The following is a 102,484-nucleotide window of genomic DNA, read 5'->3' as shown; positions in this document are numbered from 1 at the left end:
TAATACAAGGGTTAATCCACATCCCAAAGGTAGGAAGGCCACTGAAGAACACTGAACTCATTGTCATGTTCGTGAAACCAATTTTAGATGATCTGAGATGGTTAAGGATTTATTATCATGCTGAAAGTAACTATTAGAGGATGGGCAAACTGTGGTCATGAAGGGATGCACATTGACAGCAACAGTGCTCAAACAGGCTTCAGCACTCAAATGATTCGTATTACTGAGCTGTTGATGCCAAATTCTGACAGACGTTACTATCTGTGTGCCTCTGAGGTACTGTAGCCTTTCTTTCAGCTCAAACCAGTCTGGCCATTCTCTGTTGATCGATCTCCTCAACCAGGTGTTTCGTTCTGCAGAACAGCCACTAAGTGGATTTTCTTTCAATATTGGACCGTGTAAAATAAACTCTAGAGTCCTTTGTGCTGAAAATCCCAGGAGATCAGCATTTCATTCTTCTTTTAACTCTGTCATACACTAACATGAGCAAGAGCTTTCTCCAAATTCAACATTGTCAAGACGTCACTTTTAATGGCCGCTGAAGTTTCAGAACTATTCAGCCCCTAGAACTAGCATCTTTAGTACTTAGTAGAGCACCCTTTTGCTATGCTGACCTGTTGCAGACATGATGCATAGCCAGACACCAGCTTCTGGTAGCATTTCTAAGGAATCTTAGCCCATTCCTCATAGGCAATGGCTTGTAGTTGAATAATATGCTGGGATTCGAGTAAGGCAAATGTGACGACCACTCATGAATCTTCCAGGACATCTTCTCAAATCAAGCCTTGGTGGACCTTGAGGTATGTTTGAAGAGGTCCAATGATGTCCAAGCTTCAGCTTCCTCACAGCAATAAGTAGAATAAGCAGAATAAGTCCTGGAAGATTCTGGAGTGGCCGTCAGATTCCTGACTTGAACCCCATCGAAAATCTTTGGTAGGATTTGAAGAAAACCCATAAAGATTGGTGAACTGGAGGTCACTGGGTCAAGATTCTTTAAAAATGCTGCCAGAAGCTGGTGTCTGACTATGCATCACATTTGGAGTGGGTCATAGCAGCTAAAAGGTTCTCTACTAAATACTAGAGATGCTTGTCATGAAGGGGTTGAATAATTCTGAGAATGCACTTGTCATATTAGTTGGGTTGACCTATTTCAATAATGTTTGATTGGTCCATTGCAAACAGCTAAAAGTTTGAATGATTTTTCTAGCCTATTTTGCTATGGGGTTTCAATAATGTAGACTGCAACTGTATATATGTTTTTCATATATCATAAAATACTCAATATTGTATTCTGTATTACTGCACACTCCAACCAGGGTCAAGCAAGTCACCTTCCTCCTCATTTACTCAACTACAACGGTAGGTATAAGGTTCACATGTAATACTCAGTCCAAATTAGGTAAACATATTGGTTAATCCATGAGTGGGTTTTTCGTGCAGAATTTGTTGCCGGGTGACCAAATGTTTGAAAACATCCTAAAAAAGATCATTTCAACCATATCAGCTCCTTACCAGAAACATTACTGTCACACTAATTCACGTGATATTCTTCACGAGACAGTGTTGTGTTATGAATTGTGCAGTAGTGCCACATACTGCATTGTGTAAGTGCTAAAACGAGATGGTAATCCTGTGAGTTTCTGATGAGTGTTTTCTTATAAATAACAAGGCTAAATCTGGTGATGTGCTTTAAGAATCCGGTCCATGCTATTTCTTCAGCATGGACGTCAAAATTGGGGGTTTAACACTGGCCTAATGCATCTGCATTAGTTATATCTGTATATCTGTATAATACAATAGTGAAATTCACATAAATCCAGTTAAAGGTGAGTTATTTTGTGTGTGACATACGGTCTGAAGATAAGGTCTGAAGGTCAGGCCCAATGAAAACATCTCCCATGTCAACATCTTCAAGATTCCAGTGTGTGTGTGTGCAAAGTAGAGTCCATATGGAGGCTAAACACAGCAGGACTGAGGCAGTATTGGGGTGGGTTGTGTTTGGACTCCATCACACGTTATCTATGAGTGTAAGACGCACTGATAGTACACGTTGGACGAAAAAAAACAGGAGTGCTGTCCTCTGATAACAAGACCGGTTAGCGCAGCTCCACATGAGTAAAACACCTCCTCTTTTACCTCCAACACATCTAACTGTATTTCTTCATGTCTTTTGTCATCACTCTGTTAAACAGAATTCTGTATTTTGCTAAAATGATTATCTATAGCTCATATATCCCATCACTTAACATATTGCTATTATTATTGTTCTCATATTCCATGTGATTTTCCATGTAAAATCTTCTCAGTGTGAAGATGTTAGCTTTCAGTATATTAATTCCACACATCAGTGAGCTTGTACGCTTGTGACCTGTCCCTCCCAGAGGTTGGTGGAGCAGCTAAACCACATGTAAACATGTTGCTTTAGTGAAATAATGACTCAAATAAAGATTAAAAATAGCTACAAAAAAGAAAAAACAAAAAAGGAAATATGTGTCCTCTCTAGTGCTGCTTTTATAGAAAAATCCAACAACACAGAAACATTATTAAAAATATATTATAAAAATATTCTTTAAAAATTATTTTAAAATAATCCAAAGTGAGAGGTGTAAGAGCAAGTGTGCTCTCACCATCACAATAAACTTTATTTTATTTTTTTATTTTTTTTTTTGGGGGGGGGGGGCGTAGTCTACACGAAAAGTATAAATATAGGCTACATTAATATGGGTAAAACGGTGGCCATCAAAAACGGTAGTGAAAAGGGTCCTGTAATTTTTTAAAAGAACCATAAGCCAAATGACCATTTAAGTATTAAATTGGGCATTTTGGTTAATTATCATGGCTGCACCTTACTTATGCAACCCGAGTTCAGGCTACTCAAAACTAAAGTACGTGAAACTGAATTAACGCAGATATAGTTACTACACGCCTGTGGCCACGCCCACAAAACCGGACAGGCCCCTCCCCCTTATTAAAAACACAGAAGTAAACAATTCAGAACGCTCGCGACCTGCTTATCTCCCGCGCTGCACGCTGTGTGAGAGGCGCGAGACTCCCCGTATCTGCAGAACAAGCTGTGCTAACGCAGGCGCGAGAGAGAGGAAGAGAGAGAGAGCGAGAGAGAGAGAGACACACACACACACACACAGAGAAAGAGCGAGGCGGAGAGTAAGAGAGAGAGAGAGCGTACGACCGTCGTTATGCGGAGTAACAAAAAGAAACGTTGCTTTTGTTTTTCGTTGAGACCAAAAAAATGACCAATGACAGAAGAAGCGTTTGGATGATTTATGTACTTTTCTTGGCTTTTGCTACGAACGCAGCACAAACCTTTGACAAAAAAGGTAAGAAGACGTCTTCTTCTCAGCACACACTTCACACTCTGCGTCCTCACCTCCATCAACGCAAATATACAGTTAATTAACTCAAATATACAGTTAATTAACGCAAATATACAGTGAATTAACTCAAATATACAGTGAATTAACACAAATATAGTGAATTAACTCAAATATACAGTGAATTAACGCAAATATACAGTGAATTAACGCAAATATAGTGAATTAACTCAAATATACAGTGAATTAACTCAAATATACAGTTGTATTTTCGACTTGTAGCCCATGCTAATCGAAATGAGCTATAGCACATGTAGCTATGCATGCTTAATACCTGAGGTAATTATGCTGAGCCCTTTCTAAACAGAGCAAAATGTGTGTTTAATGATCTGTGGTGATTATCAAGGTGATTGCAGCACAACTGACTGTAAATGAAAATATTAATATATATATATATATATATATATATTTATTTTTTTGAATAGTTGTTCAGTTGCTTCGTGAGGAGCCGGAGGACATTAAATGTTTTGCTGAGAGGATGAGGGACTTGACCTGCTTCTGGGAGGAAGGGGAAAGCAGGAACAGTTCCCTCGGTCCATACACCTTCACCTACACCTACCAGTACCGGTGAGTAACTGTGTGAAGATGCTGGGTTTTTAGAGATGTATAACTTTTTTTAATGTATAACTTATAAGCAAGTGTTAATCTGGAAGTACAGATAGATCTAATATGTCTATAAGGCTTGTTCTCGATCAGGCGGTAGAACTAAAAGCTATGGCAGCTGTGGGAATGTGGTCCATACTGATCTGTGTTTCTCTGTGTTCAGGAAGGAAAACAACAGTGTGTGTGCTGTGTCTGAGCTGCCTGTGCTGGTGGCGAGTGGTAGGAGGCTGTTCTTCTGCAGGCTGCCTCAAATTGAGTTCTTCGCAAAGCTCCACCTGTGTGTGTACCAGGGCGGAAGGGAACTCTATAACCGCAGCCTCTTCATCAACGAAGTCTGTGAGTCCACTGAGCTTTAGGAGATACTTTCTGTTCGCCAAGAAGTAATCACGACAATGCCACTGACTAATCCTCAACAATTGTTCTTTTGTGTCTAGAAGTAGAAATGGCACAGGGGTATCAATCACTATAAAAGGGGATCTAGAAAAAGGTTTACAGAACCACAACAACTCGATTAACAGTATGAATCTCATTAGAATGTGGTTCTATATAGCAGCACAAAAAGGTTCCACTGTTGTTACGGGTCAAACTTTATGTGTAGAGTGATGGGTACACCTGTAAAAGGGTTTTTTCAAGTAAAGGGTTCTTTAGAAAAGACAGTGGTCCTATATGAAACCATGACACCTCAAATCAGCATTAGGATTCTTAGTTCTGTATAGCACCAAAAGGGTTTCACTACTGTCACAAGAACCTTTGGGGTGTATCTATATATGGGGCGACGTCAGCAGAAAATACTGTATTAAATTAGGAAACAAATGAAGTGGTATCACATCATGTCTATATACAGCCAATGATAAAAACAGGGTTCTTCAAGGGTTCTCAAGTAAAGGCAGTGGTTATATATAGAACCATGACAACTCAAAGAACCACTGAAGGCTTTAACAGTTCTTTTCTATGATTGAGACCCACTTAAGAATGGTTATTTTAAAAGAACATTTATAACATGGTTCTATATAGCACCAAAAAGGGTTCCACTATTGTATAGTCAAGGATACAGAGATTCAAGCTCCAAGCACACCTGAATCAGGGATTGAATATCTAGTACAGCTTGAGAGTTTCCAAGAACTGTACTTAAAACCATGGTCTTACAGAAATGCATGTTGTGACAAAGAGTAAGTTGTGGTGTGTTGTGGTAATGTTGACAATCCACACTAATGTGCATGCTTGCTCTCTCTCTTGCTCATTTTAGTCCTTTTAGACCCTCCTGCAAATGTTACTGTGATGAGGACTGGCCAGTGGGGGCAGCTGAATATCACCTGGCTACCACCTGCACTGAAGTATATGGACGACAGTATGATGTACGAGGTCAGATATGTCACGGAGGGGAGCCCAATGAGGAAGGTACGTACAAAGTAGTCCCTTTTTGAATGTTTCATGTTAAAGATCCATTTCTAAAGCACAGTGGACACCAAAATAGTTGCCAGTTTGGGGCGGCAGTTACTGATCTAATGAAGAGATTTTATGCTTAACCATCCTTCCTTACTATTGCCATATATCCTCTAACAGCCACAGTTTAAATCCAGTTGTTGTGATGACTATGAGTTCAGATATTTAGGAGTTGTGAATGTTGCCTTTTACATTTCAGGAAATGGTAAAGGCCAGCACAAAGCTCACCTTGCGTGGCCTTCAACCAAGCAGCAAATACAAAGTGCTGGTCCGTGTCAAACCTGACGGAATCACCTATAATGGTTACTGGAGCGCCTGGTCAGATCCTGTGTTCGGGACTACACCCCCAAGTGGTAAAAATATTTTTGAGATTAATGTCATATACATCAAACATGTGGATATAACACTTCATACAAAGTGCACTACCTTGGCTGTTCACTAGACAGGAATTGAATGAATCGTGGGCAGTGCTGATCTGATAAAATGTTGCGTAACTCATTGATGAATTCAATGTAGCTGCTTTGTTCAACGCCAACTATGGTCTTCTTTTCGTCTAACAGACGTGGACCCCTTGATTGTGGTACTGGTTCTCATCATCTCTTTGATCTTTATCCTCCTGACTCTCACTGTGCTTCTGTCCCATCACAAGTCAGTAAAGTTCTATAATACACCAAATATTACATCACATGATTCATATTCTATATAATAAATATGATCATTCTTACATCTGACTGTATGATGATGTGTTTGTGAACCATTACAGATTCCTGTTGAAGAAGCTGTGGCCTGATATCCCTTCACCTGAGCACAAGTTCCCAGGTCTCTTCACTGTCTACAAGGGAGACTTCCAGGTACAGCCAATTAGCAAGTTAAACAAATGGAGGGCACTTCCACTTACAAAAACTGCATTTCATTTGAACAAAAAGAAAATCGACTGAATGAGCACAGGGTAAATAAATAAACTATGGAAAATGTCTGGACCTGATTCACCTAACCCTCTCCAGAGTTTGTTTTTTGTGCTATTTTGTATATATATATATATATATATATATATATATATATATATATTTGGATGATTAAGTCAGTCATTAAGACAGCTTAGTATCTCAGAATAATTTAATTTACTGGACAATGTTGTTATTCATCACACTGCATTGCCAACCAGTTTCTTGTGACTTTGGCTAAATAATGTATTGTTTTCTCCTATTGGCTTTCAACATGAAGCACTCATGCAATACACTGGCAGTTAAAAATATAAAAAATATAATTTTAGACAACAGTGCATCTACTACTGTTATTGTAGGTCCTCCTCTGGCATCATCACACCACTGTGTCACAGTTTTACTCCACTTTCTAATGAAGTCTCAATACCATTTAAATCTGTTTTTGAAAATTAACCCACTTCAACACCTGATGTACATGTGCCATATTATGCTATCTTGAAGAAACAAATCCCTCCAAACACCCAAATTAGCTCAGATATACAGTCATACACTATTGTTTAACTGCCAGTATATTGCTGCTAGGTGTTGATCCACTTAACATTTAACACTATGACCAGCAAAACAAGTAATGTCTTATTTGTCTACTAATTTCCAAAAGAAAACAGTGGAATAACCATTTTGATTTTCCTTTTCCTATCCCAGGAGTGGTTGGGTCAGAGTAATGGCAACACACGGCCGATCCATGCATACAATGAGGAGCTTCCTTCCCCCCTGGAGGTGCTGTCTGAGACAAGTCTGGCACCACCATTGCCTAGTCACTTATCTCCCCCAAGGCCAGTAGCCACGCCTAGAGCAGCTGCCTTACTCAGAGAGGAGCCAGAGGCCATGGAAGAAGGGGAAGAGCAGTTACATACCAGAGGTATGGATGCAGGTTTACTTGACAGATGGAAAGAACCTCCCCACACTCACTGGTTGATGGAGCAGCTGAGGGCCCTTCAGAAACATCCGGAAGCCCTGTCTCAATCATCACTCCTTGAATCGCAAGACACATACGTTACCCTCAATCAGAACTCTCAACATGCTAAAGAAGAAGGAGGGCAAGGAGAAGACATCTTGGAGGAGTCACTGCCTCTACAGGCCCTTTTTGCCAGCAGAGAGACCTCTTTGTCTGCTGCCTCACATTCCGATCTCGGCTCTCTCCAGCAAAGCTCTGGGTCAGGAAGACTCTCCTCGCAGTCGAGCTTCGAGTATCCCAACAACATGTGGTCGCCAAAGGGGCCTGGATATACTTACATGGCTGTGGCAGACTCTGGTGTCTCCATGGACTATAGTCCGATGAGCTCCAGCATGGGTAAAGGTGTCGTTTATGCCAACGACTACAAGAATGACATTCTAGGGCACAGACGTCTGCTCACTGGCCAACCAGTTCGCTCTTAGTACTGATCGGTAACAGATTGTGTGGCACATCAAAACAAGACAATATAGTGCTGAAAGGCAATCTCCAACAAAGCCCTGAGCAGAATCTTCCAAAAGAATGGAATTTCATGTCTGAGAAGATAAGGGCTAATGGAGATGTTACATGGACATGGAGGTCCAAAGGCATACCTTTCTTTAAAGGACAGTGTAACAGCTGAGGAATGTAAGAATCTTGCAGATGCAGATAATTATGCCTGGATCAAATAAGTTAATTTCCTTCATCACTCATTCATTTTCACTGTTGCAACTGTGGATGTTAAACAATGATAAGATTGACATATTTCTGTACCAGGTCAATGGCCTTTAAAAAAGGTTTTTTTTTTTTTATACTTGTACTGAATTGATGTTGTTGTTGGAGGTTGATTAAGCTTGATCCTCCATTATCACTTTTCAGCCATCTACATTTTTTTTTTCTGAGTGGGGAGTGGGGGGGGGGGGCACCTGAATGTCACCTGAATGTCACCTGTTTTAAAAAACTGTAGGCAACCGTTTCATACAGTGAGCATCACATATGGCACCAAACATGTCAGTTCTGTTTGCAGACACCAAGAGTATTCCATAATTATCATTATTGTCATTGTCTTTGACTCTTAGACAAACTTCACACAGTGGGTAAAGTGGCCCAAAACAGACCAGAATTTTAGGCTGTTCACACTATCTAAATTGTAACCTCTATCTGACATTTGTTGGAACAGTTCATGCTCCTAAACTGACGTGCATGCCCAAAAGAGCACTGATTCACGTGACCCACTCATCGAGAAATTAACAATGGAGTCAACAATAACAGCCACTGCCTTAATGATCATGTTAATGTGCAGTGCAGGTCAGCTGCAAATACAGAAGCAAACTGTCAGCATAACAACAATAATAACAATAATTATAATGCAATCATCCATTTTCTGCTCTCCCCATCACTCATTTATGATTGATGTCAAGTTGTCCTGATGTAAAAGTTGCATGAATTTCGATCTAGCTGTTCAGACTCAGTCGCATTGCTAAGTATTGGATATGTATCAGATTTCAGTACTACAATATTGTAAAAGTGGCCCAAATTGCAATGAAAATGTCAGATTTAATTACATTTTTGCTGTTCACACTGCCACACAGAAAACGCATCTGTGTCACATAGGATTTGGGCCAATTTTACCTGCTGTGTGAATGTAGCCTTAGATCAGTTTGTTTTGTGTTTTAGGGTCTTTGTGTTCAGTGGGTTTTCAGCAAGCATGGTTTAGTCAACCAATTCCCTAACTGTTGACTAGAGCAGCCAAACTGTGTTAATGTCTACCAAGCACTGTTTTTAAGGCCTGTAACATCAAACTTTTATTCTTAAAATCGCAAAAAAATATTTTACAGAATAAGTAGAACCTACTCAGTACTCAAGAGCTTAATTCTCTTTTTATATAGCTTGTAAATAAAAAAAAAATTTCTAAGATGTCAATGTTTCTTTTTTTTTTTTTTAAACAAAGGTATAAATATTTTTCTTTATGTGAGGGGTCTTTCTATTTGGAAAACAACCTCACCACTATCTAAACAACCTCACCTCTTCATGTATTTTTTTTTTTTTGTTTGCTTTTTTGCTTTAAATCTTCCAGTGATTACCTGGTTAAAGATTCTATGTCCAGGCCAGAACACTCTCTACACATTAAACAGTCTTAGCAATAATAATTATGTGAAATGTATGTCCCAAGATTCACAATCTAGTCATTAAGCCCAGAGTTTGGTTGAATTACATTTGCATAAACATTAAAATCAATATGTGATGTACATGTACAGCTGATTATTGGAAGGAATTCTATGTGTGATGTTTTTGACATTGACAGGTAGAAGTTTAGTCAAATGTGACTTCTGTTATTTAAACCTTTCATGAACAGTTTGCATGTTAATGCCATATACAAAAGAACACTAGGATACCAACACTAATTCATTACATAAGCATCTGTTTAAATACCAAAAAAAGAGGTATAAAAGCAAGTGCCTGGGATAAACTATAATGTGTGTGTGTTTAATGCCAAATTTGACCATATTTACAAAAACATAAACATATATTTTCTGTGGAATTTATTTACTTTTTATACTTTGTACATTTGTAACCCATACTGCAATTTAAAAAAGAAATATCTGCATTTTAAAATGTATTTGGCAAGAAGTTGGTTTTTAACAGACTGTATTTATTGGACTGTAATGCAAACAAGCAGAAATACAAAGAGCAAATAGGTAATGTTAGTTAAAGAACTGAGTATTTTGTTTATCTTTCAAATGCATTTTTCTGATCCTGGATCTGGTCATGCACACAGCAGATGCAAATATGTCATAAAGCAATATTCCATAAACTCTCAGTGTCTACTCATCTTTTACTTCCACAAGGTTTTGCCCCTGTGGTGTGTCCTCTTTTTCTGGACTAACTGGACAGAACTCCAGCGCACCGTTAGGTTGCACCACTACGTGCCACTGCGCCCGTTTCTCTATGTTACCATCACCATTAACTTGCAGTCCCGGCCCTGAAAGATCCAACAGCCACTCATCTTGTCCCTCAACCCTCCTCACCTTTTCTGAAGTGCACCTCATCGGCAGGTAGCGCTCCAAGACAGAAAGAAGGGGGTCCAGAGCAAACATGTCGCATCCATCCTGGCCTATCCTTTCAGGCTGAAAGGAGACGATGACCCTGGACTGGCCCTGGTTCTCATCCCTGTCCCCCAGCTTCTGCGTGAGGAAAGCCGCTGTATCATGCAGGAGGGCTACCAAATGAGCCGCTGCGCTTTGAGCCTCCTGTGGGATCTTGTCCTGCGCTGCTGGGCCACACACATACCGCTCCAAACCATCTACGATGAGCAAAGAAGGGAGTGCTCCAGGCTCCGAGACCAGCTCATGAAGGGAGGCCACATCCTCCAGGAGCTCCTCCAACGTCTTGGGGTACACAAACCTGATCTTCTACATAAAGAGAACATGAAGAAGAGGAGAACAACCTATGTTTAAAGCCTTTGGAAACACATTCTGATATACTGATTTTTTAATAATACTGAACTTGGGTGTTTAGCAGAAATATGATAAACTCCTGAAAAAACACCAAAATGCACTCATCAGACCTCTCTGAGAACAGTCTGGTCGTGGTCTTAATATTCTACTAAACATGTTGTGGTTTCATAGATCTTTAGAGTTTACTGACATTTTGATATTTGCAACCCAGTACATAGCCCATATATACATATAAGCGATAGCTGTGACTGGAGTTACTCAGATTCCAGTAGAAGTCAGAGCCACGTGAGCCTTGTGATCTCAGATGTATGCCGACAGGGATCTGAGGAGAGCAGTACTTGTGAAATACAGCAGACATTTATTAGACTTTGGGAACATACTCCTAAAACGTAATTTGTACATTTACACTGGGGGGCCCTGTGGGGCCATATTAACTGGATGAGAAAGAAAGCTCTCTAATATACAGACTACACAAAGAGCCTTACATCTACAGCTAGGCAATCTGGTAGAATTTATTGTCATAAATATTGTCATCGTGACACATTACATACCAGTATCATTTTACAAGTATATTGTGGATTTCGGTAATGAAATACCACTGAAAAAATGACAATCTGTGAAATGTCAACTTCCATGTTTTGATAGTAGTTTTTAAACTGGCCAACTGTGGATCTTTTTTAGTCCATTCACACTTACCCTAAAACACACACACACACACACACACACACACACACACATTGTGTGTGTGTATATATATATATATATATATATATATATATATATATATATATATATATATATGGGTATATGCTGTATCGTAAACATTTCCTAATGACATTATTTTCATATTACTGACACAAGCCTGAGTTTCTGTTTAACTCCAGCTCTATTAACCTAGACTAGCACTAGGTTACCTTGAGACAGTCGGCCCTCCGACCACCCTGAAACGTTACAGGAAGACTCTGAATCTGACTTTGTGTGAAAAACAGCACTTTGACTGCTAGCTCTGAAGCTGCTGTCACAGCTGAGAGCAACAACAGGGATCTGTTGATGTTTTCGTCTCCAACCACCAAAGCGCCGCTCTCCGGAGAGGACACCTCGGTGTACTTCGACGCGCAGAGATGTGAACTAAACTGTTTGAACACGATACCCAGAATATCGGCCATATTTGTTCGACTGACAAGTCATAGACAGGCCGTTTTTAGAGGGGTTATTTTCACAAAACATGAAGCTAACTATGTCTTTTGACTTGTTTTTGTTGCCAGCCGTTGGAGTCTGAGGTAAAGAAAACTAAGCTAGCTAGCTAACTTTTAGCATCCAGACACCATCACTTGCTTCTCCCGCGAACGTCAGTCTCAACGCCCACAGTCACTCTGATTGGATGCTTAAAAACAGTCCTTCCTTGCAATTGGCCAGTTGTTGGCCGTGTGAAAGCATTTCTCCGCTGTGATTGGATAACCCACGTGTCCTTCAAATACACGCAAATCACGCTCGATTATCTGTCCGCCTGCCTTAACGAACACCTAGCTACGTTTCTACGCGCCACACCTTTTTCAAATAAAATAAAAACAACTAATAAAATATGAACAATAAATATATATGCATGCGTATAATTTAATATGTGACATTTTGTGGGCGAAAAAAGACGACGCGCACGTTGTTTTAAAGGCGCATCCACTACTTCCGTTTAAACCAAAAATCCCTTTAAGGAGAACCACAACAACTCACAGCTGATGGCAAGATGGCGACTCTGTGCTCGGACAAGACGGAGAGCCTGGACACGAACGGCACCGGGGACCAAATTAAAGCTATTTTGCGGCGCTGCAGGGGTCGACCCAGGCTGTCGGACTCGGACCGAGCTCAGAGAAGACTCGAGTCGCGGAAAAAGTACGACGTTCGGCGGGTTTACCTCGGAGAGTCGCACAAGATTTGGAGTGACCTGCGCCGGAGGACCAGCCTGAGCGACGCCGGACTGGCCGAGTATTTAATCCTGTTGAACTCCACCTACGGAGAGAGATATCAGCAGAAATATGGCGCGTACGTGCACCTTGACCTGTTTAGCCAGTCGCAAACATAAATGCGGTGTAGGAGTTTGTAAACTGCAGACCTCGACTGGGTTTAGGGGTTTGCCAGAAGTTTAGAGAGCACAGGTGGCTCACTTACACCCCACCCCCAACACCCCACCCCACCCCAACCAAATGAATTATTAACGGTTTTGATTACTCACGCAAATGTCCGATATACAGCCACGACGTCCAGTAGTGTTGCCTAGATAAGTTTGTCTCCTGGTCATACTGTGGCTTGTCTATGGTTATATACAGCCTGTTTCAGTGCATACGACTCTCATGATCTAGCCTACATACCAGTCGTAGATTTGAAGTGGAGAGGCCCACTTTTTGTTCTGGTCCTGTAAATCATTAGCAGGCTACAGATCTGCTGGTCTGAGGTGTGTTCAGATAAATGTTCTAGGCTCTAGATTCACATAGCAGATTTTTTAAGTATGTATTCAGCACTTCAGACTCAACCAATAAATTCTAGTTATTAGAATCAAATCCGCCTCAGTCCCCATTGCAGAGCAGCGCAACATGTGTAGAGGCCTGTGAATAAAATCAGATATCACTGTAGACCAGTGTCGTCTAAACTTTTAGGATCCGACATAGCCGGCGTTAACCATTCTAGCAGTTTGTGTTTCTCTAAAATCAGACCTCATGCGATCACCTTCATTCCCCAGGTTCATCTGTTGGCCTTGGTCACACATGTGCCTGTCACTGGGTCTTTTGAGATCCTGTCCCTTTGAACCCACTCGATTGACCAAGATAACTTTGTGCCACATGTCCAAGGAGAACAACGCAGACTTTCCACCACACATTCAAGGATAACTGTAGTGTGTGTGTGTGTGTGTGTGTGTGTGTGTGTGTGTGTGTGTGTGTGTGTGTGAGTGTGTCTGAGAGAGAGAGAGTGAGAAAGTGAGATAGAGAGACTGGTTAAACAGACAACAGCAAAATCACCTAACCTAATCCCAGCTCTTAGTTTGGAGCAGCAGGTGAAATGCAGAAATAGTCTTACGTTACGGCTAAGTAATATGACAAAAACAAATCATATCTAGATATGCATAAGAGAAATTGTGCTGTGCAATATGATTGAATATTAAACCTTAACAAAGTATAATGTTAAAGTATCAGCCTTTGAAACACAAAGACAGCATGTTGTATACTAAAATACTAAATATCTGTGTATCTTTGTAATGTATTTATTTTTTCATAGTAAGCATAAGACCATTGCACCTTTGAAGGTGAAATAATTCCATCATAAGCTCCTTTAATTGTGATTTTCTTATGGCATCTTTTGCTCAGTTTCATCTCTCCAAATCATTTCCACACAAATGACCCAGACACAATCTTTTTTGGGTATTAAATCGCAGGTGGTGGAAGCAGATGTAAATACAAATTAAAACCTTTTTGTTGTCCAAATATTTAATGATTATTAGATCCTTTGAATTTGGTATTGGCAGTTCCCGATATTGAGTAAATCATTATACTTACAGCTAAATAGATGTTGATCAGTGAAGAGGTTATTTTTAGTGCTTGCTATAATTTTAGAGAGGTTAAAGTTTTATAACACCTCTTCCTCTGCTGTAATTGGCAGGAAGAAGAACATGCCAGAGCTGTGCAGAAATCAGAAAAAAGGTGAGTAGCCTCAAATGAGTGGGACTTGTGTGTTTCATGCATGTTGGTGGTCACCAGTTGATTCCTCTTAGCCCCTTACAGACTTGCCATGTTTGTAGATACACATAACGTTTTCATTTTCATACCAAGACCTGCCATAAGGCTTTTATTGATTGTTGAACTTCTCTGTGATTGGTTCAGTTGGAGACCTTTTTTAATCTTGACTATATTCTCTTACTGTTCAGAAGTTCAGAACCTTGTCGATTCGACCTAAATGTGTGTGTTTTTTTCTAGTTGGGTTTATATTGCTTTTGTGAACATGCAATATATGAATACAAAGTATGCCCCATCAATAATGTTCCAATTTACAAAGTCTGGGATTAACTACACTAGATAAACAGTGAAATGCTGAAAATGTGGTGAACTATCCCTTTCGTTTGTTTGTGTAGGGAAGAGGGTGGCTGTCACAAGCTTGCATGATTTAGTGAGCTGGTACCAGGAGCACTGCCAGACCTGTCCTCATGAGCCTGAACTTCAAGCGGTGGAGCCAACACTGGGTCTGTGCACCTCTGTTCTCTGGCAGTGTGATGCAGAGCATTCCTTTGTACAGCACCTATCATGGCCTGCAGGAGGTGCTAGTGAATCAGAGATGGAGGATGAAGCTAGAGAGGAGCCAGAGAAAAACCCAGCTGCCGAGGCTGCCACTACAGTTGTGGGAATCAACACTAGGGCTAGCCGAAGAGCGGTGAACCAAAGCCAACTGACAGGTGTGGTTAAGGCGTATGTCATAAATATATAAGATTTTCCTAAAAACATGTCAGAAATTATTAATATGCTACTCCTTGCTATTCTAATAGTAACCCCTTAAACTGCAGCCTTATTGTTCTGTAACTACCAAGTGTCTTTCTGTTACTGCTAATGTGTCAGTTATAAGTGAGAAAAATTGGAATGCAAAATCAGACTAAAAAGGATTATTAATTACAGCTTCTCTTTAGCATCAGAACAATACAGCCTGGTTTGTCACTGTACTCTAAAGACTGTACACCTCTTTGAATTATGGTTTCACGTATCAGGACATTTAATTAAAAAAAAAACTCCTTAGATGAGAAATACAACCTCAGATGAGCAACACACAACAGCCTCTGTGTCAGTATTAATTGAACAAAAATGACGGAAAAGCCATGTATGAAAGACATCCACACTATGAATCAATAGCTTGTAGAACCACCTTAAGCAGGAATAACTTGGCTGCAATCAGGCCCAACTTACCACTCCACCACCCTGCTTGACAGTTGATTTAATGTGTCTGCTGATATGCTGTGTGTGATTTTTCACTGAACATGACACTGCACAGTGTGGCCAAACATCTCCACCTTGGTCTTGTTTGTCTAAAGGGCAGGGTTTCAGAAATCTTGAGGTTGGTTTAGATGCAACTTGGTGAACTCAAGCTGTGCTGCAGTGGTGTTGTTGGTGGTGGGTTTTTTCTCCTAGCAACCCTTTCAAACAAGCCATAATTGTTCAGTCTTTTTCTAATTGGACTGTCATGAACTTGGACATTTAACTGAGAGATCCTGTACATGTCTGAGATGTAGCTTATGGATGTTTTTGCACTTTCTCCAAGCATTGCAAAGTCTGATCTTGGGGTGGATTTGCTGGGACGTCTACTCCCGGGAGGATTGGCAGCTGTGTTAAATATTTCCCACTTGTGAATTATATTTTTACTGTAAAATTATGTACCCAGATTGATGGGCAGCAACAATTGCTTTTCTAAAATCATCGCTGCACACCTGAATGCTCCAGACCAGCAAACTGCCAAAACGGCTGCTTTTATGGAGGTGTCCACTGATGATGGTGGTGTTCATCTGAGGTTGTATGTGCCCAATTTTAAGGCCTGCTTTTTATGTAAAACCTATGTCCTGATATGTTAAACCATGGAATTCAGTAGAGTGAAAGTGAAAAAAGTAGTTATTGCTGGGCCTCTTGTTTGTCCAGATGCAGCAGACGAGTTGGAGAGTGCCACAGCGCAAGTGTCTGAAGTGTCCCATCAGATGTCCTCCACAGCCCTCGCTCAGCTCCCAGGAGCTCCAGCTGCTGATCGTCTCCCCATCACATCTTCATGCTCACTAGGGAACCAGGCCTCATGGGAGGTAGGGGTAGGACCAGAGGGGGAACCGACCATGTCGGAGTCGGAAAATGAAGCTTCAAGTCAGGACTTGGCAAGAGAAAGCTTTCCTACAGAAGAGGCAACTGACTTGAAGGCTGAAAGTGGAGAAGGGGAAGCAGGGACTGAGAATTATGAGTGTGTGGTGGTCACGGCTGCTTTGATGGACAATCTAGAGGAGGAGTCAGATGCAGTCGATCATGCAAGAAGGTGTGTGGAGGAGGGTGGGCCACATGCACTCTCAGAAGGTGTGGCTCATGCACCAATGGCAGTGGCCCCGGTTCAAGGAGAGCTGTACGAGACCCAGGCACTACAGAACGTGGTGGGCAGCTGTGAGCTGCCTGGCCAGCGGGCCACACTGGAAGGATCTCAAGTAGGTGACTGAAATGTTTCAAGAATATGATGTAGAATTTGATTGCGTTCACAAGCCACACCTGCTGTTCATATCCTATATCCAACCTTGACATATGTCATTAGGTGGGATGGGCAACCTTTATCATACCTACTAAGCAATTAACAGGTGAGCTGAATCCGGTCAACTGTGCCTCCACAGTGTGTTACAGTTAAACCCACCAATGGGTTACGTTGTTAAGTTTGAACTCACTCATGGTTCAGCTGAATTGTTTGTGGTTGGTAAGTGCTGGAATTACTGGTTTTGCAATCGAGGACCACATGACAACGGTGGTTGTCAGCTCTGGTCCTAGAGGACCCGCTGATCTTCCTATTATAGTGCTTCCAACACACCTGATCGAGTTACTCATCTAATTAGCGTAATGAGTCCTTCCTGATTTGAAGACTGCAACCCAAATGCATACACACTAATACTATAATGTATTTATGAATGTATTAAATAATGTATTTATAAAGTTAGTACACCCAATATTACTCGTCCCTTTGGTACTAACAAGAAGCAATAACTAAGCTTGGCCTCCTGCTATTGTTGCCTCTGCGCTTGTGGTGTTGTCTGTTATGTCCTGAATAGCTCAGGATACAATATGCATGGGTGCTTTGTGGTTAGAATGTTTCCATGGTTTCCTACAGGGACTCCGGTTTCCTCCCACAGTCCTCCCACAGATTAGGTGAATTGGTTACACTTAAAATTACTTAAAAATGTGTGTATGTATATGCATTTTCATATTGTCCATTGAAATCACACCTAATATATATAATATATATTTATTTATTTAAAAAACCTTGTCCCAATATTTGTAATGTATACAGTACAACATACTAGTTAGTATGAATGATTTCCTGCAGGGTGTTGCAGTTGCGTACCCATTATTAAGACAAGTAGGCAGAGTTTCTTGAAACTTCAAATCAAAAAGTTATTACATGGTACAGCCTATGTGGCTTGAGTCACCACCACCATGCATCTGTCACATTGTTGAATTGTGTTTTTATTTTTATTTTTATATAAACGCTCTTTTTGTCTCTTTTGCCCTCTGCTTCTGCTCTTTTCAGTTGATCATAATCACTGGTCCCAGTTATGAAGCTCTGACTTCTGAAGGCATCCAGCTCAACATGGGGGGTGGAGGCGTGGAGGAGGTCACCTGCACTGTTATTGATGGTGTGGCTTACAACCAGATGTGCCAGTCAGGAGCCGTTCTTCAGAGCAGTATTCCAGAGACAGATAACATTACAGGTGTTTGAGATTCATACAGATACATATGAGATACATGTATCATAGACATATAAGATACAGATTCTTTTAATCTGTAAAGTGGGCCTCTGTGAAGTCCATGTACAGCATCTACCATCAGAAAGAGACCACAAAAAGACCCTTGCTGTCAAAAAAAACAAAAACAGAGCAAGGCTAAAGTTTTTCAGAGACAACTGGAACACTGTACTTTGGACAAATGGATTAAAAGTTAATTTATTTGGACACAGTAACAGAAGACACAATTTGTGTAAACCACACATAGCCTTCGAGCACAAGAACCCATATCAACTGTGAAGCATGAAAGTGGAAACGGGATAGTTTTTGGGCTGCTTATTCTGCAGTAGGGCCTGGAGAGCCCTCCAACATAGAATCCACTATTAATACTTCATTGTATCAGAGGGAGCTTGAGGGAAATTAAACATCTTTTAAAAAACTTAAGCTGAAATGTTAGACAGCTGAAAGAATTCTGTATGGAGGAGTGGGAAAACCTTTTATAGTTGATGTCTGATCCTGATGGATTTATATAAACGTCTAACTGAAGCGTCAGACAAGGAGGAAAATACCAGCTAAAAGAGCATAGGGTGTCCTAACTGTGCATTTCTATTATTTACATTTTACAAATGATTAAGACATTTTTGTTTTGTGTGTTTAGTTATAATATGTCCATCTCTTAATATTGTTCAAGTCAAATGTCCATATGTTTAAATACATTAAAAAGGTTTCCATTACTTTACATTATGTGTTCATCTCCTATGCAGACATAAGCAGCATATTTTGATTGTCACTCACGGAACAGTTTGATCTTATGTTTTTCAGACCTGACTGAAAAGCAGCTGTTAGAGCCCAGTGAGGAATCACACAGTCAGAAAGATCTGCAGCGCTCTCCAAACAGGTGTGTATGAAGCACTGGCTGGAGTTAAGGGGTGTTGTAGTGTTGGGAAGGGCGATGTGATGGATGTTATTGTGATGCTGAAGCATTATACAAGAATCTGTATTTCAAGAATTGGCTCCTGGGCTCCCCTGTAGTCTGGAAGGGAAATCCCTCAAGAAAGACATGCTTTATACATGCATTTCTGCACTTCTGGCTGGTTATTGACAATAGATTTTGAAACTACCAAATTCACTCGCAGTGCAGTACAGCTGGATCCATAAGTATTTGAACATTGACACAGTACAAAGACAAAAAATGACAAATTATCACATTCAAAATATTGTGATGCATATCATTACAATCTGAGTAATAAGATTATATTTTCCTTGGTATTCTGTTCTTCACCATGAAGGTGATGCAGTCTTTGAATTTCTTTAAAAGCAAACTATACATGAAAATCATATTTTAAAAGCTGAATAAACCTCCTCCAAAGATTGAGTGCGTTGCTGGATATTTCAGGTCGTCTAAGAGAAGTCGACGTGGCCCAGTCATCGAGGCTGACGGCATGCTGAAGATGTTTCACTGTCCGTATGAAGGCTGCAGTCAGGTGTACGTGGCAATCAGTAGCTTCCAGGTGAGGACAGTTGACCTGCATGAACAGAGAGCCTAAAATTTAAATGAAGCAATGAAGTAATCAACGCTCCACAAATCTGGGCTTTATGGCAGAGTGGCCAGACAGAAGCCTCTACTCGGTGAAAGACACATGAAAGTGCCTAAAGTGTTCTCAGACTAAACTGTCTCAGACAGTTTGATAACCAAGATAAAACATTTTGGCCACAGTAAGCGTCATGTCTGGAGGAAACCAGGTACTGCTAATTACCTGCCCAATGCCATCCCTACAGTGAAGCATGGTGGTGGCAGCATCATGCAGTAAGAGTGTTGCTCAGCAGCTGGGATTGCTTGGGGTTGAGGGGAAACTGAATAAAGCAAAGTACAGTAACATCTTAATGAAAATCTCATTCTGAGTGATCGGGACCTCAGACTTGGCTGAAGGCTCACTTTCCATCAAGACGGTGACCTTAAGCACATATCCAAGGCAATCTAGCAGTGGCTTGGGGACAACTCGGTGAATGTCCTTGAGTAGCCCAGCCAGAGCCCTGAATTCGAACGTCTCTGGAAACACCAGCGGCCCCCATCCAACCTGACTGAGCTTGAGAGGCTCTGCAGAGAAGAATGGCAGAAAATTAGCAAATCCCAGTTTGCAAACTTTGTGGCATTATGCTGAAGAAGACTGGCAGCTGTAATCGCTGACAGTGGTGCTTCAACAAAGTACTGAGTAAAGGGTCAGTCAATCAAGTAAAGCAATTAAGTTTTTCCATTTTAATAAACTTGCAAAACATTCTAAAAATCTGTTTTTATATATATTTGTGGACTTTTATACTATAGACTGTTGGAAATGGTTACAGACCATTGATCACAAGAATTATTTGGGTGAATGGAGTTGCTTTGTTGTCTTTCTTCTGCAGAACCATGTAAACCTTGTGCACAGGAAAGGCAGGACAAAGGTGTGTCCTCATCCAGGCTGCGGGAAGAAGTTCTACCTTTCCAATCATCTACATCGCCATATGATCATCCACTCAGGTACACACATGGGTGCACACGCAGTCTGCTTGTGTGTGTACTTTTCACACGAAAATATGTATCCCATGTAAATATGAGACTCTTAATGAATTCTATAACCTGTGACTAAGGACTCTAAGCCTTTTGGAAGTTGACAGCACTTAACAATTTGTTTGTCCTTTCAGGAGTGCGAGACTTCATATGTGAGACATGTGGCAAGTCCTTCAAACGCAAGAACCATTTAGAGGTGCATAGACGCACTCATACAGGAGAGACACCATTACAGTGAGTCTGATTTGATTATGTCTTAAATGTCTCAAATTAACATCAAGAACATCACTAACAGTTGGTGAAAATAAATTAATACAGGTGAAGGGCCTTGTTTAAGGGCCCGACAAAGGCAGCTTGTTGAGCCCTGGCATCGAACCCACAACCCCGTCGTCAATAGCCCAAAGCTCTAACCGCTGAGCCGCCACTGCCCATCAGCCACTAAACTTGGGCCCCGGTTTGTTGTATACAGTGGTAACGCAAATGTTTAAGCGCTTATGATAAATGTTTTTGTCACCGTGAACAGGTAGGTAAGGTTAAGGATTAACTGATCTCCAGAAGGCTCAAGTTAAATATAAAATTGGATATGTTAAAGGATTTGTAAGGACGATTAGTGTATTTTTGTTTTGCACAATTTTAGACTGAAAAAAGGAAGCCGGAGCGCCATGCAGCACTTTGGGCCGCATGGAAAATGTAAGCCGTCATAACTTTTTACCAAGGTCTTAGATGTTAATTAGGTTGTTAGGGCTATGGTTTGTTCAGTCATCGTTAGGACAACCCAGGTGATCCAAATTTCGGCATTATAAATACTCTTTACTCCTCACACTTTATCTCAACAAGCAGCAGGCATGGGCTCCATTAACTAGCAGCCTAGCACCCTAAAAATGAAAGTTTTTTTTTTTTTCCCCAAAGCAGGAAAAGACTAGTTCGTTATATAAATGAGAAATGGCAGTTAACGGGAACAGTGGAGATCAAGTTGAAAGAACCGCTCATAGGATTGCTAGAAAGTCAGATCCGTTTTAGAAAACTCTTGAGTGGTGGTGTGCTGTTCTACTGTGCAGTGATGCCTGCACAAAAATGATCTTACTTAGAAATAAACTTTCCCAGCATCCTGCTGTGAGATACGATATTCTCTAATTGTTAAGCATGGGGGGTGGAACGTTTGTAGATCATGGATGGTGGTTTTGCCATGGCCCGCATGCCCCCCCCCCATATCGTTGAAATGTTTGAGTAGACCTCAAAAGAGCGGGTACATGCAAGAACGCCCTAAAATCTCACAGAACTAGAAGTCTTTTCAAGGAAGAATGAATAACAATCCCCCGAAACCCCGACGCTGGATACCGAAAGCTTTTACAAGCTATGATACTTGCCCAAGAGGGTGTTTCTAAGTACTGACCATGTCAGTTTTTTTATTTTTTTAAAACTGTAAATTATGGAAATAAAAAAAAAAATGTGCAGATGTTGGGTCATCTTTCACTTGCTTAGCTATACACAGTAAGAGAGATTTTGATCAGAGATGCCCAGACTTTTGTCTCTGTATATTCCTTTATCATATTTTATATTCTGTCCATTACTCGAATGGGTTTTAATTCCAGGAGCTCTTAGCATTTGGCTGATTTGCATCATTGTTTTCAAGTATGTTGTCATAATCACTGCAGTGTATAAAACATGCTGGATTTATCCCTGCAGGTGTGAAATCTGTGGCTACCAGTGTCGACAGCGGGCCTCCCTCAACTGGCACATGAAGAAGCACACCCCTGAGGCTCACTACAACTACACCTGCGAACATTGTGGCAAGCGATTTGAGAAGCTCGACAGCGTGAAATTCCACAAACTCAAAAGCCACCCAGACAAACAGACTACTTGAGAGGGACGGCAAAACGGAAGACGGAAATGGAAAAAGGGCTTCTGCCAAACACTGGTTTTTACCCAGGCTTGTGATGTGGTGGTCAAAGTCTCCTGTTTGTGCACTTAGTTTTTTGTGTGTGGTAAAAGTTTAATTATGCTAATGGCCATTTATCAAGCCTGAATGTTGGCTTGAAAAGGAACTGGTGACAGAAGGGCTGTGCAAGGGGAAAATAAACAGAACAGGAACAAGGAAGACAAGAAAGACCTTAGAACCAGCAAATATCGGTCAGAAGAGGTTACTCAAACCAGATTAGTGTTCCAGACATGTTTGTCTTCTTGCTGTGCTGGACACAGCATCAACCGTTAAAACATGATCCCATTCACAACTTATTGTGTCTGGTGGTCTCTTTGAATGATTGTTTACAGTGTTCTGTATGTCCCACTCTGTAGCTCACTATATCATTGAAAGGACGATGGTGAACAGAGACCGTAGAGAAGCTGACTCTAAGCTGCTTATCCCAGAACCATCATAGCATAGCATTCACTGATATGGAGCTGTCTGGGAGTAATTTGGTGCATAATATCTGTGTTGATTCATCTTTTTAATACTGTACTATTCTAAAAACTATTTTACACGTTTTACACACTTTCAGAAGCTCGTCAGTAACTATCTGCTCATTAGTTTCTTGGCAAGCTATATCCTCATATCATTACACTGCAAGAGTAACAGACTCTAGAATTTGTTTATATCTGGGATCTGCTGGTGTGGTCTCAAACCTGACTGACTAAAGAAGTGTGACTGCAAGTAAAGCAAACGGCTTAGCCTAATCATTAGACACTTGTTTCACAGACCCAGATGAAGTTTAAGCCTGGAATGATACAGTTGTCCTGTATCGGAATGCCACTGATCCTCACATTGATCACCTTTTTGAGATTAAATGTCCCTAAATACTGACATTCAGTACTTATTTGAGTTAGTTCTGGGCATATCTTTTCAAAGATCCACAGCTAATTTGATCACCTTCAGGTTTTTCCCCCTCATTGCTCAATGGTATTACAAGACACAGCAGCAATGTTGAGTGATAATGTTCTCTTAATCTCTTGGGTTTTGTTTTGTTGTTTGTTTCTGGTAGTTTGAGCTTCAGTGAGGGGATATGAACTGAAAATTCACAGCCTGGCTAAGCTGAACCTGCCTAGTTCAGTGGGCGGCACTGTCTGACCACGGTCTGACCTTTTTAATATACTCAATAAACCTAATATATTCCCACAGGATATCTGCTCTTATGTTAACATCACTTACCGAAATCAGTCATCTGTCATTTGATTTAGGATCTAAGTAAGAAAAGCTTTGTCGCCGTCTCGCAAAAACCTTGTATCTCTCTTTTTCCACCGTTTTTCTGAATTCTCCTGTGTCCTAATTTCATAATGTATGGACCAATAGAAATGCTGCTCCCAAATGACGTGGAATAAATCTTTTTACACTGACTTGAAAGTTAAAAATTTGTAAAAGTTAGTTTTTAAGTAGTTTTTTTCCCTTCTTCTGTAAAGTTGCCATTTTGAAGATACAAGATGTTTGTGCTACGGCGATTATTTATAACTTATGTTCAACCCAAATTGGCGCCTGTGAAAATCACATGCAACTACATGCACGCATTGGGAAAGTATTAGGACACCCACACACTACATCTACAGGAGCTTTTATATACAGTATTGATATTAACTTGGTCCCCCTTTTGCAGCTCTAACAGCAGGTTTGGAACTCTACGTTTATGCACAGCGTGCCTCATTACTTGGCGACCCCGCTCTGTAAATTTACGTGGTCTACCACTTCATGGCTGCATTGCTGTCAATCACTGAAAATCTTGGAGGGAAGACATTTCACAAATGGACTTGTTGCAATGGTGGTATCCTGTTACAAGTACCACGCTGAAATTCAGTGAGCTCTTTAGAACCTGAATTCAATGATTAAGAGGTGTGTCTTTCTCTTCGCACCTCACCAGTTTAGTCTAATTCTGCTTCAATAAAGCTTCATTAACCTCCTCTTCGCTGAACCTAAGGAGCTTTCGTTCATTGTCAACAGTGTTCATATATTTTGGGTTGATGCTGTTGTAAAGAACAGTTATTTATAGGACTGTTATCCAGTGTGCTTTATAAGTGAATACATTAAGTTTTTATTTTTTAAACCATTAGTTTCCTGTTCTGGAGAGCGCTCTACCTTAATCGTGACTTAATATACAGTTTAAACCCTAGAGAGACTCAAAACATGGAGTTTTTCATTTGTTTGGTTTTTCTTCCCTTAGTGGTGTGAACGGTCTTTGCTGTCGTTTTCTTGGTGTAACACTGTGATCCTGTGGCTCTTTCGCTGCATTTGCCTACAATGGTTACGACACACACTTCTCACTTCAGCTCCCACACAAGGAGTTTTCCATTATGTTCTCAAGAAAACCCACCTTGACGTCTACCTGATTTTTACCTCCCACCAGTTCCTAGAAAAGCAGCTGCATTGTCAGCCTCACAAGGAAGTGACCGTATTAAAGTACAATGCTCAGGGAAACTGATCTCCCACTCATATGTTTACAGCGCAGTTTCTCTTTCTTTGTCTTTTCCTTTAGTTTAGATCATGCAGTGAATGGTTTTGTGGCTTGTCTTTTTTTATTTTCTCCCCCTCAGAGCCCATTTTGTAATACATATCATTGTAATGCATATCAGTTCAACTCGTCAGAAGGGCAGAGTTGGTGGTTTGGAGTCCGTTTTATTTACCGTTGAATTGCTGTTAAATTGATTTAGAATGGAGGCTGTAAAATATGCTATTAAGAGGAAAATGACTGTTTATGCAATGTTTAAAAGGCACAGATTTGTTCGTGGCAACAGAAATAATAAAAAGGAATTGCTGGTTGAATGATGTTGATCATGGGCTGACGTCAATGTGTTTTAATGTGTTTAATAAATATGGGACTTCATGGGGGTATTTCTGTGCAGCAAAGTTCATTCGAAAACCAGTTTTACTGTGCCTTGCTGGTGTGGTTTAGAAAAAGCCTCTATTTTAGGGGGGGGGGGGTGCAGGAACTGCACTGTAATAGTTGGTCTGATTCCATGGTGCATTTGTTTCTGACCTTCATCTGCCCTTCAACTCATGACTCATTTGCTTTAGTGCTGTATGCAGCACTGCTCATTGGCCTTCAGGTGTCACGGCAGATCAGAATGCTTTGTTGTAATGTGTAATGTGGAGTCTCTCTTGTTCCTGGACGACTTGTACTTTGGATATCAAAAACTGGGTTCTTGTTTATTCCTCAGTTATAACCTAAAAGTAAAAGAGGCAGGAACTCGATAGCAAGGATGTTTTATTTACATTTACATTTACGGCATTTAGCTGACGCTCTTATTCAGAGCGACTTACAAGGTGACTTGTATTACACAGGTGGGCCAATGTAGTGTTATGAGTCTTGCCCAGGGACTCTTATTGGTGTAGCACAGCATACTGTCACCCAGACTGGGAATCGAACCCCAGTCTCCCACATGGTGTGGTAGCTCACTGGCAGCTAGTGGTTTTATCTCTTGCGCCACACCAACCACTGTTTTATTCTTCATCTATCTGTATAATAAATAATGAAGCTTGATGGCAAACTCATTTACATAATTTACAGTTACGAAAACATATACAGCGACAGTGAGATAAGCATGTGACTGACAGGGACCCTGAAAATGATTAATTTGGCAAAAAATAAGCATCCAAGTAGAGCTGGGCAATGTGAATATATTTTCGTGTATCAAAAAAAAAAATGTAAGCATATCTAGGATATTGTTAGTGCGTAATAAACACTGACCAACTGCACTTTTCATTACAAACAGTGTAAATAGACTTATTTAGACTAGGATTAATTAGATGATGAACAGCACGTTCTGAATAAAATCATTGTACTCAGTACGGGAGAGTATCTGAAATGTATCTGTAGTTTTTAAGAATCTGTGGCTACTGATGTATTTTGTCTGTGATTACATGTATCATGAAAAATAGCTTTAGATATTGTGATATAGTAGTTTAATCATATCGCCCACCCCTTCATCCAATAGCTTCTGAATTTGCCCAAAATCTGAGTGGTTCCATTTATCTCTTTTTTTGGATCAATGCAGGCAAGCTTTTAACAAGCCAATTATGCTAAGTCAGTTGTCCGTCATCTCAACCTACTAATGAACCAGCCCTCTCTCTCAACTGAAGAACAGGGCTAAGCCTTTTTGCTTTATTGAGTGTCCATTTTATAGCTTTCAATACATTGAGGGATTTTCATGCCTCAGATTATTTGTTAAAATAGCCAGTTATCTGAATATTTCAGTGGAGTTATGAGAGTTATAAGGTGCTTTATGTTGCTAGCGTGAAGTTGATGTTCATTGGAGTTATGTTTGAGTCCTTCATTAATGGTTTTCCATTCCATTACCAGCAATGGCACCCAATTTAAAATCTTTTTATGGAGCCCATCTCTAAAAAACGCTCTGTAAAGAGTTTCTCAGCCATGTCCGAATTCTCCACGTTAGCCGTTTTATGGACTGCACGCACCCGTGCCAGTAAAGATTCCACTGTCTTTTACTATCCATTTGGAGAATAGAGTCACTCGAGGAGGCATTAAGTTTTGCCATGCCTGGCACAGATACCTCAAGTTGCTCAAGTCTGTGGCAAACCTACAACGTACAACACTCAAATTCATATGATGAGCCAAAGGACTTCTCAAAGTTGACCCTTCTGGCAACTTTAAGCAAGTCATTGTGTAGTGTAGCCCAGCTTACATGCATGTACATGCAACTTCAGCCTGCTTATTTTCAAACTTGAATTTCATTATTGGTATTAATATAAGTGGGTATAACCAGAAAATGAGGAAAAAGATTACCATTAAAATACTGTGGTGGTGTCATACGGTGGCAGCAGATTCAGTCCTATATAAAATACTGAATACTGTAAACAAATCTATATATACTTTTTAAAATTCAATAATACTTTAAAAAGTCAAAAACCCTGCTTCTGAAAACCTTTTATTTATTTAAACATATCAATATTTTATTTAAGATTTTAAGTGGTTAAAAAATAAAAGAATATAATTTTACACAAAATGTGCATTTAGGTTAAATATGCTAAAATAAATTAATAAACAAAAGTAATACAACATAAAAAAGATTAGTCTGTCTGTCAAAGAAACCAGTGTTCCAGGAGCATAAAATCCAGCCTGACTAGTTGGATCAGGTGCGTTGGGTTTGTACTAGAGCAAGGCCGATCTCCAGGAGCCAACAAGTGACCACTGCTTTACTACTTCTAAACAGAGCAATATATTATATTTTAACACATAAGTCAGCATTTCAGGGGGCACTTTTAGAGCTTCTTCAGTAATTTCAACTTGCTTTTACCTTAAGGCCTTCTGTGTTTTACAGCCTCTAATGTGTTGATTGGGTGAATCTCTCTAATAAGAAAAGTGGCTTTCCTGGCTGGTTCATTTGGAGAGAGCTCTGGAAAGGAAAAACTCCTTCACTTTTATGGGCTGTAGAATTTAATTTGTACAGTAAATCTAATGGTTCTTCCGGTATGCTTTTCCCCACTTATATAACCTACCTGTGCTTGTTTGGTTATCAGCCTAATCATCTGTATTGGCCCTATGCTGTTCTGCCCTGCTCTATGCTTCTAAATGCGTAGCCATTACCAGGAAGTCCTGTTTGTGTGCCTATGTGCATGACTTTCACATTGCTGTGGCAACCAGACGCCACACGCCCCCTCCCTCTCAGGTGGGACTTTCTCCACAGAGGATAGAGATCCGTCACTCCCACCTGCTGCTTCCTTCATCCCTCCTCTCCTCTCCTCCCTTCAGCAAGCGGTAACCTGCTCCAGCTGAGGCAGAGGGAAAGAGCCCGAAAGGAAGAAAGACCAGCATTTGTCGACCTACCACTTACGATCCACAAACGCTCAGGGATCTTCAGTTAAGGTAAGAACTGTTCCAGCTGTGTATTATACAGGAAATCCCCTTAGACAAAATCTCTCAGGCAAATTTTTTAAGCCTTCTTTTCTGGGCGTCTACTTCAGTCGGACGCAGTACCGGTCATTAGGTAGCAAGTAAGGTAGCTTACCTCAGTTCTACCTATTTGCTCAGGTGCAATAAAGATGGGAATTAGTGTTTATTGTCCTCGATTACTAAACAAATAAAAATGAAGTTTCCATTTCGAGGGTTTCTCACGGGTTCTCCACAGGTTCCTCCAGCTCTAGCTCTCCAGGAAGCCTTTTTCTGTCACCAGGTGTGTCCCCAGCTTCAGTTCACTTCTCCTCAGAGAGAGAGAGAGACAGAGAGACAGAGAAAGACAGACACACACTGCTAAATAGAAACTCAGGGACAGAGAGAGGGACGACAGCTTTTTTATGCTAGAGCTTCATTCTTCAGTGGAAGTGGAGAGCATGGAAGCATTTAGAAGGATTTAGAAATGTGTGCTAGCTGAGTATCGTGTTTTGGAGTCACACATCCAGCTTCAGGTTAGGTTGAATGGGGTGAATATAAATAGCCAATGTTTGCTTATACAAAGCACTTTTGTTGTCAGCTTGGGTCTATTGGCTTTCGGGCCTAGTGTTAAACCCCATATGCAAAGCACTTGGCCATGGAAGATGGGAATTCTATACAATTTTCTGTAAATGACTACTAATCACTACTAATCACTACTAATGTTAGTAGTTCATTGTTTCCTGATGCTATTTGACTGTTGACTAGGTTACCAAAAGGCGTTTGCATGAAGCCTGGACTGTTAATAGATCACTAAGCTAGCTCACCAGTTGGTCAAGTGTGATGCACTTGAGGGACTGTTGACGTTATGGTCTTGCTGCTTGCTGTTCTGCACATGCGTACATGAAAGCATAAGGCATTGCTAGAGGAGGGGGGGGGTGTCATCAAAAGCCTTCTGAGATTCCAATGTTCTGCGAGTGGCTTATTGTATCACTATAATTAGAAATGAGAGGGGTTGTAGATGCCATCTAAGCAATGATCTTGTTGGTTTCTAGAATGTGCTGGAACCTGGAAAACATGAACCTGGCCACATATGGATAATGCCTAGTGTTAAGTGCTTATCTATTCATGAAATCCCCTTTTGTTCTGGGGCTGGTCTGTACACTTCTGCTCATACCCTTATAGCAAGCATGGGGAACTGAGTGCAGCATAGTCTGCTGATTTACCTGAATGAACATACCTGCCAAACCTGGCAATTAACAGCATTGAATCAGGCATGTTTGAAAATGGAAAAAGCACAAAACTGTGCAGGAATCGGGCCTTCCAGGACTGGCGTTTTCCACCATTGCTTTATAAGATGCTGAGGAATCCCACAATCTGACCTACACTGTTAATAGTATAGAGGGACCTTCAAAAGAACTTCCAAAGGTTCCTCAAGGATCTCATACTTTGAACCATGTACAGGCTGTACTACAACAATGTCTGAAGGAACTATACAAGACTATGTGGAACAAACATGCATGACTGTCTGTTCCAAATCAGAGAAAGGAATCCTGGGTTAGCCCAACATTGTGTTGTGTGGTCAGAATCACAGGCGTGCTGAAGACGTTCCCCTCACCATGAGTAGATGAGCACAACAGAAAGTAGCGTGCCATTCTGTATCCGTGTGGGAGGCAGCTTTTAGTAAAATGGTCACTTCAACGGCATCAAGATCAAGTCATGATCAAGTCTGAGACCTTGCCAAAAACAGTCGAAGCCTTTGCCCGGCTTAGGCTTTAGGCCTACTGGGCATTAGGGTTTAAGGACAGAATAACTGTGCATTAGGATCTGCTGAAAGCCTGAACAGAATGAAAGGACCAACGCATTCAGGCCTGTGTGTGTGTGTGTGTGTGTAGTCACAATCACCACCATGCAGACACTGATCCTCCACACTAAGTCGATGCAAAACAGAAAAGTAGTGTGCCATTTCTTATATGTGTGGGAGGCAGCTTTTAGTAACAACACCCCCGATATTTAAATTCTCTTCTAGAAAAACAACACAGTCCCTGTTAGTTTACTCTGCAGCGTTAAGATCAAAATGATTTTTCCCTGGTTAATCAGCAAACCCGTATCTACTTAAAGAAACTCCGCTGTGCGGTGATCCTGACACTTGCAAGAGCCAGGAGGTCAGAGACTTCCTGTACTTGCTTCAAAGATGACTCTAGATCCAAGAAGCATCAGTGCTATGAGCTAAAACTCATACAGACCTGCTGCCCTTTACACCATGTCAGCATTTTATGATGGACAGACCAATAGAAATGGTCCAAAGTAAGATCTAGAGGCACCAAAGAGGTCTTTACAAGTCAGTCTAATTGCATTATGTAGGGCCAAACTAGCTTCAGCTCTTCATCACATAGTAGCCAGCAGTCATTCCTTTTTCCGGCTCAAAGTTGTTATGCTAGGCTGGGCTAATATTAGGAATTCAAACTCATGACTTCTGCATGATTGAATGATTGGTGAATGCAATGGAGCCACTGTAATTATGTAAATGTCTGTCCAAAAGGAAGGGCGGGAGGGAGTGAAAATGAAGTATCGGGAGAATTTAACTTGAAATTGGTTGAGCACCATAATTTTTGATCAGGTGTCAATCAAAACCAGAATGGCAGCGTAGTTCTGCAGCATAGAGGTGGTCCAGGCTGAATGCAGTTGCATTTGGCATATCTGTATATGTTGCAACACCACTCAGGTCGCTATTTAAATGTAGCTCCTTGTCACAGGACGGTTTAGACTGCTTTGCATGATGGATGCAGATACATGGGCAAACTGAAAGTCAGGGTTACTACTTTGATCTCCAGTTTAGCATAGTCTATAAAACAGTGGTCTATAAATCTGTTTGTGTGACCTGCATGTAACCATTAGGGTATCCCTACATACATATTTATTGTTATTTAAAATACATTTACATTTACATTTACATTTGGTTTGCTCTTGATTGGTAAAGTGAGTGTTGTTACCATGGTGAGATCCAAAGAGCTCTCTGAGGCCTCCAGAAAGAAGTTTGTACAGGCATTTGAGTCTGGGAAGGGATCCAGGGTCCTTCCTAGCAGGTTCGGCTCAAGAGCTGTAACAAAGTCTCTAACGATCCTAAGATGTCATCATGAGATCCTACAGGTAGCTCTTGCCATAGGTGATTTCAAGGCAAGGCAAGATGCATCAGTCCATAGCCCACTGTTCCAGAAGTTCTGGTTATTTTCTAGCAGTCCTTTGGGAAACTAAATATATATAATATATATATTGTATATGAGATATTTATATGGGTAGACATTTTTTGTGACTTTGCTGGTGATCTCTGTCAGACCTTGTTTTAGGACTCTGCCTCCACTTTTATTAGATGTTGAACAGGAAAATCATGACTTCGTGGGATGGGAGAAAACCTGTGGACCATGAAACCAGTATTTTGGGTTAATCACACTTTCAGTTAAATGAGTTACTACAGTGATTGTAACTTCAGCACATGTTTCCTGCTTCAAAGTCCTTTGAATCCCCCAAACAAAGTACTTGGCACAGTCTAACACGGACTGAACCGAGCTGTGCTTTTTCACTAGACAGATTTAATTTTGAATTGGACAGGTGAGCCGATGCACAAAAGGTTGTAAGTTTGAATCCCACAACTTGTGTCTGCCTTTCTTGTTTGTGTCTCATTTGGATATATATATATATATATATATATATATATATATATATATATTATATATACAAACAGTGCCCAAAGGTCTCTCTACCCCAGATTCACCACTATTTTACTATTGTCAAAACATCTGGTTATACAGTTTGTTTTTAATACCAGCAAATTAGTATGTTTCCTAATCAGTCTACATGACTTATGAGATTTGGGGGTTGTAATTAATTAATTTATTCTATGTTTGTTTCAGGTAGAGCAGAGATTCTGAAGATGGGTTGCTTTGGATTTTTAAAAACTGTGATGTTCATTTTCAATGGTATCATCTTTGTAAGTATGGTTTAATCCTTTTTTATAAGTAATGGGTATATAACACAGCAGTGGGCATACCATGTGAAGTTAGATTAATGCTAAGATATGTCCAAGTCAGTGTCATGCTTCATTGAACATTTTGCCTCAAATATGATTACTAAATGATTTTATAAATCACTTGAGTTGCTCGATGGGCACGACGATTTATCTCCCCATGTTATTGATGGGACGGGATGGAGTCATGTTTCTACAAACGTGTTAGTGAGGTGACCCGAGGTGGTTTGAAGGGGACAGTACATGAACACACAACGGGAAAAAGTTGTGAAAGTACAAACAGAACAAAATATGCTAATAGGATAAAAAAAATATCAAAATGGGCAAGATTATGTCGATTAGAGGCATTAGAGAGCACTGATTACTAATAAAATGTGCTCTGATCATTTTTCAAGTCACAATTATAGACAAACACAATCTTAACTAAACCAACAAAACAAAAGTTACACTTTACACGTTACACGTCCATATCCTTTATTTAGCACACTGAGTAAACATCCACAGTGCAGGCTAGAAAAAGTACCCTTAATTTAAATAACTTGTATGTCCTTCCTTAGCAGCAATCGCCCTCACAAAACTTGTTGGTTCAAATAAATGGTAAGGAGAAATCCTGAAATAACTTTGGAGGAAATATAGGAAATTACCATTCCTCCCAGAAGTGATTAAGTTTCAGTTCATTAAAATTTCTGGGATACTTGGTGGGCATCTTTTTCATCCAATCGTTGATTTACTTGTCTGCTTTGGGTCATTGTCCTGTTGCATTACCCAATGTCTATTGAGCTTGAGGTGCCCACGCCACACATTTGTGAACCCAGTAACATAGCCTGTGTTTTTGGAGAACTTGGTTTCCTGCTTTAGCATGCAAATGTCTTGTGCTCAAAACATCTGATATATCCACAGTTCCAATGTTTCTTCAGTTTGAGGTCATGGACTGCTGCTCTTACGCTCTCTACATTTTGCTACACTTCTGAATCATTTCCCTGTTCCCTCTATAAAGGTTTACAGACCTTAAGGCAGCCCCAAACCGCAATGCCAGACCAACTGCACACCGTCTTGCCACTGCTACCTGCCCAATGACCATGTTAAAATCTAGATGGACTCCTAACTACCTGCCGCTACTAATATTACAACCATTAACCATCATTACTGTCATTACTATTACCATCACTACTGTAATTATATTAAGTTCCACTACACCATGATTGTTGTGATTATTGTATTGTGATATTAAGATTATTTTGCACACCTGAGCAGTAGAACAGTCTTGGTGGTTTGGTGATGGTTTATCAATAATTTATAAATAGTTCAGACCAGAGGAGGACGGGTCTCCCTTGTCTTGGTTCCTCCCATGGTTTCTTCCTCTAGCTCTGATGGAGTTTTTCCTTGCCACTGTCGTCTTTGGTTACTCACTGGGGGTCTTTAGTTTTCATGTTTTCTTATGTTGTTTCTTGTCTTTTTACTGATTCTGTAAAGCTGCTTTGTAACAACACCAGTTGTAAAAAGCACTATACATATAAATTTGATTTGATTTGATTCCCTCCCCAGTGCTTTACAGCTAGGATGAGGTTTTAGTGTGCAGTGTTCTTTTTCTTCAAACCATAGTGTTATGCATCTGTGTCCACTAGAACATCCATAGAACTATTTTTCCCAGAAACATTATGGAACATCCAGGTGATTTTGTGGAAACTTAAGATGGGTTGCACTGTGTTTTTCCTCTTTCCCAAGCTTCCTTTGTGGTGTCCTTCCAGCACCATTCGTGTTTACTGGTTTTCTATTAGTGGACCCACGAAGATTTGTTCAGTTTGTAGAGTCTTCTGAACTTCTCTTGGGTTTCTTTACTTAGGGTTGTGCTCTTGGACTGATCTGAAGGGCAGAAAGGGTCCAGAATTTTCTCAATTTGTAGAAAATTTGTCTAACCATGGATTGATGTTCTTTATGTCTTCAGCCATGCTTTTGTAGTCTTCTGTAGTTGTTTGCATAGATGCTTGGTCCCCCCTAACCAGTCATTTCTGAGATAAGCAGATTTTGTTGGCAAACAGGCTTTGTGTAACTTTATTCAATTGGCATTGCAGCTGTGAAACCCACACTCCCATTCTTATCTCCTTTTTAAAAAAAAACTTAGCTCTTGGAAAATGCACTAAGAGCAGATTCTGTGAGCAACCTTGTGGTGGTGGATAACAAACATGCAAACATGTAATAAAGCACAGCATGTTTCAGTCATTTCATTAACTTTATTCATCCAGTTATGTCTTATGCTACTATATTGGCATTACAGCGCTTGCTTAATACAGATGTTTTAAGCTTTTAACATTAACATAACCTCTTAATAGCAACTTTCATCCATTCCTGAATATAACTTACGTGGGTTTTAAATTAAGCATTGAAATAAATTTGGATCAGACACTTGTTTATTGAAACTATTTGTTCAAAAGAACAAACTGTACTTTTCCATCTCTACCACCTAATGATAAGCAGGTCTGTAGAACTTAAGCTGTTTACTATAGCACTGTTCAAAGTGAGGAAGGGTTCATTCGGGGCATTTGTAATTGTAAGATCTGGCTGATTGATTTGTGTGCAATGATGTATATGTCTTTAGCCTGAAAATGCATACTAGCATTAGGCAATAGATACTACACACACTTATTCGTTGGTGTGACAGCTAATTTGTAGTATTGTCTCAATTCTTAATGCTAAATCTTTGGGTCATTGCTGGATCATACCTCTGTCAGTTTTCTATATAAGACATGCTATGTCGTGTATACAATTCAGTTGAACTACTGTTGCTATTACAAGGAAGCTCTGTTGCTCTCCTCTTTATAATAATAATGATAATTATGATGATAATAATAATGTATTTGTACAGTTATACAGTGTCTCTCTCTATCTCTCTCTCTCTCTCTCTGCCCTGTGTAGTTGGCAGGAGCTGGTATACTAGCAGTGGGAATCTGGGTGAAGGTAGACAACGGCTCCATCCTAAACTTTCTGCAGAATCTGGACGGTGCGCCAAGTGAGCTGAAGCAGGTACTGAATGTGGGCTACCTGCTGATCGCTCTGGGCTCTGTGCTGATGCTGCTTGGCTTCCTGGGCTGCTGCGGTGCCGTGCGAGAGAACAGGTGCATGCTGCTGCTGGTAAGTCTGCTGCCAACTCGAGAGCCACAGAGGTGCCTTGTAGTGCCTAGAGACTTTTAATGCTAACCTCACTGTGTGTCTGTAATTAAACATCAACCTTATTGTCATACAGTCCCCTGGTTCCTATGTTCACTCATTAAAATTTTCTAGAAAACTACAGCATCAGCATGACCTCAACTCCAGGGTTTATCATTAAATCAACAGAAATGTAGATTTTAGGAGCATACCTCAGTAATCATGGCTAACTAATGCAAACCATTTTGTTCAGACAGGGCTTGATGTAGTAAATGATGTATATTGGTATGTATATCAGTTCACACACACACAGCTTTTAGTCCAGTCTAGTCCACGTACAAAATTATTGCCAATAGAATAGGACTCTCCCTGGAGCAGATAAACATGAACCTATTGGCACCATGTCTAATGCCAGGTGTCGGCTAGAGGGGTGTAAAGCCCATTCAGGAAAGTTAATGGTTAATTTCTGAAGACTTACAGGAGATAAGATGGAATCTTGCAATATAAACAGTTCTCATTTTGCTGCTTGCTGTCTCTCTCTCCCCAGTTCTTTGTCATCATTCTGATCGTCTTTATTGCCGAGGTGGCTGGAGCGATTGTGCTCCTGGTTTTTAAGGGATTGGTAAGTCAACAAAACTTTCACAAGTCTTTGTAAAAGTAGAAGTCTGCTTTAAACTTTGAGGTTTGAGGAACATCTGCTGTACTTTCTGTCTCTAAGGTACAAAAGGTGATCACTGAAGTCGGGGTCAAAGTAGTGGAAGGCATCAGAAAAGACTATGGAAGTAATAAAGATATCACTGGCCTGTGGAACACTACCATGGAGACGGTCTGTAATTTCTTTTTTTTTAATGGGCATTTTGTTCAAATTGTGGCAAATATGGCTGCTTCTGTAGTGCACTCGGTACTGTAGTGAGAGTACACAAAAGGATGCAACATTGAGGACTCTATCAAAACCTAAAATGGCCCTGTACCATGACAGTGAATCAAAATCCATTAAGATGATCATCACAAACAAAGCTTAATTAAAGTAGATCTGCTTAAATTCTAGCAGTATATGTGTTTCGAGACTTATCTTCTGTTGTTTTGACTTTTCGGAATATTTTCTCTCTGTAGCTGAAGTGCTGTGGATTCAACAACTATACGGATTTCCGAAATTCTTCTTTCAGTAAAAACGGCACCTATCCATCCCAGTGCTGTAAGATGTCAGCCTGCAACGAAGGCAGTGCCACAGCTGCGGTAAAGCTTGATGATTTTAAGTCTGGCTTTGTAGGACAGCTATCAAAAATGACCCCTACTGGTTAAATTATCTTTTTATATCAAATGGCACTAGTCAGTTTCCTTCTTTTCCTGCATTACCATGTAATAGTTAGTTCCTAAATGTAAATATGCCTCACCTTATCTTCTAACATGGGGGTTATATATATTATATATGATATATATTATTTTCTTAGAATATTCCTGGATGTTTCCCAGCACTGATAGCATTGGTTGAAGCAAATTCGGTTGTTCTCATAGCCGTGGCACTGGGAATCGCAGCTCTTGAGGTAACTTTGAACCTAATATCTATTTTTTTATATCCTTTTTAGCCTTGCCTCTTCCCAGTAAAGCTATATTGAGTGTTTTAGCCTGATCTGGTATTTAAACAAAACACAATACAGGACTTTCACTATTTACCTATATGACTCTTTAATGTTTAATTGAGGGATGATCAGAGGTTGGGAAATGTCATGCAAAATGAATTACAGCTTAAAAATGAATCAGTATTTAGTCTTTTTCTACCTATCCTCAGAGAGTCACACCTTAATGTGGCCAAGATCCACCCATCTTGACAGGAAGACGCTATTTGATGGCCGTTGTTCTAGCTTGGCATGTAGATGGGGGAATCCCAATCGTTTATGGCTAATAGAGGTCTGCATAAGGAGGGTTTGCCTGCAAGATCTGTGCATTAATTGGCCTATAGTGTCTCATACAGGCTGATAGGAGATCAGGGTCAACATAGACGGCATCCAAGCCGGGGTGCTGTTTTTCAAACAACTTTCCTCCAGCATTTAACTAACCTCCTTTCTCTTTTCTACATCTTAACCCTTAGCTTACTGCCATGGCTGTCTCCATGACCCTGTATTGCCAGATAAAGGCAAAAAGTACCTGAAGCCTGAGAAAAGATGCCTCCAGACATTGGAGATTCACATGTGCAAATTCAACGCAATCCAAATATTTTATTGATTTTTTAGATTATCCTTTTTTTCAAATATAACCTTTTTGTGTACAATATTTGCATTCTGTAAAGGATTTGAAGGAGTTTTATGTTGATGTAAAAATGCCATAAAATGGAGTACTTTGGTTTAATCAATGCATTAGTTGTGGATTATCAATATTCTCTTGGCTTTCTTGTTTACTTGTTTTGTAAAAGCACCCAGAGGATTCATCTGAAACTGTTTAGTACCTTTTTTGTGAATTATTCTAATAATAATAAACGTATATACTCCAATTCAAGAGTAACTAATACATTAGTCTGTTTTAATACACATATAATAAAATGATATTTATTAGCAAATTTACAACAAAATACCAAAGATTTTATCAATACAAAGTGACCATGCTTTATATTTCTATTAAAAAGCTTCATGCAGTACTAGGCCATTGCTCAGTATAGACTGTTCTTGAAATTCCTTAAAAGATAAGTGTATGTTTTAATATTTAATAATAAAATGTAGATAAATAATTCAGTCTTTTGCTCATTTGTGTGATGTTTTCACTTCTGCATTACATGTTTTTTCCCCAATAAGTCCCAAGATTTAATTTCTTTTTATTATATTTTGATTGTGATTTTATTTTATGTACGTGCACTGTGTTCAGATTTATTCATCATCATCCAGTACCTGCTAACACCAGAGGATGTTGTGGTTAAATGTAATCAAATCCTCACAGCAATGATCCATCTGTAAAGCCTACCCTAAAGAGTGAGAGGCTTTTATAGCAGCAATTAGGGACAACCTTTCTGATAATCCCATTTGTTGGAAGAACTGTTGAATTAGCAATTGTCTGCACACTTTTGTACATTTCAGGTTTGTTTCTAGGACTGGCTTGAGTCAGATCCTTGACTACATTTTCCTTTTAAAGACTTCTTCCAGCACTGGAGGAACCAGAATCTTTTGTTGAGATTTTCCATTCAGAATGGTGTGTAGTCCTGGACCAGGCTTAATTCCTATCTGGAAAACCAACCCATACTGTAAGACCTATGATCAATAATACGAGAACACTCAAACACATTAATGATCAATAATATGTTGGTCACTCCATTCCTAAAATCAAATGTACAGATGGAGAATCCTTAAGATAGGGTGCCAAACATCAACATAAGATTGTTACAAAACTACTATTTGTAGTAGGTCGCGTGTGTGCCGTGGCACAGCATTGGGAAATCGGATAATATATCAAGTTCCTAAAATTTGTGTTCTGGACTATAGAAAATGGCTGGGATATATGAGACTGACTGATTGTCGGATTACCGGTTATTGCCATTTACCCAGGCTTTTGAAGGCAGTTTAGGTTTAGTGGATGCGGACAGCAGCCACTAAAGCAGGCAAAAATCCCAATGCTGATCCCTAGTTATACAAATTTTGTGCTTAGCTCAGCATCTGATGCTGGGACTACTGTTATAAGTGGACCTAAAATACCAGAAAAATGTAGATATGGCTCTTTAAAACTCTAGCTCAGCTAGAAGGAAAGAAGCAGACCGCATCTACTTCCACATATGGTCTCCATAAACCTGTACTGTGAGATAAGGGAGAACAGTTCCTGAAGCCTGAGAGAGAAAAAAACATGCCTCCCGCTCGCATATTCAAATTTGTTAAAATAATAAGTTACATTCTAAATATATGAACTGATTTGAGTACAATATTTGCATTCAAAGATTTAATTGATCATTTATGTTGTTTAATCCATCACATGAACATGTTACATATTTTCATCCGATTATACAGTTGCATGTTTTAATAATATGAATAACACAATTCAGATTTTTTGTGTTCATTATTTGTGTAATGATTTTTTTTTTTTCACTGTTCTGCGTAATTTGGCTTTTTCCTTGCCAGATTTACTGTATACCAACAGGGTGTCAAAAGTACAGCAAAGCTGTAGGGCAGAGGTGGGGAACACCTGATTCAAACTTGCGTCTGTTAATATGCAGGTTAGTCTGGTGTGTTAGAGCAGGAAGATCACAACTATGACCAAACTGTGCTGGACTCCAGCTCTTAGTTCCCCACCCCTGCTGTAGGGCAACTCTGGGGAAGAAGCTCCACAGGCCAAGACGCCCCCAACCCCCCCTTATTTTCCTTCTGGCGCTTCTCAAATGATGTTGTCAGTTCCAGTCTCAGAGTCTGTTTAATGGTGGGACTTTGTACAAGACATGCATTATTGGGGCGGGTGGACGGGGTGGAAAGTTTGGTTTGAGGAAGCTTTTACTTTAGAAATGTAAAGTTGGAGCTTTTGGGGGTAAGAAGCTGAAAAATCTCATTGACTGATGGACAAAACTGTCAAATGAAATCTGTAAGCTATGAAATTGTAGATGGCTCAATTTAAATTATTTTTGTTGTTGTTGTTCTATGTTGGTCAATAATCTTATGTATGAAAACTGACTCAGAGTCAGTGTGGCCGGCAGTGTGGTGAACTCTGCTGCTGCCGCAGGGAACGAGCGGCCGTTGCTGTGGAAACCAATCAGAGCCGTTATTGGCGTTAAAGCGACACCTACCGTCAGCTCACTGAGCACACAGTCAAATATCAGGTAAGCATATTTATCATTAATCATAAAAAAGTTTTTACTTCTTGAGGAGAATATGTTCCGAATATGCTCCAATAATCAGACACTTAACGTTAGCTCCTTGCTATGGCCTATTTGCTAGCTAGCTAGCACTAGCATATGGCACTTTCCTCCCGTCCTCCCTCAACAATACAAGCTAGCTAGCTAACTATGTTCAGTTTTTGTTCTGCATATAAATTAGCCCATATATTACAAACTCACAAACATAGTTTAATCGGCAGTCGTGTGTAAAGTATTAACAAAAACGTACTAGCTTTTATTAAAGATTATTATTGCGCGTATTTGTCACTGTACTGTGTACAGCGAAATATGTTCCTCCGCATTTTACCCATCTGTGGTAGTGAACACACACACACACACATACACACACACACACACACACAAGTGAAGGGGCAGTGAGGGTGCGCGTGCACATACGCGCCCAGAGTGGTGGGCAGCCAACTCCAGCGCCCAGGAAACAGAGAGAGAGGGTGAAGGGCCTTGCTCAAGGGCCCAACAGTGGCAGCTTGCCAAGCTCGGGTATCGAACCCACAACCCTGTCATCAGTAACCCAGAGCTCTAACCGCTAGCACTAGTAAAGTTATAAATTTTTATCAGTAAGCATTCTCCATTTTACTGGATATGCCCCTAAACACAAAAATGTGCATAATCTAATGCAAAATCTATTTTCTCATTTTGTTCTGCTTGGTTTTCACTAGATTCATAATACTGAACATCTGCTGGCTAAAATGGACAGTCTTTACCACAGGGATCATATGCGGATGAAATACCTTCTGATAGGCTTCTGTACATTGATGTTTGTAAGTACCTCACTTTCATCAGTGTCTTACATTGCAAGAAAGTGTATACACGATAGAGTGGTTCTTTAACCTCCTGAGACCCCTATTTGGGATTAGTAGGACCTAACAAGTATAAAAACTAAACCTAGTCTTTGTACAGGAAGTCGTCCCAATATGAGGACGCGGGGTCTCGAGGTTAAATGGCATCTTTTTTTTTAGGCTATGTGTCAAGAAGTATCCAGACACCTCTTCTAATAGGGAAATTGATCCCTGGCCCTGGCCTTTAACTGGACACACAGTTTGGAGGGCCCAGACTAAATAATTTGCGTTTTTAATTAATCATTTAATTAATAATATGAAAACTTTGTAGGCTTACATTCCTGAAACATTGGTCACCCCTTTCCTAAAATCAAATGTCCACAGTGGTAATAGCTGTCATGTGTATTTTTTACTTTCTTGCTCTTCAAAATAGATAGATGGTGAATCCTTAAGCTCTTCTGTCTTTCTGTGTCAGATTTGTGGCTGCCTGCTGCTGAGTGTGGGTTCATGGATCATTTATGGGGCAAAAACCTTGGTGTACGCCCTGGGCTCCTACTCAATGCAGATCAAAATCAGCTATGCCTTCATCGGTATGGGAGATGTGCTCATTCTCATCAGCATCATCGGATGTTATGGGGCCTGGAAAGAGAACCGCCACTGCCTTCTGCTGGTGCAAGATTATTTAAATTCATACTGATATTATTTAGAACCGTCTATTTCACTTCCTGTATCAGCAGCCTTACCTTGATTTACAGTGCCTTTTATTAAGTATTAACCCAGTATTAAGTATTAAATCAGTATTCCTGGTTACAAATACACCAGGTAGACCAAAGAACACTCCACACTACCCTGAGAAAAGGCATTTGAAGAGTATTTGAAGAGTTCTCACAATCTAAGTGACAGTGCAGGAAGGAGACTAGTGAGGAAGGCCACTAAGACACTCATGAATACTCATGAATTAAATTGCTACTGCCACCACCATGATTTACTGTAGGGATGGTTTGTTCACCAATCATAGTGTCTAGTCTGGTGGCCAGAAAGCTCCATTTTGGTCTCATCAGACTAAAAAATGCCTTTGTGCGAACCATTATCAAGATTTAATTTCCTTTGCCGTTCTCCCTTAAAGCAGTTGTATGTTGTATGAGTCTCTCCCATCTCTCCCATCATCTGGTGGCCTCAGTCACTAGTCTCCTTCTTGCACTCAGTCGCTCAGTTTGTGAGGACGGCCTGCTCTAGGCAGATTTACACATGTGCCATATATCCTTCCATTTCTTAATGATGGACTTGACTGAACCCCATTCAGTGATATTGATTAATTGATTAACCAGTGACTGGACCTTTTAGACAGGTGTCTTTGTACTGAAATCACTTGAGACACATTCTCTCAGGTGATCTGTTCACTAACTGTGAGACTTCTAGCATCAATTGCCTGGACCTCTGTTCAATTAGGTCAGTCATTTTAAATTTGGTGAATATTCATCACTTACAGTATATATTTTGATTTAATGACATTACTTTATAGATACTTTATATATTTTTGTTAATCCTAAAAAAAATCCAAATGATATTGACCATGATTCCATTAATAAAAGGGGTAAAGATTTAAGGGGGTGAATACTTTCACTGGAAGTGGGGTGAAACACAGATAAAAAGATGACATGCACAGTCGGATGATTTTGTGCCAGTCTCTTTGCAGCTCTCCTATGACTGTTTTCTAATTCGCTGTCATTTTCCCAACAGTTTTTCTTCATACTGACAGTGGTGTTTGTTGCTGAAGTCATGGGAACCATTTTTGTCTTGATTTACAAAGAGCTGGTAAAACCCTGTTACTATCAAATCTTTTTCTGATGTCTCATGTGTTTCGTTAGCTTGCCAGTTCAGTTACGTCTCCAGAGAAATTTACTTTAACATTATTGAACTCATAGTGGGTGCGTGCCACTCAGCCAGTGGATCCAGTGGAGGTCCAGAATTAATCATCCAACATCAGAACTTGACCTCACTAATGCTCTTGTGGCTGGATGCAGTCAGTTTCCCACTGCAGTATTCCAACATCTGGTGTAAAGAGTAGAGGATTTAATTTGCAGCAGATGGGAGAACAAACTTCCTAATTATACCCTTGATTTTAGAAAAATTGTTTATAATTGTCTATTTAGTTTCATTGACATGGATTAGGCCTAGTCTTGGTCTAAATTACAGTGCAAAGGGTAAATCACAATTAAAAGCCTGGGTATGGGATCCTTAGCATTGTGTAAATAAAATTTCACGACGGTTCAAATGTTTTTCTCCGTGGTGATTATGACTCAACTACATGACCTTTCGTAAACTGCTCTTTTTAGGTCTGTCTATACCATTTCTATTGGGGTTCAGGTCAGATGGACGATGAATTGGCCATTCCAAATTTTTCATGCTTTAATAATTTCTTTGTAGAATTGCTTGTGTGAGTCGTTGCCATGCTGCATGACCTACTTATTGTTAAGCTTTAGTTCTTGGACATATACCCTAACATGCTACTGTGGAATTTGCTAGAACAAAATTTTGATACCCAGGCCCATGGTTATGTTATGATTTGTACTCAAAGGTGGGTATGGTGTTGCGCCAAGCCAGTAAGCAGACCCTGCAGAAGCTGTACATGGGCCCAGCTGCAGCAGACCCCATCTCTACTGCATGGAACACAGTCATGATAACTGTGAGAATGAAACTCTGCTATCTGCCTATCTGCTATCTGCTATCTGCTAATCTGCTTGTATAACAGCAGACTGTTTGTGTGAACTCCACCTTTTGTCGTCTCAGTTCAAATGTTGTGGTTTTGAGAACTCCACCCTGGATTTCAAGGACTCTGCATTCAGCAAGACCACGGGACTGAACTATCCCAAAACATGCTGTGTTAACAAGACATCACCGGCCTGTGACGGGATAAACATAGTCCCTAATCTCATTTATCCAGAGGTAAATCTCAGCATTTCAGCTTCTGGTTCCACAGAATAACAGCCAACAAGGTTCATACGGGTCCTGGAAAACAGGCTAAAATCCAGTATGGAATAGTCCTTGAAAAATAACAAAATTGAAAAAGTACTTAAAAGTCATGGGAAATATTGGAATGAACTCCTGTTGTCATTTTATGTAATAATATATAACACAAACGTACAGTAGCAAATACCCGGCAAGACTTTGCGCACAGGCTTCAGCATGATACAAACTACAGTTTCTCTACTATGTTGGAGTAACAGATGTGCTGAGAATTTTCCACCATGCATAAGTACAGTCAGTCATTTTATGCGAATCTGTATTGTAGTTTATGATGGTTAAAACAGCTTTCTGACAAATATACAGAAGATATAGCAGCAAAGGCCTGAAAAGCAACTTACTGTTCCCCAATGGCCATTTAGACAAATTTTTATGTAAAGTACATAAAAAGATTATTTTTTAATAGAAGAAAAAAACTAAACAAAACAGGAGACATGTCCTTAAAGTTTTACATTAAATGCTGTTTAAAGAGATTCTGATGTAAACTGTAACTGTACGTGTGGTGTGTGCTTGCAGAGCTGCTATGAGAAGATGATAGCTGTCATCAAAGAGAAGAGTGCGGTTCTGGGAGCCACGGCCGGCAGCATATGTATAATAGAGGTGCTGATTTACCTTGATATGCTGTCAGTAATGCTACAGAGGAATCAATTTTGGTTCCATAAAGAACCGTGTTTATAAAAGAGATGTGTTAGAAGTGAAACATCTTTACATCAACTGAATGTTCCTTATATTTTTAAAAGGTTACAGACATTCATTATATGGACAAAAGTATTGTGACACCTGCACATTATACATACAGGAGCTTTTATTATCCCATTCTAACCCCATTGGCATTAATATGAAGTGGGCCCCCTTTGTAGCACTAACAGGTCTTGCTGATTTGGAACTGCAGTTATTGAGTCGGGAGAGTGTTGGGGACTTTTATGCACTAAGCGCCTCAGTACTCGGTGACCCCACTGTGTAAATCTATGAGGTCTGCCACTTCATGGCTGTGTTACTGTGGGTCCTAAGGCTTCCACCTTTCAATAGTACTACTCACAGTTGATGGTAGAGTATCTAGGACGGAAGAAGTTTCACCAAGTGACTTGTTGTGATGGTGGCATCCTACTACAGCACCACGCTGGAATTCACTGAGCTCTTTGGAAAGCCCCATTCTGTCATTAATGTGTGTAAAAGCAGACTGCATGGCTAGGTGCTTTATTTTATACACCTTTGGCAACAGGACTGATTGAAATACCTTAATTTGTCCATTTATAGTAGTTCTTTATGGAACCAAAACTGGTTCTACTGTGGCATTACTCAAAAAAACATTTGAAGCAGCTTTATTATTAAGGGTGTATTATATAATAAATGTAATACAACACACTGTACTGTACACAATAGTGCCCAGTCCTAGTCCTGGAGATCTCTCATGTTAGTGACTTCAGGTCCAGCACCAATTGTTTTAATATCCAGACATTACTAAACGCCTTTATTACCTGGATCAGGGGGTTAGGGAATGGAGCTAAAAATACAGGGTGGGAATCCACCAGGACTAGGATTGGGCACCCCTGCTGTACAGTAAAATCACTTTTATACAACAGACCTGCAATGTACTTCTCTATCTGTCGATATACAGCATGTTTTTTGTCTGTTCGTTTCTTTGTTCCAGTTATCCACGATGATCCTCACCATAATTTTCTTAACAAGGATGATGCAGTGAAAGTTGTGGAGTTGGAGAGTTCCTATTCAGTTCTGTTTCAAGGGTAGCTCAGTTTTGTTCTATTTTTTTTTGTAATTTGCTTGTTGTGATGAATGCAATTCTGAAATGAGTGACTGATCAACATTAGTTTAGTTGATCAGTCCATGAAACATCAATGTGATTTATATAACGTGTTATATAGCAAATACAACATACTGTACTGTACACTATAGTGCCCAGTCCTTGTCCTGGAGATCTTCCACACTGTGAACTTCAGATCCAGCACCTTTGCCCCTATTGCTCTAATATCCAGAAGTTCCTGAATGCCTTCATTTCTGGGATCAGGGGTCTGGGGAATGGAGCTAAAAAATGCAGGATGGGAGACCACCAGGACTAGGATTGGGCACTCCTGCTGTACAGTAAAAACACAAAAAAAATGTTTGTTTTCATATCAACTAAATTCATATTCAATGAAAAATTTATTTAAAAAATCTATTAAATTCATCAATACATTAGTTTGATTTCATTAAATTAATTCATTTGATCCAATTAAACACTAATTTGATTGCATTAAATTTATTATTGTAATCCAATGAAACCTTTGCACCTCAGCTTGTAAAGCACTCCACTAAATAAACATCAGTTAACTGTATAATAAATTACTTGTTTTTATGTGAAATGGGTCTTCAGTGGATAATTATACAAATATATTTTCTGACTCATTGAGTGAGTCTGAAGCTGAGTGAGCAGTTGGTGCTGCCATCTCCTGGCAAAACCATATAGGCAGAACCTTCCTCTTTAAATACTTTTATAAAAGGAATCATGATCAATATCATTAGCCTTTTTTGTTTTTACAGGAATTTACAAAAAAAAACCTCTTTCATGTGAAAACAGAATTTTGTGTAAATTAAAGCAAAATATTAAATGCTAAATAAGTGATTTCATAAATATTCACCCCCTTTAAAGTGACTGGCCTAATCAACAGAGGTCGAGGCAGTTGGTGCTAGTAGTCTCACAGTTAGTGAACTAGTGATCACCTGAGTGCAGTAAATGTGTCTCAAGTGATTCCAATATAGAGAAACCTGTCTGGAAGGTCCAGTTACTGGTTAATCAGTACTCCTGGCTTCAAATACACCATTAAGACCAAAAACACTCCACATAACTCGGAAAATCAGTCACTGGATGGAATTCAGTTAAATCCATCATTAGGAAAAGGAAGGAATATGGCAAGTGTAAATCTGCAGGCCATCCTCACAATGTCCTTTTAGCACCAACTGCCTGGACTTCTGTTGGACTAGGTCAGTCACGAGGGGGTGAACATTTATGCAGTCTCTTATTTTACACTATACCATTTTTCTTACTTTAATTTTTTATAGAAATCTGTTTTCACTTTGACATTAAAGAGTTTTTATTTTGCAAACTCTAGTTTGCAAACTAGTCAAACTAGTTAAAAAAAGCCAAATTATGTTAACCATGATTCCATTTATAAAAGCAATGTCTGGTCCTCATGTTGGGAAACTGCACATTTTTAGAAGTTGTTTGGGTCATAAGCTGAATAACAGTACAGTATAAAGCACCCAGTTTATGCAGCACTGGTGTGTTTTTAATAGTGTACAGGAAACTGTAACTAACTGAACACAATCAGAGGAAACACTACAATTAAATATTTCAGTTGAAAGTAAAAAAAAAAAAAAAAAACATAAAAAAAAACATAAGTGCTGACAAAAGCCCTAGTCTAGTGTCTGGACCCGAAGTCTATATCTTGTATCTGTTCGTTGTCAAGCAGGTTTCTTTAATACATAGCTTTGGTCTTAATGTTACTCAGACATTTACCATGGGAAATAAGGTCAGAATTAGTGCCATCAACATTAGCGCACACAATTAATTTGCCAACTTTCATGTTAACTTTTTTTTAACGCAAAGTAATCATCTTACCCAACTTCCTCCTGTAAGTCTCTCTTTTTACAGAGCTTAGTGTTGTATTAATGGATTTATTGAGTGATGTAAACACTTCTGTTGAGCTCAGAGGGTGGAATACACTTTATGCTAAAACATGGATTAAATCTCAGAACTAACTCTCATTCTCTTACCCCTCCTTCATCTCTCTCTCACACACACACACACACACACACACACACACACACACACACACACACAGACAGCTCCTCATCTTTTAGCTCACAAAGACTGATCATCCATTTCCTTCTATAAAGTTGTTGAAGCATTTTCTCTATTAAAGCTTCTGTGTCTGAGCTTTATCATGGTTGAGGCTGAAAAGTTCTCAAAACTACACCATTTCTATGGTTAATTGTATTTTTATAAATAACATTGCGTTAAATTCTAAATTCGTGAAATCAGCACACCCTAAAAGAAGATTAATGGTGAAGGAAACAGTGAAAATGTAAAATTTGTCATGGTCAGTTACAATTACAGCGACACACTTCACACAGGACAATGAGACAGTTCTTGAAGTCTAAGGCTTTCTGACACTGAAGGCCTAAAATCCAGGGATGCACAGATATTCATGTACACATCTGCTGATTCCAATGCAGATACATAAAAATTCATCAAATTGGTTTAGTTTAGCTTTTATTGTCTATAGATTATAGACTCATTAAACACCTATGGAATTAACCCTTAATCACCTATTGTTAACATTTTAAAACCTATAGTTAATTCTATAACACCTACAGACTCAACCCCTTAACACCTATACATAACCCCTTCCCCACAGACTCAATTCTTTAACACCTATACATAACCCCTTCCCCACAGACTCAATTCTTTAACACCTATACATAACCCTTTCCCCATAGACTCAGTTCTTTAACACCTAGGCATAACCCTTTCCCCATAGACTCAATTCTTTAACACCTAGGCATAACCCTTTCCCCATAGACTCAATTCTTTAACACCTATACATAACCCCAGTCCAGAATCACCTTTCTCACAGCAAAAAAAAAATCTAAATCTAATACTGATACCATTCTGATATGATTGTGCATCCCTACTGAAATTAACATTCACTTAAAGCCAAAGCCAAATAAAGCTGTAGTTTCCAGCAGATGGAGTTTCTTTTGGGGAAGCTAAAGGAAGCCTTTAATTTAGCATCTCCTGGTCTTCATAATGCTAAAGAATGAAAGTAGCCTATCCCACTAGAAATGTTTTCAAAAGAGCAGCAGAGCATGCCAAGACTTTACAGTCATTAAATTCATTAAACACAAGCTGAGCAGTGATGAATGACACAAGCAAGGATGTCGAAAGAGGTGATAAAGAAGTGGGAGAAACGTAACTTCTGTTTACTTTTGGGGATGTAGCTACATTCTGTCAGTCGTTTATAACACACAACCTGACTAACGAAACCCGTCTCTGAGGTAAACGTAAGTGTCTAATACACATATATATATAGACTTAACCCTTTAACATCTATAGACTTTATTGTTTAACTTTTATAGATATTACCCTTTAACACCTAGATACTCAATGCTTTAACACCTTTAAAATCGAGTTTACCAGCTAATACATAAAGAGTTAACCCTTTAACACCTGTATAATAAACCAATCATTTAACACCTATAGAGTTAACCCTTTAACAACTATAGGATCAATACTTTAACACCTAGAGACATAACACTAACAGCTATAGAATTAATCCTTTAACACCTATAGACTTAACCCCTTAACACCTAGAATTAACAATTTAACCCCCATAGAATCAACCCTTTAACACCCATAGTCTTAAACCTAACACCCATAGAATCAACCCCCCACCTATAGACTCAATTATTTAACACATAGAGATTCAATGCTTTAACACCTATACATAACCCTTTCCCCTATAGAATCAATTCTTTAACACCTATAGAGTTTAACATTTTTAAACAAATATTGTTTATCTTTTATCACCTATATACCTAATCCTTGAACACCTATACAATTAACCTTTTTTCACCTATAGGCTTAATCCTTTAACATGTTTGGAGTTAACCCTTAATAATCTGTAGGCTTAGCCACTTAACACCTATGGAGTTAACTCTTAATCACCTATAGTTAACATTTTAAAACCTATATATAACTTTCAAACAACTATAGACTCAAGCCTTTCACACTTATACACAACCCTTTCCCTTATAGACTCAGTCTTTTTTACATCTGTAGAATAAAATCTTAAAACTTAGAGTTAATCCTTTAACCTTTTATCGTCTATAGGCTTAATCCTTTAACATCTAGGAGTTAACCCGTAATCACCTATAGTTAACTCTATCACGCCTATAGACTAAACCCTTTAACAGCTGTAGAATGAACTATTAGAACACCCATCCAGTGAACCCTTCATTATCCCCATAGACCCACTGTAGCCCTCTAGAGGCGCTTTCCCCTCAGCTAAGCCATAACGCCGCTGCTAACCCGAGAGCACGGCGGCTCGCTCGCTCGCTCGCTAGGTGGTGGTGGTGATGTGTGAAGTCCGGATCCTGTCCACATCCTCGCAAGTTCGCGGTGGGGGAAAACCAAACGCCGGCGTCGCCGAGGAGGAGCCTTTTCTTTCCTTTTCTTTTTTTTCTGTTCCCAGAGAGACGACAACGACGACGACGACAGCAGTCCTGCTGGTCACTCACACACACACACACACACACACACACACACCAGTCCACACCTTCCTCCACCTCCTTCTTCTCCACCTCTTCCTCCAAGTTCTGTAGTCGTCCAGGAAAAAAACCACAGCGAGCTCAATGCTCCTGGTCTGTTTGAACACGGGAATCAACACCAGCCCCGTCCTCTGAAGGCATCCGAGGCTCGGGGAGTGCCACTTTCTGACAGGTGTTCGGCTGGACAGACAGACAGACAGGCACGCGCTCAGAGAGAGGGAGAATCATGTCCAACGGGAAAAGCACACCTGGGACCTCAAAGTAAGTGGCCTCGAGCAGCAGCAGCAGCAGCTGTTTCACCCAGCCGTTCAGAGGCGCTGCTCTGACGAAGCGTTAGCCTTAACTGTGTGGATTAGCAAACACTCTCTCTCTCTCTGTCCCTCTCTCTCTCTCTCTCTCTCTCTCTCTCTCTGTCCCTCTCTCTCTCTCTCTCTCTCTCTGTCCCTCTCTCTCTCTCTCTCTCTCTCTCTCTCTCTCTCTCTCTCTCTCTCTGTCCCTCTCTCTCTCTCTGTCCCTCTCTCTCTCTCTCTCTCTCTCTGTCCCTCTCTCTCTCTCTCTCTCTCTCTCTCTCTCTCTCTCTCTCTGTCCCTCTCTCTCTCTCTCTCTCGCTCTCTCTCTCTGTCCCTGTCTCTCTCTGTCCCTGTCTCTCTCTCTCTCTCTCTCTGTCCCTGTCTCTCTCTCTCTCTCTCTCTCTCTGTCCCTCTCTCTCTCTCTCTGTCCCTCTCTCTCTCTCTGTCTCTCTCTCTCTCTGTCTCTCTCTCTCTCTGTCTCTCTCTCTCTCTCTGTCTCTCTCTCTCCCTCTCTCTCTCTCTCTGTCCCTCTCTCTCTCTCTGTCTCTCTCTCTCTCTCTGTCTCTCTCTCTCTCTCTGTCTCTCTCTCTGTCTCTCTCTCTCTCTGTCCCTCTCTCTCTCTGTCCCTCTCTCTCTCTCTCTCTCTCTCTCTCTCTCTCTCTCTGTCTCTCTGTCTCTGTTGATAAGCTGAGGGAGTTACAGCCTGTTGCTGGAAACAAGCTAATGGCTTCTGGGCTTAGTATGAACACAGCACAGCAGCTTATTGTGGGCTAGTTGGCGAGAAGGGTGAGAGATGATTAGCTTCTGTCAAATTCACACAGTCAACTGACAGAAGCAGCTACACTTCAGTCCTCAGCTGAATTTGCTGACTCAGTTTGTCTGCGGTAAATATTGCAACTTGTTTAGCCTAGCGGTTCTCTCTCTCTCTCTCTCTCTCTCTCTCTCTCTCTCTCTCTCTCTTCCTTCCTCATTGTGTAATTTCTGTTGTGATCCTAGTTTCTATTGCTGTGTAAGAAGAGGGCATACTGAGGGTAATCAACATGGCCAAAGTGCAATATCACGATACTTAGATATTCATACACCCAATGACGATCATGATATCACATTTTTCGAGGTTTGATACAGATAGGTTGAACTGACAAAAAGCCACATAATCCAGTGAAACATGGCCATTCTGCTCTTGTACTGAAACATGCAGGTGATTCGGTGCTCTTTTAAAGCTTCAGCTATCAGCTTCTAAATAAGTTTGGTGATACACTGGCTTGTAATCCGGAGAATGGTGTCTCTGCCGTTGCCGTTGTAGGCCTGGAACACCGGCTGCTATGCTGTGTAACTTGGGTGGAGCTGCACGAGTCCTCTCTGCCGCCATATTTGTGTGGAAGATCCTGTAACGTTACATTACCTCGACATGGATCTTTCACAGAAAGTTTGGATGTACAGCAGTGGTGTGAACTTGAATTACATTTAGCAACTGTAGGTGGAGCCGAGTAGTAAAAATGATCAAATCTTGCATAATGCTGCTTTAATGTTGGGAAGTCCGAATCGCACTTTAAACCACCCTTAAAGGACACGCTTTACACATGTGTTTCTGGACAAGCTGGCAGATACAGAATTATCACTGAAAGTGAAAGAAGCGTGTGGATTGAGGCAGTTCTTCCTTTAACAAATCAGTGGAGCATCAAAATGATCTTAGAGCTGTTATTTTAAGGCAAAACATAACCATCATAATGTTGGTTTCATGATATGCTCAGAAAAGTGTGTTGTGATGTAATTTATGACCTTAAGGATATGGTTATATCGGCCTACCTTGTGCAGTTTAACGCAGATTCATTTATGTAGCGCTTTTCACAACGAAGCTTCACAGAGATCCAGGTTCAAGCCTCTTTTGAGCAAGCCAATGGTGGCAGTGGCAAGGAAAAATTCCATTACTTTTGGTAGTAGCTTTTCTCATGTTCCTATTTTAATGGCATTCCGGTTGCTGGACATGCCAATTTTAGTTATTTTTCTTTGAAAATACATTCACCGTTACAGTCTTTTCACTAATCGCACGTCTTTAGATTCAGATATTTTAGGTATTTAGGTTGGAAAGCTTGTTTGGTTCAAACATTTGTACCAAAATAGGTTGTGTTGTGCCCTGCTCTCCCCTGCTGCTCTTAAAATGAAAATCGAAATGCCCATCAGTATAAAGGCTGACCAACTTTTAGTCGTGTACTGTTGGGAAAAGCAAATCATAAGGCCACAGGGAGGCTGATGTCTGCCATTGTTCATGTGAGCAATAATTAGCCATGGACTGTAGGCTAGTTACTCAAAGCAAATACGAGACACCTTGCAATGTGTGTGTGTGTGTGTTTTGTGAGTGTGTGTATGCCACAGCTGGGCGGTGTTGCCCAAAGTTTTACACGTGACAAAGGGCCCAGCAGTTCTCAGCAGTGTGTAAGTTTGTGTGTGTGCGCGTGCTTGTAGTATAGAAATAGTGAAATAGCCTGTGAATATATCATCAGTGTAAGATTTGTATGTAAGATAAAAAAAAAACATAGGTTCTAATGAGTGTGCTTAAGTGTGTTTAAATTTGTTGTCCACTTTATTGGAAACACCTACCTTTTACCTCCATAGACGTTCCTGAGACCTAACAGGTCCACTGTAGAAATGGCACATATTATCAGTAACAAAGGGTATCAGAATCAGGCTGATGCTATGAATATTGGATATTGGATATTGTTAAAATATCAGGTCTGATCTACTGAGAGTGTGCACTGTTTCTGGCCTTCTTTCTTATGTGATGTGATGTTGGCCTGTGGGGTAGTGGAGCATGAGTCTGATGGCCTACTTTTAAGATGCTCTTTTATCTCTTAAGTAGGGGTGCAACCGAGGACTATTTTGATAGTCGAATAATCTGTCGATTATTGAATCGAATCAACGATTACTCGGATCATGATTTGCTCAGTTACCAAATAACTATTTTATGGCAGCTTTTAAGTTTAGCTAGAGGTTGTCTCATGCAACAATAAAGAATGCCTTTAAAATTCACTGTTTTAATGAACTTTCTTGCTAATATAAAAGATTAATACAAATGTTTTCCTGTCAAAATTTAAAACCAAGAATGTGCAAAGTAGCAGCAATTAAGTTTCCATTTAATCAGTTTTCCATATTTTTTTGGGTCAGCATATGGTGTTACTGCTTTTGTTTGCATTGGTGACTTTTATTTTGACATGGTCTGGCCGGAGCTGCAATATGGTCAACCTTCCTCCACTTGCATAACCAGCAAGCTGATTTAATTGGAGGGTGGGACGTATCTGTGACCAGCAAGTTGATTGGCTCTTTTTGTTGAAGGGTGGGACTATATATGTAAACAGACACCATGTTGAGTGCTACAAGAACTCCCATTCACATTTCAAACAGTGACCGGTGATTTCAGTGGTGCTAAATGTTCCAAAATGTGTGTGTCCACATAAAAAGGGTTTGTTTGACAGCACTCATTGGATCGACCAACACAGTACAAGTCAGAGGAGCTCAGTACAGATCTCAGATGGATGATTATGGATCAACGTCTTCAGAGCTATACAAGGAGGAGCACCCGAACAGTCACCCTCAACCTTCAGTTGTTAAGATGAGACAAATATTGAGTTGTTTGGCCACAGTGACCAGAGGTATGTTTGTAGGAGTAAAAATTAGGCATTCTACCCAAAGAACACTACCTGCTGTTAAGCATGGTGGTGGTAGCATCTTTCTCTAGGGTTGTTTTGCTGCAAGTGGAACTGGTACATTGCACAAAATGGATAGTTGTGCAAAGTGAGGTAGTTAATACAGCCTGTAGGCAGTGTAAATATTATTATGTTGGATGTGTTTCTGCTCACACATGCATACAACTGTCCTACACCACCAGAACATTGTCCTCGTCCAATCCAAAACAACCTAATGAGTTGAAATAAGAATATAGCAGGAGGGTTATTGGAGAGGGGGTGGGGGCAAGCAAGACTACAGTTTCCACAGCAATTCTCCTTTACCGCTACAGTTACCACAATGCTGTGCAAATCCAATGGCTTACAGCTGAAGGTTTATGGGTGGCACGCACACGCATGCTTATGAAGTTACTGTATTTACCTTAATTTCACGTATCCTGTATTCTCTGGCCGACCGGTTTGCACTGAACTGTAAACCCTGTGCCGTGATGGTTTGGTATGAATACATGTAGCTACCGTTACACCTTCTAGTGTATGGTCTGGGGATGTAAAAGGAATGTTTTGAGACACTTTTATTTGTAAAAAGTTATTTTTATTCTAGGATCTGGGCCCCATAAAGAAAACATATTATAAAGGGTATTGGCTGATACCCAAGATTCCAGTTACGGAGAAGGGAAACTTTTGTGCCATCTCTAGTCCATTGTCTAGATGTATTTTATTGGTTAGTTTGTGCCTCCAGGACCACTATTGACAAGATGTAGTTGGTGGTCTCTTCTACAGTTCTAGAATCTCTATGGTCAGAAACAGCTAAGGTCTGCATGGCAACAGAGATGGGCTGCTTTGTCCCACTGTAAGGTGGACCTACAATATATATGTTTCTATGAGGATGCAGGTGTGATTTCAGGAGTAGTAAGAAATACCACAGGACCCTGTTACACCTTCATGAATTCTTCTCTGTAATTATTAATTGGCTGTTGTGAACATCTCTACATTTGCTGTGGTAATTAACAGCAATTCTGCTATTGCACTATTAATGGTCTGTCTTTTTATAGCCTCGGCCAGGCTATAAAATGTGTCATAAGGGATCATTCATAATTAATAAATGTCAGTGTTTCAAAGGGTAAGAAGTTGCTTGTAAATTTTTTAGCTTTTACTTACACTCTGGTTCCCACAGTCATTTAGTCATTTTGACATTTGCAGTTATGAAATGAGTATGTATACTGTATGAGTCATTTGCATCCCTTTATCTCCAGTAGTTGACTTAATGACTGTGCCAATCCAGTCTGTGAAGGATTACAGCAGTGTCTTGAGATTTCTAACTTTGAGCGTAGTTCTATTTCAGACCCCAGGACTTGTTTCTAAAACATATCTGGCTTCAAACAATGAGTTTTGGGAAGAGGTTACCGTTATGGCTTCCTTCTTATGACTCTTCCATTAAAATTATGTGTGGAACAGTGGAATAGTGCAGCGTTGACCAAGAAGAATGCTGACACTCACTCAATCCAGGATGACCGTAGGGTTTGTGTGTCTGGTTTAAGAGACGTGACGGAACACCGGAACTCTTTAGCTGATCAGCAAAATCACCAGACCTTAATCTCTGGTCTGAGTCTGGAACAGCATTGCAGTGACTTGCTGGGACCATATGTTTGCATTTTGCTGATTTCTATAAAACCAAGCTTATCCAAATTTTGTTTCATTTATGGCAAGAACATTAAATGTTCATTTTATTTATATAATAAACTTTTATACTTTCTCATATACATATTGCAATACAAATACAGGCATCAGAAGCAGACCTCACCATGTGATGCATGTGTGATAAACAGACTGCAAAAGGAAGGCATTTGGTTAGGCACAAAGATTATCATTTTACACATAAAGCAGTCAGCATGTCTGAAGGAAAAAAACCTTTTTGATTTCAATTACAATTAAAGAGGTATTGTAAGTTAAACAGAATCCTAATACCAGACATGTTATTGGTCACACATGCATATTTCAGGCCTTAACAACATAATCTTCTGTAGGGATGCACAATTATCGTGAGGCATTTTTTTTTTTTTTTTAAATATATATATATTTGGTCCATTGCGCTGCTACTATGGCCCGGTGGTTGCAGTTTGAATCCCAAGCCATGCTGCTTTGACATCAGCATTCGGAGTCTGAGGGAGCATAACTGACCATGATCTCTCCGGGAGGGAAGATGACTCTCTCTCCCCTCATCAGTCTTAAAGCAATGTTGGCTGGCACAGGCATCCATTGGCTGGTGCTGGTAGCCAAGTGATGCCACATCTTGATGTACATAATGTAATAGTAATTCCGACTTCACAAGTGGGATGTAGGGTCTTCCGACTAGCATGTGAATGCAGCATGATACTGCTGCTTTCATTACTGTTGATGTGTGGTGGTCCATCCTGGGTTTTGAACTCTGGGTTCATTGAGGCTCTTCCGACTTTCTCAGTAGGAAATCCGACTTGTGGGGTTCCAGTTGACATTTTCTACTTGGAACTCAGAAATTCTGACATCCCAGTTCAAGTGGAACACAGCATCAGCCCGAATGAGCTAATCAAGGTCTGAGCACTAGTCAAAAAAAGAAGTCTGAGCCTTTGTAATGCTTGTGGTAATGTAATGCTTTAGAGATTTTTTTATGTAATGAAAGACATCATCTCTGCATTAGTATTGCTCAAAAATACTGTGTTTGATATGTGATTAGCTACAGTGGTAAACAACCAAATGTCAATTGGTCAGGGGTCCCCAAACCTTTGCATAAGATTGAATACATTAAAAATGTCAGATAGTGGTCCAGAATTCTCATGTTACTGAATCCCTAATCTATTGATATTGATATTGTGTTTGTGTGTGAACATCCCAACCCAGCTCCACACAGACGTCCTTGCGCACATGTCTCGAAGAGTGTATGGAGGCCTTGGATTTATTCCTCAACAACCACTTCAATGAGAGTCTGGACAAGCTGCAGCCACGGTAAGATGAGTAGTTCTGCCTGTCTGTCCACTTACACACACACACACACATCTATTCGCACACAGGCATGATGCTGCAGACATTAATCCAGGAAGCATTTAGCGTCAGGTCACAGGTGAAGGTGACTTAGAGACGAAAAGAGCACACAAAATGTGTACCTAAGGAGCGGTACCCGTGGAAGTGCTCCTGTTTTAGTGATACTGGACGGTGCAGGGGCCTTTTAAAGAGGTTTCTATAGTCACTGGTATTAACTTTAGCTTTGAACGACTCATCAGCATTAGTGTACAGAAATGCCTCTGTATCTGTTTGTTCATGTGCGTCATACTAAACTCCTTCGACCAGGATGTGAGGTGTTTGCCTAAGTGCACGCCCAAAGACACACAGACACACACACATACACTTGCATACATACATGCATGGATGAGTGCGAGAGGTGGCATGAGAAAGGGAACTGGGAAAGTTAGCTCTGTGGTTGGTTTGTTACTGATTGCGAAGAAGGAAAGCTTTTCTAGCAGAAACTTGTTGCTTGCTGTGTTTCTTTGGTTGAACACACCCAGAATGACTTGGACCTGGACACACACACGCAGACAAAATCATGGATCTTCTGAAATCAAGGGTAGAAAATAGAGATGGTATAATGCCACTTCTCTTCCTGAAATTCGCAAATAGCACCTTCTTAACCCATCTGTGCCATGAACACACACATGCACACTAGTGATACAGTGAACATGCATGCTTCGTGAGTGTTGAGCGCCTTGCTCAGGGACCCTACAGTTGCAGCTTATCAAACCTGGGTATCAAACCCTCAACCCTGTCATCAGTAGTCCGATGCATTAACCTTTAAGCCACCACCTCAAGGAAAAATCTAAAAAACAAGAAAAAGATAGGACATAAGCCCCTTAAAACTGCTAAGCTGCTAGGTACTAATGTTGGATGCTTTATTGCTCTTGTGTGTCCCAAGATGCTCCAGTGTTTCCCGTTCTTTTTATTTTCTGTGGAAATGTGCTGGTTGTTTGCAGCAATGAACTATACAATGAAGCATTTAAAGTAGCTGAGTTCACTAATTAGAGGATGTGTCTGGATGGTTTTGGACATATAGTGACTATAGTTATGTATTAACTGCTAGCGGTTACTGCCTCTCAATGCTTGAAATGAATGACTGGGTGCTGTCATTTTGGCAGCAGAGCTTCCTGAACTAAGCTGACTAATAATATGGACGTTGCAATTTATGTGACTCAACCCAGCGTCAAAGCATAGGTAAGTAATTGGGTGCTGTGGCATCTTATAGTGTGAATGAGATTCATCAGTGACTAGAGAATTTTTTTTTTCCCCTAGTAAAGGTTACACTATTCAATGCAGCAGCTTGTGCTGAGATTGACGTTTTACCACTGGAGCACATGCTTATATTGGAGTTTGATGAATATACTGTGTTATTTGCTTATAAAATCCAGTATCACAGTTCCACACATTCCTCAGCATCAGCGAAAATCCCCCCGATAAGACACTGATAATGTCCCTATAAATGCTTTAAAAGAAAACCATATTTAGGAATATGATCTGCTATGTTGAACAATTAACAATGAAGTTGGGAGCTTGTTTGAAGGTCAAAATTGTGAGAATTCTTGTTATTTATCTGCTTTCTACTTAGAATGCTCTTTTGCTGGTTGAACCATGTAAGGATGTACATAGTAATATGGGAAGGTCCCCTTCTGACATGTCTATAGCTCTCCCCCATTAAGTGTATTCTGTCACGAATAAGTGAACAGCGGGTTTCCAAATGCTGCTGCCTCCAGCTGTGGTAGCAAGTGCTTTGCTCTCTGAGCCAGTTATATAAAAAAAAAAAAAACATCTGAGTGGTGAATTCATCTGAGCAGTAGCAATGCCTCAAGTAGCAAAACAGCATGGATGTAACTGATCTGTAGCTGAATATGCAGTTAAACATTTCTATGTAGTCCAAATCAAGAAGCTTTTCATTTAATTATTGGGACCGATCCCTGGTTTCACTTTTCCAAAATGATTGTATCCTGATGTCATAGTTTGCTTGTTTTGTGGGGAGCAAAGAACATATTTTTGCCCTTGCAGATGAACAGTGCTGAAATGCCCTCAAAAATCGGCCTTGTGTAACAGCCTTGGGCCTTGTGTCCAGAGGTCCCAGGAGGCCTGTGGACAATTACTATTACTCCATCCCATCCATGCTGGGGATCCAGAATTTACTCCATAACAAATATTAAAATATTCTAACAGTTTGTGTTGTGTTTTTAATAACAAGTTATTAGAACAAACAAGTAGGTCATTATCATTTTTCATTAGCATCTCTAATTCGCAATCGAGACCATCCTTCATAAAGTAGCCTTTGCCATAGCTAGTAGAGTAGCTTATTGCAGTTCTCTAAGGGGTAACTTTCATGTAGCTGAGGGCTTTATGTACAGTAACTGGTGTGTCAGTATGCTAACTTTGTGGGTGTACTAATATTTGAGCAATATATTCCTCCCTCCCCGCCCCTTACCTCTGCTATCCTCATCAATCACTACACCACCACAAATGCAGAGATAGAGATAGAACGATCAGTGTTTTTGTGGCCGATACCGATTGAGGGTAGGGCTGGATGCCACATTAACTTTTTCAAGCGAACATGCTAAAATATCATGGTGCAGGGCTTCTGTATTGTTACATACATCGTCCCAAGATGAAATGTACTTGCTTTTTAGAATCAACCACATTTAAAATAATGTCAAAATGCTGTCGTCAAAACTACACCCTCGTCCTAAAACCTCCAACACTTTAGACATGAATCATTTAACTTTCCGGCTGTTTCTGCTGTACTTTTGATGGTGCTTAAATGTGGTCTGCAATGTTTACAAAAGTGCTTTGCTATTTACTATTTACTATTTATTATGTACAACTGTATGAAGAAAGAGTTAAGAATCATGAGAAAACACCATTTGTTGTTAATAGTCAGCAGAAATCCGAAGTGGAATTGTTTAATGACTGACCATATCTGCTGATAATTAGCGTTATTATGATGACCATCAATCATACCCATAAATAGCTTCTTATAATGTCATCAGTAGCTTTTGCAGAACATTGGGCCCATTCCATCAAAGGTAATAGAAGGGAACAGTGGGACTCATTTTATGTTCCCTTGAACTGAGATGACTATGAGAGAAAAGCACCAGCTCCAGCTTGGCTCATGACCAGAGCTGATTAAGCTATTCCAGGAGTCATGTGTGTTCAGTGGGTGCCAGTCTGGAGTGCCAACTGGCTTTCAGTGTAATTTGATTGCACTTTTATGCATCTTTAGCGAGGTCAGGGTTTCTCGGGTCAGGGTCTGCTGTTGTTTGCGTGTGGATATAACTGTGAAGATCATGGGACTGGTGGAGGGGTGGTGTAAATGCATGCATGTAATGATGTGTCTCATCCTGTCACAGGTCTAAAGAGAGCATGTATCATGCTCTGATCTACGCTACAGTGTTAGAGATGCAGGCCATGATGACCTTCCAGCATGAGGACATTGCCAGCGCTGGATACACGATGAAGAGCGCCCAGGAGGTGTGCCAGAGGTACGGAGATATGTAAATGTGGGTGTTGCTGTTTGTGAGGACCTCCATTGACTTCTGGATTGCATTAGCCAAGTAATCCTGCACCTAAACCTAACCCTGACCTTCACCTCAGGAACCAAAAAGCAAACATGTTTTTTTTTTTTTTTGGGAGAACCAGCAGAAATGTTCTCACTCATACAGAATGTCTTGTTTTACCTATTAACAGGAGGACATTTGGTCCTCACAAAGTGTTAAAGACAACAGCACCCAAAGACGCACATGTACACCCATACACACGGGGGCTGCACAGTATGTTAGTTAATTGGTACCATCATATTTTTATATGATGTTTATAATGCTACACGTGCCTCTAATAATTGTCTTATTAGAAGGACTGTAATCTATTAAATTATCCTTGGAATAATACTCAAATGAAATTCTGAATGAAGTCTAGTCCCTCTAGAGAAATATTGGCAATAAAATAGGACACTCTGGAGCAGATAAACATGAAACTATTGGCTCCATGCTTAATGCCAGACATGGGCCAGAGGGGTACAAAGCCCTCTAGCATTGAGCTGTGGAGCTCTGGAATGATAAAGCTTCCTTCAATACTTTTGGGATGAGTTGGCAATAAGGTGGGGTGGTGATCATCCAACATTCAGCACCACAATCTAGTAAAAATCCTTCCCTGGACAGTAGAGACAGTTACTCCAGTAACAAAAGCAGGATACACTCCTGGTATTCAGTTGTCAGTACCTACCAAAAGTCGTCCAAGGAAGGAGAACCACTGAACCAGCTGCAGGCTCACTGATGCAATCAGGACAGGATACCTTCAGAGGGCTTGTGGCTCAGAGCTGTTTTGGAGGCACGAGGGGACCTACACAAGATTAGGCAGCTGGTTTTAATGTTGTGGCTGATTGATGCATACAGTATTTGCATAATCATAATGCATAAATTTGGTCAAAATAAAATATTCCAGTGCTGTTCCTGTTAGGGAAAAAGCCTAATGCCGAATGATATTTATGTTATTTGATTGTACATGGGCTTATTAAGGGCTTGTCCATGTTCCATCAGGTGTTCTTATGAAATCTTGTTCAGCCTTTACACAACTGACACACACACACTTTCTTTCTGCTGTCAGCTTTCCCAGTGCGTGTGTCATATTTAGCAGTCTAAACACCTCTCGCCGTGACCTCCTGACCTTTAGTCAAATAGGGCCGGTTGAATGTGAGCTGAGGTGCCAGTGCTGCTGGGTGATTTGCCTTGTGTTTGCATGAGGCTGAAGCACAGGTCTGTCTCAAAAGCTTTAAATGGTGGACAGCTGATCATGTCTGATAACAGGCTGTATGTTAGACTGTAATTTTGCCTTGTGGTCTGAGAGAGGCTCTGGGCTACAGTAAATGTGAGTGTGTGTGTGCTCTTTGTGCTCTCAGCACATTCTGCTTTAGAACGGCAGTTAGCTGCATTTTATTCCTGCAACAGTTACAGTCTGTTTGCACCAATATATTGCAAAGCTGTATGAAATCAGCTCTGATATTTTGAGAAGCTTGATAAACACTGGCTTGGCTCATATCATTTTTATATGTGGGCAGAGATAATGGATAATGAGAAAGTGTGTGTGTGTGTGTGTGTGTGTGTGCTGTCCTGTGCTCCTCTGCAGGTTTCGGAAGAGGTCTGGTAGTCTGGCAAGCAGAGCAGCAGGAGATGATCTAACTGAAGGTAAAATGTGTTGATGGGGGCCATAACTTCTTTCCGAGGAGCAGGGGAAATATAACCGGTCATAAATATCATACTGATTTCTACTCCTGCATGGTCCTACTGTTACACTGCATTATTGACAGTGACAAATATTGCATTATTCATTTCCATTCTGAGGTAAATGTTTTTTCCTATGATGGACTTTGAATGTCAAGTGCCTTTTCTCATTATGTGTGTGTGTGTGTGTGTGTGTATGTGTTTGTGTTTTTAGTGGAGCTCCATGCTGAGGCGTGTTATGCTGAGTGCTTGCTACAAAGAGCCGCGCTCACATTTTTACAGGTTGGGCACAGCTTATAAGCATACAGCCACACACACACAACCACATACCACACACTGATACTCCTGCTGATACCAGAGCTCAGTTTGAGGCGGGGTGCAGGGGAATGCTATGCCGACTGTCACTACACTGTACAGGTGTAGTGAAAAACATTGATCTTCATCTGTAGTGATGTGGTGGGATATATTAGGCAGCAAGTTAACAGTCAGTTCTTATAGATAATGGAAAGAGGGGGAAAGTCGACAAGGAGCCTGAGGCAGTTGGACAAGTGTCAAATTGTGATGGCTAGATAACTGGGTCAGAGCATCTCCAAAACATCAGGCAGGTCTTGCAGTGGTCAGTACTTACCAGAAGTGCTCCAAGTAAGGACAACTGTTGAGCACTTAGAGGATCTGCTAGCTTGAGGGGGAACTTCAGTCAATATTAGGCAAGTGAGATATATATATATATATATATATATATATATATATATATATATACACACACACACATACAGATGTGTAATAATTGCAATACTGCCTTTGGCCTAATGTGGCATGCAAATGATAATATCTCATTATATATCACATTCTTGATTCTTGACTGCAAATAAAATGCATACCTTGCTGTTAGCTCATGGTGTTTATTACTTCATTTATAAGGTTGTTCCTTTGACATGTTAAACTTGGCAGTATTTTTTACAGCTGGTTGTTGCTAGGCTACAGGTGAAAATGGCAGGCTGATATTTGCAGAGGTGTGTTTGAAGTGCCATTATCGTGAGATTTTGGCACTCATAGAAAGCCTCTCAGCCAATCACATTGAGAGGTTGGAACTAACTGTGGTGAAGTTTCACAGGTTCACATTATGAACCAGTAGAAACAAGAAGAAACTAATTTAAAGGGAAAATCAATATAAAAATAGTCCATACTCCAATATAGAGAATACAAATGGGGTGACATACTGTACCAGTGCCGGGTGAAAGTGAACATTTCCCTTTAGATAGCTCTAACATTTCTTACACTTAAGCGTGTTGTACAAAAGTACAAAAACCGTGTTCCCTAAAAGCTTTCCTAAAAGTCAGATTTATACCCTCAGATTGTCCCTTAAGTATCAAATGTCTCTGTCTCTGTTATATATACATAACATAAAATTCCTTAACTGTCAGTTCCCTTAGGATAACTTAAGGGAGCAAAACCTCACCTTAAGACTTAATAGGTTGAGAGGCTTGCTGAGTTTCTGGAGGTATTTAAAGTAGACAGTGGACCTAGGTGAGTTTCTTAAGATGGAGAAAATGGACCTCTAGACCAGTGTTTCTCAGCCCTGGTCCACTGCCTATTTCCCTGCTCCAAACACATCTGATCCAACTAATCAGCTGATTAACAGCCCATTATTAAGTCAAAGTGGGTGTGTTAAAGCAGGAAACGCTCTAAAATGTGCAGGGCAGGGGGCGTCGAGGACCATCGTTGAGAAACCCTGCTCTAGACCAGTGATGAACAAATGTGTTCTTTTAAAGGAATACATTTTCCCTACTTAGTCCAGTTGACATTTCTTTTTCCATTTTGATTATTTTAGTTATTGTTAACATGGCTCTCAGATGGATGCAGTGGTGTTCAGTGAAGGTTTTTTTTTTTCCTCACCATATTTTCTGAGTTAAGTAAAATGATTATATTTAATGGATTTGAATGCAGATCACTTAATCAATTCCCTTGAGGTAAGTATAAACCATAAGGGACAAACTTGTGGTGTGTCTGCAACTGCACTCCTAAAACCCACTTAAAATGTGCAAATAAAGGCTTTCAAATTCTGTTTTATTGCACCCGAAATCCTCCTTTAGGAAAGTCCTGTTCTTCTCAAAATGCACTTGATGAGGCAGCAGAGCTAACAATACTGACTTGATTTGAAATCGATTTGAAAATTAAGCAAAGCTACAGTTCATAATTCTACAGCCTACGCACAGACTGAACCATAGATTGAACCAACCAATTCAACCAAATTCGACTGACCACTCATGCACACATCTACTCATTTAGACTCTCCGCTGTCTGGCTTAATTTGCAATTTGGGCTTGCGGATGTTATGCTTTTATACTGTAGATGTGGGTGTTTTATTAATAGCAGGGCAATTACATGATGTGAAGTCTCATTCTGTGAAGAAGATCACTGAACTAAAGAACTGATTTTTGGTGCATAAAGGTACAAGGACATTACTGTATACTTATGTGAAAGAAGGGGGGTCTACTGGTTGCTGGTTGGCTTGTGATGCAGTGAGTGTGTGTGTGCATGTCTGTACTAATGGACTGCACTGACAAATGTGTAGCGTTAGGTTTCGCACAAGGACAAATTAAGAAAAATGTAGGCAGTTTCATTATTTTTAATGAAATTATAATTAAAGTAATTTTGAACTGATATGAATTTGGCCAGATTTTACAATAAAAACAAGACATTTACGTAATTTCTTTTTCCATTTAAAGGTCAAACTAAATGTAAGGAGTGATCTATAATAATTATAGAAATAATACTTATATAAAGAAGTCTTGCAAGTTGCTGTATATGATGAACACTCTTTCTTCCACTTGTCTGCTCTATTTCGCTCTGCTCACAGGATGAAAACATGGTGAGTTTCATCAAAGGTGGACTCAAAGTGCGCAACAGCTACCTCATATACAAGTAAGTGTGGAGCAACTTGTGTGTGTGTATATATAATATGATATTATATATATAATATTATATATGTATATATATATATATATATATATATATATATATATATATATATATATATATATATATATATATATATGTGTGTGTGTCTGTGTCTGTGTGTCTGTGTCTGTGTCTGTGTGTATATATATATATATATATATATATATATAGTTGTTTTTTTCCCCCTCTGGAAGAGGCGAGGCAATACACACTACAGTTTAGTTAAAGACGTCTTTTATTTTTTAATTGCCACATGAAGAGTGAGTGCTGTATTTCCATTCTTCAGTCAAGCTTCATTCAGAAAAGTCACTATTGAACTGCTCAGCCATCGACCACAGTAATCTCACTCTGGGAATGACTTGAATATTGTTGTACACACACAGGGAGCTCCACTCCTTTATCGAGTCTCACAGCTCTTTTAAAGGGCCAAACCACAAGCACCTGGAAGGAGGGGTGGCGTTCGGAATTGGTGCTTTCAACTTGGTATGTTGCTCCAGCCTTTTGATGAGGTTCTTACTGTATATGACTGAGGGTAGAACTAAACACCCATTTTTATATTTAATATAAATTTTATTTTATTACATTTTTAGTTGATATTTTGAAGTTTTTTGAGAGCAACTAGTTTTTAAAGGATTCATTATATGGACAAAAGTATTGGGACATACCGCTGTCTGCCTTTACGTACATTACACACAGAGAAAGAATGGGTCATTCTAAAGAGCTCACTGAAGTCAAGTGTGGTACTGTAGTAGGGTGCAACCATTGCAACAAGTCAGTTGCTGAAATTTCTCCTCATGTAGATATTCCACCATCAACTGTGAGTGGTATTATTAAGAAGTGGAAGTGTTTAGGAACCATGGCAACTCAGCCACATAGTGGTAGACTATGTACACTTACAGAGTGTGGTTGGCGAGGTGCATAGTGCAAAATAGTCGCCAAAGCTCTGTTGACTCAGTAGTTCTTTTGGCATTAACATCAGCACAGAGACTGCACCGGAAGTTCAAGGCATCGGTTTTCATGGCACAGCAGCTCCATGCAAGCCTTCCTGCATTGTGGCAACTGAAAAGTTTGGTGGAGGCATAATGCTAAAGTGGTTGTTTTTCAGTGGTTGGCCTATAGGCTGCTTAATTATGATGAAGGTAAATATTAATGCTTTCAGCTTACCATGACATTTTAGATAATTGCCTGCTGCCGACTTTGAGCAAATAGTTTGAGGAAGGCCCTTTTCTGTTCCAGCAAGAGAGATTGTGACCCAGTGCACAAAGCAGGATCCATAAAGGTTGGGTGTGGAAGAACTTTACTAGCCCACACAGAGCCTTGACCTCAACCCCAACAAACACCATTGGGATGAACTAGTTCTTGTGCTGCATATGTGTCTGACCTCACAAATGCACTTCTGGATGAATAAACAAAACTTCTCACAGGCACACTCCAAAATCTTGTAGAAAGCAAGAATAGCAGAATAGTGGAAGTTGCAAATGGGGGCAACTCCATGTTAATGACTATGGATTTCCAATGGAATGTCATAAAAGCTTCTGTAGATGTAATATGAAGATGTCCCAATACATTTGTCCATATGATGAAATTATTATACTGTACTTTTTTTGTAGTTATCTCCCTCAGGATTAGATTGCTGCTTTCTAAGTACTAAAGCTAATTAAGTTCTTGATGTTGAACGCTTTCTCAATTACTGTGGAATCATCTACAGCTCTCAATGTTTACAGTTTCCTCCCAATGACTTAAAAACTCTGGAGTTGTAAAATGAATAGTATTAAATTAGAATTGTTTCAAACGTGTAAATACAACAAAACAGGTTAATTGTTTTAAACAGTTATTCCAAGTTTTTAAATGATGTATTTATCCCACAGACACTTTCTCTATTCCCTGCTCGGATACTCAAAGTTTTGGAGTTTGCAGGCTTTTCTGGGGATAAGGTAATAGCCTCATTTGTGCCGTACTTCCCGTGATCTGACTTAACTGGACAATAATATGTTTTGTGAAGTTTGTATATTTACGTTAATTTTATGTATTTTGTATCTAGGAATATGGACTTTCTAAGCTGTGCGAAGGAGCCACGTCCCATAACCTGCGCTCTATGCTGTGTGCTCTGCTGCTGCTCTGCTATTACACCTTCCTCTCTTTTATTTTAGGTGACAGTCACACTCCTTCATAGTCCTGCTACACATGATTTGATTAGAACATAACTCAAAATTTCATTATGAATAGCCAATAGAAGTAGTATATCTGCACTGTCGTGCAAAAACCTTGTATCACTCTATTTTTGACGTTTCTGTGAATCTGGCCGTTTTTTACTGAGTCAAAATGTCATGATGAATGAACCAATAGAAATGCTATTATTGAAAATAAGTGTTTTCCGTTCTCCTGTAAAGTTGCCATTTTTGGAGATACAAGATTTCTGCATACAAGAAATGTTCATTTCTGTGACTAAAACATACCTAATGGTGTGTAGTTCAGTTCAGTGTGTTAGAATCAGTGTGGGATTCCTTTTAATATGTACATTTGGTAATGATGGTGGATGATGTTATGCGTGCAGTGGAGCAGAGTGTGAAGCGGATCATTTGAATGTGTGCTGATGTTGTCTGTACAGGGACAGGTGAGGGGGATGTAGCCGACGCTGAGAAACTGCTTAAGCCTTTTCAGCAGCGGTACCCACGCGTAGGTATTTCTGTCTCTTTCCATCTCTCCTACACACATGTGGAGATCTGATTCTGAATAGGACGGCTGTGACAGTATTTTGGCAGTACTTTTGAAAGTCCCCTTTTCTCACTCTTTCTCTTCTCCAGGGAGCCATTTTCCTGTTCTTTGCAGGCAGAGTGGAGGAGATAAAAGGCAATGTTGATGAGGTGAGTGAACAACTGCGTGGGGAACAACTTGAGGAACTTTTGGAGCTTCTTCAGTTTGAATCTGTGAAGGAACCTCTTAGGATGTTTTGTGGGGGAACCTTCAAGGAACCTTGTTCTTCTAAAAATATTTCCTCGAAAGTTCCTCAAAGTGCTGTAAGAGGTTCCTCCACAGTTTCAAATTGAACTTCCTAAAGTTCCTTAAGGAGCTAACAGTGTGGGAGACGTTTGGTTTCAGGTACATTGCATAAAAATGGCATGTACTGGGGCTACTCGCGCAACCCTGGCATTTAAAAATACGTTTATAGTCTTAAACTGTTTAAAAACTGTTTAGTGGCACCACTGCTATCCTGGGACAACTCCAAACTCAACAACTGTATGCATCTTTAATGCAATATTATGTAGCATTTTTACCTTTAAGGGGTGGCTCTTAAAATACGTGTTCCACTTCCCGACTGTTCCCGAGTCATGCTGGACGCAGCGTGGGGTGTAAATGTCCATGATGGAGGGGAGAGAAACCCTAATGATCTTCACAGCTGTCCTCACTATTCACAGTAGGGTACTGCAGTCAGAGATGCTGCAATTCCCAAACAAGACAGTGATGCAGCTGCTCAGGATCCTCTAAACAGTCCCTCTATAGAACATGAGAACGTGATTTCCTTTGACACTGATGTCAAGCATGGGGGTGGTTACCACCGTACTTGCCTGAAGTCAACAACCATCTTCCTAGTTTTGTCCACATTCAGAGATGTGTTGTTGGTTCTGCACCAGTCCGTTAGCTGCTGCACCTCCTTTCTGTATGCTGACTTGTTGTTTTTGCTGATGAGGCCCACTGCAGTTGTGCCATCAGCAAACTTGATGTGGTTTGAGCTGTACTTTGCAGTACAGTCATGATTTTAAGTTCTAGTATGTTGAAAATCAGATTTTTGTGAAATGTAGTCGATCAGCTAAGACTATGCTATGTCTTTCAAGATGTTTTTTTTTTTTTGTTGCACCAGAACTATGAGGCTAATATAGCTACAAGTAATGGAAGAAAACAGTTTAATTAAACAGCATGCCAAAAGGGGACCTATGTCAGTCATTGTTGTGTTTGCATGCATTCAGGCGGTGGCACTGTTTGAGGACGGCTGCAAGGCGCAGCAGGCCTGGAAGCAGTTCCACCACATGTGCTACTGGGAGCTGATGTGGTGCTTCACCTACAAGAGACACTGGAAAATGGCCTACTTCTACGCCGACCTGCTCAGCCAGGAGAGCCGCTGGTCCAAGGTCAGCCAGCGCTGTTTCTCAAATGATCATTTTCTCTCTGAGAGAGGTCTGAAAAGATTAAGAAATCTTAGCAACAGTTTTTTTTTTTAATAAAGGTACCAATGGTTCTTTTAGCAGTTCCACAGAGGAACTACTTTTGGTTGTAGTTTGAGCATGACGGGCCTACTTCTAGATGTCCTCTTAAGGGTAGTGCTTCAGTTAGGAACTGCTCGCTTTGAAGCTTAGTAGTTTTTAAAGAAACAAGGACATGCAGTGTTAACAAAACCGCCTTGTGGAGAATATTCAGACTGATAAATGTAAGTGAGTGAGTGAATAATTTAGGAACCAGGTCCTTGGGGTAGTTCTACCGTGGCAGAGAAAGCCCAACGTACAGCAAAGTAAAAACATCCTTCAAAATGACATCACGTGTTCTTCAGTTAACAAACACAACGCAAGTTCAGAAACACTGCAAATCCAGTCACTACACAACATACCTCAACCACAACACAGCAGAATTTTTCAGGAGAACCCTGAAAGATGCCACACCTCTAAAGCTCTGCGGCGATGTGTACACAGAATCACCAGGAAGCGACAACTAAACAAGTGAGTAAGTTAGAATTGCTAGCTATGATTACCTTGGTTGTAGGCATATGATAAGTATTGCTTCACAGAACGCCTGTAAAATCCTAATTACCCTAACCAAAAACCTGTAGACTAGTAAACTATACCTCAGTTTAATTAACAATATCTACATTTACAGCATTTACACACACACACACACACACACACACACACACACACACACACACACACACATGTATATACACAGAGGGTGGAATGAGTATTGAACATGTCACCAATTTTCTAAGTAAACATTTCTAAAGGGGCTATTGACATTACAAGATGTCTGTAATAACCAATTCAATTCACACATGCGAAGAAATCAAACCATAGATGTCCATAAATTAACTTATGTGTAATAATAAGAAATGACACTGGGAAAAAGTATTAAAACACGCTTACTGAAATCTATTTAATACTTTGTACAAAAGCCTTTGTTGGTGATGACAGCTTCAAGACGCCTCCTGTATGGAGAAGCTAGTTGCATACATTTCTCAGGTGTGATTTTGGCCCATTCCTTCACACAAACTCTCTTCAAATCCTGAAGATTTCTCTGGGCTCCTTCTATGGACTCTGAGATTTAGTTCCTTCCAGTTGAATTCAGGTCAGGTGACTGGCTGGGCCGTTCTAGCAGCTTTATTTCCTTTCTCTGAATCCAGTAGTGAGTTTCCTTGGCTGTGTGTGTTTGGGATCATTGTCTTGCTGAAATGTCCACCTTCGTTTCATCTTCGTCATCCTGGTAGATGGCAGCAGAGTTTCATCAAAAAAAGGTCTCCATACATTTGTCCAATTATCCTGTCTTCCAATATATGAAGCGTGCCAGTGCCGTGTGCTGAAAAACAGCCCACCTCATACCAACAGTGAGGTTTGGATGTTTTTGGGGTGATATGCAGTGCCTTTTGACCTCCAAACATGGTGTGTATTATGGTGTCCAAAGAGTTCAGTTTTAGTCTCATCTGACCAGACTATATTCTCCCAGTATTTCACAGCCTTGGCTCTTGGGCAACTCTTCTGATAATTCTTTTCACTTCTCTGTCTGAAATCTTGTGGGGAGCACCTGGTCAGAGCCGGTTTATGGTGAAATGATGTTCTTTCCACTTCTGGATTATGGCCCCAATAGTGCTCACTGGAACCTACAGTAGTTTAGAAATTCTTCTGTAACCAATGTCATCAGTGTGTTTTGCAACAATAAGATTGCAAAGATCTTGTGAGAGCTCACTGGTTTTACCCATCATGAGATGTTTCTTGTGCGGCACCTTGGCAATGAGTTGAAGCAGATGATGATAATGTGCACTACGTGGCAGGACTGCTTTCTAATTACTGATAGAGTTCAGCTGGTGTCATCACATTACATGGCTTTTTGCGCCTCTCTTTCTTCATGTGTTCAATATTTTTCCCCCGTGTCATTTCTCATTATTACACATAACGTCATTTATGGATGTCTATGGTTTGATTTCTTTGCATGTGTGGATTGGATGGGTTGTACATACAGTGCCCTCCAAAATGATTGGCACCCCTGGTTAAGATGTGTTCTTTAGCTTCTAATAAATTGAGTTGTTTTCTAAATAATATAGGACCACAATGGAAAAGAGTAAAATCCAACCTTTAACTCAAGTGAATTTATTCAGTAGGAAAACATTCCACAATAAGAAATAATTGTTTAACATCAAATCATGTGTGCCACAATTATTGGCACCCCTGATGTTAATACTTTTTACAACCCCCTTTTGCCAACAAAACAGCACCTAATCTTCTCTTATAATGTTTCACAAGATGGGAGAATACAGATAGAGGGATCTTTGACCATTCCTCTTTGCACAATCTCTCTGAATCATCCAGCAACCTGGGTCCTCTCCTCTGCACTCTCTTCTTCAGCTCACCCCACAGGTTTTCAATGGGGTTGAGGTCTGGGGACTGAGATGGCCATGGGAGGAGCTTGATTCTGTGTGTGGTGAACCAGTTCTGTGTAGATTTGGCCATATGATTTGGGTCATTATCTTGCTGAAAGACCCAGTGACGACCCATCTTCAGCTTTTGGGCAGAAGCCACCAGATTTTGTTTTAAAATGTCCTGGTATTTCAAAGCATTTATGATGCCATGCACCCTAACAAGGTTCCCAGGGCCTTTGGAAGAGAAACAGGCCCACAGCATCACTGATCCTCCCCCATATTTCACAGTGGGCATGAGGTGCTTTTCTGCATACTCAGCTCTTGTGTTACGCCAGACCCACTTAGAGCATTTGTTGCCAAAAAGCTCTATCTTAGTTTCATCTGACCAAAGCACACGGTCCCAGTTGAAGTACCAGTACTGCTTAGCAAACTCCAAACGTTTGCGTTTATGAATATGAGTGAGAAAAGGTTTTTTTTTCCGAGCATGCCTCCCAAACAGCTTGTTGGCATGCAGATAGCGCCTGATGACTTTGTGACCCCAAGAAGCTACCATTTGTTGCAATTCTGTAACAGTGAGCTTTGGAGACCTTTTTATTTCTCTTATCATCCTCCTCACTGTGCGTGGTGGCAAAATAAACTTGTGTCCTCGTCCAGGCTTGTTTACCACTGTTCCAGTTGTTTTAAACTTTTTAATAATTCCTCTGACAGTAGATATGGACAGGTGTAGGTGAGTGGCTATTTTCTTGTAGCCATTGCCTGACTTGTGGAGGTCAACACACATCTGCCTTACTTGAATGGTATGTTCCTTTGTCTTTCCCATGTTGAAGGGAAATGGCCTCTGTGTCACGTCATATTTATACCCCAGGGAAACTACATACTCTGATCAACTTCGTAAACTACTGTAGAATTGACAGAAATACTTTAATGACATTTATTTCCTATATATATATATATATATATATATAATATATATATATAAAATAATATTTCACACACAATCAATCATACTATAGCGTGTTAAAGGCCATGCTGTAGGAATAGGATAAAAGGTGTTTTCCCTCATGAAATTGTTGCTTCTGTCCCTACGGATGTGTTTCCTGGTGGCTGGTTCAAGGTGGTTGTCATTTCTAACCTTGCATTGCATTTGTTAAATGGAGCGTGCACGTTGTCATTTTGATGGATGTGTTTTATGATTTTGCAGCTGTTTTTAATTTGCAGTGCGTTGAGCTTTCTCCTGTGCCACCGCACACTTCCCATCTGAAAGTACCAGCTGAGACTCAAGCTTTCAGTCAACGTATCGGGAAAAAAATGGGGCGTCATGCCATGAGTTGACAAAGAAATTCAATGCACACGAACATCATGTGGGCAGTTGTATAAATGAGATGTTTTGCTGTTGCTGTAGGTTTCTGGTATTACAGATGAGCCACTCTGATGCTTTTGCTGTGTAAACACAGCTGCTGTCTACTTAAGAACATTTACATGGATACGCAATGATCTCAGACCATTCACATGACCACATGCCTTGCTCTGCCTCTCTTTCCCTCTGTCAGGCTATGTATGTGTACATGAAGGCTGCTTATCTTACCATGCTGCCAGAGGGGGAGGTGAGGCCATTTGGAGAGAATGAGGTGGAGCTCTTCAGGTAAACGCCCTCGCACACGTTGCAGTCAGCTCTCATGTAGACTTGCCATGGTTTAGCCATACTATCTGTCTATCTTTCTCCCATTTTCCCTCCCTCACTCTCTCTCTCAGACAGGTGCCAACCTTCAAACAGAAGATAGCAGGGAAGTCTCCGCCCACAGAGAAGTTTGCCATCCGCAAAGCTCGTCGGTACAAAGCCAGCAACCCAGTGCGACTCCCCGTACCTGTGCTTGTAAGACAGTAACAAACACTACACTCGATGTGAAGATTCTATATATTCTTAGAAATGCACTACCAAAAAAGGTTTAAGATGTAATCAGGTGCCTCAATTTTTGAATTATCTAATAATTACACAGTGTAGATTTAAATATTATAACCTGGACAGCAGTGGTGTATTCCAATATAATATGAATAAAATAAACACCTAAAAAGTGTCTTCTGTAATGGGAACTACTATTAATGATCAGAACTCGGCATCTGGGGGCAGTCTGTCTAAGTAAAGTAGGTCAGAGGAGAGCCGGGAAGCACACATACACACCCATACTCCAATGACAAGCCTCTGATGTCTCAGCTCTCTAGTTTATCTGTACCTTTTTAAACTGAAAAGATGATATTTACATTGAGTAAATATAATGACTGACTGTGCTACACGTTTCAGGAGATGATGTATATGTGGAATGGGTTCTCCATGATCAGCAAGCGACCAGAGCTGACTGAGGGCATGCTGGAAACACTGCTGGAGGCAGAGCGCACTCTGCAGGCTACTCCTGGTATTGGCACCACAAGTATCACAAGCACCACATCACCGAGGCCGACGGCAGAGTACTCTAAATAACATGATATTTATAAGATAATTCAACCTAATGGTTTAGAGGAAAATCTCAAGTTCACACACTGTAGTCAGTCAGTCAGCCAGACAAGCCCAGCCCAGTCCAGATTGTTGTCTGAGACTGAAACTACTGAGGTTAATCAAAACATAGCTAAGCAGCAGTAGCTCATACTGGACCAAATAGAGCTGTGTAAAATGCATGCCTCACTCACTTATTTCAGTCTGTGTCAAACAGTTAAGTAATCTCAGACACAGTTAAAGTGGAACGTTAACAGACCGTTATCTAGCGTGGTCACTGCCATATTTTGTCACAATACCAAATGAAGTATCACAGTACTCAATATTTAAAATGAATAAATGATAAATAATTAGAAAGGTAGAAATCAGCACTATCTGAACTCCAGGTGTTTATTGGACTGAACATGCAATACAACTTGTCAGTACACAGCTTTTCAAACATAACGTGTTCACTAGAATTAAAAGTATTAAACTTCATACATATTTCTGCAACTATACTGAAGCATCTGTGCCTGAGCTTTCACGTGTTTGAGGCTAAAGTTCCTAAAACTACAGGTTTTTTTTTTCTCCCAAAAATTAAATCATAATTAATCACAGAATATTGAATGGCTGTTAAAATCTCACAATGTGAAACCATTGACCATGAATTTATTTAAATGACTTTTTAAAATTGTTTCAGCGTTACAGAGATTTAAAAAGAAACAGAAGGAGAGAGAGAGAGAGAGAGAAGACAAAAAGCATTATGAGAGGGTGAGATTAGCCTTGGGCGTCCCGTCTCCTAAAAGCTCAGGCTTTTATCAAAGCCATTATACCTTTATTTTAAGAATGTGTCAATCAAAAGGATCAAACACATGATTTCGCCTTCGTTTTATATAAATGGTATCTTTGATTGGTCATCAGAAACTTAACAGCTTGATTAAATTGAAAACCATTGCATAGCATCTGTCAATATCTAAGAGTCTCTATAAGGTGAATGAGAAGAAGTGCTGAAGAATATGCTGGCTATGATGAGGAGAGGTTATAAAGAACGTTCTGCCCAGCACAGACCAAGGATCTTAATAATGGCCTTCAGCAGAACATCTCTGTGTCATTAAAATGTTAATGTCTACAAAAAGTTAATGAAAACAGTGCTCTCAAAATGTCAGCTGTAATCAAGGGCCAGTTGGCATATGTCAGCTATGTATGCTATATCTAATGTAAACAAATCATTTTAGTTGCTACCTACCACTGACCATTCATCATTAGCCATGGTAGCATCAGGGAACACATTAGTGTCACCAGTGATGATGCTTTACAGATGCTTAACTTAATGTCTTTAACACATTACTTATATTTCATTAAATATCTGTTAACATTATAGCACTGAACCAAACGCTGCTGAATTCTGAATTTCAGCAGATCATTTGTTCGTTAACTGAGCGTTTTGCAGATAATCTATGTAAATGAAGCTACTGGCAAGCTTGTGATCTGATGCCAGCATTGCTAGCTTCTGTTACCTATCTGCATAACTTAACAAATGAGACAGTGTTCGAACAGACGTGGACATGTTTAATAAGTGTGTTTGTGTTCTGTGTGTGTCCTAAAGAGAATGAATACACGCTGGACGACAGCTGTTTGATACTGCTGTTGAAAGGGCTGTGTTTGAAGAACCAGAGCCGTGTGCAGTCTGCTGAGGAATGCTTCAACAAAGTTTACAGCAGGCTAGTGGTATTTAATAAATATCTAACTTTAATATACCCTCAAGATATATAAATGACCATTACAGCACTTCACTTTACTATACAACTGAGGTGTGTGGTAGTGTAGTTTAGTCAAGTTGGAAAAAAAAAATTAAAATACTTACTACTTTTACTGCAGTAAAACAAGAAAAAAATCTTTTGAAAAATATTTTAAAATATTTTGTCGAATGTTCAAAAATGTGTTTACCCTTTTGGAGAGCTTTTTCTTTTCTTTTTTTAAAGAGAATTTAGCAATTTCCATCCCCTTAGTAAATTATTCTTCTTCTCACACGAGGTGCTGTTGTGTATGAGGATGGTTGAATATGGAATTATCTGAGGATCACAAGCAGATCAAGAATGTAATGTGTTTGTGTGTATGTGTCTGTCTGTATTTGTGGGGAGCAGTGAGAAGAAGCTTAAGTTTGACCACTACCTGATTCCGAACGCTCTGCTAGAGCTGGGCCTGCTCTATATTGACACCGGGAGGAGGGAGCAAGCCATCAAAATACTGCAGAAAGCCAAGTAAGTAGAGCCCAGGATGGAGCGAAGAGCCTACAATTTAGTTACCAGTGACTCTTTTTTTTTTATTGACGTGCTTTCCAGTACTCCCGTGCAGAAAGGTTATAGTTGGCATGAATTATTAGAACGTTTAAGCATCAACTAGAGTTGAATAAGAGTATACGCTTATCATTTGGCCAAAATATATCTATATATTTTTTAATAATTTTAATAATAATAATAGGTTTTCATATATTAGACTACTGGGCAAATACTTTATTTAGTACATCTGCAGTATTTGTAATATTATTCTGAATTGCTCCAAAATACACTATATGGACAAAAGTATTGACACCTGCTTATTCATTGGTCAGTGGTACTAAAAAGCAGAGTTTATCTAGCTTTTGTTGAAGTAACAGTCTCGAATGTCCAGGGATAGCTTTGTGTTTGATTTTGGAGCATTGCTGTGAGGATTTGACTGCATTTAGCAACAAGAGCCTTAGTGGAGACAGGATGTTGGATGATCGCCACCCTACCTCGTCCCCAAGTCATCCCAGAAGTACTGGATGAGCACCATCATTCACGAGAACACGGATCCACTACTCTACAGCTCAATGCTTTGAGAGTCCTATTCTGTTTGCAATACTTCTCTACAGGGACTAGATAAGTTGTGTGTGTGTGTGTGTGCATTTGCACATCTGTGTCAGGAATGGGTGCCACTTTAAGAAGCAGAATGCAGTCATTAAAAGGGTCAAATTAGAGACAGCATTAAAGCGGGAGTGGTTTAATGGACTTACTGACTGCTGCTCACTATGGATTAATCAAAAAGCACTAATTTTAATGACATGTATAGGTAATGTAATGTAGACAGCCAATCAGCAGTGCAGATATTAAAGCCAGTATTCGTATTGGCTCAATGATGTTAAGACTTGAAAAAACGAAGGAAATAAAAGTTGTGATTGAATGACATTGAATATTTTCAGTACCATCGAAGTGCTGAATTGCGATGTCCAGCCCCGTTGCTGATTATGGCCTTGCTCTTCTCCTTTCAGGAATAACTACAAGGAGTACTCGATGGAGTCCCGCACTCAGTTCAGAGTCCATGCAGCCCTGTCCAAACTGAAGGCTGACACAGGCGACCAAGACGAAATAACAGTCCTATAACAGCCCAGCTGAAGTGCCATGTTCAGGACTGACCCTTTAAGTGGTCTAGTATACCAAAGACACTCATCCTCCTACCCAAAAAGGGTACTGGCCCACCTCAGCCTGACTTGAGGGATAATCCTAGGGGACACTCAGTACACTGTTTTTGTAGTTTACTTACATGTGATAAGTATGTTTTAGGGTAATTGTACACAGAAAGAGCTACATGCTACAAGTCAGAACTTCAGAAAATTTCCAATTTTTAAGTGAGTATTAACTCGTGGAGCATCTGCCTGAAGCTACATCGAGGGTGTTTAGAATAGAGTGATTTTACAGACACTTCTTTGGGTTTGTCAGGAGGGACAGAGCATGCTCTCTTGGTGTCAATTTCACTTTGATTTAGAATTGATTAACAGCACATCCACGGGTGGTAGATGATGGAAACGCCACATTAAAAGGGGCTAATTATAAAATACAGTTCAAGCTCAACATCAACAATTCATTTTCTGAGTATATTTCTTCCAAAAAAAATATTTAACTTGAACATGGGAGATCATAAAGCCAAATTAAAAAAATAGAAAATAAAGTTTTCCAACTTTGAAAACCAGTGGGAGCCAACCCACTTTTGAAGAAATCCAAGCCTTTGGACTAACAAATAGGATGTTTTGGGTCTGTCCTTTTGAGTACTGGCAAAATGTCACACTTGGAACTCCAATAGCATTCCAAAACCAACTACAGACCATAGTATGTACAGATCATAGTGCACCAGTTCTTTAGAATAGATACCTCATGCTGGCGTTTCCAGTTTCGCCATTAAAAATTGCATATGACAGCACAGGTTCATTTACATTTGCTATCATGCAAATTAAAGTGATGTGCCATATTGGATGGGCCATTTTGCTGCAATATTTAGTCTTTATCACGGTGTTGGAGGAAGTGAATTCTTGGAAAACTGACAGTGTTGCGCCAAAGGTTTGTGGGGGACACAAAATAGTATATTGTAAAAGGAATAATTAGAAATATTGTAAGATAATTGTGGTAAAAGTGGTGGGATTGTTTCAGCGTCATTGTCTCGGTTTAAAGCAGTGTCCGAAGTTTGCTAAGCCATGCACACAATGTGAATGATTACATTATTAAGTTAACTTAATAAGGTGAGGATTCGTGTACTATTACAGTCTCATGTGAGAAAAAAAAGTAACATGAGGCAATTTAGGCTCATTTTAAGCTGGCTGAAATGGTACCTCATTAGTCAATGATGGAGATGGCACAAAAAACACTTTCCGATCCTTTCCGATGCCAATATAGAAACCTTGAGGAATCTGCCTGGAACGCTTTCAACGGGGCCATTTTTGAATACCTGCGATATCTGATCCAGTGTTCCCTGCTGATGCCGACCAGTAGCCCCTGGTACTGATATTTGCCATCTCTAGCTAATGACGTTAATGAACAGGGGGAGGGGGGGAGGGGGGAGGCAAGTAACGTACGCACACCTCTACACAACTGAAGGGTTCCAGTAACAAAGTGGTTCACATACTATAATTCTCTGGCAATATTGTGCACTTTTCATCAGGTTTTGTGCCTTAGAATATTGCCCTAATTAAACCATAACTGGAACATGAGTGGATTGTATCTGTTTGTCATCCTATTAAACTATGAAAACCTATTTTTAATAAGGCATTGATGAAATAAATCCTCAATCAACCTGAAATGATTGCAGTTGATTTACAAACCAAACTACACTTTTTTTTGGTTTGTTTGTTTTTGTTCTTTTCCCCCCTTCATGCAGATAATCGGTACTGCTCAGACAACATATTGCCAGACTGCTTGAAACGAGTTATTGAGAACACATTTACGGTCGAAGTAACTGCAATTCACTGCAGAAAACATTTCTACTTTTAATTACATTTTTTATTTAATGAAATGAGGAAAATGAAATTGGTAGGTGTTCCAAAAGGTGTGCTAAGATTTACACATTTTGATGTTGCTATGTACAAATGTCACTCAGTCACCGCCTCTAAGTTGCTGTGGCTGTGGCTGTGGTTGCGGCTGCTGGTGCTGGTGCTGGTGCTGAAAGCGCCAGCCCTCGTTCCTCCTCTTTCTGCTTTCGTTTCAGAAGCTTCTTCTTCTTCTTTTCCTCCTTCTCGAGCTCAGCAACAATCTCCTTGAACTTTTCACTGCGATGGTGCAGTGCATAGCCGAAGCGCTCCCGAGCCTCGGCCAGCAGCTGCTCCTTTTTGGCCTTGTCCTCCTTCAGCTTCTTCTTCGCCTCCTGCTTGTCTCTCTTCCAGTCTGCAATCATCTTGGGCATTTTGGCCATGTTAGTGGCTATCAGCTGCTCCCTGTGGCCAGTCCAAAGAAGAAGACAGGTGTTTACAGAGATTAGGGAGGGGAGGGGCACAAATTACTTACAATATATAGACGATATGGACTTAATTGTAGAGAGGACACCCCCTACTGCTCAAGCATCAATCGTTTCATGAGTCAGTAAGTGTGTAGAATAAATGGGCTTGTTAAATGCATCAAGTAGCATCGGTCACTGGCAGCAGAAACTGAACATCGGAGCATGCGATGAGAACTGTCTACGGAGCACCCCTTTTTACCTTTTGACTAGGGCTGTGTATTGGCAAGAACCTGGTGATACAACGCATATCACAATACAGGGATCATGATTCAATACACTGGGATATGGACTTGATTTTTAATCACATTTTAGGAAAATTGTCATAGTATAGAGAAAAGGCAATCATATGTAAAAGCAAAGTTTACTTTTCATGCAATCAGAACACTGAGATCTTAAGACTAGATCAGGGTTTAAACACCACAAAAAAAAACACTGTTAATGTTTACACGTAAACTATTAATTAAAAACATATACCATTATTGAGAATTTATGTAATATTGCAAAACATAATATTGCAAGTGTATAGATATTTCCATATAACCCTATTAATTATACTGTCACTATAAATTTTTGAATTTTCATTTTGCACCTTTTCAGCTGACATAATATAGCAGTTTTTTTGGTTTTTTTTTTTTTTTACATTATATCAGAATCTCATGATGGATGAACCCAATAGAAATGCCCCAAAATAACATATTTTACATAAGTAAATAAATTTGATTTTATTTTATTTTTTATCAAGATTATATAAGAGGGATGGATACTGAATTGGATACTCTTGATCGACTAGTGAAAATAAAAAATTAGGGAAGGCAACAAAGCAAGTTCCTGACCCATCAGTGAACATGTGTGTATTATTTGGTGTACTTCACCCCTTGCCTCATGAAACCAACCTGAACAAAATGACCCAAACTCTGGTGTGAAAGCAGCCCAAGATCACATCATTGCAGGCTGTGCGAATAAATGGTGAAGGATGCCTGATCTCTGGCAATTTTTCAATGACTTCAGAGCATCACACAGACTTTTAATTACATCTGCCATTTAGGTGGCTGGTATAGCATTGTGGGTAACAACATTGTCTTCTCTGTGACAGGCTAGGCTTCTTTGGCTGGACCAGCCTCCCACACTACACCAGTAAGTAGTGGGCAAGACTTACAGCTCTGCTATTCTCCTACCTGTGTAGCATGATTCACATGGAAGTCGCTCTGGACAAGAGCATCTGCCAAACGCCATAAATGTCACTGAGATTGAACCTAGACTAAATGACACTGACGTTAAATTGAAGTGCCAGTGGTGAAGCTCCATTGCAAATGGTTTTAGTCTCAGCCAATGGACACCAACCTTCTCCTGAGGATCCACATTTCCACAGGTTTCATCTCTAAACCAAAGCTAACACTCCTCACTCAGCAACCAAGTGAAGTGCCAAGTGGATCAGAGGGGTGGATTAGTGTTGGAGAACTCCAGGAACAAGGTCTGTGATCACTGGTCTAGGTGTAGTCTTAATCTAAGCCTGGGAAACTGGCTCCAAATGGTTATTGGATATATTATATATATTAAATATTGATTTTTTTTTTTTTTTACATCATAATTAACATATTTAAAAATTTTGATATGATAATACTTAATGTGGTAGTGATCAGGTTAACCTCTGGAGGTAGAAAGCGATGCTGGTGTGCAGAGGCAGCCAGAGGCCAGTCATCCAGCTAGCGCTAACGTTACCTCGCAAGCCGTTTGGCAGCCTTTTCCTTCTCCTTCACCGCAATTCTCTCCAGCAACACTTCGAGTGGCGGCTGCCACTCCTTCTCCTCGGCGATAAGCTCCTTCAGCTGGGCGGGCGAGGGCCACAGCATGGCCGGGTCCAGTCCGGAGGCCCTGCCGTACTTGGCGAAGACCTTCCTGTCATACTTCTCCGTCTTCTGCCACGCCGGGGTCTTCTCGCTGCTCTTATCCGGAATGTAAGGGTCTTTCAAGTTCCGCCAGAAGGGTTTGGAGTTATAGCCAGCTATCTGCTGTAAGACGCCGCTCTCTGAAACAGCGGGTAGAAAAGACTTACAGTTAGAAACACCTAATAGCCAAGCAGCCCTCCTGCTTAGCAAGGAGGCCGCCATGTTTCACGGCGTCCTTCAGAGTGTGTGGAGGATGAAGGTGACGCACGGCAGAGCGCCGCCTGCCTGTGGGAGGCGGTTCATGCGGAACACCTCCGCCCTGCAACGGGTGCTGTGTCTGAAACGTATTAACACACACCGGCTGCCCAGACAGGATTTATGAGGCAGGAAGACACCCAGTCATGGCTGAGTTGAAGTTGGGTAGTGTAGTATTCAGTGTTATTGGGCGAAAATGCTAATAGCTATTGACAACACAGCTAACACTCATATCTAGCAGGATGTACACAACCGCCCTCTAAAATACTACCTAGCTAACGTGAGACTTTCAGACACAACCACAGCCTCACCTCCAGCTATGAAAGAGCTTGTATGATGGAAAATCCTAATTTTCTCACTTTACCCTGCTGAAACATCCAGCTCAAGGTAGCTGGTTTCAGATGGTGGCTGAAAAGCTGGTACCAACATGGCCTTCCTTGTAGCAGACTCGGGTTCTCTGGCTGGACCAGCATCCCACACTACACCTAAGGGCAAGACTTACAGCTCTGCTATTCTCCTACCTGTGCAGCATGACTCAGATACAAGTCCCTCTGGACGAGAGCATCAGCCAAACACCATAAATGTCTATGTCACTGAGATGTATGACTGAATGTAGACTAAATGGCTAATAAACACTCCTCACTCAGCTAATCAAGCACTTCTGCAGACACCAAGTGAAGCGCCAAGTGGATCAGAGGGGTGGATTAGTGTTGGAGAACTCCAGGAACAAGGTCTGTGAGCACTGCTCTAGGTGTAGTCTTAATCTAAGCCTGGGAAACTGGCTCCAAATGGTTATTGGATGAAATGTAGATTTTTACATCATAATGTTTTTAAATTTTGATATGATTGATAAGTGTCACTACTGAGTAAGTACTAAACTGTTTGTGTGACTCTAAAATGTAGGCAGTGTAGGGAACTTACTATTTTACCATAATATTAAGTGTGGTAGTGAGCAGGTTAGGACAAGGTCTTTATCTTTGACCTCTGGAGGTAGAAAGCGATGCTGGTATGCAGAAGCAGTCAGTCATGGACACGCAATACAAAGAAAAAATACCCTATGCTGGTTAACCAGCTCCAAACCGGCGTAGTGTATGTTGCATTTCGTTGAAAGTCTGTTAGTCCAGCTTACTTATAACTATTGAAAGTCTGTTAATACAGCTTACTTATAACTACTGAACGTTTAATTACTGAAAGTCTTAATGCAGGGTATTTGTAATGACTGAAAATCTGTTAATGCATCGTATTTGTAACTACCAAAAGTCTGTTAATGCATCGTATTTGTAACTACTGAAAATCTGTTAATGCATCGTATTTGTAACTACTGAAAATCTGTTAATGCATCGTATTTGTAACTACTGAAAATCTGTTAATGCATCGTATTTGTAACTACTGAAAATCTGTTAATGCATCGTATTTGTAACTACCGAAAGTCTCTTAATGCAGCTCTCTCATAACTATTGACAATCTGTGAATACAGCTTACTTTTTACTACTGAAAATCTCTTAATGCTGCTCACTTTTAACTCTTCTGAATCTCTAAGAACAATTAAAAGTGTTCATTATATCATGTGAAAAGCCTGTTAGTACAGAACCTCTGTAACCAATATGAGTGTGTTAATGAAACTTCTTATAGCTTATACTTATACTTATACTACAGGCCATTTTGTCCTAGTAGTAGCTCACTACTGTTCTACGTCCACTACTGTTCCAGTGGGTTAGTTATTCCTCTGTGATTCACATTGGTGTAACACCGAACGGGGACAAACAACTACAGAAAACAGTGAACAGATAAATAAATCAAAGACAATTATGAAATAAACACAACAAACATCAAGCAAAGGTCATGTGTGAAGCACTGCAGCTCACCATACAGCAGCCTCTCTTTTCATCCTCGGCTCAGTGGGCAAAATGCAAATGCTTTAATAAGTAAAACTAAAGCACCTAAAGCTGTAGGTTCAGAAGGAAGTGATGAGCTGTATATTGTATAGAATTTGTGATTATGTAAAAGAAGTATAATAAACATAAGCCAGGTTCATTATAACACATATAATATGTGTCCTTGTGAAGAAATTCATTAAATCAAGTGTGAATACAGTCAATGGTGAGCCTATAGAAATCCCCCTGGTTTTGTTCCCATAGTTGCCTTTCACACATAGGAGAATATGTGGCCTACTTTCCTCTATTTGTCCGTTAATGTAAACATGTTGTTTTCTACAGGCAGATGAGCTGTACCATAAGCACTGGAGCAGGAGGGTTGGAGGGGGGTGGGGGGCTCTTTAACACCTACTTTGAATTTTTGGAATGCTTTATGGGGGAATTAACCACCAAACACACTCGGAGAGGGGAAAAAAGCCCCTTTGTTTTAACCCCTCCAACCATCCCTCCCTCTTTAAGCGCCGCTCCCCCCTCCTTCCGCCTCTCTTCTTTTATTTTTGATCTCTTTTCAAGAAGGAAAAGATAGGAACAAATGTGCAGCTTTTTGGAGTGCAGCTCTCGGAGAGACAGATGTCAGAGCTTTTGTGTCATGTGGAGAGAGGAGAGACCCTCACTCGTCATTAAAGATGTAACGTTCCCATGGCAGGGCTGGTGTGTGGGTGTGTGTCTGTGTGTGTGTGTGGGGGGGGGGTGGTGGGTGGGTAGAGGGTAGGCATGACACAGGGCTTAATATTGGCACCAGATATCCCGTGCCAACTAAGGAGCTTTAAGATGTGTTCTGTGTTAGTCGCTGGTGGTCAGGAGCTGCTGTTTGAGTGGAGAGCGCACTTTAAGCCCTTAAACTCCAGGCCTGTTATTCCGTTATTAATCTTAGGACTTGCTATATTATTTAATAACTATAATATATGTTTTTGTTAAGTTATGAACTAATATGGAAGTTATAAGAGTGAGGACTAAGGTGTGGTCCTACATGTCTGTCATATCTGTTTATCTATCTATCTGTCTGTCTGTCTGTCTATTACTACAGTGTCTATTACAGTTCATACCTTTACTATGTTGCCTATATTACGTCTACTTCTACTAAGGTGTTTGTTATTGTTTACATAGATTTTTTTTACATCTTTTTAGGACACATATGCAGTTCAATGTTTTTCAAGTCTCAGTGATACACTCAGAAAAGAGCAATGTGAAGTAATTTATCCCAATAATGATAACACATATAGTTCATACTGCCACCCCCTATATACTGCCAACTGTACAGAAGTCTGGTGGATACCTGAATAAAGATACCATGTGCATGTGGGAGCCCACAGGGGCAGCGGTGTAGTGTTTGTGAGGGCCCTGGGTCAGACTGCCTGTAGAGAAGAGGGGTGGTGGGATTATAAGAGCTGTGGATTGACTCACTCTATGTCAGAAGCCCATTGAGTATACCCACCGAGCCCATCCATATGGCCTTATGATTAAAAATTTAGATGCCTCCACATTTCCACCAACTCATGACAAATTCATGGAAAAGTTGCAATATGGACGGTGCAATATGGACCCCCCAGCCACGCTGACTTCAGCCCTGCGTTTAAGAACAAAGGGGGCTCTGTAGACAGACGTGTAGGCCCCTTTTTTTTATCCTCTCTTACCTTATCTTTCACCACTGATAGAAGGAAAGAGGCATGGTCACCATTTGGTCTCCATGTATGGAGTAGCCTATATGTAACACATATGTGAACTTTTATACAGTGGGTTTTTCTTTGCTCATCAAAGGAGATGGGGTAGGTTATGGGGTGGTGTTGCATTTGACTCAGTACTTTGCAAACCAATGTACTGTGAGGAAAAGGGTACTGTACAGGTACATGTTTGTTCCTCAAGGTAAACTAACCTAAGCAAGAAGTTCTATATATTACTAAATTAGGTTCTTTTGAATAGTGGAACACTAAATATAACCATTTTAGAAAGGTTCTATGATAAACTATATATCAAGCCAGTTATCCAGTCAAAGAACGATTTCTATATATATTTAATTGGTCCTATGAGATGTCATGGCTGGGTTATAGTAAAGGTGGTATAACTAAGAATAGAGTATAGCAGCAAACAACTCATTTCTATATAAATATATTCATATACATATTCCCACAGAGTAGCTAGGACAATGCTACCAGTTCTGGGAGGGTGAAGGCTAGCATGTGCACCTTTTCAAACTGCTGCTAACGTGACATCACTGTAAATTTGCATGTGCTTGGAGAATAATGCAGTTGTTATTGGCTAGCATTGGCCTTATCAGGCTTTAGCATCATCTAATCCAACGCTTTAAATGACCATACTACATGAAAATCCTCAGTAGCAATATTTTTACTGCGATATGCCTTTTTTAAAAATTTTTTTTTTTTTTATTACAACTAATATAATTATAATCTAATCTGGAAGCATGCCAGAACTTTGAGGCTAATTTTACCAAAGAGTAATAAAAGCTTATATTTTTTCAGTGCATTGTGCACACACACTGATCTTTAAACCATATGAAGTCCCAGAAAGACTACTAATGTGTTTTTGTATAGTGTTTAGTAAAGTATTATGTCTATTAAACGGACAAATATTCGGCCAAAATTCAGGATTTAACATGGTGACTGCTAACTGCTAACGTTCTCAGCCATGCTACTAACTTTTCTTAATGTCTAAAACATGGAGAAAGATTGACTGTATTTGCTATGAAGGCTTATTATATTAAATGATATTTTCTAAAAGATGTTTAAAACACCTTTAGGTTTGTGTGGTGTTGCAGGGACTCTGTGTAGCTTTTGCTGAATTGCTAAATGTAGCAGTGCTAAGCAGCTGTGGTCAAGCACCACAATCAGTTTTCCCCCAAACCTCCCAAGGTGTTACAAACACAAGAGACTGCAAATAGTTCTCGAATGTTGCTCATTAATGAAGAAAGGAAAGCGGTTGAATTGGATCCATTAGAAGGACTTGGCTGTGAAAACCCCTGTTCAGTGGGAAGGCAGATAGAGGAGCCCAATGAATGAAAGCTAATAATAGCTGTTTCCTGCAACAATGGGCCATAAAAAAACAACAAACCTTTAAAAAAAGCCAGAATAATTGCCGCATCAGGCACAACATTTCTGTGAATTTGCACGTTAATTGTGCAGCTCTGCTGTTCATTAGCAGCCGCTAATGGTGGTCTGGTTTCAGAATCAGCCGCAGGAACGAATCCGTCTCGCAGGAGGTGGATAAAAGGACAGCGTGTTGGAAGGCAGTGTATTCATTTGGTCAATAGCAAGGTCAGTTTTGAATGGCCTACACCTGGGGTGTAGTATTATTTCCCATAAGAAACACCTTAATATAAACATAATTGGAGGGCTATTTCTAATAGCAAACACCTCCAATTAATCGGCAGAGTCAGTTACAAAATAATGTGATAAGCTACAGGAGGCTGTGTAGAAAGGCCATTATACACTGACTACAACACAAATAAACAACACAAGCATTTGCAGCATCGTTGGCACCGCAGCAAGCAAAAGATCAAATTCAAAGTGAAAAATGATGATCTTTCACAATGGCTACTTTAATTTTACGAAAGCAAGAGGAGAGCTGTGTCCAAATATTTACATGAAACATCAGCTTTCCTATCTACTTTTTTCATTTTACTAGATCTAGTAGCCATGCGGTTCCATCTTAGCCAGCTCTGCCTGTAAATAGCAAGGCCATGAATGACACATCAGGCAAAATCAAGGAAAGCTGATGTTTTGGGTAACAAAACATCAGTGGTTCACAAGTCATGGAATAAACCTTTGATGTTAGTTTAAAAGGTCTAGTTGCTGGGACACAACCGAGCCATTATGAAGGATGGATAAAATAATAATAATAATAATAATAATAATAATAATAATAATGCATTTTCCCTGTGTAAAAATGGGTTGTTCATTTATTAATATAAAAAATAAACAAGGATCTGACATTCATGTCAATTAAGTTCTTTGCAGTCTCTCCACCGCAGTTATAAGCTGTTACTAGGCAAAAAACTTACAATACAACACTACAATCCAATTCAAATAAAGAATTTATTCAAAACAATATGCATAAATAATTGAATTTATGAATAGCAAACAGTAAATAATTCATTTCAAGCAGTGTAGATTAGTACAGTTTGGATTATTAATACAGAATGTAATGAATGTGTGGTCAGATGTGCTTTCCAGCAGCTTTGACTGTGGCTCAGCCGATCAGATTTTCGGATCATAACTAGCCAATTTAAAATGAATAGCTTGAGTGTCCACTGTAACATGAACAGTTTGAGCGGTCAAGCACAAGACCCAGTCCAAACATTATAGTGTTAGTCTACATCCTGGTCAGTTCTGGATGGAGATAGCATTTGAACAACCACCCCTGCACACACACACACACACACATCTCCACTAATGTTCAACTTGGAACGAGCCCAATTGAGAACCGCAGGCAAAAATGATGTTCTAGAGGGGGGGCATTCAGCAGGGAGTGGTGAAGTGGTTTATAGTAATGGATGTACCACATGGTGCTGTAGTTAGTGATGTGTTTCTGTCACTGCGGGAGACGGAGGAGAGAGAAAGACGGAAAGATGGAGAGAGTTTAGGAGGGACAGGAAGGACCCTGGAGAAGGCTTTTATTTCTGCTTGCTTTGCAGCTAAAACGGCATTAAATGCGAGACGGGAATGTAGGGTCCCACACTCGCCATTTAATTTACTGCTCCCTGTGGGGCTACTGATATGATTTAACCTGATTACCCACACACACACACATAGACACTCATGATTCCTCTCTCCTGCATGCTGTACTTTGATTCCTGTCAGCGCTGTTAAAAGGCTTATATGTGACAATGATTCTATATAGAACCAAAACAACTCAAATAATCCTTTGGATGCTTAAATGGTTTTAAAAAAATCATTTTCTAGTACTATCCCAATCAGCACAGAGCAGAGAGTAACATTCAGCAGTGTTTTTAAAAGTTACCCAGAAGGTTAGTCTGTAACGATACAGAAATAATGTTCCAGGAACCTAATAATGTTTGTCAATGATTTATTATGTTATTAGAACGTTTCCTACACAACATTCCTGGTTAGACAGAAAACAGCGTTATGGAAACATCTAAACTTTTCCAAAACTAAACATACAATAAATAATATATAGTTTGATAAAAACACTGATAAAATTGATAACATAATCACACTGATAAATAACATATCATGAATGTGTTATAAAATGTTTTCCAGACTTATAAATTGGAGCATTTATTTAAACATAATATAGAAAAAAAATCTGAATTTACACTGATAATAAAACAGTTTAATATAATTGTAGCCCTATTTCTAATAGCAAACACCTCCAATTAATCGGCAGTCAGTTACAAAATAATGTAGTAAGCTACAGGAGGCTGTGCAGTAAGGCTATTATACACTGACTACAACACACATAAACAACACAAACACTTGCAGCATTGTTGGCACCGCAACAAGCAAAAGAGCAAATTCAAAGTAAAAAAAAGATGATCTTTGCACTTCAAAAATATTTCACATTGGCTACTTTCATTTTGCAAAAGCAGGAGGAGAGCTGTGTCCAAATATTTACATGAAACATCAGCTTTCCTATCTACTTTTTTCATTTTACCAGATCTAGTAGCCATGCGGTTCCATCTTAGCCATCTCTGCCTATAAATAGCAAGGCCATGAATGACACATCAGGCAAAATCAAGGAAAGCTGATGTTTTACCCGGAAGGTTAGCGATACAGAAATAATGTTCCAGGAACCTAATAATGTAATAATGGTTTATTATGTTATTAGAACGGTTCTTACACAACATTCCTGGTTAGACAAAAACAGCGTTATGGAAACATCTAAACTGAATGTGTTATAAAATGTTTTCCAGACTTATAAATTGGAGCATTTATTTAAACATAAAATGTAATTTATGTTAAAAAAAAATCAGAATTTACACTGATAATAAAAAACAGTTTAAATGATGAACTTGAATTATTATTATTTTTTCAATTATTCTAACAAATGTGAAAAGCCAATATTCAATTGTGAGAATAAATGAATAAACTTGATAGATGAAACATTCAAAGAAGCAAACACCAACAGCATATCAGTACAGTAGCAACAGTGAAGCGTCTGAATACACTGTATTTGCGGCAGTGTATTGCACTGGTGCTACTGCACTAATATGCTGTTGATGTCTTGAAGACATCTGTTGATGCATTACTGACATTAATTAAAGTTGCTGTTGATATGTTACATCAAGTAGATGTAATATATTACTTCCATAAAACAATCTAATTCAGCCCTACCCACAAACTAACCCTAACCCTGGCCCTAATCCTAACCTTCAACTCAACATAAAACCCAATCCTAACTCTCACCTTAACCTTAACTCTCCCAAAACCTAACTTTAACCTGGTCCTAATCTTAACCTTAACCTCAATCCAACACCTAATCATAACCCTCATCCTGGCCCTAATCCTAAATTTACCCTTAACCCAAAACCTAATCCTAACTCACTTTAAACTTAGTCCAACACCTAATCCAAACCATCATCCTGGCTCTAATCCTAACCTTAACCTTAACCCAACACCTAATTCTAACCATCATCCTGGCTCTAATCCTAACCTTAACCTCAATCCAAAACCTAATCCAAACCCTTATCCTGGCCCCTTAATCCCCTCCTAATCCAGTTGAGCTCCTGTTCCAGGCTGGTTTCAGCAGCAGGTCTTTAACAGCTTGATGAAGATGTTGAGATGATCAGTGCTTTCTTAGGTGAACTTCTACAGATCTGAACTTGACTCCAGAAACAGCTGAATTCAATAGAAATCATGAGTAAAAGTCTCATCTTACAAAGTGCTCAATGTTCAGATGCTTCTACATTACTGATATGTTGTTGATATGTTACTTAGAGCCTGATCCATAAAGGACAACTCCAAATGTTGTCAATGGATCAAATACATAAATAAATAAATTGAAGATATATAAGCAGAATACTAGACATAAACTGAGGAGATGTTAAATGTATAGATGTAAACAGAACACTACATGTAAGTTGTAAAGATTTACACATTTACACAGAATACTATGTTGTTTATCTTGCACTAATAATTGGTACATTTGCATCTACTGAGACAATTTTGACCATTATAAAAATTCTATGTGTATTAAATTCCACTGTTTTCTTAATCAAAATATCTATATATCATTTGTCTTCTTTTCTGCTTAGTCCTGGTTAGGGTCTTTGAAGTTTAAGCATTTTCTGCTTATTTTCTGCTTCTCACATCTACGCAATTACAAACACATTCAATGATGAGGTCTAAACTCTGGGGTGGCCAGTCAGTTTTTTCTGTGAACAACAGCAGCTTCAGCAGTTTGATTTGATGAAAAGTCTTGAACAGCAAACTTATCTGTTATTAGCTATTCTCAGGAGGGGTTTCTTTGTCAGCTCCACATCCTTTCAGATCCACAGCGTTGATTCATCTTCTCGCAGTGACTGGATGGACAGAAACATCTAAGATGTTTTCAGATCTCAAGCAAGATCTTGATTTTCTCCTCTTTCTCAAGAGTTTCTTAAGAGGTTTTCTGGGTTTATCAGGTTTTGAGCGTTTGTGAGGGGTTCCAGTTTCTCTGTATCTTAACATGAATAACTTGTTGAATAACTGTATAAATAACTTGGACTTAATGGCAGAAATAATTGGGTGGTCTGTTATTTCTGCAGAGTCAGTTTCAAGAAGAAAAAAAGGGCTTCCAGTTCAGAAATCGTCAAATTTTGCAAAACGTTTGTGGCTCCACCTAAACCACTGACATCACAAGAATTACATACAGTTATGCCCTTAAAAATAAAGAGTTTGCCAAAAAGGTCTGGAGTAAGGCCAAAGACGAAACCACTTCCAGTTCCCCAAACAATCTTTCCATGGGTGGTTCTTTAATGAGCCATTTTTATAAATGAGATGTTTTATGATGAAGAACAGTTTTGAAGTTTAAACAACCTCCACATCACATCAAGCTTCTACCAGAAATTTTTTTTTTTTTTTTATAGAACCAAAAGTCCAAGCCAAGAACCATTTAGGAACTTTAATTTCTATGAGTGTATGATAATAGCCAGCCATGTTCTTGTGAATGAACACACTCCTATACTGTTCACCGCTACCACTGTTTGCTTCATCATCAGTGCCCAGCAAAGCCATTAGAATGTCTATGAACACTCACTCATGCTGTCTCCTCAAGAATGGGCCAAAAGTTCCCAGTGGGCAGGACGAGCCACAGCTAGCCTTGCCCTAACTCCTTAATGAGATGATGAATGGAGAGTGAGAGAGTGAAGGAGGCCCTAGGCTCCTGGGGTAGCTAATTTAAGCAGAGATTTATCAAAATGCTGGGCTTAGTGAGGACTGATCTGTAAGAGGGTGCCCACCAGCCTCCATTAAGATGGATGGGGTAATTACTGCCAATGTGCCTCCCTCTCGAACCACTGCATTCTGCTGTGTGTGGGTTCTTTATGTCGCAGACAAGATTCAGAAAAGTTTAAAGGTGGAGAGTCTTAACATTTGTCTGTTTACATTTGGAAACTGTAATGTAATGTAATAATACTGTAATAATAATGTAATAAATATCACATTACATAATAATATAAATAACATTGTGATTACATGATTAATTCAATAGTCTTCGTTCACAGATTTCAGGGGTACAAGCCACCAAATCTAGTTTGTTTGAATATAGTTTATTTATTTCATTTTCCTTCCCAATTTAGGAATGCCAGTTGCCCAACCCACACGTTATGACACCCCCATCTCTTGTCCAAAATTGCTCCCAGCACTGGGATAGTGAAGACTAGCACATGCTCCCTCATGCTCATACATGTGCATTCAGTCACCGCCTCTTTTTTTTAAAAGTACCACTGATGCAGCATCACTAGGCAGCCAATGCGCTCTGAGGAAAGCGCCGTGTCCACAGCTCTGACATATCAGCTAACAGACGCTTGTGCTGGCCAACATCGCACTAATAGTGATTTGGGGGGAGAGCGCCATTTACCCACCCAAAGAAAACAGACAATTGTGCTCTTTCAAGCACCGGCTTCTGATGGTATCTCCTCGGATCAATAGTAATGTGGTACTATGGTAGTAATGAAGTTACAAGTTCAAAAACACTACCTAGGGAGAGACAAAACTAGTAAACTACCTTTACTCAATGACTATAGCTAGCTAGCAATAGACAGGGAAGGGCCTGGTGTCAGCTGACATGGTCAACAGACTACAGCTAATATGTTCCTCTAGTAATACACAATATATGTCCAGATATTTGTGGACACCCCTTCTAATGAATGCAATCAGCTACTTTAAGTTGTACCCGTTGCTGACACACATACACACAGCTTGTCTAGTCCCTGTAGAGAAGTATAACCAATAGAATAGGACTCCCTGGAGCAGATAAAGATGAACCTACTGGCACCATGCCTAATGCCAGGCTTGGGCTAGAAGGGTATAGCACCTCCCAGCATTACTGGGATGCTGGTGCTGCATCCAATACTTTTGGGGGAGTTGGGGATAAGGTAGGGTGGTGATTTTCAACCTTTTGTCGCTGAATGCAATCAAATCCTTACTATCTTAGTTACTAGAGACAGTTACTCCAACAAAAACAGAACAAACTCCTTTAATTTTTGTGATATTCTGTGATATTAATATAACAATACTGTAATAATTATGTAATAAACATCACATTACATAATGATATACATATTAGTGTGATTACATGATTAATTTTATAGTCTTTGTTCACAGACTTCAGAGGAAATCAAATCCTCACAACGATGCTTCACAATCTAGTAGAAAGTTACTCCAGCAAATGCAGAATAAACTCCTGTTTAATACATTTGACTTCAAAAGAAACAATGAATGACTAGTTGCCCCAATACTTTTGCCCATATAAGGCTTATTACACACTAAGGTCTATTATTTAGTAGCTACATGGACCTCTGTACAAATGGTGGGGCTATTTTTTGGTAATAGAAGTTTGTTAAACACGTTTGGCCCACCAGCAGCCCATAGGCTGTGAAAGTGAGATAGGGTGAAAGTTATCACATAGCATCTGTCTTGACAATTACCCATAGTGGTACCATGATGTTTTTCTGTTTGTTTCAATGTTTTCTGTCCACAAAACAAGACTGCATGCACAATAATAACTTTTCATCAATTTCAGATCATATTTTCTTTATATTAATAATCTGCTCTCTTGACAGAAATCATTTCTTTCAATAAGCGACGAGTGAGAAATAATGTATGGTAACGTATGTTTATGAGAATTCTGACTTTTAAGGTTAAAGTTTACCCCTCCTAATTGTGAACCTGTTCATTTTAAACACTGAAACATCCACCCAGTGTTCAGTGGTGTGTTCAGGATTAATACTGCCTGGTTTCCTTTGCTTTCTGTACCCCTGAGAGCAGATTTGGTCTCGTATACAACGCAGGCTGTGTGTGTCCACATTAATGAGTAGTTTGACATTTCGCTAACTTGCCTCCTGCTCTCTGTCTGCTTCGCCCTTCATCGCTTGTGCCTCCAACCGCTGGGAATTTGGCAGGCCTCGCCGGCCAATGGGATGCACAGCTACTCGCAGAAAACAACTGCATTGCCAAAGGCGTTAAATACTGTTAATGGTCAATAAATGAATTCAAATGTCACCATTGTCTGGGTATCTTCCCTCTGGAGGTCTTGAAACCAGCCCACGACCCTTTAATGTTTCCCTTTACGCACATCCCTTTAATTCGCAAGCCTATCGGCTCTAATCAAGTACGTGATAACATTGCGAATGTCCATGCACCCAAGACGCTTCGTGATAAATCTAATTGAAATTGGGGGGAAAAGGGAGATGACAGAATGGTCGAGCAGGGTGGAGGTCCATGAAATGGCTTCATAATGAGTGATCCATCTTGCACGGAATGCAGCAAAAGATACACCTCTCATTTTGAGTCCCCGTCATGTTAAGAAAATCCAGAGATTGCACCTTTCCCCAGAACCGAGTGATCTCTCAGAGCTGAGTCATCACCCCCGCATAGAGTGCACACACAAATGTACACACACTCTAGTGCCATGCCTGCCCAACGCAGTGCATCCCATCAGCCCCGTTGTGGAGGGTATTATGGAGATGGGGACTGGCAGAGGGGTGCAGGTGGCACTGGGCTGGCGCAGACGCCGTCCCGCCGCTCCCCGTGCCCGCGCCACAGCCATCTGTCATCGGCTCGAAACATCTGCAAACCCAAGGTGCCCTTGTCGCCCACTGTTACTGCAAGCCGCTTGGCGTTTCTATTGGAGGGCCGCTTGGGCGACGGCTCCGCCAAGCACAGTGCTGGGTACTCCACACCTCAAACGAGCAAACTCACCTCGGAGATGATTGCTAATCTATGTACTGAGGCGGCACAGAGGGGGTCTTGGAACCCCATGTAGGCACAACTTGCGTTTAGTACTGTGGCCGCATGATAATCTTGATTGTTAACGTTTGAATAAACTCTACACATGCTCTGTTGTTGAGTTTAATTGGTTTATTGCTGCCAGTGTTACATAACAAATGCGTGGAACTGAGTAAAACTAAGTCAGCTGAGTTGTTTCATATTGAAAAACCACAATTTATGAAGTAAATCTGACGAGTGTTCATTTTGCCAAGGCAACCTTGTTCAGTTAACCTTAACCTCTTCCCCCCTGGTTCTTAGCTTCATCTATTTGTGTGTTTTCCTTTTTGATTCACTCTTTGTTTTGTATTTTTTCCAGAACTACTGTACCTTCTTGTCTGGTGGTGTACGTAGTGGTTAACAGCACCTCTTTCCTTGTGACAGACTAGGTTTACATTCCAGGCAAGGATGCCTTGACTAAGACTCCCAGTGCTACATCTGCCTACATGTGTAACATGATTCAAATGTCAGTCCATAAATACCATAAATCTCAATATGTGTCTTTCTTACACTCTGGTTAACTGCCTAGCTTTGCTGTTGTGGGCCGTAAAAGAGAGTTATCGTGCAACTGAACTTAATGATGCAGATCCAACTTAGCTTTTTCAGCTTTTGTTAGCGGAACATAGTAGTTACTGAGTAATACACCTCAGTGAGTAATAAACCTTTTCTTGGATCAAGCACTCTTGGCCCACCGCGGTTCAGAGGTGTTTTAAGGGGTTATATTTTTTAAATAAATTATTATCATTATAATTTCTGACCTGCCTCTTTTCCTAGTGACCATTACACTGGCACATTGGAAATTGGATTTTGGCCACTTAAATTCATATAATCAAATTAAATAGTTTCTATGTATCTCAGACGAACTATGAAATGTTAGTCTCTCTGTTTGTTAAATGCTTTTTTTTTTAAAAAATCCCTTTAGAAGAAATAAGGAGATTAACATCAGCACTTAACTTTAAGTTGAGTCTTCCTTATGCTCTGATAAACTGCTGAAAGATCTCTGAGCTGTAGGTGAGAGCTTTATAAAAAAAATGCCTTACATACATCTTATCTAGCTGAGACCAAGCTGAGATCAGCCTGACCTGAAAGAGATTAAGCCACCTATGAGACATTTATAGGTGTATTTAGAGTAGACATTTATCTGATTAAAATGGGAGAAACCCCGTGGGTCGTTTCCCAAGAGCTGAATTTCAGAACATTTCAGAGCATTGCAAAAGTCTCACATAGGTCTCAAACAGGATTTATCCATGTCTGGGATAAGCAGGGAGACTAAGAGGAGATGTTAACTTAATATTTCTTTCCTCTGGGTTTTAGCATCACAAAATCTCACACCACTACAAAAGCACACTTTTAATTAATAAAACAATGCATAGTTCAACTGACTGACCTGCAGAACAGACAGAAATGAGCTTCTATCTATCCACCTTCTGTGAAAACAGGATCAATGAGATCACTTAAGTTTCTCATTAACTTGTGTGGAGCTTACTGCAGTCGTAATATGCAACCATATAACTGCAGTTTGGCAATTTTGTACATATCATTCATCCCTGTTTTGTACCGACGTGATTTAAACTGCCTTTAAATATTTTTATTATTTGTTCTTTTGGGAGCTGATCATTCATTTTTTACGACTTCTTTTTTTCTCTTTCCATAGTAGAGGATGAGAAGCTAGACCCGCAGCAGTGTCAGCAGTCAGATCTTCCTTGGTCTTGCTGTGCTTCTTGTTCCTCCTTTTTTCTCGATTTATTTCCCTTCCTCTCCCAAATCTCAGTACAGACAGATGGCCACCCCCCCCCCACCCCCCCACCCCTTCCCTTCATCATTTCGCTTTGCGTCCCTCCGATTGAGGGGCATTACTGAATATTGAGGGTGCAGTATGTTCAGGTAGCCTTCAGGAGATCCAGGGCGCCATATTGTGGCGGACTGTCTTGGCGGCGCTCCCCGGGTCCTTCGCACACCGTGCACTGTATGCTTTTAACGAGAACAATACAATTAAAGACAGCTTGCCAATGTTTGCGCTTAAATACCTTAAAGCAAAATGCATGACCCAATCGGGTTTTTTGGAGACATTTTTCTGACAATTTAATGTTGCGCGCGGGCCTGCCAAGGTCTGCTGCGGCTCGGTGCCATGTGTGCATAAGCGCTGCAGCACAAAGCGAGCTTTGTCTGCTGCTGTGCTTCAAGACGGATTACAACGGCCATTTAGCGAGATGATGTAGGGGCGAACCCTCTAGGAAGTCTGATCACATCAAATCAATAGCCACTCAACGAGAAGTATATGGTGCGGGGATGGCTGCGTGTCGGGCCTGCCCTGCCGTTATGCGCGGACACACGCTTTGAGCCCGGTTTATTCAGTTTGTTGACAGGGGTAGTGATGACCAGCCTGGCCAGCTAATCATTGGAGGCCTCAGCTGCTGCCTTAAAATGGGCCGCGAGAAAAAGGCCGCCAAAACCTGAGGAACATGTTGTGCACCACATTCTGCTCACATCACAGGCCTACCACCTTTAATAGGAATAAAGCGATTAGCCTGACGCTCCACTTCGCTTCTCTTGCTTGGTTTGGCACTGGCGCACATTAGCACAGACACTGTGACAAACACCGAACAGCACATTTTATGCACACAACTGTTTTTGTGCGCTACATTTCTATTACTGCGCTGTCAACGCCAAATGGCGCTCGCCTTCGTTCAAAGTTGCCACGGCCCCCTCCAGCAGACTCAAACAGGCTACTTTTTACTGGGAAAGCTCTTAAGTATACAGCCTGAAAAAGGTGATTGTTGTGCGCCTCAAGGAGAAGAAAAAGGGAGACGTATGCCGTGAAAAGAGGCGACGTAAACAAACGAGACAAAATGGCACCTAGAGCTCGACGAGCCTCGCCAAAACTTGCCTGGCACACGGTTCGTCTTTAGAAGGAGCACCTGCGCTGTCTTTTCCTTCGCACTGTTTTAAAGAAAAACCCTGCTGCTCAGAGCCCATTTGGCACCTCATCCACTGGCCAAAAGCTGCCCGAAGCTGCCCACACACACACCGTAGCGATAGAAGATCTTCCTTTCAGCTAGTTGCACGCCTTCGCCTTCCGCTCGTTCTAGATAATGCAGCTTTCAAGTGGTCTCGGTTTTATCCGAAAAACGAGTTTCCCACCAGGAGCCACCACGTGAACACGCCTCGAAGTCAGGATGATTAAGTCGGGTACATGGAACATTTCAACGTAGCGCAAATTAGCCAAGCCATGATGTCGCCGCTATTTTCGTCATGATGGAGGAAACAGGTGAAAAGGCCATCAAGTATTCAAGAATCAAGTATTTACTGTAATATACTGTTTAAATATGATAAATGTGAAGGAAGTGTTGAAACGTGCAGTTAATCTGCTTCTTATTTTGGCCTTTATGTTCAAAAAAATTAGGCTCAAACCGATAAAATAGGCTAAACCGATAATTACTAATAAAATACAGTAACCATTTCCCATCTTCCATGTTTTGATTACCTCGCGTAACTAAACTTGGGATTATGTGGGTCTTGGTTTCTTTCTTTTTTTTTTAATCCTCACAAATAAAAAAAGCTGTAAACTCTTTTATTTAAGCAGTAAACTTAATATGTATCTTTTTTGTAAAACCACTATTGTTTTTTTATGGTAAAAAATGATAATTAAAAAAATATTTAAAAATTCACATAAATGTGCTGGACAGGAACTGCTTTTCCTCTCATTTCTCTTATACATACACAGGAACAGACGGCCATTAGCGATGCTGAAAAAATGCTATATTATTGCAGATCATTTGGATTTATTTTACTAAACTATGATTTTATTCAACAGTTAATTTAAGAATAAGGTAAATATTTTCTAATAGAATTTTTTAAATATACATGTTTTACTGGTTTTTCACTGTAGAAATCACAAATAAGCCCCCGTCTTTCATTCTCATAAACTCTTTTTAAGGATCTGTATCAGAATTGGTATCAGAATATTCAGTATTTCACGGTACTGTATTGACAGGAAAGTTAGTAGCACTTGAGTATGAGGATGCACTTGAGAGCGACATGAGGCCGCCATCTTAGGTCTAATGAACGCAGGCGCCGTGCACGAAATGAGCCCTGTCACCTCATGTTAGCCAAACTCACCGGTTTGGCCTGAAGGAAAAACACAGTCCTAAGCTTTTCGCCCAGAAAAAAAAGAAGCTATTTTGACGGAAAACATTTTCGAATTTGAGCTTTGCGTTGAACTCAGGGCCCTGGAATGTGGAGCCATGGCCGAATTCCCGCGGAGGAAATACATGTGCGTTTCTTTGTGTTGGGCTCAATCGCTCCTCGAAGCTAAAAGGAAGAGCTATGGAGCATGAAGTTTGAGTCTTCTCGGGTTTTCCTGTGTTTGGGCTCTGGCTGCAGCACGGCCCATATCCCCCCATGCCTCCACAGGTGATTTATGGAGCTGCTCTGCTGTGGTGGGGAGTAGTGGTGGGGGGGATTCGGGTTCATTCAGGGACAGTGCGGACTCACTCAGCAACGCACTGCCCTGCAAAAGTGCTTGCCTTAAATTAGACTCTGATTCATTGTGTTATTAATTCTTCAGCAGCTTTTATTGTCCCGCTTTGTTTACGTCATAACTTTACACTGCCAGCTTTACACTTTAGATGTTGTATACGACACTTAGTCTGTATAAATGATCTTTCCTGCTTATTTACCCGTACAAAGGTCTGCGAAAACTGTGTGCTCTGGACTCGTAGCTACTTGTATGCTGAGGAGTATAACGCTTCCTTTGCTTCCTTCCAGTTGCCTTCGAGTGCAGAGTGAAGAGCCTATGGAGCAGGCTGGGTTGATGGTGGTGTGTGCGGGGCTGTGTAGGCCTACGTGTGTGTACGAGAGACCGGAGAGGAGGGGTGAAACTCAAAGCAGATGGTTATGCTGGCACCTGTCTTGCTCTAAAATCTGTTTGGAGCTGTTTTCCACATGTATAAAACAGGCGAGGCCTCCTTGTGCCAAGACAGGAGGGGGGGGGGGGATCTCAGGTTTAACCCTCCAAACCCCTTTATTCCTCCATCTACATTTCATATCTACACTAATTAGACATCTCCATTGTACAGGATTACTCAGAACGCACTGTGCTTATTCTGCCTTGCATAGACTGACCAAATAGCAACCAGTCTGTCGGGTTGCAGGCCAAGGTGCTTGGGAGTTACAAACCAGCTCCCTGCATCCCAGCACCGAGTTTTCTGAGCTACTTTCTTTTGTTCTTGTCTTTGCTCCCAAGAGTGTCTGATATTTCATTCAGGCAATTTCCCCCCCCTCCTCTCTGCTCTCTGTTAGGCAGGATGATGTAAACGTGTCTTGTGTGTTATTATTCAAGCCTAAGAAGTAGGCCTGCAGTTCACTGGCCAAACACAGAGCTGTGATGCACAATGGAGCGGAGCGGAGTCAGGCAAATCTTTCACACCACACTGGGGTTTTACGGATTTTCAGGTGGAACTTGATATTTCACTCGTGTCAAATAGACCATGATCTAATTTTGTAAATATAAGGTTGAAAGCTTGTTTAAATAATGGTTTTATTGTTGAAGACAAAGTGGCGGAACAAAAACACCAGGCAGTGTTTTTTTCCTCAGAGCACACGCTACCCACGCTATGCAGGCCTAGGTTAGACAGATACATACAGACAGACAGACAGACAGATAGACAGACAGACAGACAGACAGACAGACAGATAGACAGACAGATAGACAGACAGACAGACAGACAGACAGACAGATAGATAGATAGATAAATAAACAGACAGACATATAGGTAGATGGATAAACAGAAAGACAGACAGACTGACAATAGATAGATAGACAATAGATACTGATAGAGACACAATAGACATGCAATGCAAACATTTAAAACAAAATAATTAAATATAATGCATATGGAAATCACATAAATGATATTATATAATGATATTATAAATTATATATATATATATATTCCTCTGAGTGTAAAATCACAGGATATTAGCATATGCTACTATTACTACTACTGTCAATTAATAAAGCCATATATATATATATATGAGAACTAGGGACTACAGTGATACAGTCATTTTCCATT

General features: G+C 40.2%; 7 protein-coding genes across 9 annotated transcripts; 5 read left to right on the top strand and 2 right to left on the bottom strand.

Annotated features, from left to right (window-relative positions):
• Nucleotides 1–3,100: 3,100 nt before the first annotated feature.
• Nucleotides 3,101–8,274, top strand: epor (erythropoietin receptor). The gene is made up of 8 exons (XM_072694014.1): nucleotides 3,101–3,338; nucleotides 3,818–3,959; nucleotides 4,159–4,331; nucleotides 5,242–5,393; nucleotides 5,638–5,791; nucleotides 5,999–6,086; nucleotides 6,202–6,289; nucleotides 7,085–8,274. The coding sequence occupies exons 1-8, from the start codon at nucleotides 3,251–3,253 to the stop codon at nucleotides 7,817–7,819; spliced, it is 1,620 nt and encodes a 539-aa protein (XP_072550115.1). The 5' UTR covers nucleotides 3,101–3,250; the 3' UTR covers nucleotides 7,820–8,274.
• Nucleotides 8,275–9,916: 1,642 nt separating this feature from the next.
• On the bottom strand, nucleotides 9,917–12,189 carry swsap1 (SWIM-type zinc finger 7 associated protein 1). 2 transcript variants are annotated; one of them, XM_072694015.1, is made up of 2 exons: nucleotides 11,746–12,189; nucleotides 9,917–10,786 (listed from the first exon to the last, which is right to left on the bottom strand). In XM_072694015.1, exons 1-2 carry the CDS (start codon nucleotides 11,995–11,997, stop codon nucleotides 10,199–10,201), a joined length of 840 nt encoding a protein of 279 aa, XP_072550116.1. In that variant the 5' UTR covers nucleotides 11,998–12,189; the 3' UTR covers nucleotides 9,917–10,198. The 2 variants fall into 2 exon arrangements, with proteins under 2 accessions (XP_072550116.1, XP_072550117.1); XM_072694016.1 differs by lacking the exon at nucleotides 11,746–12,189 and adding an exon at nucleotides 11,022–11,597.
• A 312-nt stretch (nucleotides 12,190–12,501) lies between these two features.
• znf653 (zinc finger protein 653) lies at nucleotides 12,502–22,725 on the top strand. The gene is made up of 10 exons (XM_072693996.1): nucleotides 12,502–12,868; nucleotides 14,477–14,517; nucleotides 14,946–15,263; nucleotides 16,489–17,030; nucleotides 18,119–18,299; nucleotides 19,134–19,209; nucleotides 19,708–19,822; nucleotides 20,715–20,829; nucleotides 20,994–21,093; nucleotides 22,546–22,725. Exons 1-10 carry the CDS (start codon nucleotides 12,573–12,575, stop codon nucleotides 22,721–22,723), a joined length of 1,962 nt encoding a protein of 653 aa, XP_072550097.1. The 5' UTR covers nucleotides 12,502–12,572; the 3' UTR covers nucleotides 22,724–22,725.
• A 5,896-nt stretch (nucleotides 22,726–28,621) lies between these two features.
• On the top strand, nucleotides 28,622–38,352 carry LOC140574246 (tetraspanin-1-like). Its single transcript, XM_072694023.1, has 8 exons — nucleotides 28,622–28,664; nucleotides 32,579–32,655; nucleotides 35,605–35,820; nucleotides 36,383–36,457; nucleotides 36,554–36,661; nucleotides 36,949–37,071; nucleotides 37,287–37,379; nucleotides 37,925–38,352. The coding sequence occupies exons 2-8, from the start codon at nucleotides 32,599–32,601 to the stop codon at nucleotides 37,982–37,984; spliced, it is 732 nt and encodes a 243-aa protein (XP_072550124.1). The 5' UTR covers nucleotides 28,622–28,664; nucleotides 32,579–32,598; the 3' UTR covers nucleotides 37,985–38,352.
• Nucleotides 38,353–41,382: 3,030 nt separating this feature from the next.
• On the top strand, nucleotides 41,383–46,198 carry LOC140573566 (tetraspanin-16-like). Its single transcript, XM_072693006.1, has 7 exons — nucleotides 41,383–41,454; nucleotides 41,948–42,142; nucleotides 43,213–43,287; nucleotides 44,051–44,158; nucleotides 44,263–44,418; nucleotides 45,013–45,096; nucleotides 46,148–46,198. The coding sequence occupies exons 1-7, from the start codon at nucleotides 41,383–41,385 to the stop codon at nucleotides 46,196–46,198; spliced, it is 741 nt and encodes a 246-aa protein (XP_072549107.1).
• Nucleotides 46,199–50,735: 4,537 nt separating this feature from the next.
• On the top strand, nucleotides 50,736–80,198 carry LOC140574240 (tetratricopeptide repeat protein 39A). 2 transcript variants are annotated; one of them, XM_072694012.1, is made up of 18 exons: nucleotides 50,736–51,084; nucleotides 57,668–57,772; nucleotides 61,201–61,332; nucleotides 62,972–63,030; nucleotides 63,281–63,348; nucleotides 65,927–65,991; nucleotides 66,411–66,510; nucleotides 67,896–67,961; nucleotides 68,069–68,177; nucleotides 68,636–68,703; nucleotides 68,832–68,891; nucleotides 69,993–70,154; nucleotides 74,194–74,285; nucleotides 74,396–74,516; nucleotides 74,943–75,054; nucleotides 76,717–76,831; nucleotides 77,255–77,371; nucleotides 78,400–80,198. In XM_072694012.1, exons 1-18 carry the CDS (start codon nucleotides 51,050–51,052, stop codon nucleotides 78,509–78,511), a joined length of 1,698 nt encoding a protein of 565 aa, XP_072550113.1. In that variant the 5' UTR covers nucleotides 50,736–51,049; the 3' UTR covers nucleotides 78,512–80,198. The 2 variants fall into 2 exon arrangements, with proteins under 2 accessions (XP_072550113.1, XP_072550114.1); XM_072694013.1 differs by lacking the exon at nucleotides 50,736–51,084 and adding an exon at nucleotides 51,948–51,997.
• Nucleotides 80,199–80,376: 178 nt separating this feature from the next.
• Nucleotides 80,377–83,111, bottom strand: gadd45gip1 (growth arrest and DNA-damage-inducible, gamma interacting protein 1). Its single transcript, XM_072693765.1, has 2 exons — nucleotides 82,611–83,111; nucleotides 80,377–80,829 (listed from the first exon to the last, which is right to left on the bottom strand). Exons 1-2 carry the CDS (start codon nucleotides 82,997–82,999, stop codon nucleotides 80,505–80,507), a joined length of 714 nt encoding a protein of 237 aa, XP_072549866.1. The 5' UTR covers nucleotides 83,000–83,111; the 3' UTR covers nucleotides 80,377–80,504.
• Between the last annotated feature and the right edge of the window lie 19,373 nt (nucleotides 83,112–102,484).

The sequence above is a fragment of the Salminus brasiliensis genome, chromosome 12 (assembly GCF_030463535.1).
Source record: "Salminus brasiliensis chromosome 12, fSalBra1.hap2, whole genome shotgun sequence".
Taxonomy (NCBI): Eukaryota; Metazoa; Chordata; class Actinopteri; order Characiformes; family Bryconidae; genus Salminus; species Salminus brasiliensis.
Note: the sequence above shows the minus strand (reverse complement) of the source record. Positions and strands in the feature narration are given on the sequence as shown.

Coding starts and splice junctions, on each gene's coding strand:
- epor (XM_072694014.1), top strand. CDS start 3,251: ATGACCAATGACAGAAGAAGCGTTTGGATGATTTATGTACTTTTCTTG. Junction 5,792..5,998: donor CGGGACTACACCCCCAAGTG/GTAAAAATATTT, acceptor TTCGTCTAACAG/ACGTGGACCCCTTGATTGTG. Junction 6,290..7,084: donor TCTACAAGGGAGACTTCCAG/GTACAGCCAATT, acceptor TTCCTATCCCAG/GAGTGGTTGGGTCAGAGTAA.
- swsap1 (XM_072694015.1), bottom strand. CDS start 11,997: ATGGCCGATATTCTGGGTATCGTGTTCAAACAGTTTAGTTCACATCTC. Junction 10,787..11,745: donor GGAGGGCCGACTGTCTCAAG/GTAACCTAGTGC, acceptor CTCTTTATGTAG/AAGATCAGGTTTGTGTACCC.
- znf653 (XM_072693996.1), top strand. CDS start 12,573: ATGGCGACTCTGTGCTCGGACAAGACGGAGAGCCTGGACACGAACGGC. Junction 14,518..14,945: donor GTGCAGAAATCAGAAAAAAG/GTGAGTAGCCTC, acceptor TTGTTTGTGTAG/GGAAGAGGGTGGCTGTCACA. Junction 15,264..16,488: donor GAACCAAAGCCAACTGACAG/GTGTGGTTAAGG, acceptor TTGTTTGTCCAG/ATGCAGCAGACGAGTTGGAG.
- LOC140574246 (XM_072694023.1), top strand. CDS start 32,599: ATGGGTTGCTTTGGATTTTTAAAAACTGTGATGTTCATTTTCAATGGT. Junction 32,656..35,604: donor TTTTCAATGGTATCATCTTT/GTAAGTATGGTT, acceptor TGCCCTGTGTAG/TTGGCAGGAGCTGGTATACT. Junction 37,072..37,286: donor AAGGCAGTGCCACAGCTGCG/GTAAAGCTTGAT, acceptor TTATTTTCTTAG/AATATTCCTGGATGTTTCCC.
- LOC140573566 (XM_072693006.1), top strand. CDS start 41,383: ATGGACAGTCTTTACCACAGGGATCATATGCGGATGAAATACCTTCTG. Junction 44,159..44,262: donor GGAACACAGTCATGATAACT/GTGAGAATGAAA, acceptor TTGTCGTCTCAG/TTCAAATGTTGTGGTTTTGA. Junction 45,097..46,147: donor GCAGCATATGTATAATAGAG/GTGCTGATTTAC, acceptor TCTTTGTTCCAG/TTATCCACGATGATCCTCAC.
- LOC140574240 (XM_072694012.1), top strand. CDS start 51,050: ATGTCCAACGGGAAAAGCACACCTGGGACCTCAAA. Junction 74,286..74,395: donor AATGAGGTGGAGCTCTTCAG/GTAAACGCCCTC, acceptor TCTCTCTCTCAG/ACAGGTGCCAACCTTCAAAC. Junction 76,832..77,254: donor TTCAACAAAGTTTACAGCAG/GCTAGTGGTATT, acceptor TGTGGGGAGCAG/TGAGAAGAAGCTTAAGTTTG.
- gadd45gip1 (XM_072693765.1), bottom strand. CDS start 82,999: ATGGCGGCCTCCTTGCTAAGCAGGAGGGCTGCTTGGCTATTAGGTGTT. Junction 80,830..82,610: donor GCTGCCAAACGGCTTGCGAG/GTAACGTTAGCG, acceptor GACTGGCCACAG/GGAGCAGCTGATAGCCACTA.